Source organism: Arvicanthis niloticus, chromosome 1 (genome assembly GCF_011762505.2).
Source record: "Arvicanthis niloticus isolate mArvNil1 chromosome 1, mArvNil1.pat.X, whole genome shotgun sequence".
Classification (NCBI taxonomy): domain Eukaryota; kingdom Metazoa; phylum Chordata; class Mammalia; order Rodentia; family Muridae; genus Arvicanthis; species Arvicanthis niloticus.
The window spans coordinates 147,132,788-147,255,513 of record NC_047658.1 but is presented as its reverse complement, the minus strand read 5'-3'; the positions used below and the strand labels follow the sequence as shown (position 1 = coordinate 147,255,513).

Sequence of the window (122,726 nt, the reverse complement as noted above, 5' to 3'; positions counted from 1 at the left end):
AATAAATCTAAGAAAAAGAAGTTTTGGGCTGGGGAGATGGCTCAGCACATAGAACATTTAGTATGATGTCAGTGAAGTTAGGATTCCCGGAATCCATGTAAAGCCAGGCAAGTGTGGAGAGGCGGAAATCCCCCAGGGCAAACTTTGGGTTCCAGAAGAGAGCAAGGTCTCAGTAAATAAAGTGTAGTGTGATGGAAGAAGACAACCAGTGTCAAACTGTGGCCTCTGCGAGTGCACCTATACCATGAATGTACCACTCACAGGCAATAAACGAATAAACAAATCAAACAGCAGTATGTCCCCACCACGCACACCTCTTTGTTCCTCATTAAAATAATGACCTAAATAAAGCTTATAACGTTGGGAGTTTGCTAGTGAGGCTCGGCACAGTGGTATGTGTCTCTTCATTCCAATATGATATTTTTATGAGCCGCTTTCTGTGTCCACCCCATTGAATGGTTGGCTTGGGATTCTGAAGACACTTAGAAGGTCTTTAAAACTTAACCGGCCTTACATTTGAGAAAAGGGAGGCACGGAAATAAAGCAGCTGCAAAGGTAACTGTCCTGGCTAGGTAGAGACCCTGGAGTACAAGGAAACAACTCAGAAGTTCCACTTGCCTCATTATCTGGGAAAAAAAAAAAAAAATGAAAAAAAAATCTACTCACTGTTAACTGTGTCTAAGCCTCAAAATTATTTGGACAAATTCTCATTTCAAATAAAATCCTTGTTGTCTAGGGCTCATCTGGTATAGCAGTTTAAGAGCGATGACAGTAGATTCTTGTCCTTTTGGTTGTGAGCCTAGCCTTTAAGGGCCAGGCAATATCTACAGTCCAACAGCAGAGTCGTAAAGCAGAGTCGAGAATGTTTCCCTTACATACTGATGCCAGGGATTAAATGGAAAATGTCTGCATGTTGTGAGTATTACAGAATATGATGAACTTTAAGAACACTTAACTTCCAGGATTATAAGCCAGTGCTATGCATTTTTTAAAAGTACAGATGGTGCGTGCGTGAGTGTGTGTGTGTGTGTGTGTGTGTGTGTGTTACAATGTATTTCTGTGACCTTTATTATACCTAAGCATTAAATATATAGGCCTAAATACTTAAGTCAAGGTAATTTAAGATTCCAGATCTCCTACCAGGGAGTTTATAGAACAGACGTTGATGAACCCTAAATATTTTCAAGCTTAAAGAGCATTTTCCATCGGAGGGGAGGAAGTGGGGTAAGTATTAAGGTTCAGTAGATATTTCACAATAGTGGTGCACTCTCACATGCAGAACTGTTTTTGATTCAGGCTATATATATATATTTTTTAAACTACTCAAGCTAAAGATCAGATTCATATAAAATTTTGAATTTCTTGACAAGGATTTAGAAAAATTTGCACAGGTAGGCAGTCAACCATCCAAGGCAGCAGTTGTTATCAGTAAGTGGGCTACAGCGTCTTCTGTGCACAGAGAAAGCCTTTCCAGTTCCCCATAAGCAAAGCTGCCCTCCTGAGCTCTCCAATACTGAGTCTCAGCATCAATTTCCTTTTTAAAGTCTTCTCTATCTTGGTCACCTTTTACTCGGGGTGTCAAACTGCCTGAGCCTCTTAAGTCTAAAGCAGCTGCTGCAAAGGTCAGGAATCGTGGCCTACTCCTGCAGTCTTTCACTAAGGAGGCTGAAGCAGGAGGATCCTGAGTTCTAGGTCAGCCTGGGTTAGCTACACAAGGGGACCTCTTCCTACTCCCGGTTAGAACAACAACAGTGATGTTAGATAAGAAGAAATGCCATTTCACAAGTTATCTGCTGAGTTCAAGCAAATCGTGCTTTAGACTGTCTGGTGAAAAAGCTAGTCCTCCATCACTTCAGGTTTAGAAGGTGTGTCTACCTCACACCTCCCTGGCATTCCTATTCGGGGGGGGGGGCAGTACTGGGCCAACAAAAAGGAGAGGAGAGATGAACACAGTACTGGGCACTCATCTCTCTCTCTCTGCTTCCTGACTGTGGTCACAATGTGACCAACACTCAAGCTCCTACCTACTGCCGAGACTTCCTGCCAGGAAGGACTGACTGCGCCTTTAACTGTGAGCCACAGTAAAGCCTTTCTCCTTCAAGTTGCTTTTGTTGGGACATTTTATCACAGCAACAAGATGAGCACCTGAACACTGTCATCACAGGCAAACACCTCTCCTCTGCTCAACATTGCCACTTACTGGTCTCCTGGTCACTCTTTATTCATTAAGGAATTTAGCGCCAAACTGAGCCCCTTCCCCACCACCACCACCACTGCCTTTTTCCCCCTTAGCCACAGGATCATGGGGTTGGGGGGATTAAAATTGTCACTATATGTGCTCATCCTGAACCCTGAGTTCCCCTAATTGCTGTAGCTAAAACTTTAATATCCTCTTCTCATCTCTGTTTCTTTGTTCTTTGGCTTTTAAAATTTTATTTAATTTTGTAACATTTTTTCCTGCATATACCTTTCTGTGTATCACATGTGTGCGCGGTACACTCAGGGGTCAGAAGAGAGTCTTGGATCCCTTAGAACGGGAGTCATGGATGGCAGTGAGTGACCGTGTGTGTCCTGGAAACTGACACTGGATCTCTGCAAGAACAAGTTTTCTTTTAAAATGTGTATGGATGTGTTTGTCTGCATAAACATAGGTGAAACATGTGTGCACAGTGTCCACAGGGGTTAGAAGAGGGTGTTGGATCCCACGATATTGTGAGCCACCCTGTGGGTGCTAGGAGTCAAACCTGGGTCCTGTCACAAGAGCAGCCAGTGCTCTTAACTGCTAGCCCCTCTTTGTCCTGTCCAGCAGGACATTAAACAGGGGTCCAGGGAGGTCACCTGAAAAAGAGCGGGGGCGGGGGGGGGGGATATAGGCAAAGACGCAAAAAATGACATTCTGTCTATAGGCTGATCAAATCGCAAACTTTACTTTTTCACACAGGGGTTATATACACAAAAAGGCAGGCTGTGGGGGAAGGGGATGACGCAGGAGCGTAAGTGCTTTTAGGGGAAACACAGATATCTTCCAGAACAGAGTATCAGCTGGCTGAAGCTTCAGGGGACAGGTCACTCCAACTCCACCTATGATTCACTTGTCCCTATCAAAGTTAGGGATAATAATAATAATAATAATCCATTGAGGTTACTTATCTACAAGGTCTATGGCTAGAGCCTGGCAACTGTCCTCCAAAGCTGCTTGTTTACAATAGCTTCTAGCCAGCTGTTTCAAGGTTTTTACACAGAGACCAAGACTTTGTGCTAGCAGGCATGCATGTTATGCCTACCGCTGTCTTCAGGCCTATGGCTGATTCCAGGCCTTTAGTGTATAGACAGAGATGCCCCTGACACCTCTTTCCCTTATTTTAATCTCCGACTTCATCAAACTCATGGCCCTGACCACTGTTCGAAACCATCAACATCCACTGGACTGAATTTCTTCCTTATGTCCACAGTACTTGGCTCTGTTACTGGGAGTGAAGCCCTTAGCCAATCCAAAGGCCCCCTCCCTTGTTTCTTGTTTCCCCCTCTTCTGTCCACCATGCTCCTTTTTCTCCTTCAGTCCAGCCAGCTGCTTTTTTCCTCTTACTGAAAAGGCAACTAAGTTGACTAAGTTGTACACGTGTCAGGTGCCCTGGAGCTGGAGTTAGAGGCAGTGAACTGACTGGGAACTAATCCCAGTCTTCTGTAAGAGCAGCAGGTGCCCTTAACTGCTGGGCTATCTTTCCAGGCCCATGAAAAAGTCACTAAATCATCTAAGTTAAACACACACACACACACACACACACACACACACACACACACACACACCACAAGCAATTGTTACCAGGAGCGCGCGGCGTGGTCCCTGGTGCAGCTTGCTACCGTTTCCGTTCCCGCCCATAGCTGGTGCTTTAATCCCATCACTTCCCAAGCCTACCCCACAGCCAGCCTTGTATGTTCAGCAGCTGGCTTTGTTTTGAAAAGTCATAGAGATTCAGACATGGATGCTGACCACCAGGCCACTGTGACAAACAGCTGTCTCTCCTGCTCTAAGAGAATGTATATGCTGCCCCCACCCACAGCTGCTGTCCTGGGTCCCATCCATCCTGTCCCTTCTGGGACCTTGTATTGTTACCGAAATCTCAATTACCATTGATCCCTGCCCCTTCTCACAGCACCAGGTCTGTCCCCCTCTTCCTCCACCCCCAACAACAACAGCAACAAAATAACTTTCAGATTTCTTTTTTTATATCCAAACTTGTTTTTTTTTTTTTTAAGTCATCTTTTTGCTTTCCTAACCTGTTACTGTCCCACCCACAGTGTCTGGCCCCCATCATCCATCATGTCACCAAGGACTTCCTTCTAATTATATCTATGTATTTATGTGCTTATTTATTGTGTGGGTGTGCACGTGCTATGGTGTGCACGTGGAAGTCAGAGAACAACTAATGGGGACTGGTTCTCTCTTTCCACCATGTGGGTCCCAGGGAACATTGAACTAAGGTGGTAATGGTTAGTGGCAACCACCCTTAGCAGCTGAGCCATCTTGTGAGCTCAACCACCAAGTGCTTTCTGGTTACCAGTGCCAGTGTTTCTTGGGCCTCTGATGTGATCTTGGCTCAGAAGACCACTTCTAAGTCTTGTTCTACCTTCTCTGTTTGCTTCTGTGTTTCCTCTAATAAATGATACTCTTCTCCTACCTCTTAAAACATTTTAAATTTCCAGTGTCACTTTGGTCTTTTCTTTTTAATTCTTAAAAAATTAAATTTATTTTTGTTTATAGTGTTTTGCTTGCATGTATGTCTGTTCACTAAGTCTTTGCTTGGTGCTTGCAGAGGCCAGGAAAGGGCATTGGATCCCCTGGAACTGAGTTATGAACAGTTGTGAGCTTCCATGTGAGAGCTAAAAATTAAACCAGGTCCTCTGGAAGGGCCATCAGTGTTCTTAACCACTGAGCATCAATTCTGACTCTCTCCAAGTGTGGCCTTCTCTTTCACTCTGTCTTATTCCTTTGAGGCAAGATCTCCCCCTGAGCTCACTGTAGAAAACCAATCAACCCTTGGATTGCTATGGAAGAGGAACATGCTTTTGAAGTGTCACTGGGTTAGTCCACTATGGGAAAGCTGTCAGTTGGTAGACAGTGTTTATTCAAGAGCCAGGAAGAGATCCTTTATGGGATCATAAAGAGGTCAGCATCTCTGAAAGGAGCAGTGTGGTCTCTGGATAACCTTTTGACATCTTTTGAAATGTAGAAACTTGGGTCTCACTCTAGATATACTGAATTTCCTTTCTTTCTTTCTTTTTTTCTTTTTTCTTTTTCTTTTTTTTTTTTTAATTTTGAGACAGGCCCTATTTATCCTGGGACTCACTACACAGAACAAGCTGTCTTCAAATTCAGAGAGTATGACCTGCCTCTGCCTGGTGATTGCTGGAATCAAAGTGATGCACCACCATGTCCGGCCTTAAAATTGAGGGATTTTTTATTTCAATGTGATCCCAGGTGGTTTGCATACACATTAAATGTTGGTAAGCATGGCCTTCTCAGGTTCATTCAAAGCTTTGCAAGTCCACCATAACATCCACCGTCTACTGCATGGTGAGCTATGCAGATAGTAAATGCACAGTTCAAGTAGGGAATGTTTCGTGTGTCTAGAATAATCCAAGGAGGTTTCACTGCTTAGTCAGCTGAGCAGTGGAGAAATGTAGACATATCAAAAGAAAACTCTAGGAACTGACGTCTATAGCTGGCCTGGCAGTTTGGAAGGCAGGTTGGCCACAATTACTTCTTTGGATTCCACTAAAATATCTCTGAGCCCTGCTTTTCAACAAAACAAAACAAAAACAAGGAGCATATTCTGGACAGAATGGTTTGAAATTTCTAATGAAACCTCAAAGAGCTGAGGTAGCCCAGGAAGTGGGCTTGGAGATTAGAAGACAAGTTTTGCAATAGGAAGAACACCTGGGCTGAGCCTTGAAGGTAAGGTGGGGCAAAGGTAGCAGAATCAGAACCAGTCTCCCTAGACACAAAAAACACCAGGAGGTCAAACGGGATGTGAGCCTGGAGAGAGCTAAGAGCTAGCTATCTGAGCCTCTCATGGTGCTGGGGATTCCGGACCTTACTTACAGGAAGCCACCTGTAATGTCAGTCAGGTATAATGTGGTTAAGCTTGTGGGTTTTATTTTTAAATTTAAACTTTTTGGGATATTCATACATGAGTACTGTATTTATATAATTTCTACTGTTTTTTAAAGCAAGGTCTCTCTACATAGCTCTGGCTGTACTAGAATTCACTAAGTAGACCAGACTGGCCTCAAACTCAAAGAGATCCACCTGCTTCTACTTCCCCAGTGCTGGGATTAAAGGCATACACCACCAGGCACAGCCATTTCTACTTAAAAAGGTCTGTGGCTGGAGAGGTGGTTCAGTGGTTATTACCACTGGCTGTTCTTCTAAGGGACCTTGGTTATATTTGTAGTATCCACATAGTGGCTAAAAACCACCTCCAACACCACATCAGTTTCAGAGGATCTGATGCCCTTTTCTGACCTTGGGCACTGCGTGCATGTGGTACACAGATATAATCTGCAGACAAAATACTGATACACATAAAACTTTTTTAAAAAGCTTTAAAGATAATCTTTGGTTTTTTAAATTGACATTAGAATTTACATTCTGGAAAATGCAGACATGAAGAATTATCTTTAAACCCAGGTAGAATCTTATGAAGCTCAAATCACATGCTTTGGCTCAGTTGTCACTTAAAGGTAGCAAAGCCATGGGGTCATAGTAAAGTGCTCAGCTGGGACCCAAACAGCTATTCTACAGATAACATTCATGTCCATGTGTAATGAGAGAAGAGCAGGGGTGTGGCAGTCTGCCTAGCCTACTTGTGTAATGCTCTCCAAGAAAAGGCAATGAGAGCTTACCTCTTACCTACCTTGTAAACTTCAGAACATGCCAATTTTCCAAACCTGCCAATATGCCAACATGTAGCCAGTGCTGGTTGCCTAAAACGTGGCTAGTCTTCACACAACAGATTTTAGAAGCTTAGGATTTTGAAAACACATATGAACAATTTTTACATTGATCGGTTATTGAAATGAGAATATTCTGAAATTAGTCTCTTTTTAAGCTCTGCTTGTTTTCCACTATGAAGAATACCACCTGTTTCTCATTGGGATCTTGGCAACCAAAACACTAAAATGAAATGTACTTTTGAGACTTTTGTTTACATCACATGTTACATTTCTTTTTTTAAAATTTGATATTTTACTTATTTACATTTCAGATGTTATCCCCTTTCCCCATTCCCTACCCCCATTAATCCCCTATCCCATCCCTCCTCCCCCATCCTTTTTGCTTTTATACCATTTAAATTACATGCAAGTATTAAGGTCACTTCTAGGTTGAGAAACTAGCAATACAATGGATGCAGATAGGCAAGAAACAAGCAAGACAATAAACCCAGATAGCCAAAGAGCACACAGGACAATAAACAGAGTCCAGTGATCAGTCCTGTGATCACTATTTCTAAGGGCTTATCAGGATGACCAAAATATCTGAGCCTACTTCCCTGTCCTAGCCCAAAGTAATTTTCATGCCTGAAGCCTACTTCTTTGTTCCAGCTTAAGTTTTAGATTCCTGCCCTAATTACTTCTTTGTTCTAGCCTAATGTCAGATTCCTGACTGCAGTCCATTTCCTTATCCTTGGCCTATGTCAGATTCCTGCCAGGCAGCCCCAAAAGCTCTCCACATCTCCCCCTTTTATTGCATAAACCAGACTGAGCCTGTATCAGGTTGTTCTGACAAGAATGCCTTCCTTACCTATCGTGGAATATGCATTATCAAAAGCAATGCACTTCTGTCTTAGGTTGGTAAGGCTCTGTGCAGAATCTTACCCATCCTTGGCTTGCCAGCCTATTAAATTAATAGCTCTGTCTGGGGGTACATTTTCAGTTTCAAGTCATATACTTTGGCTGCCAATCTGTTGATGTAGTTAGAGATAAGCTTTAACACGATGAGCAGGAATAAAAGTATTCCCAGGACAAAGGGGGCTAGCCTGAACAAAGCTATATATGCCATTCCTGAGGTTTGACCAAAATGGAAATACTGACCCCAAGCCATGGATAATTTTATTGGCATTATCTGCAGCATCAAAGATCAACAGAGCAGCTTTCTTTAAATTCATAATCTCACCATGCAAAGTTAAAACATCCAGAGAGGTGCTAGAATTATGCCAAATATCCTACGGGTGTCGAACCTCCTTCCAATAATTTGAATAGGATATAGAGCATCAATCCATTGTTCCAAACACCTATATAAATCCTCTTGTACACTCAACACATTAGTAACTTTTTTGCTAGATGATTAACAAAAGTAGCTATCTTAACTTCTTGTGTCAAAACTATTGCAGAAGCAGTGGTACTAGCAATTAATGTAATTAAAGCTGTTATGCCAGCAATAATCAAGATAACTATCCTCTTGCTTCTGCTTAAAGCATAACTCACTTCTTCCAGCATTCTCAAGCTTTTTTCAGAGAACCAAGGTTTTCTAATACTCAGGGCAGTAAGACAAAAACTGGTTGATAGATCCCTGTAACAGACATGCCAGGTTTCAACACACTAACATAATTAGAAAGTATACAGTCAATGAAACTTGCAATAAATACTGTAGAAGAGACTAAACAAATTTTAGCTTGACAATTATAAAAGCCTTAACACATGCATTAACCCTTGTTTGAAATCCAGATTCTGTCCCAACTTTAGCTCTTGCTATCATAACATCATAGAGAACACAGCTAACTTCCAAATATGTCTCTGAAAATGTTCAGATCCTGACCTCCAAAATGAAGACTGTTATTTCCCATATTGGATTGATTTCTAGACCAGTACATGATTGAGAGCAAATAACTGGTCACCTTTAAGAAAAATACAAGAGTCATTATAATTTCTCTTTTTGATTTTCTGTCCCACAAGGTCTAAAAAACTTGAAGCAAGGCAGCTTGTCCCATCTGGGATATAGGCAGGCAAAGGTGGGCCAAGAACATATGTCCAATACAGCCAGACAATCCCTTCTCCAGTCTCTGATCCACACTTTGTCTCTGTACTTAATCTTGTATTTTGTTACTCCTTCTAAAAAGTACCAAAGAACTCACACTTTGGTCTTCTGTCTTCTTGAGCTTCATGTGGTCTGTGAGTTGTATCTTAAGTATTGTGAGCTTTTGGGCTAATATCCACTATCAGTAAGTGCATACCATGTGTGTTCTTTTGTGATTGTGTTACCTCACTCAAAATGACATTTTCCAGTTCCATCCATCTGCCTAAGAATTTCATGAATTCATGGTTTGTAATAGCTGAGTAGTACTCCATTGTATAAATGTTTAAATAAATTGTATAAATATTTTCTGTATTTATTCCTCTGTTGAAGGACATCTGGGTTTTTTCCAGCTTCTGGCTATTATATATAAGGCTGCTATGAACATAGTGGAACATATGTCTCTGTTATATGTTGGAGGATCTTCTGGGTATATGCCCAGGAGTGGTATAGTTGGGTCCTCAGGTAATACTATGTCCAATTTTCTGAGGATCCTCCAGACTGATTTCCAGAGCAGTTGTACCAGCTTGCAATCCCACCAACAATGGAGGAGTGTTCCTCTTTCTCCACATCCTTGCCAGCATCTGCTATCACCTGTGTTTTTGATCTTAGCCATTCTGACTGGTGTGAGATGGAATCTCAGGGTTGTTTTGATTTACTTTTCCCTGATGACTAAGGATGTTGAACATTTCTTTAGGTACTTTTCTACCATTTGAGTTTCCTCAGTTGAGAATTCTTTGTTTAGCTCTGTACCCCATTTTTTAATCAGGTTATGTTGGGAACCGCACTAGTCCCACGTTCGGGCGGCCAAAAATGTCGGGGCCTAGGCTGCCCCACTTTGGGCAGCTTAAAATATTGAGGCCCTCTCCACTCCATGCTTGGCGGCCACTGTATCCTGGCCCAAGCTGCCGCTCAGGTCCGCGGGTCAGGGTTCAGCAAGAGAGAGAGTGAGGACGAACTTGAAGAATGGAGACCAGACAGAGTATGTTTCAATCCCATTTATTCTTCAGTCTCTCTTCCTAGTCCAAGTCCCAAGTCTTGAGTTCCTAGTTCCTAGTTCCTAGTTTCTAGTTCTCAGTTCCTAGTTGTACTCATTCTAGTTCCTAGTTGTACTCCTGTTGTTCTCTTCCGAGTGTCTAATGTCTACTCCTACTCCTAGTGTCTGAATCTCTGTTACTCCAAATTGTTCTCTTTCCAAATTGTTCTCTCCTGTCTGACTCTCACCTTTTATATGTCTCACTTCTAAGCCATGCCTTTTGGTCACGTCTTTAATCATGCCCTTAGGTCTTGTCTCTAAATCTGATCTCTAAGTCACACTCTTAAGTCACACACCTTTAATCTCACACACCTTTAATCTCACACACCTTTAATCTCACACACCCAAGGAAAGTCCTGGGTACCTAAAGCAAGATGTTATCAGAGTGTGCTCAGCTGTTGTAGGTTATTGTAATCCAAGTCTCATGTCAGGGTATATGGCTCAAGATGGCTGCAAAGCTGATAGCCGCTTTCTGCTAAAAGTCGGCTCCCAACAAGGTTATTTGATTGTCTAGAGTCTAATTTCTTCAGTTCTTTATATACATTGGATATTAGCCCTCTATCAGATGTAGGATTGATAAAGATCTTTTACCAATCTGTTGGTTGTCCCTTTGTCCTATTGGCACTGTCCTTTGATTTACAGAAGCTTTGTAGTTTTATGAGGTCCCATTTGTCAATTCTTGATCTTAGAGCATATGCCATTGGTGTTCTGTTCAGGAACTTTCCCCCTGTGCCCATGTGTTCCAGGCTTTTCTCCAGTTTCTTTTCTTAGTTTCAGTATATCTGGTTTCGTGTGGAGGTCCTTGATCCACTTGGACTTGAGCTTTGTGCAAGGAGATAAGAATGAATTAATTTGCATTCTTCTACATGCTGACCTCCAGTTCAAACAGCATCTTTTGTTGAAAATGCTGTCATTTTTCCACTGTATGATTTTAGCTCCTTTGTCAAAGATCAAGTGACCATAGGTATGTGGGTTTGTTTCTGGGTCCTCAGTTCTATTCCAATGATCTTCCTGCCTGTCTCTGTACCAATACCATGCAGTTTTTATCATTATTGCTTTGTAGTACAGCTTGAGGTCAGAGATGGTGATTCCCCCAGAAGTTCTTTTATTGTTGAGGATAGTTTTCCCTATCCTGGGTTTTTTGTTATTCCAAATAATTTGAGAATTTCTCTTTCTATCTCTGTGAAGAGTTGAGTTGGAATTTTGATGAGGATTACATTAAATCTGTAGATTGCTCTCTGCAAAATGGCCATTTTTACTATATTAATCCTGCCAATCCATGAGCATGGGAAATCTTTTCATCTTCAAAGATCTGCTTTGATTTCTTTCTTAAGGGACTTAAAGTTCTTGTTGTACAGATCTTTTACTTGCTTGGTTAGAGTCACACCAAGGTATATTATGTTTGACTATTGTAAAGGGTATCATTTCCTTAATTTCTTTCTCAGCCTATTTGTCCTTTGAGTAGAGGAAGGCTACTGATTTGTTTGAGTTAATTTTATATCCAACCACTTTGCTGAAGTTGTTTATCAGGTTTAGGAGTTCTCTGGTGAAAGTTTTAGGTTCACTTAAGTATACTATCATATCATCTGCAAATAGTGAAATCTTGACTTCTTTCTTTCCTATTTGTAACCCTTTGACCTCTTTTTGTTGTCTAATTGCTCTGGATAGGACTTCCAGTACTATACTGAATAGGTAGGGAGAGAGTGGGCAGCCTTGTCTAGTCCCTGATGTTAGTGAGATTGCTTCAAGTTTCTCTCCATTTAGTTTGATGTTGGCTACTGGTTTGCTGTATATTGCTTTTATTATTTTTAGGTATAGGCCTTGGATTCCTGACCTTTCCAAGACTTTTACCATGAAGAGGCGTTGAATTTTGTCAAATGCTTTCTCAGCATCTAGTGATATGATTATGTGTTTTTTCCCCTTTGTGTTTGTTTATATAGTGGATTACATTGATGGATTTCCATATATTGAACCATCCCTGTATTCCTGGGATAAAACCTACTTTATCATGATGGATGATTGTTTTGATGTGTTTTTGATTCAGTTTGCAAGAATTTTATTGAGTATTTTTGCATCGATATTCATAAGGGAGATGGATCTGAAGTTCTTTTTGAGCATAATTGTGGCTTTATAGAGTGAATTGGGTAATGTTCTTTCTGTTTCTATTTTGTGGACTAGTTTAAAGATAACTGGTATTAGGTCTTCTTTGAAGATCTAATAGAACTCTGCACTAAAACCATCTGGTCCTGGGCTTTTTTTGGTGGGGAGACTTTTAATGATTTCTTCTACTTCTTTTGGGGTTATGGGACTGTTTAGATGGTTTATCTGGTCCTGATTTATCTTTAGTAACTGGTATCTATCTAGAAAATTGACTATTTCATCCAGATTTTCCAATTTTGTTGAGTGTAGGCTTTTGTAGTAGGATCTGACAATATTTTGAATTTCCTCAGTTTCTGTTATGTCTCCCTTTTCAGTTCTGATTTTATTAACTTGGATCCTGTCTCTCTGCCCTCTGATTAGTCTGGCTAAGGGTTTATCTATCTTGTTGATTTTCTCAAAGAACCAGCTCCTGGTTTTATTGAGTCTTTGTATAGTTCTTTTTGTTTCTGCTTGGTTGATTTCAGCCCTGAGCTTATTTCCTGCTGTCTACTCCTCTTTGGTATGTTTGCTTCTTTTTGTTCTAAAGCTTTCAGGTGTGCTGTCAAGCAGCTAGTGTATTTTCTCTCAAATTTCTTTTTGTAGGCACTTGGAGCTGTAAGTTCTCCTCTTAGCGCTGCTTTCATTGTGTCCCATAAGTTTTGGTATGATGTGTCATCATTTTCATTAAATTTTAAAAAGTCTTTAACGTCTTTATTTCTTCCTTGACCAAGTTATCGAGTGTTGTTCAGTTTCCACGTATATGTGGGCTTTCCATTGTTTTTGTCGTTATTGAAGACCAGCCTTAGTCCATGGTGATCTGGCAGGATGCATGGGATTATTTCACTCTTCTTGTATCTGTTGAGGCCTGTTTTGTGACCAGTTATATGGTAAATTTTGGAGAAGATTCCATGAGGTGCTGAGAAGAAGGTATATTCTTTTGTTTTAGGATGAAATGCTCTATAGATATCTGTTAAATCCATTTGGTTCATAACTTCTCTTAGTTTCACTGCGTCTCTGTTTAGTTTCTGTTTCCATGATCTGTCCATTGCTGAGAGTGAGGTGTTGAAGTCTCCCACTATTATTGTGTGAGGTGCCCTGTGTGCTTTGAGCTTTAGTAAGGTTTCTTTTATGAAAGTGGTACCCTTGCATTTGGAGCATAGAGGTTCAGAATTGATAGTTCATCTTGGTTGATTTTTCCTTTGATGAGTATGAAGTGTCCTTCCTTATCTTTTTTGATAGCTTTAAGTTGCAAGTCAATTTTATTTGATATTAAAATAGCTACTCCAGCTTGTTTCTTAGGACCATTTGCTTGAAAAAATGTTTTCCAGCCTTTTACTCTAAGGTAGTGTCTGTCTTTGTCACTGTGGTGCATTTCCTGTATGCAGCAAAATTCTGGGTCCTGTTTACATATCCAGTCCATTATTCTATGTCTTTTTATTGGGAAATTGAGTCCATTGATGTTAAGATATTAAGGAAAGGTGATTGTTGCTTCTTATTATTTTTCTTATTAGTGGTGGCATTATGTTTGTGTGTCTATCTTCTTTTGGATTTGTTGGAAGATTATTACTTTCTTGGTATTTCTAAGATATAATTTCCCTCCTCATATTGGAGCTTTCTTTTATCCTTTGTAGTGCTGAATTTGTGGAAAGATATTGTATAAATTTGGTTTTGTCATGGAATATCTTTGTTTCTTCATCTATGGTAATTGAGAGTTTTGTTAGGTATAGTAGCCTGGGCTGGCATTTGTGTTCTCTTAGGGTCTGTATGACATCTGTCCAGCATCTTCTGGCTTTTGGAGTTTCTGGTGAGAAGTCTGGTGTAATTCTGATAGGTCTGCCTTTATATGTTACTTGACCTTTTTCCCTTACTGCTTTTAATATTCTTTGTTTTGTGCATTTGGTGTCTTATTATGTGACAGGAGGTATTTCTTTTCTGGTCTAGTCTATTTGGAGTTTTGTAGGCTTCTTGTATGTTTATGGGCATCTCTTTCTTTAGGTTAGCGAAGTTTTCTTCTATAATTTTGCTGAAGATATTTACTGGCCCTTTAAGTTGGGAATCTTCACACTCTTCTATACCTATTATTATCCTTAGGTTTGGTCTTCTCATTGTGTCCTGGATTTCCTGGATGTTTTAGGTTAGGAGCTTTTTGCACTTTGCATTTTCTTTGACAATTGTGTCAATATTTTCTATGATATCTTCTGCACCTGAGAATCTCTCTTCTATCTTTTGTATTCTGTTGGTGATGCTTGTGTCTATGACTCCTTTTTTCCTAGGTTTTCTATCTCCAGGGTAGTCTCCCTTTGTGATTTCTTTATTGTTTCTACTTCCATTTTTATGTCCTGAGTGGTTTTGTTCAATTCCTTTACCTGTTTGGTTGTGTTCTCTTGTAATTCTTTAAGGGAGTTTTCTGTTTCCTTTTTAAGGGCTTCTACCTGTTTACCTGTGTTCTCCTCAATTTCTTTGAAAGTGTTATTTATGTCTTTTTAAAGTCCTCTATCATCATCATGAGAATCGATTTTAAATCTGAATCTTCCTTTTTTCAATGTGATGGGGTATTAAGGACTTGCTATGGTGGGAGAACTAGGTTCTGAGGATGCCAAGTACCCTTGGTTGCTGATGCTTATATTCTTACACTTGCCTTTCACCATCTGGTTATCTTTAGTGCTGCCTACACTCACTGTCTCTGACTGGTGCCTGTCTGTCCTGTTATCTTGCTTTTGTCGGAACTCCTCAGAGTCTAGCTGTCTCTGTGATCCTATGATCCTGAGATCCTGGGTGTAAGAGCTCCTGAGAATCATGCTGCCTCAGTGATCCAGAAATCCTGGAGTGACCAATCTCCTGAGATCTGGTGATCCTATGATCCTATGTTCCTGAGCATGTTAGAGCTCCTTGGAGTCCAGTTCCCTCTGGTTCTTTTGGGATTGGGTCCAGAACTGACCCTCAAGATATGCTCCTAAGATCCAGCTGGGGTTAGAGCTCCTGGGAGTCCTGCCTCCTCTGGGTTTTGTGGGATTGGGTGCAGAGGTGAAGCTCAAGATCTGCTCAGTGCTCAGGCGCAGACCGGAAGGACATGTTACATTTCTTACTTGTTTATTTAGATGAATTGACACTTTTTACTCTCATATACATCCATGTGCATACACAAAGCCTAGTCCCATAGTTTCATTTTTATCTCCAAATGAAACCACTTCTGCTGATTGGTTGCCCAGTCAGGTTCATAGGAAAAGAAATCACCAACTTTTGGAGGAACAAGGTTAGCAGAACCAGATTCTGTGTCCTGAATGAAAGTCTACAGGTAATTTAAAAATTAACTATAATCAATGTGCAACCCAACATTGAAATATTGGTAGTGACTCATTTTATTTGGCCTGCTCCACCCAGAGGACCCAAAGATGACCCCTGGATTATGGAATTGAGATTAGGTAGTCCCTAATTGTCTCCATTGAGTTGGATGTTTTGTTTGGTTAGTTAAAAACTTGGGCAACAAGATAAAATTGTAATTAAAAAATACTTTTGTTCTCCAAAGGAAACTTGTAATTTTGAATTCCAACATATTGGCAGCAGCAGCAGTGGTGGGTGTTTAAAAAAGAAAAAAGAAAAAAAAATGGCCAGGGGTGGTGGTGCATACCTTTAATCCTAGTACATGGGAGGCAGAGGCCAGATGGATCTCTGTGAGTTTGAGCTAGCCTGGTCTATATAGTAAGTTCCAGGACAGCCAGAGCTTCACAGTGAAACCTTGTCTTGAAAAGAACAATAACAAAAACAAAAATCAAAACAAAAGAAAATGAAAAAAAAAAAAAAAAAAAAAACCAAACCTCGAGGCAGATGTGAGTTTGAACACAGCTCTACCACGGGCCCTGGGAGTGGTAAGAACCCCCGTGTTCAGACCGCTGTGAGAACAGAAGACACAATGTGCATAAGCACAGGGCATGACCACAGATGCTCAGTCAATGACAGCTACAACAATTTAGCCAGTATCTTCAGCTGTGAATAGCAGAAGAGATGTGATATATATATATATATATATATATATATATATATATATATATATATAAATGGCTTGACTACCCAAGAGATTGAGGACACTTGCTTTTAGCTTGCAGGAGACTTTCCTTTCTAAGTAGTCAGTCCCCAGACCAGAGACAGACAGACAGCTTGAGTTAGGCCGAGAATACAATAGTGCTCAATCCTGCCAAACAGTTACTTCTTGCATCAATACTCATAGGAAAGATACAAGATCTCTTTACATTTCCATAATGAAGGTCCATAGCCACTTATTCATTACCCACGAAACACTCCATGACAGAAAGAAAGCAGGCATATGCTTGTATAACACAGGAGGACCAGCAGCAACACCTGATGTATAAATAACATGGCAGGGCAGAAGCCTGCCTCCCCTCACTAAACAAAGTCTTGGGACAATAAGATGCAGCGTGGCTTTCAAACCCACTGTGCTGTCTCTGTGTTGCAGAATCTGTTGGGCCATCAGTGGAAAAAGGCTTGTGGTTTGAGAAAACCAATGTATGGTCTTGTCCCTGGCCAACTTCTTGGTTTTAGAATGTTATATGATAGTGGTGTAGAGGCTGGAGAGGTTAACTTAACCTCTTATCTCAGAGGTTAAGAGCAGAGGGCTCCAGGTTGATTCCCAGGACCCACACTGAACAGCTTACACCTGGTTGCTTAAAACTCCAGCTCCGAAGGGTGGATGCCCTCTTCTGGCCACCATGTTTCCTGTACTCATTTGCACAGACCCACGCATACACAAAAAACTGAAAGCAAAATCTTCAAAATTATGATTGTTGTATAACGTTGTAAATGTACTAAATTCCATTCGGTGGTACTAGGCTGAATGTAAATGTGGCGAAATTTATGTTATGTGTATTTTAACATAAAATAAACACAAAACTCTAGAAGATGCATTAGAGGATATATTTTCCCATCCTGGGTGGTAACTGTAGCTTTCTTCCTAGTTGTGGATAGCACTGCCGCATACTGCCCTGAATGCCTATGTGTGCATCCACGGTTCAAAACTCTCTGGCCTTTGTGTTCTACTTGGTAGCATTTTGGCATCACACAGGAACATACAATGTGTTTCCATTCTTATTTTCAGTAGACGGTGAGTCACGCTAGCTGCTTGAGCACACAAGCTCCTTTGCAAAGACTCTTTGGCTTTAGCACAGATTTACCTACTTTGGAAAAATTCTCCTATCCAAAGGGCAGGCTTGGAATGGGTTTGTGTCTCCTCTCTCCGAAGGCACTGCATGGCTTTATTAGGAGATATGGGAAGGAAGTGTCCCAGAGCTATGGCTGAGACAGTTTCTGAGTCTCATCTTTCAGCCAGCTCAGCTTGGGCAGTGTGGCACTCAGGACTCTTAGTTCTTTGAGACAAAGTTGAGATTGTTCTTTTATGAAGCACAGATCATGAAAGTTGTGAGCCCAAGCACAGAGGACAAAGGAGAAAGAGGATAACTGGAAAAGACAAGACAGTATCACCAGGAAGTCCTTGAGGAAGAGGGTGTTGAGTGTCCCCAAGGAAAGGCCTCAGGAAGCCTCAGAAGCTTCATGCTGGTCTAGACTGTCCAGGTAAGCAGGGAAGGGTGACTCGGGCCTCCCCTGCAGGGAGGAACCCGCTTCTGGGCAGGCTGTTTTCTCTCTCCAGCCAGCAAATTTTGGCTGCTCCTGCTATACTGCCTCTTTCCAGAAATACGAAGGTTTGCTATAGATGAACAGTCCTGTGATGGCCACAGCGACTAAGACCAGGGAGAAGAGAACCATGAGGCTGATGTAGGTGGAGTGAGGGAGAGGCGGGGATAACGGCTGTTCAGCGGGGATCATGTTGGTCAAGTTCAGCATGTAGCCCAAAGTCCACCCTGCGTTGCTGTCTTTGATCTGTAAACAGAAGGGGGAAAAAATCTTGTTCATGGTCCAAACTAATAATTTGCAGTATTCGTGTAACCCCACGCACATAACACTGAATAACCAATAAGAAGAGAACACCTTGTATAGTTCACACAATAGATTAACTGTATATGTTACATTGAGAATGATGTGTGTGGAAAGGGGTGGAATATCAAAGCAAATGATTAAAAGAGAGGTTGGAGTATCACCATTATAGTCTAGAGTGTCAGCAACTTTGGTGGTTGGCTGTCCAGTTCACCCAGATGGGAGCACATAATTCAAACAGACTACAGGAGGTCAGGATTCTTTCTATTTCATGAGTTGAGGAGCTAAGTGAAAGGGGACAGGAAGTAGATAAAAAGATGAAGCATTAATGATTGGCACTAGTCTTTTACATCCCTCCAGGCCAGAAAAGCCACGTAGGACCAGGGCTTCGTGAGGGAAAGCCTCGGGAAATAATTCTAGCAAGTCACCCTTATAAAGTTAGAAGGTTATGTACCTCTCTGAGAAAGGATCTTTATTAAATTATAAAGCAACCTCTGACCTTCCCACCTTTAGAAAAACAATTTCCAGCCACTCAGAACTTACAGGAATATGGGTGGTATTTGAATAACAATTTTGGAAAGGTTTTATTACAAAAGCTGTTCATGATGACGTAGAGAAGTTAGCAGACACAGACAAGTCTAAAGAAACTCTGCACACAGTGCCACTCAGGACACTAGTGTCCTTTCTTTGTGACACTTCCTTCCTATCCTCTATGAACATGTTGCTGTTGTTTTTACAAAACAAATAAATAGATATTACATTGCATCTGGATAATTCACTTAGAAATACTTATGAGCATTGCCTCCTTAATATATCTCTGGATCATCACTAAAATATTTTTACCATCTTTAAAACATATGCCAGTGTAGACTGCCTTTTAGCCATTTTAACCAATTACTTGCTATCTAAGGAACGGAAAGATGAGACAAAATGATGTGTACTTTCTTATGGCTTTCAGCACATATTGTGCCAACTTATAATACTCTCCTTTCTTCCAAAACATGATCCATACTGATAACAATATGCAAAAGGACTATTTTTTCCTCTCTATGTGAGATGGAAACCTTTAAGTTTCCAGATTTAGGGGAGTCATTACCTGGACTTAGAGACAACAGATCACTCAGTAGCATTTATTCCGAGAATATAAATCAAGATTACCCTGCATATCAACCAAATCTAAAAGAGACCTTTCCAACAAAAGGAATAGACTGCCAGAGGGGAAGGAAGTTTGGGATGTTTATAATAAGGGAAAGTTTCCTTTAAATGAGCAAGATCTGCAAGGAAGACAGTAGTACCGCGAGAGTGTGCGTGGAGCTGCTACAGTCCTGATTCGATGCTTTGGTTTGTCTGAGATCGCTGTGTTTTAAAAGCTGGTGAACATATTGTAGGCATTAGCAGGCCCCGGGCTAGCAATACAAAGAGCACCATTTTATTTCCCAGCAAGCAGGGGGTCATACAGATGCTTGCTGCTTTACTCCTGGATGCCTGCAGGTGGCGCTGTGGCAGAGCACAGCAGAGAGGTTATTTCCTAGGTCTCACTTTAGGCCAGGTTGCCAAGTAACAGGCCCAGCAGCAAGGCTGATAAGAGACCAAGTTCTTCATTTCCTGGATCACAAAGGAGGCCTTTGGGGGGATTCTGAAGCCAGGGCAGTGGCTAATGAAGTACTGACTCTTCGAGAACCAGTTACAATTCTATGCGCAGAATGGGGAAACTGTGAATCTCCATCAATAAATAGAGACAGCCTACAACTGCCTGCTCTTCCCAGAAAGGCTTGTCACGAATGCCAGCCAGTGGAATGGTGGAACAGGCATCAAGCCTAATCAAAACTAATCGGGTTGACTCCCACTTTTTCTCAGTTCAAAACTGCTTTGTTACCAACTTCACACCCCCAACAGATTCCCAAGTTACCTTGCCCATGAAATGAATCTGGTCCCAGGAACTGCCTGTGAAGTTATAGCCTTGCAGAAGGAGGGAAAGGATGTAAGCACCTGAGAAGCAGTATTCACTCAGGTACTTCTCCTTCACTGTAGGATAAGATGCCTTTACCTAAAAGAAAAATGAAGGAAATATCACACCTCTATAGTAGGTCACTCTCTTGCTCCTTCTCACTACTAGACCCAGTGATGAGATTAAAAGTCCCCAGCTCACATGGGTCTGAGGTTCAGGATCTACCACAGGCTATGGGGATAGTGTGTCACTCCTTCAGAGGCCACAGGGTTTTATGTTCAAGTCTCCTGAGGAAGCTTTTCTTCCTCGGGGCTCTCTGTGAGTGTACTAGCAGAATGGAAGTTCCTTCCGTCTAGGAGTTTCAGAAACAGTCAGCTTCAGCATCTCACTCCATCCCTTCAGCTTCAGCATCTCACTCCATCCCTTCAGCTTCAGCATCTCATTCCATCCCTTCAGCTTCAGCATCTCACTCCAGCCCTTACTCAAACAGTCAGCTTCAGCATCTCACTCCAGCCCTTACTCAACAATCATGTTAGCGCATTAAAAGCAGTGAGGGCCTCATCCAAGGGAAGTCTGTGGGTCTCTTCAATCAGTCTCTCAAATGACACTCACAGAGTCATTACTCAGAGCTTCTATAGGCATCTTAAGGAGATAATGTCCGACAAAATCTTGCCACTCGGGTTAGCTCGGAGGTCAACATCAGCATCCCTTGGGAAGGCTCCAATCTTCTCCCCAGAGTTACCAACTCAGAATCTGTATCCTTACTTGATGATTCTGTCTCTGTGTCTGTTTCTTCCCCCTCCCCTCTCTCTTTTTCACACACACCATCTATGTTCATTAAAAAAGTTGACACCTCCCTCTACTTCCCTCCTGTCTTCTCTGTCTGGTTTTGGTATTAGGGTAATGCTTAACTTGCAGAGTCAGTTTGGAGGGATCACTTCCTGTTTCTTGTATGGAACACCTCCTGCTGGTTCTTCCTTAAACTGTAGTAGAAACTCACAACACTTTCCTTGCAAATCACATCGGTAATACATTACCAAAGTCATGTACCATGATCAAGTTTGGTTTCATTCTAAAGATGTGAGAATGGCTCACCATATGGAAAACAATAAATGTGACATTGCATATAATAAAATCAAACACAAGAAAATACCATATAGTCATCTCAACAGATACATAAAAGCTCTTTGATAAAATCCAGCAGTCCATTCCTTCTGATAAGAGCCCTGAAGGAATAGAAAGAACACATGAAGGCTGCCCATCACAAAGCAATAGCCACCATACAGGGAAAAGCAGAGAGCATTTCCTCTGTCCACTCTCCACTGGGTGTCAGTACAGCGTATAAGTTCTGAGTAAAGTGACAACCAGAGAAGGAAAGGAAAGGAAAGAAGTCAAACTGTTCCTATTGCAGACATGTCCATCATGCCTCATTCTTTTGATCTAATACTTACTAGAGCAATGATACCAGAAAACACTTCCATGTTACAATTTAGTTAAAGTAGTAGGATACAAAAATAAACACACAAAAAAGTCAGTAGCTTTGCTGTGTATTAAAAATGATCTTAAAGGGGCTGGAGAGATGGTTCCGTGGTTAAGAGCACTGACTGCTCTTCCAGAGGTCCTGAGTTCAATTCCCAGCAACCACATGGTGGCTCACAACCATATGTAATGGGATTCAATGCCCTCTTCTGGTGTATCTGAAGACAGCTACAGTGTACTCACATACATAAAATAAATAAATAATTATTTCAAAAAAAATGACCTTACAGACAAAAGAAATCAAGAAAATAATTTCCCTCACAGTGGCCTCAAACAAACAAACAAACAGCCTAGGAATAAACCTTATCAGAAAACTGAGCAAAACCACAATAAAAATGTTCACCCTGAAGCAGACGCTGGATAGGAAGCCCTCCTACTGCATGGCTCAGCACAATCCATGCTGTCAGTGGATCCCTGCCGTGCCGTTGGCAGAGCAGAAATCAGTGTTGTCGTGATGAGAAAACAGTACAAAGGCTCCTCAAACCCATCAAGTAGTTCTGCACAACCCACAAGTCACTCTTCTGTGACTATCCGAAGGAAATAAAATTAATTTCAGAGAGATACCTGTAGTCTCATTTATTGCAGCATTATCCAGAACAGTACAGATAGGGAATTAGCCTGTGTTCAGAGAAAATGAGGCTATATATAGAATAAAATGCTACTTAGCCCTGCACACAACACACACACACACACACACACACACACAATGACATCTTCCCTTTTGTACAATGCAGGTGAACCTGGAAATGATGCTGTTAAATCAAAGAAACCAAACACAAAAAGGCAAATACTGAATGATCTTTCTCATATGGAATATTAAAAGGTCAACCATTCATAATTAATATATAATTATATAATTAATAGAGACTCAAAGAGATTGCATAGCTTTGAGACAGGAGCAGTGCTTATCGGAGAACAGGAAAAGCAACAGTACAAGGAACGGAAGGAGGTTGGTAAGGAGGTGAAAGGTCATCGCCAGACAGAAACATGCTCTGTTCTTCTCTGGCACAACAAGTTTACTATAATTAGCAACAACAAAATACAGATTTTAAAAGGTTGTTGAATGTCCTCTCCATAAATAAATGGCATATGACTAAGGTGAAAATTATGGCCATTATTTTGATAAATGTGCATGGTGCAAATATAACATTGAAATATCATATTATGTACCATACCATAAAAATAAATCAATCAAAAATAAAACAACAAAAAAACACCTTTTAATAAAGGAAAGACTGATGGGGGGCTTTTGGGATGATCTCTTTTGTCCTGCATGAAGGATAGATTTATCTGCGTCTTCTTTCTTTCTTTTAATTGTAAAGGCCGTGGTGGCCACTCTGTAGCCATGACAACAGAACCGAAGAAGCAATGGCTGAGTTAGAAAGAAGCGAGTAACCCCATGTGAGCAGCTGCTTGTTGCTTAAATGTGGGATGTTGCGTAAGCCGTTAGACAGCATCAGGGAATGGTGATAAAGGCATTCCTAAGCCCACTCTCTGGCCTCCTTAACACACTGGCTGGACTCTTGCCAAACCAGCATAAGGTCACGTGCACATTCACATCCTCCATGACACTGAGGATACAGGACCAATTCCACAGTTGTGGTTCCTGGTCACTTACCTCTTCCCAAGGTTTTGAGCAAAAATCCTTTGTTATCGCAGTCATTTTCTCCTGAGAGGAAACACTGCCACTTGCCATCTTCTTAAAAAACTCCATCACAAAGTAGAAAGCAGAGAATGCCTGTGGGAGCAGAGAAGAGAGTTTCAGGCTGCGTCCAACACACAGAGACACAGACTCAGAGCCTCCCAGGGCTCAGCTCCGGCTCCAACAATAAGGGAACCCTCTCTGGGCAATCCCATGCTGCAAATAAGCTGGCTGCTCCAATTTCAGCTAAAAATAAATACGGTGGAAGTTTCTTTAAAGATACACAACTTAAATTTTTTTTTTATATAGAACTCATATCTAACTTAGCAAAAATAAGTAAATGTGTGCATTAGTTCATTTGTACGGCTAAGTTTTTCTAACCCTGATTTTTCCAGCACATCCAGTCTAAACAGTTGTCTGGTATTATAGCAGCCATTTGTGTTCTAAGAAAACAACAAAGAAAAAAAACAAAGAAAAGAACAAAGGTTCTAAGGGACCCCTGGATTTTCCTTGATGCATGTGACTGTAGGTGTGTGTGTGTGTGTGTGTGTGTGTGTGTGTGTGTGTGTGTAAGAGAGAGAGAAAAAGAGACAGACAGACAGACAGACAGACAGTTGAATAAAAAGGTATAACCAGAATATAATGAGGGGTTTTTGACATTGTTTAGACTAAGCCGTGTTGAGCACATTTGTGGACACAGAACCAAGCACCACATTTGGGCTCAGGAATCTGGCCCCAAACTGGCCCTTCGACTGATCCTTTCTCCCGATTCTGTATCGTTCTGTCTTGTTCATCTGTTCCAACTTGCTTGTCTGCTTGCCAAACTCTAGGGTTTAGTTTGGCTCGGCCCTGCCAAGAAGCTTTAGAGAGCTAGGGGTGGTGTCAGGACTGGGTCATTTTTCTCAGCGTTTGAGTCTGAATCTTCCAAACTTTTATGTGGACTCAGCCGCTGGTTCCTGTGGGGTGTTCACTCCTAGACACTGCCCTGCACAGTCAGGCTCCTGTTTGGACGTTCGTCTCTCATTTCCATGTACATTTTGCTATGGGATAAAGGTTCAATAAACTGGGATCACAGATCCACCACAGGGATTGTCGAATACATGTTATGTGGATTTTTCAGTTTACTTCTTGATGTCCATTTTTTTTTTTCTGATTGGAAGATCCTTAGCTTTCCTCAAATTCTCCAGAATTTTGTGGTCCCCTGAGGGGCTAAACAAGACCGGACTGTTGAAGACATTATGCTAAATGAAAGAAGCCAGTCACAAAATACAAATAGCATTTGATTCTGCTGGGATGATAGCATCTGGGATAACCTGGGCAGGGATGGGGGCATTGGACTCTTGGGGTGGGTGTTATCATAGGAATAAAGAAGAGAAAGGGAGCAGGATCTTATCATCCCCCTCAAGGACTTCCACCCTACGACCTTCGGCTTTGTTCAACAGGCAAATGACAGCACTCTGAAATAGAATCTCAGATCTCAGAGAGTTTCAGACTGTAGGACATTTTGGATTTTGAAGACATTTCCTCATTTGCTGTCATGAAAACAGAAGTAAACCCAAGAGAAAAGATCAAAATTTATGCACACCAACAATGGTGTGTGATAGTGTATGGTTAACACTATCACACAATTAACACCATGTAACTAACACTTATGTGTGACAGTGTGTGATTAACACCATTACATGATTAACACCGTACAACCAACACAGATGTGTTAATAGTATACCACTAACAGTGGAGGGAAACTTAAATGGTGCAGTATCAAGGCACGGTAAATGAATCACTGTAGTCCATATTATACAATGGTAACACCTGTACGACCCCGTTGTGTTGCTTTATGGTGAGGCTCAAGTGTTGCAAACCTCCGGTTGACATGCCACATTCCACGTCTCTTCTTCCCATGAAGAATTTGTCATTCTAGTGCAGTTTGTACTACAGTAAAAAAGCTATCTCTTACAGTTTCTGCATACTACCACTGCATGAAATATGTGCAACATATAAAATATGTTCTAATTTAACTGTCAGGGTCATTGGCAGGGCTTCTAGTCCACAGCAATAGATTACTAGCACCTAAGTTTTTGAGGGAACTTGGCAGTAGCAAGAGCAGAGAATAGACTTCAGAGGCCCCTGACTGTCATTACTGCCACCATGAGCTTTGAGGCAAAGACCCAACAGCCACCGTTGTCCTCCAAACCAGCATGCAAGGTGTTCTGGCCCACGTTGCTTCACCACTGTGATGGTGACAGCTGGTCGTCAAAAATGGTCATTATGGAAGAGTTGATGACAGTAAATGGTGCCAAGTAAGAAATGGACATGACTTCATAAGCAGACGTGACTGACACCAAGGAGGATGTGCTTGTACACCAGATGTCCCCAAAGGTAACAACCCCATTGAGCAACTTGTCAGTTTTCAGACAGACAGACAGACAGACAGTCAGGCAAGCAGACAGACAGACAGACAGACAGACAGACAGTGGAGCTCTTTTCCAGAGGAGAAGAGGGCACTCAGGCAGCAGCTCTGACAGGCTCCGCTGCAGAGTGAACATGCAGAGCACATTCACTGGCAACCACATAACAGGGCTCCTCCACACTGATCCCAGAACTGCAGGGGACAAACAAGGGAGACTTCCATCAGAAAGTGCTCCCAGAGGACAGGCCCCACAGTGAGAGCTAGCCCTGCAGAAACACTTGTGCACCTCTGCTTTACAGGAGTCCAGCTCTCCTGTGTGGAATAAGTGTGGGTGTCAACAGTCTGTCCCTGCCAGAAGCAAGCAGAATGGGCAGCCATAAGAATGAGAAGAAAAATCCAAATAAGCCTTGAGGCTAGCAAGCCCCCTCCAGGTTAGTGTTACCTCACTTCAACAACTACCACAGGTGCCCAGAAAACTCAGACAAAGAGACAAAAAACAGCTGATCCAACAGCTGAGAATCCGTGCGTCCTACAGCTGGGCAGGTGCTAGCCAGTCTATACCAGCCAGTAGTCCAACCACAGAAGATGAGCATGGAGCCTCGACAGTAAAAAGCAAAGGGAGATTGAGGCCAAGACCTCAGGTGTTGGATTTCACCCTTTGACCAGATAATGAGATTGGCATTAGCTAGGCACCATGGGGCTTTGGGCATTTTTTCCCTAAAGATGTCTGTTTGCTAATAACAAATATGTTCTTGTAAGCCTAGAGTTTTCTATTGTACTGTCAAAGATCTTAGGTTGTTTCATGTCTGGTCATGTTGAGATTCTATGAGAACTTCACGTTTAATTTGTAATAAATGTTTTCAAACCTGATTTCTTTCAAAGGAGGAAGAAAAGAGGACAACGTAGAGAGGAAGAGGAGGAGGAGGAGGAGGAGGAGGAAGAGAAGGACAGCTGGTGGCACACGTCTATCATCCCAACTAACTACGTGGGAGTTGGAGACAGGAGGCCGCAAGTTCAAGGCCAGCCTGGACAACTTAACAAATTTCTAATTCAACATTTTAAAATACCTATTAATAAATTATAAGTAAATTTTAAATAGATGTATGTGGGTTTTTAATCGTGTTTTGTTGCTGCTGGCCAGCAGGACACACACATATGTAAAGCATTTTAAATGAGCTTTAATTACACTTAATTACACTTTAATTACACTTCTCTATCTCTGCTCTTTCTTGTTTATGTAAGTTGTACAATGTGTTCTTCAGAAATGATTTCTAAATTACCTCATAAATAATTCTCAACAGATGTTCTCTCTTTCCTGTTGGTGTTTCTAGTTTCTTTGACGCTGGATTTAATCTAGATGCCAAGGCCACAACGGAGCCAGACTGGAAGACACAGGCTGATTTTACTACTGCCTTTACAAAGTAGCCATAGAGCATCAGGGCTGGCTGCTCATAGCAAGTCTTCCCTCTGCACAGGCTCTGTGCCTCACAGCTCCAGATTAGCCAGCTCCGGGAATGACAGGAGTCCACTTGGGTTTATCTAGCTCCAACTACAGTGAGAAAGCCCTTAGCATTCTGTGCAGGCTTATTCATACACCTCCCTATTGCGCCCTCTGCCTTCCTCTTCAAAAAGTTTCGCTCAAGTCAGGGAAGAACCCTAGTCCCTGAAGCATGACAGAAAACTAGTACCAGTTTAGCCACATGGCATTGAAGCCAGGTTCTGGTTGGGGATTGATGCCAGCAGCTGACCAACTATTCTGCAGCCAGTGCTACTACAATACTCTTCCCGGGAGCCTTCAAAGAAGGTTGGAAAGCTATCTCTTGCCACAAGGCATGCCTTGGTCCATGGCTCTCCCTGTTGTCTCTCAGAGGCCAAGAGTGCAGAGAGCACCTACAGTTCACAGCACAAGAGTTCAGTCAGTTCTGATGACAACAGACCCTGTGCTCTCTCTGTCTGGGGCTTTTTATGTGACATTAGGTTGGGCATACAGACCATGCAAATGAACAAACAAATACCTCTCATTTGGGGCTCCAGGGGTGGAACTAAATCTCCTTTCACCTACTCTTTTTCCTGAAGAGGGAGAAAGGTAGACAAAGGTGCCTGATTCTTTGATCGACACTGTGGACAACTGATATATGCATCTGTAACCATGGCTTTGTAATTGGCACTTGCTGGATGGTAGGCAACTCTCGGTACTTCTTGGTACTTGGTACTTGGTACTTGGTACAACTAAGGTACTTCTTAACAGTGATTACAATAGTGTTTGGTCTCAGGAAGCAAATAGGCAATCTAAATCATTAATAGATTGGGGGCATCTTTCCTCTTTATCTTAGTCTGGATGGGTTAGGAAAAGAAGGAATTGGGAGTTAGGATCCAGTAGTCACACAACCCTCCACACGGTGATGGGACCGATGCTTATTTAAATTCTCCCTTAGTGGTTTCCCAATCTTCTGCTTCCCAAGTGTTTCTTAGAGAAGAAATCCCTCAGTGGAGTCATCCCACGTCTGACACTTAGGGTCTTGCTTTCAGCAGACTCTGGTGCATCTCCTGCAGCTAGCCTTCTTCTCCCTTGTTTATGGTACTCTCATTTTATCCAGGTAGATAAACCAAACAATAATTAACCTAAGCCAAACATGGTATTTTCATCAGATGGCTTCAGGATGTGCCCTTCACCAAGGTCTGGCCGACAGCCTCTAAAAAGGTACCTGTTGGCTCTGGTGCATGAGAGAACTGCATGAAGAGAAACCTCCCACCACTATTCTCTTTCCTACCGTGACTTGGCTGAGGAGGACACAATGCTTGGAGCAGCAGCCACCCTGTTTGTACCATGAAAAAAATAAGAAGATGATGGAGAAGGCAGTCCTAAACATTCACATCGTTAGGCCAAGTAACAAACGCCTAGTTCTATCTGGACATTACTGTGTGTAGGTCTACATTATTTAAATGCTTTATAGGCATGTCCTGTACATCAAAACTTGTAACACCAAACACTCTAACCAATATTAGATACTATCTCACCATTTCACAAACTTACCCCAAAACTCCCATGGAGAGGTGGCAAGAAGACACCATTGAAGGCACACTGGGAGTAAGGGCAGTAGCTGGTGTTGAAGAGCTTAAGGATGCTCTGGTGGCACTGCTCGTAGTCTCCAGTGCCCTGGACTTGAAAATGGTCAAACGGTAGCTTCTTCTTAAATTTCTTGGTGCAGGGGGTACCATAGAGTTCGCTTACATTCACAACCTTCTTATATCCTGGGTTAAAGCAGGGGTCCTTAAGAATCCCAGCACTTGAAACCTGAATGGAAGAAGCACTTGAATGCTAATTGAGCAGACTCAGTGTGGTGTCACCATGTCCCTGTCCTGCCTTCACTGCTCTTGGGGATATGTTTTTAAAACCTGAACCCAGAAATGCCATGACCTGGGAATGTCTCTGGCCTCTCAGTGCTAAGCACACAGTAAGTATACAAGCAAGACTCTCCAGGAGACTCGAGCCTAGGTGTACCTGTGTCTGCATGCTTTCCCCTTTCTTCCTCCCCAACCAGACTGGGAGCTTCAGGAGTGGGAAGATGCCTTAGGTCTTTTGGAGGCTGCTGTGGATAAGAGACCAGGGCATCTCTCTGCTACACTTGCTTCTAGATGGCAGTCTTGATGATGATGGTTTTAAGAACAAGAGAGGTCATGAAGGAGAGAGGAGAACTGACTGTCCTTCCCTAGAGACGGGACAGCTGGATGTGACAGCTTCCTCTGTGTTTATTTGCCAGGGAGTGTCTGGTAATCTCATTACATCAAGCACTTATTCTTGCATTCAAAATGCAGAAAGCATCTGGGGACAATAAAGCATTGATTGACAACTTCTGTATTTTCCCAACAGTGTGGGATTTTCTTTCCTCTCTGTTTACAAAAATGGTGTAGACAAACTTATAAATGGTCACTCCTCCCCCAAGCAATACTCCAGCATGTAACTTGCATTATCATCACCACTGGGACCAGGAATTAATTCCCATGAAAAGATCTGAGTGGTGTCCTTGGAGATAGCACAGTAAACAAACATGGGAGTGGATGTCTGGGTGGACCGACCGACTCACAGGGGTCCACCAGATGCAGCTTGGTGTCTTGCCTGAGAAGGCTTGGGGAGTGCAATGGCCAGCTTTGGAGCAGTTACTGAATTACAAAGGGGAAATAACAGGATGTGGGGGCTGAGGACCAGATGTGGGGAGAGCACAACTGAATTCAGTCGCACTTGCCTGAATGTCCTTGGCCAGTTTCTGCCAGAGTGCCTGATCCTTCCCATAGCACAGGAAGCTGTGTGTGTACACAGTGTAGTCCTCGCCATAGAGACGAAATTGCAAGGAATTTTCTGGGGACTCTATGGTGCTGTTTAGGGGCACGAAGGTGATCTGTGTAGAGGCTCCACCGAGATCCAAAGCGCCAAAGGTTTCCTGTTTCTGGCCGTCTGAGATGAGGTTTAGCCAACTCTGTTCCTGAAAGAAAGGACAGAAGCCTTTGGGCATCCTACTTCTCAAGATGGAGAACCAGGGGCAGAGAATTGGGCAAAGCCTACTGTGGGTTCCCAAATCAGGACCAGATCGATAGCCAGCAAGAGGGCTTTGAAGACACCTCTCAGAGAACAGCAGAGCGGAGCCAGGAAAACTATGGTCACCAAACGAGAACAAATCCCCACTCAGCCACCAGCTGAGTGACCTGGGCCAGAAAAGGTTCTATTTTTAAGCATCATTATGGGGGCTCTACTAATGTGGGTGATAATGTGCCCACCTGTGGCTGTGCTGAGGAGTGGGTCACACCACGGGGGGCAGGCTGCCAAGCACCCCTCACTTAGCAAATATGGCCTCACTTTGCTTTGCTTTCAACCTAGTCTTGCTACATCCTTCAGGCTGGACTCTAACTTGCAATTCTGCCTCAGTCTCGCTCAAGTCTCTGCCCAGTTAGTCTTATTTTTTTTAATCAGATTAAAATGATATCAAATGAAATATGTTCGAAAGCTGGAGAGAACTCAGTGGTTAAGAGCACACACCACTCTTACAGGGGACTGGAATTTGATTCCTAACATTGGAAGGCTATCAGTTGCGTGTAACTATAGTTCCAGAAGATCTGACAGCCTCTTCCGACCTCTGAAGACACTCGTGTGCAGATGCACACACAGATGCACACACATACACATAATCTTTTAAGATGAATTCTTAAAAGTAGATTTTCTTTTCCCCTGCGTCTCCCTGAGATGAAGGCATGGCTTTGATACGCTCCAGTAATAACACTAAGGCAAACATACCTCTAGTGATGGTTACAAATATAGGAGTATGTTCATCCACTCATTTATCTACCTATCATTCACTTTGCTAAAGACCCAAATATTGCCCAAGAGAACAACGGCACTGACTCTCTAGGAACCGCCTCCGTGGAGTGAGGTGTTTACCTGAGTAAATCTGCCCAGCAGATAGTTGATAGTGATCCACCCGTAGGCACCTTCCTCTTGTCCGGTGATGATCTTGGCACCCTGGAAGTCAAAGGGGTAGTCCTTAAGGCTTCTTGACACTGCAGCCAGGACCTTGTCTGCTGATTCTTTACTTTCATTTCTACACAAAAGAAGGGGTGGTATTATCTTTTGGTTTTGTTTGTTGGTTTGTTTTTTGTCTTTATAGTTACACCTACCCATTTCAGCTAGAGAACCTAACACACCACATCGGAAGACAGGAGGACCCTGTGCATGGCTCTGTCTCTCCAAGTGCAAATCCTCCAGTTATTAAATAGATGTTTGTTTTTAAAGTACCAGTTTGGCTTTGCTCCCTGCCTCAAAAAGTATCAAAATTTCTTCTAAAGGATGGTGGACGTAGCCTGACGTTATCTGGACATATTGAGAGCTGGGATGTGAGGTTTTAGCCATCACTGTGGCCCTGCTTCTTTCCACCTTAGACTCTGAGTAACATCATGTAGGACTATAGAAATGAGTACCAGACACCCAAGTTCCTCTGAAGCTAGCCTGGGAAAAATCTTCCTCTGTTATCATTCAGGTCTTAGGTCTGTTTGAAGCTTGGAGACATGAGGGGGAGTCTTCAGGGTTATCATATGAAGATGAAATATCATCTGTTCTGTACCCAGTGAGACTCTGAGAGAAGTGGGGTCGCTCATACAAACAGCTTCCCTAGCCTTTCCCCTCCAGTCTACCCTCCAGGATCAGTAACTGCATTGCATCCTTACACGGCTTCTCATTTCTCCAACCTCCCTGGCATGGTCCACCAGGCCCTTTCTGGTCTAGATCCTGCCACCCGTGGCCCTGGCTCTGCCACTTTCCAGCCACGTAGCTTCTAGTGTGCAACTTAACATTTCTAAACTGCATTTTCTTCCTCTGGTTAATTAATATCTTTGCTTCATGGTAACCTTCATGACTAAGCAATGTGTTTCTAGTATTTAGCATCTCGCTGAGACACGAGCTTCTATTACGTTACTTCTTCCCCATCTTCTTCCTAGTTCACAATCCTGACTCTGCCCTGGCTTCTCAATTCCCTACCTTTGCACATCACTAGAGCATAACTCCATGATGCTGGGAGCGCTGCTTCGTTTGATGCTTTATCCCCAGCACCTAAGACCATCTGTGGCACATAATAGTGCTAAACAGATATCTAACTGAACGGATGCTGTGCTCTGCCAGGGCCCGCCCCCTCACTCCAGCCCCTGCTCCACTCATGCAGTCCTGATGTGGCAGGCCATTCTGCCCACCTTCCATCCTGAGCAATCCCATGAGCCCCCTCGGCAGCTCTGCATTATCTTCTGTTAATCAACAGGTCGCCCTAAATAGACATCTAATTTCCTTGAGGGCTGAGTTACCTTCTCACGTATTGTGGACTGAGGAGGTGCTCGGTGCTCATACTGCACTGGATGAATGGCATCCAATGTACACAACACACAGAGATATTGATGGGGGAACCAACCAAGCTTTGTTGGCTGTAGTTACTTGTCTTGGGATATTAGTGGGTCTCCCTTTACCTTCTTTTCCCAGATATTGATTGAGTCTATCTTCAACCCCAAATTTTGGAGTGCATGGCCTTAACCTTTCTCTCTAATACTCCGCCCCTTTTGGCTTCCCCAAAGGAGACAGGCAGGCTCTTTTAAATACTTAAAACTTACCATTATATAAGCTTAATAAAACTTACTTCCTAGCACAGGATTTGGCGTGTGAAGTAACTACAAGTCCCACAATGTCAGGCACCTAAGCACCGCCTCTAGCTCCCAGCATGCTAGTCTCTACATATTGCTCTACCTAAGTAAGCGCATGCCTGCCGTGGCCCCCAGGTAAACAGGTGTCTGAGGCTGCTTGGATGCTGGTATCAATTCAGTGGATAGTTCCATGCATTCAGCCAGGTATGCACCTATTTCGTCTGTTTTCTGAGCATATTTTGAGATTCCAGGACCTGAGGAAAGACACAGAAGATGGAAACCTTTAAAAGAAAAAGTCTGGGGGTGTGTATCTTGATCATAAATTTTTTTAAACTGTTTGCTAAGAAAATAAAAGAAAACACTACTTGATATGATATACATCAGGTTGTATTTCTTAGATGGAAGAGTGGTTACAGTCAGAAGCACCTGTGAATGAGTGTGGCATCCTTTGGTTGTATCTGTTTGCAGAGAAGTTTACCCGGGGAGGAAGGATGCGAACTGCAAGACTCCTGTTGCCATGTTTTCCCCACCATGATGGACTGTGTTTCCCTTAGAACCAAGAGCCAGTACCAGCCCTTCTTCCCTTAAGTTTCTCTCTCAAGTATTCCATTATAGTCGTGGGGGGGGGGGGGGAGATTAGCTAATACATGTATAGTATTGTCTTTTTTTAAATCTTGTGATTTTAAATTTTTGCTGGTAAAACCTGATGTTCATCTATGTAGCCACAAGGTGGTGCTATTTCACATCTGACATAATGCAGCTCTTAGAGCGGCTTCCTCAGAGTTGTAATTAGCAATGTTAGTTCCTAGAAGCCCTGTGTAAAGATGACATTTAGCGCAAACGTTAAAGTACCCGACACACTGGCTTTTCCTGAAAAGACGGAGCATGTCATTAACTAGCTATGTCATAGAATGTGCCCTAAAATTTACGGGGTTTCTTTCTTTGTTAGAATAAACAGAAACAGAAAATCCTGAGAGTCTTTTCTGCTCCAGTACCCTGCCTCCCTACTAAGGCTGTTGTTATTTCAATTTTAGAGCAAACTAACGGTTGCTATGGAGAGGACTGGAGCCAAGACTCCTACGTTTTCATCTCACTCTGAGGTGAGTTCTACAGTGCTTTCTACCAAGAATTTGCTTTCAAGGTGATTATTCAGATGGGCTTTTAACAGCCTGTTTGTGTAACATAATGAGAAGCCCCATGCTCTGTTAGCAGCTTAGGTCTGATTCAGGAAATCTGTCCTTAGTGTTTCCATAGCTCTGTATTTGTGGGTCCAAACAGAGTCTATCCTCAGAAGAAAGACATCTGTGGAACCTTTAGCACTCCGGAGCACTGCCTCAGTAGCAGCAAGGCCTACACGTTGGCACACCAGGCTCCGGGAAAAGTGGCTCTCTTCTCTCTATCCTTGCCCAGTTCCTTGGCAAATTATATAAATCAGTGGAAACTACTCGCCATCAGATTAAAAGTCACTTCTCTTCTGGGATCCAGATTACCTGTTTGAAAAGAAACAGTGTGTTCTTGGCTCAAAAGGTTAACAGAGACAAAGGTCACAGTGGCACATGGCAAAAAGCAGGACAAAGCAAGTCAGGGGAGCTGAGTGGTCAGCCAGCCTCCAGGTGTGATGTTAAAAGTGACTTTTAGGGTTTGGGGGGATTATCAAGTTATCAGCATATAAAGCAGCACTTCTGTGCGAGCCTGTAGTACAGCTAGGGGCCTGGACCACCAGCTGGATTCTTGCCGTTTACAGAATACTAATCCACCAGGTTTTTGCTTCCTTCCCTGGGAAATGAGAGTTAAATGACCCCAGGCCTAAAAGTCTGTGACCTACTCTTCCCTGCCTCTGAAGAGAACAAAAGCCTTTGAGATTTTCCTCCAAGTTGCAGTCTGAGCCTGAGAGTAAGAAGAGAGGTGGAGCATCCCACCAGAACCACTGGGGAACTTGGTAGAAGTGTAAACCCCCAGGCTCCCACCAGACCTGTTGACTTGGGAACTCTGGTAGTAGGGGGTCCTATGTCCGTGTTCTAAGAGTCCCCACCCCAATTCCAAGTCTGAAAACTACTGGCTCAGATATAGATCTGACAGCCAGCTCCATCCATCGCCAACTTAAGTAACTTTAAACAAGTGGCATGACCTGTCTTATCTTGCTGCCCTCATTTTTAAGACAGGGCTGCTGCTCACCCAACAGATCATGAGAGTGAAAAATGTGTGCTGAGTTCATGAATACAGGATGCATGGTGCGTCCTGTATACATGATACAGTGATAAAGGGATACACAGACATGCCCTACTGACAAGAGCTATTACTGATCAGTTCTTGTGTGTGTGTGTGTGTGTGTGTGTGTGTGTGTGTGTTTTGCTGAGAATCTAGCCTAGAACATCATGAACATTAAGCCTTCAGAATATCACTGAGCTACACCTTCAGCTGTTTTTAAGTTTGCTTATTTTTCAAGGATTGATCTCAATATTATTGTTACTATTGGGAATAAGAAGGACTAACCATGGGGCCTCATGCATGTGAGGCCTTTGTCAGCTGCTGAGCTCCGTCTGCATCTTGTTGAAGGCAGCATTTTACTAGGTTGTCCAGGCTGGCCATGAACTCACTCTGTGGTCCAGGCAGGCCTGAAACTAATGACCTACCTGCTTCCAGCCTGTGCTCCGAGGCCTGGCTCAATGTCATTTTATAGTGACATTTTAAAGTACCAACGGTAGTTCGTCATTTGGCTCTTGTTCGGTATTTGTGCCTCTCACGCCCTCGTGCCCTGCTCTCCCGTCCCACGGCCCCTACCTTACCTTTCACGTGGCATTCCTCTAACTGCTGCACCACCCCCGTATCATTCTCCTTCTCAGCTGGCCACTTGTAGATGTACAGGTTGGTGTGAGACGACCCCGCATCCAGCACAATCCCATACTGAGGGCGAAGCAAATTTAAAACACTTATCAGCATGACACCACACTTCTCCATATTTAGCTTGCAAAGGAAGTAGACAGGGACAGGACTTTTACTCTCTCTCTAAGCTAAGTGGAACATTTGGTGCTGAGAACTAGAGAGACTGTCCCCAGTGCCATGGATTACCAGTGCCCTGCTCTGCTCTAGATAAGGACTCAAGGTGCTGGCTGCACCTTAGAAATATCCAGGCCTTACCCAGAGCAGGCCTGAGCCATGGGCTTATTTAGGAAATGCTCAGTTATTCTAGTATGAAGCTGAGACACTGTGAACGAAACAGAAAACAAAACCAGGGTTTCCCAAACTTGTCCACACCCTGGAAGCAGCTGAGAGCTCCAGAGGCTGACACCGTCCCACCTCAGACACTGGTTTAGGGTCTTCTCAGCAGCAGCAGCATGAGATCCTGGGATTCTAAGGTGCAGACAAGCCTGATGACCACTGAGCTAGCCCACAGAGGCTACAGAGACAAAATAAATGTGTTCAATTGATTTGGGTTCAGTGACTGTGGAGTTATATTTTAAAGAGAGAAGTGCTTAATTGGACTTGCTTTTTTAAAAGCTGTATTTGGCATAGTTTAAGACACATATACTTCATGTCTGCAGCTCTTTAAAAGGAGGAGGGCGTTGCAGGAGTTCATTAAAACCGGGAAAATGGGAGCACCGACAGGCAGCTCAAAGGCCTTTGAGCCCCAACACCCATGTGAAAAGCTTGGCGTGGTGCTGTGCCTTCGATCCTGACAGTGTGAGGCCTTGGTGGGTCTGAGGCTCACTGGTAAGCTAGCCTGTCCTGATCGGCAAGGCCCAGGCCCCAGGGAGGGCTTCATTTCAAAGAATAAAGTGGATGGTGCCTATGGAGGAATGTCGCCTGAGGTCGCCTTCTGTCTCCACATGTATGCATGTGCACAAATGTGCAGGTGTGTCCATACATATGTGTGTACCCGATGCACAGAGTGCGCTGACGGTGTACCAAGTAGGGATTGGGTGAAGCGTTCTAGACATGAATTATTTTATTTGAACTCAGAACAATGCCAAGACATAGAGGCTATTTTTATCCTTTTTATATAGATGAGAAAGTACTAGCAGGTAGTTAATAAATCTAGCATGATTTAGGCTCAGAACCAAGACTTTGTCCTTGGAACATGGAGCAAAGGCTGAGTGCAAGCCAGGCTTCGTGGAGATGCTCCCTTCTAAAGGCATCTGTAAGGACAACTCTAGTGTACAGATTCGAGGATGCACCCCAGGGAACTTCTGCACAGTGCACACCCATCTGACACTAGCAGAATCAAGACACAGAACACTTGCCAGCCCAGCAGGCTTCCTGATGCTCCATTTAGTCATTTTCCTGAGGAGCAATCACTGCACTGATGTTTGTCACCAAAGATGACTTTCGTCTGTTTTGAGCTGTAACTAAGGGAAATCTCATAGCAGAGGCACTAGGTGTAATCTCACTCATTCTACCCTGTACAATGCATTTGAGCACTGTTCTTCATTCCTGCTTGTCCAGTGCTGTAGAGCATTCCACTGTGTGCACACACTGTGTTTTTATTCATTCTAATGTTGATAGATATTTCGGTTATTTCTAATTGAGACTATTAGAAATGTAGCTGCTTTGAACATTCGTGAGATTTCACTTTTATGGAATAAAAGCTTTATTGTTTTTCTTTTTCTTTCCTTCTTTTTTTTAAAGCTTTCTCTCCCATGGAGCAGACTGTCAAATGCCCATGTTGTTCAATTAACATTCACTAAATTGGGAATAAATCTGATATTGATTAGTGATGCCTTCCCTGGGCTCTATAAGGATAACATGCAGTTTGTTTTTTACATAAGTGTAAGTGGTGTCCTGTGAGTACGTATGCTCACATGCATGTGGCCACATGTGAGTGCATGTGGAAGCCTGAGGCTGACACCAGGAGTCTCTGTCAATTACTCTCCACCTTGTTCACTTAGGCAAGGTTGCCAACACAGCTAGTCTGGCCTGTCTAGCCAGTTTGCTACTGGGGTCCCCTATCTCCACCTTCTGAACAGTGGGGTTATGGACAGTCTGCCATGGCCTCCAGTATTTATGTGGTCTAGAAATCAGAACTCTGGTCCTTATGCTCACCCAGCAAGTGCTGCATTAGCGCCATCTCTCCAGCCCTTGAACATCCATTCTTTAATCATCTCTAGTGCAAAATCGAGAGAAAGAAAAGCAGAGCAATGGTGCCCTTTGGGCTGTGCACTTTAAACTGTGACCTCTATTTAAAAAAAAAAAAAAGACTATTTATATATTTATAATCTGTATTTATATTACACAAGTCCATATTGTCTCATCTATTAACACCTAAGAGATAACAGATAGAAAAGACAGGAGTGAGAATTTAAGAGAACTCTGGGCCACTAAGAAGGCAGAGGCTCTTGGGTACCTAAAGTCATTCCATTCACTAGGAGGCAGCTCTGTGCAGACCTTCTGAGAATCCTTGTCGCTCCAATCTTCCACAGTGTTCTCTGCCTCCTTATGCACAGTGCAGGGTCGGGGTTCTCTTTAGTAAAAAGAAAAGGTTCTGTATACATGTGCTGAGCACAACCAAGAAGCAAACAGGGCAGGGCCTCTGAATCATGAGAACCCAGGAACTGCCTTAGGTGATCATGGTGGGTGGGGAGAAATGCTGGTTGGGGTCTAGAGCCTTTAGACTCCAGGGAAACCTCCCAGGGTTTAAGTAAAGGCTCTTGGATTGCACAGTGAAATTTTCCATTGTATCCTAGCAGAGCCCTGAGTTCTTCCTACCAGAAAATGCTCCAGCCACAGTGGCTCATGATAAAACCTAGAGAGACTGCAGCAAGTAGCCTTTATCTGGAATCAGGACAGCCCGTCCTTTCTAATTTTGTTAATATGGAAGCCTCCTCTCCAGGAGAGCCAAAAAGCTGCCCTTGCTTCTGTCGGCCTGTTTCTCTAAGGCCATACACAGAGAGACAGTAAAGAGATGAAAAGTTGTTTGCAAGTATTTAAGAAGGCGGCATGAGACATTCCACAAGAATGGAGGATAATCCACCCCAAACACAGCACTGGAAGGCTAACCTGTGAACCATGCCCATTGAGGGCTAACCTGTGAGCCATGCCCACTGAGGGCTGCTTTGGGTTGCCTCCTAAACTGTCTCATAGAACAAACAGTTGCCTTTTTGAGAACAGCTAAAGTTGGACAGTCCATGTTCTAAGTCTACACACTTGGGGAGGTTGCCTCTTGTGGTTCCATTGTCCCCAAGGGCCCCAAGAATCCCCAGCTTATGCTCTGCCCACCACCACAGCATTCTGCAGAGCATGTTCCAAACTTTATCACCAAATCTTTTCTTCTTTCCAGTCTTTTTAAGTATGCATTTTCCATAGAGGAGCGGTCTTTCTAAGCCGCCTACTGTGGCAAGATTTTTCCCTGTGCTATCTATTCAAATATTAGTGCAGCAGGAGGCCTGTGACTGGACAGGGAAAAGAGAGGCAGAGCTAAGAGTTGCATAGAGAGGGACACAGAGAGAGGAAGGGAAAGTCAAGATGGAAGACAAACAGAATGATTCTCCCTTCCTCTCATACAGTATTTTAGTTTACTTCATTTGTTTTGGATTGTTTTAATTCTCAAAATGAGTGTGATTTTGAGTTTTGTGGTTATATTATTCCTCTTGAAGAGAGGTCTAAATAAAGGGTTTTCTGATTACTGGCTCAAGGATATGCTGATTTGGGAGAAAGGTCTTGTCTTTGCATTTTCAGAAAAGGTGTTTAGTGTCTGTACACCTTCCTGAGTAATATGAATCAGATTTGATAGAGGGAAACCCCAGAGAACAAGATTCCAGAGAGTCAAACAAACAACAACAACAAAAAGGAGGTTATCTTGATGATACTAAAATTTTGTTTTGAGATTTGTATATTACAGAATATACAGCCTTGGTGAATCTCCTCGTCAGACATGCTGAACTGACCAGCTTGAACTGATGTCCTGGACTTTTAGCCAGATCCAGTTAAAACACAGACATCAGAGACTAAATTAACCTTTGGTGTGGACTTCTTAAGGCCAACCAACTCCCCCATTTTCCCTACCATCTCCCCCCCCCCCTTCAAAAATATCTCAACGCCCATAATGAGCTTGAAGAGTTATGAAGAGTTGGTGTCCCAATTCCCTGGGCTTTGGGGCTAAGGGAAGTTATTACAGGCTGTCTTTCTAGGGAATGTAGAAATGGTCTTAATTGGAACAGGGAAGAACAGCTAGAATTGATTGCATAGCCATAATCTCATTTGGTAGAAATCTTTTTAATTGTTACTAAGTTGAAGTCATAATTTCTTATTTCAGTACAGAATGTATTTTGATGCAAAATCAAGGTTTTCATTGGTATAAATTTCTTCTATTGATAAAAAAATTTTTTTAAAGTACAGGGCTTAGTCCCAATTCTTCTATAATTGTTATTATAAACTGATCTGAGACGATTAAGCCTGTGAGTTAAGGGCCAAATAGCAAATTCATGGCTCTGAGTTTATTGTTAGGATGTTTTCTAGATTTAACTCAGAAACAGCTGAGAGTAGTTAACGGATCACAGTCCAGATTACTTTACATAGATAGTTGGTTTTCAAAAATGTCAGAAATCCACACAAAGTGACATTTAATGTTATTTATTCACTTGTTGAGACAAATCTGCTCCTAACAGCTCCCCATTCTGGATGCAAAGAAGCAACTGAGCAACTTACCTCCAGGTGAGGCTGTACATTGTGGCTGGGTGGCCACTGGGCTGAAATTGCCTACCTCTCCTGCAGATCTATACTGTCCAGAAAAAGGACACAATTTACAAGTTAGGACAGCTTAGTTCTGCCAAGACAGAATAAGCTCGTCCTTATTAATTCCTGTTTTTAAAAGGTCTGTCAGATGATCCTGAGCCAGAAGACTAAAGACTGATGCTCCAACTTCCTGACTTACTGGGGCTATATAGGTAGGCAGCTGTCTCTACAATTTATCTCAATTCTGGAAGCTATGTTCGGCTTCCTATATCTTCAGACATGTTGGTCATTCTCAGATTTCTGATGGGGTTGAAAAACTACTTAAAGTCTCATAGCCAACCCAGGCTATTTACTTTGAGAGATCAGATTTGAAAGGATGATTTTCAGATGGCATTCAGAAACCAAGACATAAGTCAGGTGCAGAATTATAGTCTTTTAAGTTAGGATAGAGAACAGTATTCTATTTTATTGACAAAAATGTTGGACTGGGTGTTAGATCTACCTTATATCTTATAGATTACCAAATGGTATTAGTTATGCTCAATTTATATTTTGAGAGAAAGGCTTTTTTTTTATTTTAACAGAAAGGGTGATATGTGGCAAGATTTTCCCTGTCCAATCTATTTAAATATTAGTGCAGCAAGAGGCCTGTGATTGGACATGGAAAAGAGAGGTGGAACTAAGAGTTGCAGAGAGAGGGACACAGAGATAGAGAAAGAGGAAGAATCGAGATGGAAGATGAACAGGATTCAGAACCAGCGTGGCTTTAAGTAGCCACAGGTAGTTATCAATATCTTATAGGGTTAGAATAATTGGGATAACTTGTCTAAATTGTGTGGGCATCTTGTGTATTGAGAATTTATTGATGTATAAATCTGACTGGTCAACTATAGGTTTAAGAGTTTTAATTTTACCAGGTTACTGGGTATTGTAATATCTAACCAACGAGGTTGGTGGTAATTAGGCTAGAGCCATGGAGTTGGCAGGCGGAGGTAGCGACCACATCTTGGCACCAGGCCAGAGTGTCTGCGAGATGGGAACACCCGGCTGGGGCCAGGTGGCCCACCAGTGTTTGGGCTTAGCACCGGAGCAAACCAGAGCTGGGAGCACAGTGATCGGGTGCTGGGGGTTGGGGGGTAGCTAGAGAGAGTAGCCCTGTAGGACCACGCCTGGGCTGAGAGAGTTGACGGCAGTAGCGGGAAGCCTGCTGGTCATTTGTCTTTTTAAAATACTTCTGGCAACAACCCACAATCTCATAATCTGAAGCAGTGACCCTGGGGCTGGTTTACACGCTCTACCCTAAACAGCACAACCGGGTTCTTTGGCCTAATAGTTTCCTCCCCAGTATGAACACTTTGGAACTGAGTCCCATGTGGGTATGCTGGGAGGTGAGGCCTCACGGGAACGTTCAGGGCATGAAGATGCTACTTTCATGAGTGAATTAATGACCCAATGAAGTGGGCTTTGGGAAGGTGCCTGCCTTTTTCTAATCCACTGTCCACACGAGGAGTAGTGTCCCCCTGCCACAATGCAGCATCCAGGATGTCAGATTAGAAACAGAGATTAGGCCCTTGCTAGACTTGAAGAGTACACTTATAACAAATTCATAGGCCTTGGGCTTCCCGGTATCCAGAAGAGAAACTACTGGAGGAAGTAAAGATCCCATCTTTACAAATTATGCTTTGGTAGTAGTCTGTTATAGCAGTCCAAAAGGGACTATGACTCTAACTACCCGGGAACCTCACAGAAAAACTGCGTCTTTAACCCTCCCCGCCTTTAAAGTGATTGTAGCTTTAACAGTGACTTCGGGAGCCCTGTTGGTCTGGCTCAGGGAGCCTGGGCTTATAAACAAAGCTTATCTTTTACAATGTTTCTAATACCCTATAAACAGGCTCCACTAGCCACGGAGATGCCAGTGGAGATGATAAACATTTAGAAACTATTTATTCATCTTTTTTCCCCTTTAGTTAGAGTCACTAGATCCTGACTATAAACTCTTATTTTGTTGTTTTTAAACCTATGGTAAAACATGCATAACACAAAATGCACTATGTGAATCGTTTTAAAGTGGACCATTTAATAGTTATTAATTACATCCTCACTGCTGTACAACCGGTCTCACCATCCATCTGCGCGTGCTGATTTTCAAAAGGATAATGTTAAAAATACAGTAAAGTAAAAATAACAACAGATACTTTTCAAGCGCATTTAAGAGTGCGAGCCAAGGCAAATTCTTTCAAGTTCTCCATAAAAAGAGAATCAAAAATGCTAATTCCAGATATCATTTTAGCCTGATTTGGAAAAGCAGACCCTTTAGCAGCAGTGAGAAATCCTGCAGGTTGGCTCAGAAACCACAACATGCCACGGGGGAGGGGCTTTCACGGAGTCCATCTTCTAGAAAGAGGTGTTGACAGCGGCCCACTGCACCCGGCTTCTGCTGCGCTACATTCTCTGACAAGCCATTGCTTGTTTTGCTCCATTTAATTCCAACCCACCATGAAGTAGGTGTTCTCACTGTTTCCATTTGCTATGTAGGGAAACTCAGGTTTGGAGGAAGGAATTTACTTGCTTATGCTCACTGTTACTGTAACTGAAATGAAAGCATCCTGCCCTTGAGCCTATTTCCACACTAGGGGCATTCTGAATGCAAGCCTGCTATCTGGTATAGGGCCAGTTTGAATGTCAAACTGTGGAATGTTCATGTGAAGAATCATACCAACAGCCAGTGTCCAGTTATGAGCAGGGAGTTAAGGAGTGGTGGACAGAGCAAAACTCAAAGCACTTCCCCCACTGGGACCCATGAAAACAAAAGCACTCTTCCAAGGACAAAATTAGACATCACTATTGCCTGTCCACTCCACTGAAGCCTTTGTTTTCAGAAGTGCAGGCTGGCCATCTAAAAACTCGTACCTAGTACTGGCTCTCAGGAATTCACTGACTTCTGTGGCAAGAGAATGCCTTAGGATATCTGTTGAAGATAGATTCTCCAGCCTTCATTCTGAACATTCACACTGAGGGTAAACAGGATGTCTGGAGGGTCCTGGGCTGGTGGTCTGCCTCCTACACTGACAAGCCTGTGTCCAAGAAGGGTGCAGTCCTTTCCATTGAGATCCTGTTCGCTCTGCTGAGTCAGCAGATGTCACTAGCATCAGCACTCAGGTCGGGCACTGGATAGGCTGTGCGCTAACACTTGCACTGTGATTATCTCCTCCCCCTCAGCATAAATGCGTACACTTTCCCAATGTCGCTCACTGCTACATCTCAGACCCTCAGAGTAAACGTTCAATGGCTACCTATTAGATGAATGAGTACGTAAAATGTATGCAAAGACAAGCGAACCCCAGTCCCTGTCCTCCATATGTTTAAAACTGAATGTCCAAGTAAGTGCATGAGCACAGTAAAGTACTCTCCCTGTGGAATGCCAGATGTGCCCCAGGCATGAGGCCACCACCTCCTCAGCAAAACTGACCCCAAACTGTGGTCAGCAGAAATAAAACAAGGCTAGACCATCTTCACAAAACAAAGAGTCTGTGTACAAACAGTTGGATGAGGGCAGTCTTTTATAAGATCATCTGAGACAGGAATACAGTCCTCTCTGCATGTCTGTGAATTCTGTACTCATGGAGAATGGCAGAGCAAATATATGCAAATGAAAGGGCAAATACATTTTCTAAAATCTGTTCATGCACCATTTCTTCTTGCCATTGTTCCTTAAACAATAAATATAGCATGGCAACTATTTGCATAGGCTTTATATTATATTGGGTTTTATGGGAAATCTAGAAATGGTTTAAAGTATATGGGAATTATATCTCAGAACCTCAAATAGGATATAATGCAAATGGTATCCTTTGGGTATCATAAAAGGCTTGACAAGCCACAGATTTTGATACTCAAGGTGGGTGTCCTGGAACCAATCCCCCACAGACTCTGGAGGCCAACTGTGCTTTCTACCAATAAACTTCTTCACATAGTTTAGTAGTCTGTGATGAATCATACACACAGTAAAAATGGTCCTGCTTTTGTTTCTTATTTTAGATTTTATAATATGTTGTCTCATACACCATATTTATTCAACTGAGGTTTGAACCATTTCAGAGATGTCTTCTGAGAGTACACTCGAAAGGAGCAATGTCCGATAGACTCTCTACAGTGGTAGACATCTGTCTGTACTGTGCAGCATTTCATTCCCATTATGTGATAGAAATCTTACTGAAATCAGTAGCTTCAACAAATGGTCAGCTTTTTGTTGTAAAGCTATCTTTGTGCAAAATAAATCAGCAATACTATCACATCCACTTCAAGGGCAATAGCTGCTCTTGAGATACTTTTATTTACTGAATGTCAAAGACCTGGCTCCCTTTTACCAAACAACATAACAAAACAGAAGCCCAGTAGACTTGCAGACCACTGTGCATGAAGGAGCCAGCCCTGACCACAGCAAACACTGAGGACACAGAGCTCAAGTGTGTCTCCTTAGTAGCCCTTCTCCCCAGTGAGGCAATACTGGACATGCAAAAGGTCACTCAAGAAGGCGAACACTTGCTTCTGGAGCTGGTAAACAAATAGCAAAACCAAGATGTCATGAGGTTTCAAGTGTGAGTGAAGTCTTGCCAGAGAGCCAATGCCACTAAACACTAAGAGGCAAGAGACCACCATCACTGAACCGGCACCAGCCAGTTTCTGTCCTGACAAAGTGGCCGCTGTCCACAGCACTACTGGGATGAATTTGTGTGACAAACAGATGCCAATAGTACACCCACGCCCTTTCTACACAGCAAGTGATTTGGGTGAGTGGCAGCAGTTTCAGAAACAGGGCATGCATCTGATTTTCCAGGCTCATAGGGCATCATCTTCTCAGCATGCAGAACATACTTCAAAGTGTGTGTTCTAGGTCCTCCCCAGCCATGTTACCTTCTGCATATGTCACTGCCCACATGACATATGTACCAATGTGCTGCTCACTGACCTACTAATGTGAGGTGGGCCCCATACAGATATATTTATTGTCTTTTCAGTTTAAATGTAAAATATATAATTTTAATTTATTTATATTGTTTATATTTATATATTTATTCAATATATTTACATATAAATTTATTTATCACATTTTTTTAAACTAAAAGAGAAAACAAAATAATAACTATTGCAAATATTTGTGATTTTACTTGCCTTAACATTTTCTGGCAATGGTTTGTTCTGGGTCAGTCCCACAGCAATCAAAGCTATCACAGCCAAGATAGAGGAGAAACCAAGGATGATCAGAATATTTTTGGAGCAAAATCTCTTCACCTTAGAATCTAAAGCCAAAAACAAAACATGAATAAGAAATCAGCAAACAATGATTTTTCTTGCCTTTTTGTCTGGTTTTATGATGGTTCTCCAGAAACACCAGAGATGTTCATAAGAAGCCTATCTGTAACCACAAGATACTTGTAAATTATTGGAAATAATTTAAGAATAAAAATTTTGTCTGTATCATGAAGACCAAGGTCAAGTTGGCGGTGTGCAAAGAAAAACAGGCAAAGCCAGGCCACTTACATAAATGGAATGAGGAGAATCACGTGGGTGTCTTATCTAACAGGTCAGACAAGTCAATCAAAAGACAAGAAACAACTAACAAAAGACAGACAGACCTCTGCGTTTTTAAAATATACACAAAGCATTTAATTTGCTAAAAACATCAAACATCAAATCCCACCACTGTGTAACACTTTCTGGCTTGATATACTTTTTGAGTCCTAACGCTTTTAAATGGAAAACTGACAATCACCTTAACTGACAGTCACCTTAATCTTGAGGAGTTCTGAACACTTTTGGCCGTCAGTCTATTAGGTAATCTATTCTGGTTTTAGTCTTACTTGACAAAGAACATTTTAAAAGCTCCACTAGAAGAATTACATAAAGCTACTAAAGCTACTTCAATTGGACTTAAATAGATCATCAAGAGACTGGAAATAAGACATGGAAGGTCACATCAGTCCATCCATCTTGGTGACACAGCCTGTTCTTCAGTCAACTTCTCAAACCACCTTCAGACTCTTTCTTAGGCTTCCAGGGCACATAATACAGAATCATCTGAAAATGAGATTCATATTCTCTCTCTCTCTCTCTCTCTCTCTCTCTCTCTCTCTCTCTCCACTTCTCTGAGGACAGACTGAGATCAAGGAAGAGGAGAGAGATGCTCAAGTGTCCTCGCTCTCCCATTTCCCTCTTTTTCAGCAGCAACAGGCTGGGCGCTGACATGCGAAGTCTTACTTGAGCAGAAACTTGGACTTTTTTCAAAAGACTGCCACCACATGGGTGCCTAGTCTGCACCAAGCCCCAGAGTTCTCAAGTAGTCTCTATCCATCAAGCCAAACGGTCCAAAACCCAGGACAAAATGCTATGTAACCATTACCTCTTACTTCCCAAGACAGAACGGCAAGTAAAAGCCATAGCACGTCTCTGTCCTCTTCCTGAATGAACAGACACAGTATTTAGAGACCTGGCTCCTCCAAGCTAGGGGATAGACCTGCTCAGTTTGTGTGATCTCACGCCCCAACTAGGAAAGGTTTCTATGATGGGTGGATTCCTAATCACAGTCCCTGACAATCTGATGTCTGCTTGAACAAGACTAGTGAAAACGTAGAAACATTCTCTCTTGTCACTGTTCTGCCTGGATGAAATGTCAGACACTAATGGAAGAGCTGAGAGATGGAGTTACCTGCGTCCTCAGGGTCACATTGAGATGCCAAATTGACCAACCCTGAGCTCATCTTCTCATAGGATCACTCTTTGACTCAATGCCAGGATATTAGTTACCTGAAGCCTCGACATCCAGGTATAGCTGTGGTGGTAGAAGAAATGTCAACATGCCAGAACTCTAGAGTCGGGAAGTCAGGACAGACATCTCTGTGAGTGGTCCCCTTCTTCAGTTACTAAGCCGTAAAACTGAATCTGTGCTACCAAGCACGGACTCTACCAAGCACACTAGGTTATAGTGTGGATTGGTAGCATTTTGTACCCATGTGTCATTAGTAGGAGAATTTTAAATGCTACTTTTTCCATTCCAGAGGCTGCTAAAAAGGACTACCCATCTAGTTATTTCCTCTCCACAAATGACAATTTTTGCTGACTCATTTTTCTACCGCATCTATGCAGGCATTATTCTTAGCATCTAAACTACTACAATGAAAGAGATTAATACCATCTCTGCTCTTTGGAATTAGCCAGCCATAAAATGATTTCAGTCAAGAAAGGTGCTAAGAAGAAACTGAAGCCAAGGGCCCTGGTCAATTGGTTGCTGCAGATCTGGGGCTTGAAGTCAATAGTGAGAGATCACAGGTTAAGAAGACTTCCCTGATGCTTCTAAGAACTGGGTGATGATGAAACACTAGCTATGAGGGGGGAATGGAATGTTCCAGAATGCAGGCATGGGGACTGCAGAAGCTCCAAGGTGGTAGCTACCTTACTGTGACTTTGGGTTTTTTTCCCTTTTCTTATGCAAATATTTGCTAAGCCTCATCATCTCTGAACAGTTGGCTGCTTCCCCTCTTTGCCCAGCTCTTGTAATGATATCCATGTTTCTACAATATAGTCAAGTCCCTCGCCATATTTTTACTTCTTATTAAAGATAAGCTAGAGAAGCTAAGTATATAAATGTTCTACATGTAACTTTCAAAATCTTTACTACCAAACTTATGGCTGTTAGTTTTTCACATGATTACCCAGATAGGAGTAAACAAAACTGTGTCTCTCACAGACTTCTCAAAAGCCCTGCAGGCAGGCCGGAAACCAGACACTTCACAGGAAGTGGTGCAAGATGTGAAGGTCCGGGCTGGCAGAAAGGGGAAGCTCAGGCTGCAGGGGTACCCCTGCTCAGCACATGGAAGTCTCTGGGTTCCATTTCCAAGAGTGAAAAGGGGAAAAGGGTTTGGGGAACCACCTTCCCCACTCTCACCAGTGGCCAGGGCTTTCAGACCCAGTTTTACTAAAACAGTCAGGTTTATTATAAAAATTCACACCGACTCTCTTCTCCTTAGAAAGCCTCACCTGACTCATGGGTAAGAAAGAGGCAGTTTCCATCACTCAACATAAAGTAGCATTTATTTTTATGTTTTGAATTGGGGGAGGAGGCGGGGTATGGTCTCACATAGCCCATGCTGGCCTCAAACTTGCTGTATAGGTGAAGATGACCTTGAACTTCTGGCCATTCTCTTGTCACCACCTGAGTGTTAGGTTTATAAGCTTGTGACATTCACAGGTTTGATATGGTCCTAGGGACCAGACCCAGGGCTCTATACATGCTAGGCAAGTACTCTACCAATTGAGCTATGTACGTCCCCAGACCGTAACATGGTACTTCTTACAAGTTCAAGGAATGATTTTACCAAGATTATCCAATCACAATGTGTTGCTGTGGTGGGTCGTCCTGATGCTGTTTGTATTCTGACGTTAATTCTGCTTCTTCAAGAGGGGCTGCCACCAAGGAGCCATCGATCACATACTCAGGTGATCTCATGTAAATCTTCTTCCCACTTTAACTGGTTAATAAAGGCCCGTGGTTAGGCAGTGGGAGGGGAAGGTGGGACTGGAAGTCTTTGAGAGTGGGGGCAGGTGGAGAGAGAGAGAAATAGAAGGAAAGGGGAGAGGACAGAAGAGGAGGAGGAGGAAGCCATAATAGAACAGAAGAAACTGTAAGTAGCAAGGAGTCTTGTAACTGGGGACTAAGTGTAAGATCTGACTAGTCTAGGCTTATAGCTTATAATCCTAATAACTGGACTGCATGCTTTTTATATGGGCTTATGGGGATTGGAAATTACAGAGACAGTTGCTTTTTTCTTGGAGTTGATTATACTGGAGAATTCAAAGCAGTACCTTCTTCACATTTTTTTTCCTTTCATGTGACAGGTAAACAGGTTTTTCTGTTTAATATTTGAGAACCAAGTCCCCAGTAATAATTTCCACCTTCACTTTATAGGAAGAGCTGAAATAAGTCCAGTTGTTAGTAAAATATGGACTAATGTCAAGCCAATAGGCTAGAGAACAGAAAACAAAAAGCAAAAATCCCTACTTCAACTCTTCATTCCTGTAGTGATAGCCAGAGTTGCCCAGTTAGAATCTTATTTAGTGAAAAATTATAGTTAGTTCATCAAAAGCCACTATAAAGAGAAATCTTAGGATCCCTGTTACATGGTACCAAAAATATAATCTTTCAAATGTTTTTCCATTGATAAAAAGCTTTTCCATGTTGACAGATGTGGTAGGGCTCGGGCAAAGGTGACCAAAAGTTTCCTCTGTGGATCCCACACAACTAAGGGAACTGCATCCTATTTCCTGGGGGCCGCATCTGGAGTAACCCTGGCTCGTCAATGGGAGAAAGCAGCACCATGAGGAAGCACAGATGAGAGACAGACACACAGAGGTAGCCTGTTTCCAGCCAGGGACAGCATGCTCACCAGGGTCTCAGTCCGTCCTTCCTGAATCAGAGCCCTCTCACTGCCTCTGTCAGTCTGTTGTCCATCAGAGGACATACACAGTCACTCTCCTGTTGTCCATCAGAAGACACACACATAGGCCACAATCATGTTTGGGGGCTTTGTACCAGGCTCCTTGGATACAGCCACCTATCTGGTATCTGATCCACAAGCCCTTTCCAGGGACTCCCACACTTTCTGGTTTCCTTCTTTGTCAGAATTCGCCTTTGGGTGGTTGTAGGGTCTTCTATAACCCCGGCTCTTCCTGATCAGGAATCTAACTTAACTTCCTGCTGCCCGATGTGGCTAAGATGAGGATGGCTGATATTCTTGTCACTGTCACTAGCCTGTACTCTCTAAGGGCTGGGCCTATTCTGGTTGTTCACAGATGTGTCCCATGGTAAATGAATGAGTGGATTTTATATTCTCAGATTTTTTTTCAATGTAACATTTCCTTCACGTGGGAATTCTTCATCTTTATTCTCCTCATTCTTCATCAAGTCTTTTTCCTTGTTGCCCCAACATCAGGCTCACATGGAAGTTAAATTCCTCCCCATGCCTTTTTTCCTCCTTTAATTTTTTTTTAATTTTTAAATCACTTTTGTTGGGATTAGAGAGATGACTTAGTTGTTAAGAGTACTGACTGTTCTTCTAGAGGTCCTGAGTTCAATTCCCAGCAACTACATGGTGGCTCACAACCATCTGTAATGGGATCTGATGCCCTCTTCTGGTGTATCTGAAGAGACTGACAGTGTACTCACATACATAAAATAAATATATAAATCACATTTGTTTAGTGTGTGTCTCTGTGTGTGTATGTATATGTGTTTATGGGTGCACAAGTGCCATGGCACATGTGTGGAGGTCAGAGGACAACTTGCATAAGTCAGTTCCTTATGTAGATCCTAGGAATTGAACTCAGGTCTTCAGGCTTGTTTGCAAGTGTCTTTCCCTGCTGACCCAACTTGCTGAGCCTAGTACTCCTCTGTTCTCATGTGCTGCTTCTAGCTACACCATTTTTGTTCAAGTTCAACAGCTGTTGAACCGGGGGCTGTGCCTTGACAGTCTTTCAACTATGTGTTTAATAATTATTGAATACATTGCACTATGCAGCTAGACTTGCCTGTAGCTCTGAGCTACAGCAGTGAACAAACACATCAATGTCCCACATTCGTGGAGCTTATATTCTAGTTTGGAAGAAAAAAAGACAAAACAGTAATATTTGAAGGGTAATTATGTAATTATTAGTGCTATAAAGATGCAAAAAGAGATATGGGGCAACCAAGAACGTCCTTTGGGGTGCTCCTGAGTGAATGAAGAGGGCCATGAAACAACATGCACATCTCTGAGGCAGCAACTGAACTGTGTAAGAAATACCTCTGAGGCAGGCCAGTGCCTGGACAGGATGACAGTGTGACAGGAAGAGCGATGAGAGGAGAAAGGGCAAGAGATAGCAGAGGGTAATGGGAAACTTTGCTCGCTAGACCTTGGAGGTCTCATGGGGCCATTGTCCTACCCTAAAAGATATGACTTATTCCAGAGTAATTGGTATGATTTATTCTCAGTAGTTTAGGTGACATCCTTGGAGCTTGAGGATGTATTGTATAGATATAGTCATGTAGGGCACATTTCCCTGCTTCCTGGCTTAATAAGTGTATAAGCCTATTGCAATAGGCTAGGTTATAGGACAACTACATAGCCAAGTATGGACAGACCAGGATCTATGAGATGTGGTTTGTTCCAAAAAGTCAGGTACATCCAGGAGTAAACACCATGCTAGGAAAGTCTAAACGCCTTCTGCACCTTGCTAAGACAGAATCCCTGGGAAGAGCTGGAATTAAAGTAACCAGAATTCACCAGCAAGAAACCAACTTCATGGATTTCAGGGACACTCAGACTAGTGATTTCCTGTGTGGCTCTTCTGAGCTTCTGGCTCCTTGTGTCCAACTGGGACAGTGATATGACACCTGCTTCATGTGGTTGCTATGTGAAATGCACTGAGCTCACAATATAACCTACACTTAAAAACTCTGAGATTAGGGCTGGAGAGATGGCTCAGCAGTTAAGAGCACTGACTGCTCTTTCAAAGGTATTGAGTTCAATTCCCAGCAACCACATGGTGGCTCACATCTATCTGTAATGGGATCTGATGCTCTCTTCTGGTATGCAGGCTCTTTATGCAGATAGAGCAATCATATATAATCCATCCATCCACCAATCAATAAATCAAAGAAATAAAAAAAGAAATCTGAGGTCCAGGTATGGGTCTTAACTCTTTACCTTAAACTAACTCATTAATCCTATAAGAAGATACACTTTTATTATCTGGTAGATACTGATCTGATACATTTCTTAAGCATGCCCTATCAAATGGCCACAAGCTTCGTCATAACAACAAAAAGTTCTTACAATTTTAAGGACAGAGCCCTAAAGTGGGGTGTTGGCAGGGTAGTAGTCCCCTCAAAAGCTCCAGAGATGCTTGCCTGTCTTCTCCAGCTCCTCAGGATACTTGGCATTCTTTGGCCTACAGATGCATCATTGCCTTCTCTCCTGTGTATCTGCCCATCACACTTCTGGGTTTTCTCTAATTACATCTGATTATTACATCAATCGTTGGCCTGTTTTTCTTTTTAACCTTTTGTTTTTGAAACAGTGTCTATGTAGCTCTGGCTGTCCTGGAATGCACTATGTAGAGTTCAAGGCTAGCCTTGACCCCTCAGAGATCTACCTGCCTCTGCTTCCTGAGTACTGAGATTGAAGGTATGCATGGCCTGGCCTGGTTTTAAAACTGGAATGTCCTCATCTCAAAATTTTAATTAATTAATGGACTGGGAGATGGTTCAGTCCATTGTATTTGCTGTGCAATCACGAGGACCTGAGTTTAGATCCCCAGCACCCATGTGAAAGCTAAGCACAGTGTAGTGGTGCCCATTTGTAACTCTTCTGTGGAGGATTGGGGTTCGTAGAAACAGGAGAATCTCTGAAGTTTGCTGGACGGCAAATTTACTGAATTGGCGAGCTCTGAGTTTAGTGAGAGATCCTGCATCCAACATCCTCTACAGTTTGGGGACATCATGTCCTACGGAGTAGCAAATGCCATAATCCAGAAATGGAAATGACTGGCGCCGACAATGAAGGGAGAACTGTCTAGACGGCTCTGACAAGACCACCGATGTTCTGCCCGATATTACTGCAGCATCTTTGATCCAGACAATGAGAAGCTTACAGTTCGGAGGCAGAGACTGTGATTAGCAACAACATCTAGGAACTTGCTAAGTCATACATGTTACAGAAGCAGAATAGGGATTTGGCCTGAATCTTCTGACTCCACTCCAATGCTTCCAACAGCCTTCCTGCACCAGAAACCTACAGCCATTACACAGCTCCATTCATTCTTGGTTCCCAAGTTTCATCCAGTTGAGAAGATCTTATTCTGTTTTATATCCCTCCCATTCCTCCCGTCAGTTAATCCATACTCGGTTCGGGGATAAAGCAGTTAACTTGGTGGGGGTTTTCCTGCCTTAAGTTTTACTTCATGAAGGCTTCACAGAATCACTGACAATGAACTTCAGGAGCTGGATTACGATCCATTGGTTAAAGACAGAAGGCAGAGGATAGAGAAGGAAAGCAAGATGAGAGTGAGCTGGAGACACAAAAGACAGACAGACAAACAGATAGACAGACAGACAGACAGACAGACAGACAGACAGACAGAGAATGAATGCAGGAAATGGCAGGGGTGGGGGATAAGGACAGCAAAGGAGATACAGAGACACTGAGGAATTAACTGTGTGGAGTGAGTGCTTTGCACAGTTGAAGCCCGCTGATCCCTTGGACCATAACCCCAAGAGAAGGTTTATGTTTGAGTTCTAACTATCTGATTCTTCTCGGGTCACCAGTTCTTTTAGTTGGAAGAGAAGTATATTTATCTCAACTAAGTATGGCAGATGCTCTGAGTAGCAGCTCTGGCTGCAGAGGCCATCTAGGGATAATCAGGCAGTGGGGTGGGGCGCAGGGTACAGAACAAGGTCTTACTGCAAAGCAGGCTCAGCGACTCTAGTGTGCCCCCTCCTGCGTTGTGTGCTCTTCTCCAGTCAGCCTCTCTCACTGACTCTGTGCACCTGACTCCAAAACTGTTAATGACTACAAAAATCAGACAACGTTCTGTGGGCGAAGCAAAGAAGTAAAGGCGGTCCATTTCCTCGCTCTTTTCCTCACTTCCTCCCACCACACCACCCACTCTCCTTCTGGCTTCCCCTGAATCCATTTGCCCACAGATTGCACTAAACATAAAAGGCCTTTGTGATTAGCACGGAATCCCCATGTTTAAGGGTAGGGTTGGCAGGGAGTGGGGCTGTTTCTGGCAAAGTGATGTCACTGAGTCTGCACATTGGAATTCCCTGTGTCCTAGCCAGAAGGCATAACAATCTTTGCACATTGCTTCTACTAAATGAATCTTCTCCACATCTGAAATAAAACAATTGTGCCCTGGGGATTCAACTCTTTCCCAGAAGCAGCTGCAAATGTCAACAAAGCTGTGGCTATTTGCCAACAGAAGAGAGAGAGAGAGAGAGAGAGAGAGAGAGAGAGAGAGAGACAGAGACAGAGACAGAGAGACAGAGAGACAGACAGAGACAGAGACAGACAGAGACAGAGACAGACAGAGAGACTGGGAAAATCTATACTGGCCATGCATCAGTCCTCCAGATAACAGCAGAACCAGCACAAACTCACATAGCTTATGTTGCTCTGGTGGACTCTTGTTTTCTATCTTATGTGTATAAATTCTCTTATTCCTATTATCTCATTTTTGTAGCTATGAAGTGCAAACTCAGAGCCTGCACAAAAATATTAATGTGAAAAATATATACTGTAAAAAATTAAAGTGGTGAATCAGGGCAAATGTTTTTTGACACAAATAATTTCCTAATATATTAGTCATTAAATTAATTAAGGAAATCATCAACCCACCTAATAAAAAAAGTAAAAAAAAAAAATGGAACATGAATAGGTAATTTAAAGAAAAGGAAATGCATAGTTGCAACATGAGAAATGAATTAGAATTATGACCAGGCAATTACACACTTAGGTGTTTAGCCCCAAATGATGTCCATACAAAAACCCATATCTAAATATGTCTAACAGCTTATTTATAACAAATAAATAATCCAAATGTCTACCAGTTGATTACTGTGTACAAATTATTTTACAATTATACAGTGGAACAATTCTCAACAATACAAAAGAAATACGCTAGGGATGAATGCAACAGCATAGAAACATCTCAAGAGCACTGTGCAAAGTGAAAGAAGCCAGACTCAAAGGCCACAAACTGAATGACTTTACTATCAAAATGGCAATGTTAGGAGCATGAACCAGAGCACAGGGGTCGAAGGCTGACGATGAGCTACGAAGGAGTTTTGGAGATGACAGAAGTATTCTTATCCTGACTGTGGTGATGGCTATATGACCATGTGCATAGTTATCAAAATCCATTCAGCTCTACATCTAAAAATACAAGTTCAGTAAAGAAATTATACTGAAAATTATAATATATATATATATATATATACACACACACACATATATATACACATATATGTGTGTGTGTGTGTGTGTGTGTGTGTGTGTGTGTGTGTGTGTGCGTGCCATAAAACCATGCAGGCATAAACAGACTGAATTATACCTATGGATCTCAATATAAGCTGTCTTCAGAGTACTTCATTATAAAAAAATAAATGCACTGTTTGCACTTGGTAAAACATGGACATCTCTGGACAGGGATACAGGATTAGCAACTGCCAGGAGCAGCTCTTGAAAAATGGTCCTGGAGTTAAAGTAGGAGCATGCCAGGGTTCTCAAGGACACCAGGCTTGACCATTTACCAAAGAGACGTATAGGACTCAGCCATGGTTATACACATGGCTATAATTTGCTACAGCAAAAAGATATTAAGTGAAATATTGAACTACATCTGGCAGAAATCAGGCTCCTGGTCCCTCTAGCAAACATCTGTAACAGTGCATCTAAAACATCTACCAGGTAAACTCACTAACAACCAAATACCCAGGGCTTTCCCTGGGGCTGTCCATCCAGCACGTACCAGGCTCCCAAATGCAGGTATCCAAAACAAACAGAATGAACACTCAATCCAGGTATAGTAAGCCATCCATATCCTGAAATTCAGTCCCCGAGACACTAGCCAAGGCTTACCTATGCAAGAAGGTTCATCTGAGGACAGCAGTCTCTGGCCTGTTGTCTCCTTTCTACACAGACCAAACAATGCTTGTGCCTGCCTTTCTCTTCCTTATTTCCTCTTCATCCTTTTCCCTCCTTCCTTAATTACCTAAGCAACTTAAAACTCTGAATAGAAATTTCTGAAAAATCCAAAGGTTTTGAAATGACAAGGAACATTCAGAGGGCTGCCAATGAGAGTCAAGTGGCAATCAGCAAGGCAGGAGACCAGTGGCCAAACGGGGAGCTGTGCTTTAGCGGTCTGGTATGGACTTTGCTGGCTGCCCACTCGAGTGTCCTGCCAGCCACTGGCCAGTTCAATTAATCCAAGCAGCCACATCTTATTCCCACTCGCTTGGGCTTTCTAGAACAATGTCAAGCCTTCTCTTACTGTCAGACCTTATTTTGGGTGGATTCTAAGCTTTGAGAGGGCATTGGCACTGTCCCTTTGAGTGTGTTTGGTGTTGAGAATCAGAGTTTAAAAGGAATAATTCTCTAGTAAAGCATGGTCGAGCTTCCAGTTGTCCGTGGGTGATTTCATCATGGGTAACCATATTTAAGCAGGCAACTTTTCACCTTTCAGCCAGAGCACCTGAGCGCGTGGGTAAGCAAGAACTCCAATCTTATATCGGTTAGAATTAACTTCCTCTCAAAAGTGTGACAGCTATAACTGATAACTCAGAAGGACAATATAAGAGTCCCTTACATTTTTTTGGAGTATATTTCCTGTATCCATTTTGCTGAAAAGGAGACAAAGAGGGTTAGAGGAATGTCCCTGGACCTTAGAGACGAGTATATTCTCTCATTGATGGTCATCTGGTTCTGTTTTGCTTTTTGAAACACAATCTCTAAGCCAAGCTGTCCTTAAACCTTGTATGTAGTCAAGAATGACACTAAATTTCTGGTTATCCTGCTTCCACCTCCCTTGCTGGGATGACAGGCATATACCACCACACCCACTTGAGGAAGTTCTGAGGTCTGAGCCCAGGGCATGCTAGGCAAGCAGCCCACCAGCTGAGTTATACTCTGAACCCCTAGAAATGTCCCCTGGAAGCAACTGTTAATTAATAGAACAGATGACAAAGGCTTCCGCCGTATTTGCCCACACCTGAGAAGGTACGATCAGTCCTATGTCTTGGAGACTTTATCTAATCTAGACTATGACTAAGAAAGTGTTACCCTACTGCTGTTCTCAACAGCCTAGAGAAGGGAAACAATGGAGGAAGTGACGGGGAAGAAGCATGGAATGAAAAGACAACAAAAGGGACCTGTCAGTGCATCTCCAACATGGCCTGAGGGAGCTGCCATCCGAATGCAGGGACTCAAACCTAAATCCTCTGAAAGCGCAGCCAGTGTCTAAACTGCTGAGTCTCCTCGCCATCCCTGACCACATTAATGTTTCTATAAAGTTGATAATGAGTTGGTGATTGTTAATAATAAATGGACACTACAACTCATATGGCCATCTTTCAAATGTGGGTTTCAGAGAATTCTTTCTCTTCTGTTCCCCAAAGGGCAGCAGATTGTCTGTCCCTCTGAAACCCCAAAGCCAGGAAATGACAGCACAGAGATGACATGAACGACAGGGGAGCTCGACCTCTGCACTTCCTGCTCACGCTAGGGTGCCTATGTCTTCATTTATTTAGGCTCACAGATGTAGGAAGGGTGCCAGACCAGGAAGTCCACTTAGGAGGGCCAACAGACACAAGAATGATTTCTCCTTTTTTCTTTCCTTTGGAACTATAATAATGTTCTCAGTGGAAGGAAATGAGTCTCCACCTTAGCAAAGACTCAAGATACTGTGTCTGAGGGAAACACAGATGCTGATACTCAGAAACGAGTGCAAAATAGCTGGGATTCTTTATAGAGATTCCGGGACCCACGACTGTAAGAAACATGCATGAGTAGAAGAGGGAAATATCTGTTACCTAGAACTGACCTTTAGGATGACAAATTGGGAGTGTCACCCTTAAGGCTGGGACAGTGAGTAAAGACAATGCTTGGATGTCAAAGGTAGAACTGGACCCACCCTTTCCCATTCTCTCCAGACTGAGTTGGGTGGGGTCACTGCCCCTCAGAGCTTTATATGGTGCTGTTCCAACACTGGCAGTGAGCTGATCCTGGAAACAACAGTGCTTATAACTCTAACTCCTCTGACTATGGGGCTTTTCTTTCCTCTTCAGACTGTATGCATTCGTAGACTTCACTTTCCTACAGACTGCTCAGCTCACTTCTTCAGCTCCTATTCACCCTGAAGTTGTTCACACAAATATCACCCACTAGCTTGTGCTGCTAAATCCAGTGGGTACATTTCAGCACTTACATTTCCGGTAGAATTTGATACCATTGACTCCTTATACTTAAACTTTCTTTCTTGGCTGCCTCCTATGATACCAGACTCTTCTGGCAAGTCTCCTACTTCTCTGATCTCTGCCCAATACCCATTAATGGCAGCCCTGCAGCATTCCGTGCTTCGACCCTGGTTCATCCCATTGTATAAACATGACCCAGACTGAGTAGAGATGGCTTCTCAATCCCTATGGGGTAACTTAATCTCAGTGATTACAACTCCCTAGTCTCAATGGTCATGACCTCTGACCTATTCTACTAGCCCAGGCCTGTTTCCTGAGCTCTAGATTCGTAACACTAGCTCCTCCTCCTCCACCAGCACCACCACCAGCAGCAGCAGCACCACCACCACCACCCAAACACACATACATGCTTCAGTGCTCTATAGACAAACTTACTATGTCTGAATATAGCTTTCTCCTTTCTAACTTAATCTTTCTTACAGAATCTAGTCATTAAAATCTATTACCCCTACATCTTTCTAGAGTCCATCTTCTTCTTCAAACCTCCAATTCTTTTTTTTTTTTTTTGTAAAAAAAATTTGCCCACTAAATATTTCTTAAAGCCATTTGTTTGTATTTCTTCCCTGGATTCCTACAGCAGCTTCTGTAGGGGATCTTCCAGTTCAATGCAATTCCATTTCCAAATCATCTTTTTTGAAGCCAGCACGGCAATTTAACACTGCAAAGATCAAAATAAAATCCAGACTTTCTTTTGCTGAGATAGGGTCTCACTGTGTCGCCCTGGCAGGCCTGGAACTCACTATGTAGACCAGGTTGGACTTGAATTCACCAAGATCCACCTCTCTGCCTCCTGACTGTTGTGTTGAAAGCATGAGCCATCATGCCTTGCTAAATCCAAATTCTTTAATAATAATTTTAAGGCTATTCTGACCATCCAGCTATAGATGCAAAGTAAATTTAACATGATAGGCTCTGAAACTAGGCTCTTTTTCCACACACACACACACACACACACACACACACACACGGTAGAATATATGTATATAAATATACACATTCTATATATGGTAGAATATACATGTATATATATACATATATATACACACATATATATATAAATGTTTTGTAAAAAACATTCTTGCTCTGTCTTCTGTCTGAAACATTCTCTCCCCACCCATTCTTTTTAAAATCTGTCTTAATGAAGATACTGAGACTGGGAAAATTGTTTCTGTGTAATGGTTCCAAGAGGTCTTCCCCGAGACCTTTAATTGCTGGCCTGTCAGAGTACCCCTCCTACAGTGCTACAACAACCTTTAACCTGTGCCAGTCTCTGCTTGGGGCTGGATACCTTAAAAACCTTTCCAGTGACCAAAAAAGGGTGTGGCCAGCATCAGTGTTCCATTGTCAGTAGGATAAATGAAGGAATAAGGTTGATTTGGATTTTCAGTGTGCAATGTTGACCATAGAAAAGGGAGAAAGGTTTTTATTTTGTTTTGTTTTGAGCATCCCAAATGTATTTTAACTTCTCCACTCCAAGGTTCTATTTTTAGAGAGCTGCCATGCAAGCCAGAATTTCATTTGTGTGTTTTATTGGATGCAGGAGGACAGATGTTTGGGCAGTAAATCCCAAACCTAGATCTCAAGGCTTAGTCATCTACTCCACTGAATATGTTTTTCAATGAATTACCAACAGTAGACTCAAATGCCATGTGTATAATGGAGGGGACTTCCCCTGTAGCTGGTCACTCCTTAGCAAGCCCGGCTAATTCTGAACAGTCAGTCATCTGGCTGCAGATCATGTTTGGGTAGCAATGCGCCATCTCCTACGTATGATTCCATGATGGACTGATTCTCAACCCTGTCTCTTATAGCAAGTTACTTAATCTTTCTAAATCTTTATTTTTTATACTAAAGAATCAAAGCCATTACTTTTTTGATAGGTTGATATGAAGACACAGGAAGAGTTATCTGAAAAAGGGTGGTTACAGTGAACTGTGTAGTCCTGTTGACTGCCGTCCTTCATTCAGGAGAAACTCCGTCCAGATACATCGTGGCCTTTGTGCTGCCCCCTTGTTCTTTCAGCTTGGAATCCCCACAAGCACTTCAAGCACAGCCTGCTCACACAAAATTCAGGCTTGTTCCTACCAAGTTTGCTCCTCCCTGAGCATCCGTAGCTCCAGGAGCCCTCTCAGCCCTCATCCAGTTACTGAGACCAAGGAGAGCAGCCACCTCCCCCATTCCCCCTCCCTCACCCTCTCTCTTCACAACCACACAACTCCTCATTCAGCAGATGTTGCACCGTCCTTTGCCTTAACCTGGGGTTCTAGTTTCCAAAGATGCTAGTGCTGTGGATCCCTCCTGCATCATTCCGCTGCTTTCTTTTCCAACTGCAGCCCGCTCAGGGCTGCCTCCTAACTGATTCCTGCATCCACTCTTGCCTCTCAACAGCCAGCTTTCCCATTGTAAATGCAGTAACCCTTTCAAAGTGTCTATCTGTCTGCACATAACACATTAGTTTCTCAGAACACAGCATAGCTCCCCACTGCTCTTAGTAAAACAGAACACGGTGCTTAATACAGCCATGGGTCTATGTTTGGCTAGCCTTTGTCAGTATTACTACCACTCCTTCACTGTTGCCTCTCAGGCCTCAAATCACCAAGTTGTCCCTGCCAATGTGCTATCTCAGCCTGGAACATCGTCCTCCACCTTCTTTGCTTAACTGTTCTCCACTCGTCCCTTAAGATTCAAGCTGAAAATTGTCTCCTCAAGCATTCTTCAGATGTTCCATCTCTAAACCCCACACAGCACCCTAAACTCACAGCACACAGGCTACTCTAATATTTTCCTGGGTAGATGTAACTATGAAGCAATCTTTCCCCATTCTGATATATAATAAGTTCATGCAAGAACTTTAGAAAAACACCAACTCTGGGGTCCTGCTCAAAATATTTGAATCAGATGGAGGCTAAGGCCTGGCCTTTGGCACTTTTTAATGACTCCCTGAGGTATTGAACATGAAGCCACAACTGAGAGTCCCTTGTTAAAGGAAATGGGAAACTGAGGGAACAGGGGACCAGTCAAGGAGATGACGGGGATGTATGTCAGAAGTGACGCTCTTATCTGGCATGTGCATGGTCCTAAGTTTGATCCTTACTGTTTAGAGAATCGTGACTGCTTACTCTGCTCTATCCCAGGGCCAGGCATTTTTTTGCCTGCATGTGTATCTGTGTACCACATGTACCTTGTCAGAGAGGATAGCAAGGGGTATCAGATCCCCTGGAACTGTGGTTACAGAAAATTGTTAATAGTCATGTGGGTGCTGGAAACTGAATCCAGGTCCTCTGGAGAGCAATAAGTGTTCTTAACTGCTGAGTCATCTCTCCAGCCCCTCAAATCACTTTCTGAAAATTCACCATTTCTATTGTCCTGTCAACAAAAGAGCTTTGGCCTACAAACTGCGGTGAAAACAGAATACAATACATTTAAAACTCCAGTTCATACCAGGTCAAATCCCTCTGTGTCTAGCACTGTATTAGTGATTTCAGAGACTCTGATCCTGGCATTCTAATTTTTTAAGAACATGAATTAACTGGATTGGCCACCACTTTGTTCTTCTGATTCCACTCTTCCTATATTTCCCCTATCTCCGGTCTCATGAACTTCCTTATCAAGCAACTGTGAACTCTGCTCCCTAACCCAGCTAAGGGATCAGGATGGAATGGTCTTTTGCTCATAGTTTACCTGGTTCAGACCTATGTCAGACAGCGAGCCCTAGGAAACCCTTCCTCTAAAGAGTCCTCTAAAGACAACGTTGTAAAATCCAGTTCTCGGTCATCACCTTGCACCAGGCACATCTAAAGGCTTGGGAAAGCCGTGGCTGCCAGCTCCTCTGGGTTTCCAATTCAACAAGTCTGAGGTGAAACCAAAGAATCCACATTTCTGACAAGTTTCCAGGTGGTGATCATGACACTGGTCTAGGGACCATACTTTGAAAACCATCCAGTTTGTAGTACATCAAAGTCACCCCCAAGTTAATGCCTGTATGTTGTGTATTATCGCCACACATGGGGAAAGATACTACCTAGAAAAGGCTCCATAAACCTAGACAGAGACAGGAGTATAGAGAGAGGGGGGAGGTAGTGCGGTGTCTGAGGCCTCTCAGAAGTGCAGTGGGCCTGAGTTTCTGCTTTATGTTTTGAAGCACACTATGGGTCTTCTCCCTGTGGTTTCAGAGGGGTTTTCTCTACACTATTTTTGTAAACAGTCCCAAGCCGCTCCCATATACTTCTCTTTTTAGAAGAAGAAATTGTGAGGGTTTGTGAGAGCAGCATGCCTCTAAGTCAGTTCCTTATTAGGTCATTTCCTCAGTCATCACTAGCTTACTTTTAAAAAGCAGCTGTTGCCCTTCCCCAAGCCAGCTAGCTCACTGAGGTCACTTCAAGCATTGTTCATCAAAGTGACAGAAAGGCTGAAGTATCAGGTTGGTGGGGGAGGGGGTGCAAGAAGCTCTTCAATGGAAAGAGCTTCAAATCACCTTGGGGGCTTCCTCTGTGGTTGTGAGGGAGCCTTGTGGAAAGGCATCCACTGAAGCATGTGACCCACAAACAGCATGCTGGCGAGAAGCGAGCTGGTCCAAGCAGTAGTCAAGGCTCCTGGATTGGCAGAAACAGCTGCAAGGAATATGGTGTCTCAGCCTTGGAGCACCATATCACATCAGAGTGATGCTCTCAGACAGCTACAGAACTCATGTTCCCTCTGCAAGGGAAGTCACCAGGACAGGGAAACTCTCCCTGCACTGCCCTCTTCTGAGCCTACGGAGCCCTCTTATGGAGGGCTCGGTTTCCCCAGCACTGTCCTGGTTGTAAAACTGCAAGGCTCACATCCCAACAAAGTTCCCAGGACGGCATGCCTATCTCCAGTCAAGCTCATTCTGTACCAGTCAGCCCAGCTTCCCTCTAGGAGTCAGTCAAACTGGTAGGTGCCTTTTCCGGGTTCTCTCTGCTAGGCTCTGGCCTTTGAGCCTCCTCTGTTCTCCCCTGAGCTCAAGTGCTGCCTGACTTTACTGCCATGGTGAGGCTTTCCACCATTCAGACTTTTAAAATATCTCATGAATGACAGTTATCTTCGTTGAAGTTGAAAGGATCCTTGGAGTTGACTCCCTCCAGTAACTCCCAGCACTGCCTGACTGCACAGAAAAATCACCCAGAGATTTTCCCAGTCCTTCCCCAGGCAATCACACTGGACTCTCAGTGCAGAGGCCAGGCTATGATTGTGCTCAACATTCCCTGGTGATTTTAATGAATGTCAGGGGTTGCAAACGTGGGACCTAGTTCAACGGCTGCCACGGGATAAATCTGTTGCTGTAGAATTCTTGAGAGCTAGGTTTTAACCTCTGTCGTAAATTCTTCCCAATGGAACACAAGGTATTTCAAAGTCACGCAGGCTAACAATAGCCACCTGTAAGTGTAAGGAAGCTCTGGTCTTGACCCAAGTTTAGTTTCCTTCTAAGTTCCACTGATCCAGCTCTAGCCCGTCAAGCAACTTACTTACACTGTGTTCCTTTCTCATTGCTTTTTCAAGAATTCAAAGGTAGCAAGTTTGTGTGCCTCAAGTTTCCTGTCTTCTAAACCAAAAAAAAAAAAAAAAAAAAAAACCCAGTTCATGAATCATGATTTCCAGATAATACGCCACCCTAATGACACTCTGGTGGATGCCCTCCAGTTCATTAACCACCCGTCAAATTCTGCTTCTGTGACTGAAGGTCATGCAGGTGAAGTGTTTATTGCACCTTATTATCTGCAAACTGTAAAAGTTACCACCAATGTGGCTAGGCATTTCAGATATTTGAACCTGTATAACCTTGAGATCTCCCCTTCCCTTCCCCCCCCCCCCCCCCCCCCCGCCACACACACACAAGTGATCAAGTCAGGACTCTCACCTCCTGTACTCACTTAAATGTCAGCTTCTCTCTTTAGCCCATCTCTTCAACCTACAGGCAACTTTCTTCTTTCTGTAATACACTGCAGTCTCACTCAAAGCTTCATGTTGTTGGCCAATTTGCTTCCTGTGCTTTCTAGACTTTTAACCCAATTATCAATAAGAAGGACCCTACATGGAAAAAACAGAACCTTGTGGACTTTAAACCTTTTGTCAGCATGAGCTAGCCAGGAAGTCCTGTGGCTCCTTCTCCAATCCATATTTCTCCAACTCAATTGAAAGCACATCATGAGAGAAGCTGCCGTATACCTTCCTCAGACTGAAGTACTAACAGTAAAATTACAGACTCTCCAGGTTTGCTCCTTCCAATCCCAACAACAATAACAACATTACCAGGAAAGAGTACAAGGAGAAAGGAGACCCTCCCTCCAAACACTGACAAGTGCTGGCTATGAGTAACCACCCACAAGTCTATTTACCACCTTTGTTTCTGTTTGAAATTCTTATAACTAAAAACTTTTTCAATCTCCTGTTGAAATAAAATATACTATTTCTATGAGAGACGGCCAAATTTCTTAATCACCTTCTTACATGTCTCCCATATTATGGTAATTTGTTACAAACAGATTTGGTGAAACACAGGTCAGTTTCCAGGGATTAGATGTCTCTTTTCCAGGTAGCAATGGGTCTTCTATATTCATTTCTATATTTTTCCAAATATTAAGCTCATGGGGAGGCTTTCTGAATCTACTCTCTTCCATTTTTGTGATGTAGATTATACATTCTTAGAATGTAAAGAGCACACACAATCTCTGTACAGTTTGTTTCAAACCATCAACCACCGGGCTGCTGAGAGAGCTTAGTCTGTCAATGCATACCTGCACACTGATGGCCTGAGTTTTATCACCACACCCATGGAAGGGGAGAATAAACCCTGAGAAAAAGGTTTCCCACTAGTATCCTTCCCCCCATACTTAATTATGCTGCTGGTTAAAAGTCATGTAAGAAGAGGAAACCTAGACTGATCGGATGCTATGTCTGTGGGGCATGGTCTTGATTGTTGGTTGATGCAGGAGGGCCCATCCCACTGTACAGTGTGTAGGCACTGTACAGTGGAAGAAGGCTAACAGAGCCTGAGCAAACCAGGAGGAGCTAAGGAGCAAACCAGGAAGCAGCCTTGGTTACTCCATGGTTTCTGTCTTGAGTCCCTGACTAACTTTCCTCAGTGATGGCCTGGGACCTTGAAGGGAAGGGAAATAAATCCTTTCCTCCCCAGGTTGCTTGAGGTATGATAATTACTACAGCAACAGAAAGCACTCTAGAAGAATGGTGCATGCTCACATTATACTGGGTGGAGTGTATTTTCCTAGATGAAGGTGAGATCACTCTGAAGCTCCAGTTCCTCTGCAGCCTTTATCCTTACTCTGCATCCTTCTCCTGCTCGTGCTTCTACTGAACCAAAACAACTCATCATCTCTGGCATTGCCTTTGGGACTGTGGTCCCAAGCACCTTATTCTTAGAAGGGATTAAGGTAGAGGTCTTACACCGCCCTCCATAGTCACCATGTAGGGTTTTTATAAAGAGCCTGAATCTGCTGGCCCACACATTCTCTGTGATGTTTGTTGTTTAAGACGTGTTTGTTTGTTTTGTTTTTGAGACAGGGTTTCTCTGTGTAGCCCTGGCCTTCTTGGAATTCCCTCTGTAGACCAGGTGGCCTTGAACTCAGTGGCCTGCTTCCACACGTTTTCGTGCCATTGATGTCCACCATGATGCGGCATGCCTGAAACAATCCTCATTAGAACTGAGCAGATGCAGGCATCATGTGTCTGTTCTTTTCTTATTTTATAGGTGAAGGGGCTTGGGACAGAGTCTTGGGGGGTGGGGGCAGACTGGCCTTGAACACATTATGTAGCCAAGGATGAATATGAACTTCCAATTCACCTGAGTTGAGTGGCATATACCTTTAATTCTAGCACTGAAAACAGGCAGATTCTAGGGGCTGGCTGCCCAGCCATTCTAGCCTAAAACCTCTGGGTTCAGTGAAAGGCCTTGTCTCAAAAACTAAGGTAGTGTCTGGGACTGGTGAGATACCTCAGGAGTTAGGAGCACTTTCTGCTCTTGCAGAAGACCTAAGTTTAGCTCCCAGCACCCATGTCTCAGGCAGCTCACAACCTCCTGTAACTCCAGCTTCAGAGGATCCATGCCCTCTTATGGCCTCTGTAGACACCCACACTTGAGTGCACATGACCCCATATACATCAAATTAAAAATAAATCTTTAAATATAAGGTGAAGAATGGCAGAGGAAAATACCCAGAAGGGATCTGGCCTCCACACATGTCCACACATGTACACACATGTGCATGTGCCACACATGGACACTATAATTGAGGCCATGTGTTTGGGTGCCTTCTGTTTCCTAATGTCTAAATGACCTAGTCATTCCTTCTATCTCCTTGGCTTTATCTTTCTTCTGGGTTAAAACTAAGTTAGGTAAGAAGGGCACTAACATCTTCCTTCAGCTTACAAAAGAGATCTGCAAGGAAAATGAAGAAATTTCCCTATGTTCCACATTGGATTTCTAATTAATAGCCAGATAAAGTTACTGTGATTTAGAATTCACTGAGAGCAGTCTCAAAAGATAATGGGAAAGTGAAAGTTTTTGTGTGTGATTTGCAACATATGAGACATCTTTAAATTTTTACTTAAGATTTTCAGATATCCTGTGAGGCAAACAGTGTTTTATTCCATTTTTAACTAAGAAAATAGAGTTTTAGAAATAACACTAATATGAAAAAACAATCTTTGAAATAATAGTGTATTTAGTGCACAAAACCTCCTTGAGTTTAGTTGACACTCTGGGGACAGCCTATCTGCTTGTCTCAGCTTTGTAACTCCATAAATAAGGGCCATGACCCCAGCATCCTCTTGCCTGACATGGACCTCAGTGCCCTCTTGTTGGCATGGATCATCTACACAACCAGGCCCTTTCCTCCTTCTTCCTGGGAAGAACTGCCAACTTCATGCTTCCAGTCTTTCACTCAGATAAATATTTCTCTCTCTCTCTCTCTCTCTCTCTCTCTCTCTCTGTCTCTCTCTCTGTGTCTCTCTCTGTCTCTCTCTCTCTCTCTCTCTCTCTCTCTCTCTGTCTCTCTCTCTCTCTCTCTCTCTCTCTCTCTCTCTCTCTCTCTCTCAAATATATCTCCCTTCAAGGAAGAAGCATGTTTCAGTGGCTGGGGAGATGACTCAGTCAGCAGAGTGCCTGCCATGAAAGGCTGAGAACCTGAATCTGGTTCCCCAGCAACCATGTTGGGCTTGGTGGTACTCATCTATAACTCTACTGATGGGGGGATGGGAGGGAGATGGGGAACCCCAAAACTTAACAGTCTAGCCAATCACTTGAGCTCTGGGGTCAGAAAGAGTCTCTACCTAATAATAATAATAATAATAATAATAATAATAATAATAATAATAATAATAGATTAGTAATAAGGTAAATAACCCTAATGTCAATGTCCATCTTCTGTACACACACACACACACATGCACTCACAACTTACGCTACACAGACACACAGGGAACAAACATCAAATGTCAGATGCTTTGCATCACTGGATTTGGTGCTTACAGAAGTAAGCTTTTCCTTTTGACAGTATTTGGGGACCAGAACTCAGCAGACATGGACTTGGTGAGTCCCATTCCTGAACCGCCCTTTTCCTTGGAGATCAGCATTAGCATCAGGGTCTAAAAATCAAGGTTCACTGTCTCAGAGACAGAGGAGATAGCAAGGAAGGTGGGGACATACATACTTTCCTTCCTCCTCCCCTCTCCTCTATGCTTGTTCTTCAGGCTCTTTTTCAAGCCAATATGGATGTCCTGGGCTCCAGGTACCCTCTACCCTCCATTATCTCTTGCTCTTTGAATTGTCAGTTTGGTGAAGTTAATGGAAAAGATCTCTTGAGATTTTAAGATAAAAAGGAACTGTGCCAGTCTCCTACCAAAACCTGGCTGTGAGAACAAGGTTTGGAATCACCATGGGAAAGGGTAGGGGGGACACAGATCAGCACAAGGGAAGTGAGAACAAGGGCTGGAGCAGCAGCTGGGAAGGAGTACAGGAGGGCATGAGGCAGAGGAAGGGCTAGGGCCCTCAGAGCAATCCAGCTGTGGCTCCAGCATCAGTCTTAAGTACTCTCCTGTCTCCGTAGGCAACAAGCCAACATCACAGATGCTTGCTGCTCAGCAGGTACTGCTGGGGACACCTTGGGCAGCTGCAGCCTCTCTTGGGCTACTTTACAAGAGAGTAAACCCCAGATCAGAAGTTTCACAAAAGCACTCAATGATGCTAAGAAGAGAGTGGGAAATGAACCACAAGCTTGGTTTACTCTGGGGATTCTATTCTTTTGTTACTAGGCAAAACTGACATACATTTAACTCTTCTCTTTTCCAGTCTGCACATCTACCTACAGCTTCCTTTAGTCAAGTATAACCGGTTTACACAGACAACTTCTGAGAACTAGTGGTTTCTGCTTCTGAAGTGGTGGTGGCTTTGGCTTTGTGCCCAATCTTACTTCCTGTGACCTTATGATCTTGGCCAAAATAACCTAGTCTAAAACTGCTTCTAGAGTCAAGGACAAGTATGAGCCAGGCCTGGGTCTATTACATCACTTAAAGCTTTAAGCTAAGGACAGATATCAAAGTTATTTTGTAGGGAAAAAAAAACCCTCAATACTCAGTAAAATTAAGTTACTTTGGCTTAGAGGAGGCAAATTACCTGCCTGACACTGACATTGCCTATCTAGTAGGAAATAAGCCCAGGTTCTGAAGGCAGGTTCATCTGAATGCCTGGTTCTCTGCTTGGCTTCCTTCCTTCCTTCCTTCCTTCCTTCCTTCCTTCCTTCCTCCCTCCCTCCCTCCCTCCATCCCTCCCTCCTTTCCTCACTTCCTTCCTTCTTCCCTCCCTCCCTCCCTCCCTCCCTCCCTTCCTTCCTTCCTTCCTTCCTTCCTTCCTTCCTTCCTTCCTTCCTATTTTTTTCCCCAGAAGTTAGTGAAGCTAGCCCAGACTCAAGGACCTTGTTGAATGCTGGTCACAAGAACTGAGAGAAGTTGTCTAGTCATGGCAGCAAGAGATACAGAGAGAAAAACATACTGAGAGGAGCTTAGTTCTCAGGACCGTGTGTGATGAAGGGGATGGACAGTGGCTGTCTGGCCATGTGCGCTGCTGCTGCTGCTGTGCCCTCGTCAAACAGTAGCTCCTCCTTCAGACTACAGCAAACAGCTTTAGAGCATTTACCTGTGTTGCTGACTGCATGGGTGGGGCCTCCCCATCATCCCCATGGCTTCTCCTCACACTCACTCCTTCATTATGATCTGGGTCTGCTGAAGTATGATGAAATGGGTTGAAGCCTGAAACTTTGCAGACACTAAGCTTACACCCTGCTGCCACCTACCCAGCCAGCTGCCAGTCCAACTTCCTCTCCCAGCAGGTAGCCCACTCCTCTCTTTCCTCATTGTCTACCAACTCAGCGGGGCAAAAAGAATGCTGGGGCCTGTGGGTGCCTTCCAACAGTGTCTAAGCCAGTCCAGCTCTACATTAAATGTGTGCCGAGGGGAAACACAAGATGGGAGCACTGTGTGATTTGGAAGGTCACACTGCTATTGCCCTCCAGAACTGCCACTCCCTGGGTCCCTCAAGGACTGGGGAGCAAAATCAGAGCATTCTTTCCAGGTCACCAAGCCCTGCAGGTGGCACCATTCTCTACACAAACCACAGGGCTCATGGGAGTCTCCAGGCCTCTGAGGTTGACAAGGATGGGGAGCTGCTGGCACTCAGGGTACTGACAAAGAATCCTTAGGTGGCTTTTAGTATCTCCATAAAGTATGTGTGTCCCAAGCCAGTCGTGTTTGTGAGCAGCAGGGCTGCATCACTGAGTGGCAGGCAGTTTCAAGAAGCATCGAGGGCTGTAAGATACCAGATCTCCTGTCTCCATTTTCCTTTCATCTATGACACCAAACAATCAGATTACCACTTCCCCCCCCCCTTTTTTTTGAAAAATAAACATGAACTTGGTTATTTAAAGCATCCAACTCCATTTCTCCCTCCGGAAGGCAGGCTATGATAATCAGAATCAGACAAGAAAACAGTTGACTAGAAACATATATTTTTGCAAAGATCTCCACATTTGTTCCTCCCTTCCACAATCGGGAATATCTAGAAAGTGAGTTCCCTAGGCAACCACAAATATTTGTTATTCTTTCTGCCATGTGATTTGTCCTTAAAATAAATTCAACCATTTTTTTTCCCTACAACCAAAATGCCAGGAAAAATATAAATGGGTATTGTTTGGTTTTGTTTTCCTGAATATCTACGAACTAAGAAGTTCAACAATACAAAACTGAATTTTTAGGACCAATGTCAAGTCCTAAAATAGAAGCTAGGATATAAAACTGGACTGTTGGATTGTTCTATAGTTAATATGGGACATGCAAGAGAGCCTGGGAAAAAAAATCGATTGCAGCAAGCTGCAACATTCGTGTTACTCACGCCGGACCTGAGGGAGGCGTCAGCCTACAAAAAGGAAGTAGCAAAGACTGCATGTCAGCTCTCAACTCCAGGGACAGTTTTGCCTGTTTTCTTTGATGTGCTGGCCAGAGACACTGTTGGCATCTCATGTGAATCCAGCATGGATCACCTTGGGAGGTTGCAGACAAAGTCTCTGTTTATGGTTCCCACATAGTACATGATAAGCCCCATTATACACATCATTGGGAATCGGGGCATCTTCAAGGTAAAAGCAGGTCCAGGGAATGGAAACGTGGTGACGAGAGCAGAAACAGTCATAAAACGTCACATTCTGATGTCTCGACAGCCTCAAAAACATATGTGTTTGCTCTCTTCTTGGATTTTTCAAATAAACTCTGTAAGACACAGTATTCGTACGCACACACACACACACACACATACACACACACACACACACTACAGCCATGAAAATCTTGAAGCTGGAGCATGAAGGGGAGCATGCCCAGCCTATGGGACTGAGTATCAATTCAACCAAAACATCTACTTCCACCTCCGTGTGCTTATCCTAGACATCTGCCCAGAGCCTTCACCCAAGAAGAGCTACTACTATCTAGGAAGAATTTTAAAACCGGGAACATCTGTGGTCCAGGAGACCAGGAGTTGAAAAGCGGCCTTAGAATTCTAGCTAATCCATTCAGAACTTGGTAAAAGAATGGAAAGGCTGTTGGGAAATGGAGACACAACAAAGTGGGAGAACACAGAGGTGAGGTGAACAGCAGGAAGGGTCACTGAGGAGACATGGGCGTGGCTGCTTTTTTTCACATCTTCCTTGCTCACCGTCCCCTACCTCCTCTCACCAACAGAGAACTTCCCTCCGTGGCTCTCAAGCTTTAGGTTGATTCCCCCACCCCACCCCCCACCCAAAGTCACGTGAGCAGCTCTTTAGATAGTTAAACTTTCTAAATGACCAGGAATAAGTTGGCAATTTTTGCTAAGAGCTCCTTGTTAACAGCAGATGCATCCATTTTTTTTACTACCTCTTTTGACAAGTTCCTCCATGTCCTGCAAGAATGGCACAGTTTGTCAATATCTGACTTTGAAAGTGAAACAAAAAGGAGACAGTCTACCTAATAAAGCAGAAACAAAAAGGAGACAGAGCAGGAACCAGGAGGGTTCAGTTCTGCACTCAGTAAATCATGCAAAGTGAAGAAACAGACCCCGGATCACAAGGGCTCTTTCATTTGCTTGTGGCAGGACCTCATTGTGAAGCCCAGTCTAAATTTTTTGGTGTTTTTTTTAAATTATATCGATCTAGTTAGTTAGTGTTTTATGTGTTGTATGTAGGCACCAGTATGGAGACTGGAAGATGACTTTTGCAGAGTCTATCTTCCCTTTCTACCATGTGGCTGCCAGGGATTGACCTCGGGTTGTAGGCTTCGCGCCATCCCACCCTTCCCTCTCCTGGCTGGTCTTGGCCTCACCAGCCTCCTGCCTCAGCATCTTAAGTATTTTAGGCAAGAGATACCACTTGGCTATGAGAGATGCTCTCGTGTGATGTGATGGAGATGCTCCATATGGGCAACTTGCTTTTGGATTAGCGGGTTGGAGAAGGCCCCCAGGGAGCGTTCATTTTCCACAGCTCTCCAGACCATCATGGCTGTAATCAGGTCAGATCAGCATATTCTAAAGAGAGTGACTAAAAAAACAGGAGGGACCAAGACCCAAGACGGCAAGCAGCTCCAACACACAGAACTCCCATCAGTCATCTGTCTTTCATTTTGTCTTAGCCAGTTCTTCTCTGTCCTAGAGAAGACAGTATGTTTGTCTTTTAAGGATCAGTCCCATCTAATTCCTGGAATGTGTGATAGATTTTCTTCCATTACCCAGAAGGCATTTAACCAGGGTCTGAATTCAGTTTCTAGAAGCCCTGAGAACAATTCCTCTGCCCCAATAACTTGGACCCAAACCAAGACTGTAATTCCCAGATGACCCCGCAGCTGGACCCCACACCTTGGCTCAAAAGTCTTTGAATACGTTCAGTCAGGGCCTGGATCAAGCACAGCTTTGTTCTTGTCCCTCGGACATTATAATCTGAAATGCCCAGAGCAACTTCCTCGTACTCTCCCCCATATGCAGAGAGTTTCAGGCACAATTCATGCCTATAAATATTCTATTGAGAACACTAACAACAAAGAAGAAAAAAATGCAGAGAGCAAACACACAAACACAAAAGGCCCATGGAAAGTTTAGTTCGGGGATAAACAGTTCTAAAAAGAACTGAAGTCGGAGCCCTTTCCCAGATCTCTCACGTCCTCATTCATACCTGTGTCTGCACTGACCTGAAGATGTCTGAGTGCCTGACCTGTGCTCAGAATCAGGCATAGGGCCATGCATTTGTTGACATATAAAGAGCCATAAAAATTAACACTCAAGTGTCAATGTGGATCTATAAAATAAATGCTTTTACCTTTACCATGTTCTGCTAAAGAAGGGAAACACATAAGACGTCTCATTAGCTAGATAGATCAGAAATGTCAGCTATCATTAGCACAGCATGTAACCCCTTACATGCTTAGATTTTCCAGGTTACAGCACAAACTGGGCTGTGGTACTAGATCTGTATCATACTCTCCATCCTCCTAGCTATATGACACTGGCCTTAATGCCTCATCTATGAAATGGGTATAATAATAGCTCTAATGTCAAAAGGTTGTTGTAAAGGGCAAACAAAATGACATGTTAAACTGAGTGTTTAATATGATGTCTGGGAAGTGCCTGTTAATATTGTGGTTTTATTCTCAAATATACATCTGATAGTTTTACTTATGCATTTTATATTAACAAGATTCTACTTTTCAAATCAACTTAGTACTTTCACTTGTGATTAATTGGAAAAGAGACTCAAAAGAAAAGAACAAAACAAAAGCAGAAGCAATAAGGGACACACACACACACACACCTAATTTGGAAAGCATGTGAAATAAAGAGTTCCAGCGATTAGAATGTGTAAGAAATGCATTGAAGCTAGGAAAGAAGCTGTATGTGAAAGTTCCCAGGTGAAGCCATCGAAGAGAGCAATTAAACATCCCTGTTTAAGGCTTTCAAAGCAGAGCTGCATTAAGATGTACGCACACACCAAGTGAGACCTTTGCAGTGAGGAGACGGTCTGAAGCTCTCCAAAGGCATCCATCCACTTAGAGCTTCCTGTGTTAGTCAGGTACCACCATGGTGACCAAAGTCAAACACAACTTCAGGAAGGGAAAATTTAACTCTGGTTCAGTTTCAAAGGGATCGCATGACTATTTGGCTCCAAGAGCTGGGATAGAACATCCTGGCAACAGGAGGATGTAGGGAGGTTCCCACCTCATGGTGGGCAGGGAGGAGAGAGAGAGGGATACAAGAGAAGCAGCAGGTCAAGATAGAGCAAGCACCCAAGGACAAGGCCACAGTGAGCTGACCTTAGCTGACCTTACAACGAGGCTCCTACCACATGCTTTCACTGCCTCCCAGTAAGGCCACCCGATCAGGAGTCCAACAAGATTAACCATTTGATTAGAACTCAATTACTTACTTTCCAAAGCTCCTAAGCTGGAAGCCACACCCCCCCACACACACACATACACTTGAAGGGGGGCATTTCATATGCAAAATGTAACAGAGTGCTCAGAGGAAGAGCTAGTTTTAGGCTTCTTGAGGCTGGGGAATGGCACATGTGGAGGAGCCAAGACAGCATCATTTCAAGTCTGAAGGCCTCGACCTACAGAGAGGGATTTACATATGGCAGAGGTTCCCTATAGCACAGAGGGAAAAACTAACTCTGATGACAGGAAGGGGATGTGACTTGGAAAAGACAGAATTTTCTACCTTTGTGAGACAACCAGGCAGAGTGAGGAAAGATTTCAAAGAATTCAGTAGAAAAACCAACTAGAAAAAGAAACTGAACTGTGGGATTGACTGGTCCATGATAAATTACTTAGGCACTGTAAGGGTTAATTCTCATGGCCAACTCGACCAGATTCAGAATGCCTAGGAGCTACAGATCTGATGAGTCTGTGGGGTCATTTCCAGAGACCCTCCCTGACCATGGATGGTTCCAGCTTCTTGGCTCAGAGGTCAGGATGAATAAAAGGGAAACTCTGAGCCCTGGTGTCCTCCTTCTGCAGCTTGCTGGCCAGGACCAAAGACCAAGCTGCACCATCCACCATGCTTTCCCACAACTTCATACCTCTGAACTGTGAGCCAACATGAATTCCTCCTTCACTGAGTTGCTTTTCTGTTGGGAGCTTGGTCATGATGATAAGAAAACTAATGTAAACAACTATGGTAAAAAAAAAAAAAAAAAAAAAAAAGAACTAATATATACTCTACGATACATTAACTATAAAACATGGGTGATGGTACATCCTATATATTGGGCAAAGACTAAAGAAGAATGAGAAAAAGTCTTCAAAGTCAAAATCAGAAATTTACAAAAATAAAACATACTTAGAAATAAAGCAAAGAAAAAAACGTCAGTCACTGTACTATACTGCAAGATGTTGAGTCTGTGAGAGCAGAAAGAGTATGGATTTGTTTAAGTAAGTCCTCAGAAAATAAAGCCAAGCTTTTAGAAATTTATCCAAAATAACCAAAATGAGAGAGGCCTGGGAGTGAGAACTGGGACTAACTAGAGGCCTGGGATAGGGAAGGCTACAGGGAGTCTATGGGGGTGGGTGACCCTAGCTGAGATTCCTATTAGTATGAGATATAGAGACGGAAGTGGCCATCTCGTGTAACCAGGTAGGACTTCCAGTGGAGAAAAGGGGACATCAGCCCACCCACAAAACCTTCAACCCAAAACTTGCCCTGCTTACAAAAGGCACAGGGATAAAGATGGAACAGAGGCTGAGGGAACAATCAACCAATAACTGCCCCAACTTGAGCCCCATTCCATGTGAGAGAGCCAACCCCTGACACTAATAATGATACTCTGCTATGCTTGCAGACAGGAGCCTAGCAAAACTGTCTCCTGAGAGGCTTCATCCAGCAGCTGATGGGATGCAGAGACCCACAGCCAAACATCAGGCAGAGCTCAGGGTTTCTTGTGAAATAGTAAGGGGATAGAATTGATCCAGCTAGAGGGGTCAAGACACCACAATGAGACCTACAGAATCCATTAACCTGGGCCCATTGTGGGGAACGAGGGAGGCATCCCAAAGACTGAACCAGCAACCCAAGAGCATGCAGTGGCTGGACCTAGGCCCCCTACACATTTGGGGCAGATGTGTAGCTTGGTCTTCATGTGTGTCCCCTAACAAGTGGAGTGGAGGCTGTCTCTGACTCGGTTGCCTGCCATTGGATCCCCTTCTCCTAACTGGACTACCTTGTGGGGCCTCAGTGGAAGAGGATGCGGTCAGGCCTACAGAGACTGGATGTCCCAAGGTAGGGTAGCACCCAAGGGGACTTCCCCTTCTCTGAGGAGAAGGGGAGGGAGTAATGGGGGTTGTGATTTGTGAGGGTGGAACTTAGAGGTGAGGAGGGACAGGGCTCAGGAGGGGAGGTGTCTGGGGTTGGGATGTAAAGTACATTTTAAAAAACTATTTTCAATAAAAGAAAAAAAAAAGTTAGCAAAAAAATGTCGAACATAAAGTCGAGGAAATATCCTAGAAAGTGAGCACATGTCAGAGAGCACAACCAGAAAACAGAGCAACCACGTAACTCAGAAGACTTTGCAGAATGAACACAGAAAGCGACGGGAAGAAATCAAGAGAAGAGAGAAGTTTCCAGAACTGAAAGATGAGAATTTCTGACTGGGAGGGAACAAATGCTCCCACACAATACACAGATCACAAAGCGGGTGGATCATGGGGGACAGAAACTAACTGTGCCAAGGCACATCACCATAAACTTCTAGTACATAAAAGACTAGAAAACAAAACAAAAGACCAAGACTTTTACATCCTTACTGGAAACAGAGGGTGGGTGGGACAACAAATGACACAAAAACACTGAAGAACGAGGGCTCTGACGTGGAAACGCTAAAAGATGCAACAGCCTCCGCTGCAGCTTCCCTCCAAGCACCTGTGTTCAGCGAGCTGCTGAAGGGTGCTCCACCCAGATGAGGCTGGGAACCTAGAAAGAGGAAGAGATGTTTAGTGCGAGAGTCAACATGGGCTAGAGGCCAGCGGACAGAGAATGACAAAAGAGCAGCCAGCTGAAACTAAACAGGACAAAAGACTCAGAAGGGAGACTTCAAAAATGAGCAGACCAGAAAAGAAGATGGGAAAAAGTAAAACAAAGCAAAACAAAACCCACAGAGGAAGGGTCAGACACCTGTTACGTTCCTGACTACCAAAATTAAACTAAATGTGGATTTAACTTGGCTTAGGAGGGAGGGAGGGAAAAAAAACCAAACAGTTACCGAGTAGAACAGCCAACTAAGCAAGCAGAGAAACAGGCCCTATTGATGGCTGTAGGGTAAAGGATGCACAGGAAAGGAAAGGAAACCTAAGGGGAAGGAACACTTACTCAGATGCTGACGTAGGCAGGGAATGCTGTCTACCCCAGATCTGTCCATCACTGCTGGGGAAGGCTGGAGGGTGAAAGATTCGGCTGTCACGATAGGAGAGCAGCAGCCATCTCAGCTGACGCTGACCAGACGCACATGTCAGACGACACTGTACAAAGGTTAAAGGCAGCAGTCCTGGATAGGACGGAACTGGAGACGCAGCAGAGGTTTAAAGGTGACTGCAGGTCACTGTCCTCTTTGTACACTCGAGTCTAAGTTATATTCTTGTATTGCTCTGACACGAAATACTGATTTCTTTTTTAAGGAAAAATATCCCAGCCATCTATCAAATTAAAACCTCCTGGAGCCTCTGAATTAAGGGATGCCAAGGTCTGCTCTGCCCTAAAACAGTCGCTAGATTCCTGTGTCCTCCAGTGAGGCTGTTGTTCTGGGAAGGGGACCGTTCATGAGGCAGGCAGAGGTGGCTGCTGCCATCCGACTACTGAATTTGTTAGTTATTTTTGTTGTGCTGCTTTTAAAGATGTGAATTTTCCCCCATTGTCCATGAGCTTTATTGTACCACAGCCTCATTGGTAAAAGAATTAGAAACCCAGTACTGGGAGCCCCGCCCTTCTCAGAAGGGCATTGCATCAAAATACTTTCTGAACCAACCTACAGTGAGTCCATCATTTCGGTTCCTTTACCGCCTTTTTTCTTCTTTCAGATCCAGATGTGCTTGTTTTTCATTTCTAGAATAATTTTCTGAACTGTTCATAGCTAAGTTCTTGACACTCTGTGAGGATACTGACTCTCAGAGAGACACACTTTGCATGCTTTGTAGCCTGGTAGAAAAATTACACATATAGTTGAAAATCAGGCTAAAAAGCAGATTACCATATTTCATATAATCCTTTTAAATCTGATTAATTTTTACTAGTAAATTAGTCCTTTCCAATTAACTTTAAATGAAAGATATTTCTAAGTAAGATTTAGTATTTCTTTCAGCAGAAAAAAAAAATAATATATGCTTGTTAAAATCCAGAAGGTACAGAAAATATCAGAAAGTAAAATGAAATCTATATAAACAATCTATTTTAATATTTCATCCTTTTGGTCTTCTTTCTATACATATTTTTTTTTGTTGAGGTGATTATTTTCTAACCAAGGTCTTGACTGCTTGCTGTGATAACCTGGTCCTCATAACAATACTATCCTTTAGACTCACAACTCTTCCTCATCATCTCTTTTGAATATACCTATACGTTGGGTTATTTCCCTCTGTCTCTCTAACAGACAATGTGCCAGCACATGTCCTCCAGGGAACATTTATGCACACATTCTGGATAGCTTTCTTGGACAATTTTTGTACGGTCAGGATAATAAAAATCTTCGTGCCTTAAATAATTACAAACAAACTACCATTCAGAAAAGTTTAACTTATATGTTTGCCAACTTGAGAATGTTCTGTCTCTTCAGTGGTCCTGATCATTAAAAACAAACAAACAAACATACAAAAAAACAGCAGAAGCGCTTCCCTCTGGCAATGAGAAAACAGTAGCTCACTGTTGCAACTGGTGGGGTTTGCTAGTGATGAGGACATTCATATTCTTCCCATAGACTTTAGCCACTGAGACTTCCTCTACCTCAGCTATGAAACAGCTGTGACGCTCTAGCAGGCCTCAATACCCAGCAATCAGGACGGTATCCAAAGCATTCCTTGGTAGATTTGGATTTAACAACTGATTTTAGCCTTATGAAAAAGAGAAAAGGACCAGGCACAGGTTGCATGCTGTGTAGCTCAAGAAGTGTGGCTTACATCACAGGCCACCCAGAGACCCTGAAGCTAACCCACACAATAACTGTGCACAGCAGCAGTTTGGGTGCTTGGGAGTCACGGGAAGTACTCCCAGACTATACCTGGGGATAAGCTGCAGTATTTGCCTTGATGCCTTGAAAATCTGTATGAAGACTCATAAGAAATGCCAATCATTTAATTTTGACATACAAAACCGTTTATTTAAAAGGGTCTAACCCATAAATATAGATAAATGTATTGTAAGACAGAGGTTAGTATTGTAGTATTGTAGGTTACTTCAGAACTAGCCAAGCCGCCCCTTGGCTATTTTCTCAGCTGCAGAAGAATCACCCATGCCTGCTCTCCTGTGTCAGCCTTGGTGCATTTTTACATCCCTGGCTGAATGAGTAAGGGTGAGTCAGGGAAACCAGGAATGGGGTAAGCTGGGGATGAGGAGATGTTTCAGTCAGTAAAACACACGGAAAGCCAGTCTTTCTACAAGAAAGCACTGTAGTTATTGGGGGGGGGGCACTCACACTCACAGATAAGCTCGGGGTGGGGTTGGGGGGACCAGGAAGGTTAAACACACAGGCTTCTCCTGTCAAAGGGAGGGATATATAACCTGTTTTCCACCCAGAAGGCTAGGAGTGGGCGTGGCTAATAGCCTGGTGACCTTTGCACTTCCTGTGTGGCCAAGACAACACTGAATCATCCGCCAGGTCTTATTATAAGCTTGTCAATCTAGAGAACCATCTTTATGGAAGGTGTTACCAGTACTTTGAGAAGAGTTTCGATATAGTCATTCATGTCCTAAGCTTTATTGTGCAGGTTATTTACCACTAGGAGATTTTCTTCACCAAATTGGGCTGTGCTTAAATATGCCTAAAATAAAGTACTCGGGATCAGACTCCTGAAGTTTGAACCAGTACCAGCTACAGAACTGTGTTAAACTGAACTACCTTCCTGCCTCCCACCGATGTTACTCTGCTGGATGTGGTGGATAAAGAGATCCCTATTTCCAGTAAAGGTGGAAACAAAATACACTACAGTCCAACAAGGTTAGAAATCAGTCAGAGAGCAGCCAACATCATGACTCAGCAGAAAAGAATCATGACTCGGTAGATAAGAGTCATGACTCAGCAGGAAAAACTCATGACTCAGCAGGTTAGAGTGTCTGCTGTGCAGACCTGACCTGAGTTTGACTTCTGAAACCAACATTAAAAACCTCGATGGCATATGTACATCTGTAACTCCAGTATTCCTATGCAAGATGGGAGGCAGAGACAGGAGAATGCCTAGGAGCTCAGGAGCCAGCTGAACTGGAATATAGAGTACTGCAGAAACTTCAAGGGAATCCTGTTTCAGCAAAGTGGAAGGAGAGTATCAACTCCAGGAAATTGTCCTCTAACTTCCACACACGTGCTGTAGCATATTATATATGCACACACTTTAAAAAAACATTAGGAAAATCCCAACAGGTGGATCAAAGAATTGTCTGTGAGTGGTGATTTTTGACTAAGGGAAGAATATTTGTAACCCTAAGAATATCTGAGAACCATTTTCTCTGTGGGAAAAGAGAATCTCTGTCGATCACAGGGTATGCCATAGTCATGGATAAACTGGACTGGCTTGTCCTGAAGGTTGATACTTCTTTCACAGAAAATGTTATGATCTGGTGCCCATGAACACCATGGAACACAAAGCTGCCGTAAGAGTTTCCGTCCTACTGATTTTACACACAGTTGATGGCAGGAACACTAACAGGCTCCGGCAGATAGCAGCAGACTATCTGTACCAAAGTGGACAAACACTGTTATTGAATGTCAGAAGCTCATTTCCTCTTCTTTTGGCACCAGATTTTGAAATTTCCTTTGAGGAAGCATGTCTACCTCCCTCTCAACCGGTTTTTTCAGATGTCAAAGATTCATCCTTAGTTCTTGGACAAAGGAAAGGACAGAAATGAGAGAAATTGAGCAACAGGACCATCTCCGTGGAGAATCTCCACCAAGTGTCTTACAAAGGCCACCTAGTGACTGTCTCAGTTCCAAATGCCACACTAATCCCCTGCTTTCAGCTGTTTGACCCGTGAGCATCAGAAGACTCAGACCTCGACCATTTCTCCTTCTTGAAGCGCTCTGCTTGGCTCCCCGAGACACAACATACTCCCTTCACTTATCCTCTTCTCCCCACCCTCAGCATACACATATGGAGCGGGGCTGACCTTGAATATTCCAAGGCCCCAAACCTCTTTGCTTTTCTATCTCTACCTACTTCCTTGGTTTTTCTCAACTAGTTTCATTGCAGATAATCCAGGCTCACTGAACTTAAATGTTTCCTCATTACCTAAATTATTATCTCTAGCTCAGTGTTCTCCCACAAGCTCCAGATTTCAGCATATATTTACTTGCTGTCTCTGCAATCTCCATATTAAAATAGATGTCTGCTGTGGTTTGACTGTAAAACTCCCCACATGGGCTCACATGAAGATTTGGTTTCCAGTTGGTGGCATCATGTTGGGAGGTGGGAGAACTTTTAAGAAGTAGGGCCTAGCTGCAGGTAGTAAGCCACTGAGGTGCCTGGTTAACTGCCCTCTGCTTCCTGACCTATGGAGAGCTGAGGAAACAACGCCACAAGCCTCCTGCACCACACAGGTCCCAGCCAGTATTTTTTCCCCATCAGGACAGTCTATATCTCCTAAACCATGAGTGAGCTCAGAGAAATGCTTTTGGCCTGAAGTTGCTCCAGTCAGGTATTTTGTCACATCCATGTGAAAAGACAGTAGCCTGGACCTAACATATCCAAAACAGTGTTTCATCTTTCTGCCCAAACTCCTTCCTTCTATAGTCTCAAGGCAACTCAAGCCTTCCAGTTTCTCAGAAGGTGCCAAACTTCCAAATCAAGTTTCTGTCTCTCTTTCTGGTTCAAATCCAAGTGGGAAATTTTACAGCTTCTATCTTCAAAATAGGTAACAATGCAACTGTTTCTCAACATCTCTCCTACTTGCCACCTACTACTGGGTACCTCCCCTCAACTCTGCCCTGCATCACTACAATGGTATCCTAGTCAGTCTCTCTCCAGAATGATCCTATTAAAACACAGACTGGGAAAAGCCACTTCTGTGCTCAGCACCTGCTGTGATGTTTCCTTTCTCTATGACTATAAGCCAGAGCCTGTTCTGGGCCCATGAGGACCTAGATTCTGTCCCTTGGCTCTTACCCCCTTACTCCACTTGAGCTATGCTGCAGTCCTTGTTTCTTACACATCTCACTTCTCTTTAGGACTTTGTAGTTCCTGGTACCTCTGCCTGGAATGTTCATCCCGGAAACTGCGACAGGATGTCACCTCTGCCATGCCTTGCTTGTTTTTTTTTTTTTTTTTCTGGGCACTTGTCACCGAGCATGCATACACTTTATTGTTTACTGTCTGCCTCCTGCAACCCTAGAAGATAAGCCCCATAAAAGTCAGGGGTTTTTAATTTGTCTCCTAATGTATCCTCTGCATCTAAAATAGTGTTTAGCACACACTTTGTTCAATAACTACAGTCTGATGAATGAATTTCATCTGCTGGCTTTTATGGTTCAAATGTAACCAAATTCACTCTTTGTTGGCCTAACTAATTTCCCTATAACAACTCCCTTCTTACATGAAGCCCTCCATTCCTACTTTCTTGGTTTTTATACTTTAATCTCTTAGCATGGATAAATATTCTATGAATTCTGTCTATACCAGCAACAATTGTTAAGTTTCAAATTCCACAATCACGTCACCATATTTCCTTCATTGTAGACACATCATTAGAGGGTTTTTTTTTTTCCTTACATTTACTTATTTATCTACCTGTAGAGGTGGTATGTGCATTCCATAGCAAACATGTGGAGGTCAAAGAACAACTTGCAAGGTAATTGGTTCTATCTCTTAACCATGTGAGTCCCCAAAATCAAATTCATGTAGTCAGGGTTGATGGCAAGTGCCTTTACCCATTGAGCCAGCTTGCTGGTCCTCATTTTTTCAGAGAATAGAGTTTTTAGCAGCAAGCATTAAGTGCATGTCAGATCCCAAAGCACTGGGCTGTAAACAAAAGGAAAGATAATAGTGAGTATGCTACCAGAGAGATGCTGCATGCAGCCTCACTTCCGGTAGAATGGAGGATGCAATTGAAAGTGTGCTTCAGGAGAGATGTTGCATGTAGTCTCATTATCCATCTAGCCTTTTCTGCTGCTGTGAATGTGAACACAGTTTCCCCAACTACCATGGTCAAACTGTCTCTTTGACTTTTTTCTATTTTTAAAGGCATTCTTGTTGAATCTCTTTCCCTAAGCTTTTTCTCTTCTTGACCCTTTCTTAACATGATGCTTCCCTAGGTATCATTTTCACAATCTCCTGTCTTTACTTTCTGTACTGCAGGTTGACTCATCTATGAACCAATAACTCTGTGTCCACTCTGTGTCCCAGTCACAACTCCTCTTGTCTCTCGAGCTCTAAGATCTACACCAAATTCCCAGCAACCAACAGAATATCTATGCCTTACCCGATGTCTTATAAACATCTCAAGTTTAGACTATCCAAAATGTTTTTATCTGTCAAATTTACTTTCCCTCTCCAATTCTCAGCCTTGATCATAAATATTTATTGATCCAACCACCAAACTTGTGACTTAGGATGAGTTTTGACATCTTTCTTCCCCTCTCTCTCAAGAAGCCACCCAACCTGTTACCTCTCCAACTCCACTTCAGAAACACTGCCAAAACTAAGCCTTTCCTGGCCATTCCTCTCTCCATGCTCTACCGTGTGACCACCTCACCCTGTCTTACTGAGACATTATTGCAGATGCCTAATGCTAACCCCTCCCAGAACTGCTCTCTAACTGGTTGGCTCATTCTTAGAATGTCCCTAGAGTAATCTCACAACCTTGTGGCCACTGAACAGGATGGCAACATAAACATCAAGTTAAATTATTTTATTACACTTTCCCACAGACTTATTAAAATCTACCTGTGTATCCAAAAGGAAATATATTTTTGAAAAATGAAACAACTTTATAGTAACATGAAGAAATCACGGTAATGACATGTAATGATCGTCATGGCCTCATCAAAGGCAAGATAGACAAGCAGGAGCAGGTGAAGCAAGGGCTCATTGATTCTCCCAACATGGCTAAACTTGGAAACAACAGAACACACCACGGCAGAAACACAGCACAGTGTGAGCATGACAGGAAGGACAAAGGAATGTCTGGGGAAACCTCTGGTGTCTTGTTTTTGTTCCTGCCCCCCACCCTCCACAAGTTGGTAGCCATTTGTCTGAGATACAAAGAGACCTAACCTTCCAGGACAGCATCACCATGGGGAAAGGACAGGGGCAGAGCTCAGCGCCCAGCTCCACACACGTCCTCGCTCTGAGGAATAAGTAAAGCAAGAGCATGGCCCCGAGAGGGGACCTTCCTAGACAGCTTATGCCTTTGAACAACAGTCTGACAGAGCCTAGTCTCCCTGTCCTCTGAAACATGAACATATGCCTAGATGACTTTTGCAGTCTTTCCCAGAGCAGAGTAAGCCACTCTCTCAGAAAACTTAGATTTTTTTTCCCCCACATTTAGGTGAAGATCCAGCCTTTGAGATCCTAAACAAGATCCAAGTAGATGCCACAGGAGCTGTGGGTAAACCAACCATTCCAACTCCCTCTCAGGTTTGTTGGAAGTAAATCACCAATAAAGCCTATTTCAATCTTAACATAACATGAAGACACACTTGTATACATGTGCTGTTTTGGTTTTGGTTTTTTTTTTTTTTTTTTTTTTTTTTTTTTTTTTTTTTTTTTTTTTTTTTTTTATAAGGAGTCTCTTTTCCAATAAAAAAAAAAAACAAAAAAAAAAACAAACAAAAAAAAAAAAACCCTTATATTTTACAAAAATGCAGCTGAAGAGATGGTTCAAGTGGTTAAGAGTATCATCCGCTCCTCCAGAAAAAGATTTGGGTTCAATTCCCAGCACTCACACGGTAACTCAAAAGTCATCTGTAACTCTGGTTGCGTTTTGGGGTATCCAACACCCTCTTCTGACCTCCACGGGCTGTGCACATGGTGCACAGACATGCATGCAGACAAAGCACCCATATACATAAGATAAATAAATAAACAAATAAAGATTTGCAATAAAGGTGAAAGACAGAGGAGAATGTCATCTCCATTGATAAATTGATATAAAGGATGATAGAAAGGGAAATCTTTAATCTCAACTAGATAGGAGAGAACCTTGCTATGAGAAAAAAACAAGCCACAAGATTCCATGGAAGCCAAAATCACTGCAGCTGAATCAAATTTGATGTTGGCACTAGTTAAGGGAAATTGAATGGCATAGAGGAAAATCTCAGGAAAATACTATTGGAATATGGTGGAAAATAAATGAAGGGGAAAAGAAAGCGTAAAGAAGAAATGAAGAACGATGAAATTCAAAGACATTCAAATAATAAGCTCTTGCAAAGTTAAAACAAAAGGAGAGAGAGGGCAGTGACCAAAGAGATCATGGGAGGATTTCCTCATCCCCAAGAACAGCTGCATTTGGAAAACAGCAGGGTTATCCTAGGCCAATCTAAAGGAAGTCTATCCTCAGCTACTTTGCAACACAAGTTGTAACACTGAGATGCAGTTCACTGCAAACAGCCCTGTCCTCAGCTTCTCTACAGCATCAGCTTTCCCAAGCCAGAGGAGGAACTTCCCCAGTGATGTGGCAACAAAGATGTCTGTTCTGAAGACAGCATGATGCTCTTCTGAGCAATCATCATCTTTCTGGATGATCAAGTTAACTTGTCATGCTGAAAAGATTAATCAATGTGAAGAGAGCCCAGATTAAGAACTCAAGAAGGCAGACCACACTCGGAGAAAAGACTCACGCTGAGTGCGGGCACACTTCTGCAGAGAGGAGTCACTGTGGATGACGGCTGTGCTCCCAGTACTGATGCTGACAACACACACAGATTAAACATTTAAGCTAACATAGAGAGACACAGGAAGCAGGTGCTCTTAAGTCCTATCTTCATATTAACATCAAAGTTGCTCACTTGTGCTTCCATACTGAGATACAATTAAAAGCAGGGTGCTTTTCTTTTCAGAGTTCCCACAGATTTAAAAGTAAGCCATCTATCATCCACATCTTTGAAGCTGTATGCATGAGGATGAATAAGCAAAGGCTGTGTCAAAAGAGAAAGAAAAGTAAAAACAAGTATAGACTACTTCAATTCTTCCACCAAAACAACCGTGAACATTGACTTCAAGGCCAGTGGTTTAAATGGGGAATAGATGCATTGGAAATAAAGATGGGCAGTGTATATGAACAAGAGATTCACAGAGGCCTCCCTGCCTCTGCCTCAGAAGCACAGAGGTTAGTAGTTTGTGCCTGGCTCCTATTATCCTTACAAAGACATCAAAATGAAGGGAGAAACTTAACAATAAACTTGACAAAAGGAACCTAAAACCTGTGGTCTGAAAACAATAAAATGTTACTGGAGAAAGTTAAAGACACAAATAAAATAAGAGCTACCACCTGTTCATGGATAAGAAGGCATACGATTCGTTCATCTCTTTAAATCGTGGTACTAGAGACTGCCTTGAGCTTATGAGACCTCTCTCACTGAGCTGCAGCCTCAATCTTTGGTAGTTTTAAAATGGCAGTCTTCCTCACATCCATATGCTCAGCAGAGTCCTTATCAACTCTCAGGCAGCTTCTTCCCAGAAATTAACAACCTGGTCCTAACATTCATTTGCAAATTCACGGGACACATAATAGCGAAACAACCTTGAGAAGGAAAAGCAAGGCTGGAGAACTCGACCTTCTGATTGTGAAGTTTCCTATACAGTTATAGTGACCAAGACAGTCTGGAGCAAAGATGGGATGAAAGCTCAGTGGTCAGGGCTGAGACTCCAGAAACAGACTCTCCACTATGTGTTCTCCACTATGCCAAGACAATTCACAGAGGATACAACAGTCTTCTCATCAAACAATGCTGGGACAACTGGATATTCCAGAAGAAGGGTGGAGAGAGGAAGAGAAAACCAGAAAGGACCGGAAACCTACATATAGGGATAAAAACCATTAAAAATGCTGAAGAAAACATAGGAGGCTGGAGAGATGGCTCAGAAGTTAAGGACTCTTAACTTGCTACTCCCTCAGAGGATCCAGGTTTGGTTCCCAACACACACATGACCAGATCACAATCATCTGCAACTCTAGTTCAAGGGCATCCAATGACCTTTTCTGGCCTCCTCGTACACTGAATTCATGTGGTACACAGATATGCAGGCAAAATAAACACACAAAATAAAATGAATAAAATCACAGGCATAAATGCCTTCATGGATTTGAATTAGGTGCCGAGCTCTTAGATATGACATCAAAAACATAAGATACAGAGAAAAAAAAAATGAACTGGATATCGTTAAGATGTAAAACTTTTGTGCATTAAAAGTTCAAAAAAAAAAAAAAAAAAAGGAAAGATAGCCAGAATACAGAAGAATTTTGAAAGTCATATGTTTGAACAAAGGGAATATATAAAGAGTCATTGCAACTCCATAATAAAAAGTCAAACTTTTAAAGATTTGCAAACAATCCAAATGGACATTTCTCCAACAAAGACACACAAGTGCCCAGAGATCTCATGAAGAGTAGCATCATCCACCAGAAACAAGACCTGAAGCTCACAGACACCACTCCACCTGTTCGGAAGGATTACTAATGGGTTCAGAGGCTTTGAAATGTTAAAATGTACTGAAACTGATTGTGACAATCGTCCACAATTGTGTAAATATACTAGCACCAACCGCAGATCTCAAATGCATGAGTCATATGGTATGTGAGCCATATCTCCAAATAATGAGACCAATGCCCAGGATTTGAGTCTGAACTCCACAACTTCCAACTGAGAGGCATTAGTTAAGTAGCTTACTGCTCTTGTCGCTCAAATGTCAGTAAAATAGCCAAATTAAATAGCAACAACCTCTGGTGGTGTTTCAGAACTAAATTAACATCTGTGAAGTGATTAGAACAGTTTGTGACCCAAATCCATCTGTATGGTAACTAAAACAATTTCATACCCATTTATTAAATATCTGCCATATTAGTGTTCTAATAATGGCTGCTGTCACAAATTAGCACAAACAACTTATTCTCTCAAAGTACCTGAAGTCTGGGCTTAGGGATATAGCTCAGCAGGTAAAAGTACTTGCTCTGAAAGCATGAGAACCTAAGTTCAAATCCCCAGCACCCATGTAAAAAGCCAGGCATCACTGGGAATGCCTGTCTTGAGCAACAGAAACATGTGGATACTGAGAGCTGACTAACCAGTCAACCAGCAAGTTTCTGGTTCATCCAGAGACCCTTCCAATATATATAAGGTTGACAACTCTTAAGGAAGACATCAACATGAATTCTGGGCTTCCACCTACATGTAGAACACATACACACATGCACATACATACAGTGAATACCCATACACTATAATTTCACTTGGGAGAAAATTATAATTGGAGATACATTACAACATAATTTAAAAGATTAAACTGATTGATATCAATTTTATATTTTAAAAGTAATATATCCATAAGTATTCATAGGTTTTAAAAAAAATTCAGCATATGTCTATTTACAAGCTATGTTCTCAACACTAAGAAGGAAATGAAAAATTATAATAATATAGACAAAAGTTATGATTTTTTAGAACTTAAACCATTATATAAGTTAAGAAGGCAATAAAAATATAGTTATCAAACTACTTATAAACTACCAAGCTGTGTATAAAAATGTATTGGATCTCTTCACAAAAACACTATAAAATATTATGAAGATATGAGGAACAGATTCCACAAAACTATTGCAAGTACTGCAGAAAGCTAAATATCTTCAGTGATGGATCACAGAAATTAAATTAAAAACATAAAATGCAAATTAGTAACAAATGAGCAAAGACTGTGGACATTATGCAAAAGACTAAGCATATAGTATAAAAAGTACCATAAAGATTTCTAGAAATTAAAGAACTACGAAGACTTTTAAAGTGGATGCAATTGTTTTGTTTAACCAGTCACTAATGCAGTCAAGGATGCTGGGAAACAGGAAGCGGCCATGGCACAAAGGGCCCACGCCTTGGGAACCAACTTGGCCTTGGGAGGGCAACTTAGCAATGGCAACTGAGAGCTTCAGAAAATGTTCACAGGTTTTAAACTAGAACCTACATCTGGGATTCCATCCTCATAGGGCACACCCCTACTTAAGTAAGTAGTTCCTGCGCTAATGTTTGTTGAAGATATTGCAAAAGACGGAAATTGTTAAATCAGCTACGTAACTGTAAAAAGTGTACTAACCAAGGCTGTGCTACCAAATGCAAAACACGTGTGATTCACGCCCTCACTAAAAGACAGAGTTTAAAACTGTATACACTATGATGACTGTGATGCTATCACAAGTTTTAAGGCAGTACCAAGTGAGATGAGAGGAGTCACCCAGTCAGCCTTCTCAAGGGTCTATACTCACCCTAATAGGGTTACATGGTGTTCTCACAGCATGTGTGTGGGCACTGGGCAACTGTACACGCACTCTGTTATGAGGCCAAAAGAAACATCTCTGAAATCAGTCCTTGAATTTAGACCACAAAAAACAATTCCTTACATTCCTTCACATCTTCTACTTTCTTGTATTCTACTTCAAAGGCATTTGTCTATTTTCCCCCCATTTTGTTTTGAAATGTCATTGTTACTTATTGTCTCCTTTTATAAAGCATTTCGTTGCCAGGCTTGGTGACACATGCCTATAATTCCAATACCCAGGAGGCTGAGGCAAAAAGATCACAAACCTTGTCTGGGGTCAGGGTGTGTGTGTGTGTGTGTGTGTTGATTTTTGTTTAGGTCAAAAATGTATTATATAAAAATGTTTTTAAATCAAAGGAAACCTCTCTTTGTGTTGGGCTGATTCTATAATTTGGTCTCTAAGCACTGTGATAACGCAGGACAGACAGTACAAGTCGTGTGCTGATCAGACACCCTCTTCCACAGCTTCATTTCTCCAAACCTAAGGAAGCCTCGGCATTCCTCTCTGAACCCATTTTCCTATCTTTGCAGCTAGGCTGTCTCCAACCCTGTATGTGCAGAGCAGACATAGGATGGGCCTGGCATGCTGTGCCCAAGCTCAGAGCCCTGAGTCCCTGTGACCCCCAGCTCCCAACACTCCTAGATCCAGCACAGGAGTCCGCAGGCAGCCACACATGAGCTTCCAGCCCTGCTCAAGCTGAAAGGGGAGAAGCTTCAGGAACAAGGGAACTCTGGGGAAACAGAGAAAAGTAGAAAACGGGCTGGAGAGGTGGCTGAGCTCTTAGGAGCTGTTCTTGGAGAGGAACTGAGTTCCACTCCCAGCACCTAGGTCAGTGGCTCACAACTGCCTGGACTTGCAGCTCCAGGTGATTCAATGCCTCTGGCCTCTATGGGCACCTGTGCTCACATGCACACACCCACACACACACACGCACTTAGAAGTAATAAGCCTTTTAAAGGTAATGATACTTAAGAACTCTACAGAAAACCTTTCTGTTCTGCAGTGAGCTATGTGCCGAAGATACACATTTGTTCCTAGATCATAGCAAACTAGAGGCTGGAAACTCCGGTCATAGGTCATGTATTTTTCTGCACGTATAAATGAACTAGGCTTCCCGATATCCTGCAATGGCATAGCCAATTACTGGCTCCACGTGGCAGCTCAGAGAGTATAGGGTAAAGAAAAGGAAGGGCTGATCTACTGGTACCAAAATAAGCAGAGACTAAGACATGCATGGCCATGGACATGCATGTAGCACTGCCAGTCAGGGTGGTCATAGAGGCCAGGCACTACCTGGCCTGTAGAAGGACTGCAGGACCTCAACCTCACCACAGAGCTTCTGAAGGAGACTCTGAATATAAGACCTTCAATGATGCATGTGTCTAAAGTCTGAGAAACACGGTTCCAGAAATACACACACACACAGACATACTTGCATGTATGAACACATAGACACATACATAGACAAAGACACACAGATACATACACACACACATATTCATGTACTACACACACACACATATGCACACATGACAAAAACAAAGCTCATGCCTCCTCTCTTTCTTCTGTCAAATCATCAAAATGTCTGATGATCCTTCACCACAAGGGCTACTCTTGGTCTTTGGCCTCTCCCCAAAATATTTGAAGGAATAAACTCTACACAATTTTCCACATGCCTTGCCATCACCCTATACAGAATGAGCCAGCACACCCGAATTAAACACTCATCCCTTGTTCACAACTACTGATTACAGAGAAGCGACCATAACACCTCAAGGGAGAGAAAGACTCTGAAGAGGTGCTTTAGCCAATGAGAAGCAATACAAATTCATGCTGCCAGATGTACCTCACCACTTTCTCTATTGCTATCCAGGGAAATCATGATTAAGAAAATCATTTAATGTGCAGCTGATCACTCTGTAAATGTTTATTTAATTGCATGACTGGTAATCCCAAACTCATGGCCAAGACTCAAGTCTGCAATTCTGCCTTTAAATCTACCGGATGAGATGCAAATAGACCCTGCTCAGAACGTGGAAAAGAGCCTTTTACCCTTCAGTCCAGGCTGCAGCTTTAGCAAAAAGAAAGGTTCCTTTGGCACTGTTGACTGGGGAAGGAAGGGGCTTTCTGTGGGCACTGCACTTCACTTATCTCTGTAAATCCAGCTGAAAGCAGCCCATTCTTTAAGACTGAGTTCTGAGAACTCATTTCTCCGAGTTGTGTTCCTTTGGACTGGTCTTGTGGCTCTCAGGAGGAAGGACTTATTTGTTAGTTCAAGCTTTGCAGACTGACTACAAGGTCAAAAATGTCCCCTCTGCCTCTTACCAAGCTGTGTGACTTTGGCTGAGTGACTTCCTTCTATAACTGTGACATGCATAAATCAATATAAAGAGTTGTTGTGAAGATTATACGAGACAACATATATGAACCATTACAGCGTCTGGCACATAATAATCAATGTGCGCTATTATTAGCACTCGACAGAATCTGGCTTCTCTTAGAATTGGTTTCATATGTCTCCTTTCCCTACTACATCATGTGCAAACTGTTTATATCCCTAGGAGCTGGCATAGGTACTTACAACGGGCAGACAAACAAGATTTGTCAAATTGCTTTGAAGGTATGCCAGGAAGAAGAAGGGGGAGGGGGCACTGGGAACAAACAATGTACATTATGATTTTACCCAGGGCCAGACTCAGTGTTTGATTTTCTTTTGTTACCACAATACACTGCTTCAGACAGCAAAATTTCTATCAAGTGGGGCTAGAGAGATGCTATTTATCAAAACAGATGTTTTGTTCAGAGACAGCAAAGGTATGCTAGGACACATCTAAAAATATCCAGTGTGGTCCCTGACTGAGTGGGGACTAGAGGTTGAAATTCATCCAGAGCTGTATGGGACAAACTGGGTGTCTTAGCATGAAGTCACATCAATTAGGACCATCAACCTAGGGTCTTGAGAGATGGTTCAGCAGTTAAGAGCACTGGCTACTCTTCCAGACTTCCTGAATTCAGTTCCCAGCAACCACATGGTGGCTTACAACCAACCATTTATAATGGGATTTGATTCCCGCTTCTAGTGTGTCTGAAGACAGAACACACACACACACACACACACACACACACGATAAATAAATCTTAAAAAAAAAAAAAAAAAAAAAAAAAGACTATCAACCTAGAGAGGGGCATTTCATTTTTCAGAGTATCTACAGAGAAAGATGTCTGTGGACTGCTTAGGAGTTATAGTCATCAAAGTGAGGGAATGCCCATGACTAATTCAAAGGTTCCTTGTAAGCCCTCGGAATGAACATCAACTACAATCATAATAGATGTTCAGATACTGACCAAGTGCCCACTGAAGGAGGTCAAGGTGCTTGTTGTGGCTGATAAGAACCTTCTGGACTTGGGCAAAAGCCTAAAAGAGCCCCCTCTCCTCAGAGCTCACTGTCTCCTCTGAGGTGATGTCAACGTCAAGGGCTTGTCCTTGTGGCTTATGAGCTGATTCATAATAAGCACATCAGAGACCAGCTGTGGACCTCATGTGGTAAAACTGCTAGCCCAACCCTGGGCCACAGACTTGTCTTGTGGCTCTTACTGGATCAGTAACCTAGCTCAGTATTCTTCCTCGGTGCCTTTCAGAACCACGTCTGTCTTCTGAGGCTTCTTTGTGAGTACCTAGCTGCCTTCTGCCCTCTGTCATGACTGAGGCCTCTTTCCCACCACTCTGCCTGCCTGGACAACAAAGCGGCTATTCCTTTTAAAACTCAAAAAAAAAAAAAAAAAAAAAAAAAAAAAGGTGCACTGGCTATCATACATCCAAAGATGAATCCAGAAATTAAGCATTACGGGCTGGAAAATGTCATAGAGAGAAGGAAAATGAGTGTGATGAGTGCCACCTGAATGCGGTGGTCAAGGCAGGTCCGGAGCTAGGCCAAAGGATGGGAGAAGGCTTAACGGGGAAAGCAATACTCAAGAAAAATCTAGGAGCTAGAGCAGCAGTCTGTATTTATTCTACATTAGGAACTTCGTGTATGTCATTACTTGGTCCTTATAACCCTCTGAGGCAGGTATTTTTCTCTCCATTTCACAGGTGAGAAAGCTGAGGCTCACAGTAACAAAAACCAAAAACAAAACAAACAAACAAACAAAACAAAACGATGGAGTTGGAATCCAAACAGAGGTGGGCTGGCTACAGGACGAAGAGGTCAGCTAGGCCTCCAAGATGGAGGACAGTGCCTGGCAGCTGACTGAGCAGGAGGGAAGATCAGGTCCCTGGGGAACTGAAAGTCGCTTGGTGAGTACTAGCTGGGGGTGGGGACACATGTTCAGAAGAGAAACCAGAAGTAGAGGAGCTCTGGTTAGATCCAGACTTCTTGACATCTAGGCGTTTGATTCATACAGTCTAACCCCTCCAGGTTCAGATCCTCTCTTTTGTAAAAGAGAGTACAGAATAACAAGGTCTGCCTCTCTCCCATAGGAATAACCATTAACACCAACTGAGATTGGTGGTGTGAACTTCATTACAAAATACAAATTCCTTCACAGACTAGATTTCATCAGTCTCCTCCCCACCAGCTTCAGAGATTCACAAGCCTAAGAGTCCAGTGATCCAGGCTTCCCCCTTGCCCGCCTCCACAGTTGCCACTTCCTAGGTACAGGATCCCAAGGTGAGTTCCGCTCTTAGTTCCTGCACTGAATCCTCCGGGGAAATGGAGTTGATAAGGACATCACTTACCTTATATGGATGAGAGGGAAGCTGCAGAGCACGCATGGGAAAAGGAGCACAGGTCCCAGCACACAGTAAATAAAGCCTTAGTGAACCCACATAGCTTTGGTCTGCTTTACTTAGGAAGAAATCTGTTTGCTAGTTCTCTAGTCCCTCTGCATCCTATGTGATAGAAATCTGTGAGCCTGTTAGAAGCTGGCGATGAAGCAGGTTCGCGACCCTACATTCCCCCTTTGTTCCTGGCTCCCAAGGACTGGCAAGCAGCTGGCTCTCCGTCCTGGCAGAAAATGCCCAAAAGAGGTAAAAGGCAGAGACTGCACACCATTTGTGCAAACCAGTCTGCCCTTGTAGTTTCGTAGGCAAAATCTAACGTGGTCAGTCGGATCTGACCTGCTCTTTTAAAAGGAACTCTTTCTTTCTTCCCTCCACCCCTTTCTCCCTCTCCGGGACGAGCACACTCCCCCACACAGCTCAAGGAGCTTACAGCATTTTTACAACAAGCACTCTGGGGTCCTGTTGTGACAGCCTCTTGCCACATTAACTTGCCTGTCCAACTCCCCGCAGAGAAGGAGCAGAGCCTTTGCGAATGTCCCAGCAGGAAAGAACGCAGGAAATTCGAACAAAACAAATCTACACACAGAACCCAACATCTGCAAGCCAGGGACCCAAACCGACACTAGATGACTCCAGACTGTAGATGAAGCAGCTGCCTCTTTAGGTACAAGAGGATTGAAAAACAGTCACTTGCCGCTTAAAAAAAAAAAAAAAAAAAAAAAAAAAAAAAACACATCTGCATACCAATTAATTATGAATATTCATCGACTCCAGCCTACTCCAGAGTACTGCAACCCTGAGTTGTCTGCTTCCCAAAGCTTTCTCTGCCTCGCTCAGGAGAGAGGGAGAGTTCGTTCATTCAGGCGCTTTGCCTTTGGCTCTTTCAAGTACTTGCTTTGGGTCTGGGCTTTTTTTTTTTTCTCCTGAAGGGTTTGGATCAAATCAGTTCTGGTCTTACCCTTTATATCTTCCATAAGGGGCAGCTTTTTGTTTTCTTCCTCTTCCCTCGTTTGTCTTGGGTGTTTTTGTTTTTGCTGCCTCTGCTTGCTGTGGTGGCTTTCTGTGAGAGAGGTACTCACGGTTCAGAGATATAACAGACCCTAGGGCTTGTGGGAGGGGCTAAATTAGCCAGCCCGGTTTCGGAAGGAACCTCAAACCCGATGTCTTTTTCATTGACTAGAAATACAGATTGGGAGAGGAGCGGGGCAGTTCAGTTCCCTAGTTACTCGAAAGCTCACTGGGGTTGTAATTTCTTTTTCCTGGGCTTGAGGTAGTGTGTGTTCAAAACTCACTCTCCTTCCCCTTCCTTCCTCCTTTCCTCCTTCTTAGATCTCTCACCCTCGCTGTTACAGAAAATCTATTTTTCTCCCTTGAAAAAGACATTTTTATTACTGCCATAAGAAGAAAAAGAAAAAAAAAAAGAGGAAAAAAATAAGGAGGAAAAGCTCCCGGTCTTGAGATTATAATGTTGGTGGCCTTGATAGTCAACACCTGTGGGAGGAAGCGCCCTTCCTACCTGATCGCTTCCCAGCCCCTGCTGAGCAGTCATTTCTCAGGCAATGGGGGAAGCTGCAGGCAAAGCCACACAGTTGTCTGGAAAGCCTTATGGGACCACTGAGAAAATTGCTCACTGGGTATGTATACCTCTTGTCAGCTGTGAAATGACAAACGCCATCCATTTTTCTCCAGCTTTGACTAACTACCTCCAGAGCCCTAGGAACAGGGATAGCCGCGCCCAGGCTTTGTGCAAGGTAACCCATGCAGGTGAACTATGAACCTGTTTTGAAATGAAGAGGTTTGAAATGAGGGCTGGCCCTCAGGGAGAAAGGTTTAAGTCCTCAAATCCCAAAGCCACTTGGACAGCTTCTCCTTATAAGGCTGCTGTAACCTTAGCTTTGAGGTTTGAAGGAGACCTGCGGCATCCCATCAACCCAAGAAGACAGCAGGAAAACTAAGCCACTTGCTCCTATTCTCCTGCCACAGAGCATGGAACCGACCTCTCCCACCATGCTTCCAACACCAGATTCTCCCACAGTGCTGGTTCTCAGTAAACAGAGCGGGTGGCTGAATTCGTGAATGAACAGCAACAATGCTGGCCTGTAGCTAGAGACAGCTTTCTGATTCCTAATTCATGAGGGTTTTGCTGGTGTTTGTTGTTTGTTTGTTTGTTTGTTTGTTTGTTTTTCTGTATTTCCTTTATAGCAGAGAATTCGTGTCTGGAGCTAATTATACCACTAGACATAGTTCTGCCCAAAATCATTTACTCTGTGACCACTGAAGATTACTCTGAAGGAAATGCATTCTCTGCTACACTTCTGGTGTATTTGTTCAGAGGCGGAGCTGACTTTTCAATTTAGATGTCTGCTGCCTTGCATAATGCAGTGTCTACCACGCAGCACATGCTTAGTGAATTCTGGATATTTTGATAAATCCAGAGCAATATAGCAAGATTTTATGTATCTTACTAAATGGTGCATAACTATAGGATTTTTCATTTCAAAGAATAATTACACTAAAAATCCAATAATGTCTTCTTTGTAGCCAGCTTAAACTGTATTTCTAATAACAAATACTAGTTTGATATTGTCCTATGATAGTAACATTGTTTTTAAGTGACGTGAGGAGATATTTGCAAATAAGATCAATCTTCGTGGCCTTATGACTGTGTGTGTGCTCTATGAAATGTATGAAGTTCAGGCTGGAGAGATGGCTCCATAGAGAAACGTGCTTGCGGAACCTGACAGCCTGTGGTCAATCTTCAGAATCCTTGGTGAATGGAAGGACAGGACAGACTCCCACAGACTGCCCTATGACCTCCATATATGTCCCCCAAATACACATACCCTTCTCCCACCCTCCCACACATAATTTTTTAAAAACTGAAGTTCACCTGAATTAAATACACAGTAATAGAAGGAGCCTCATACCAAACTAACTCATCCTACGCACATCTCCTGACCACAGTTACTGGTTTTGGTGGTCGAGTCCTCTGTGCTGTTTAATCCTGTCACTCAGTATTCACAGCTCCTCCGTATCAGGAAAACACAATAGTTGAGTATGTGTCACCTCCCAATCACATGAGAGTAGTTTACGTAAGAGATGGCAAGGATACAAGTGCCTGTTTAAAGGCCTGAAAACTGCTTTAAATTTCAATTTTATTTCTGGACAAAAAAAAATTCATCATGATAATTCTATTGTTTCCTTTTTCCAATAGAAAGTAAGAAAGGTACTCAAGAAAGGCGTTAGAGCTAAATATACCTGTCCTCCTTTTACCGAGGAAATGTATTTTTAACGTTAAGTTCTTAGAAAAAAGTTTCATTTTTCCTACAGTTCAATCTCCTACATTATGTCAGCTCCTCCCTTAGCATCTAAAGTAGTTAAGTTTCTATGCCTGAAGATAAATCCTGGTGCTTAGTGAGCACAGAGAATTCAGTTCTGCAAGATGTGAATGTTCTGGAGATGAGTTGCTCAACAAGGCTTAACTATAGCCAAGGATGGTCAGTGCTGTCAGTTTTATAACTATAGTCAAAGGTGGTCAGTGCTGTCAGTTTTATGCTGTATGCATTTTCCCCACAATTTTGGTTGTTTCTCTTTCTGTTTTTATTTTTATTTAAAAAACAAATATGCCACTAACCTGTGCCTCTTTTTCACAGATCATGACTTTGCCTTCACTGGTCTCTGCCACTCCCTCTTAATTCACACATTCCTGTGAATCAAGGCTCCTGGAAAGAGTCTGTGTCTCTAAATACTGCTTGACCTGTTCAAACTGCCAGCTGGAATGTAACAGGTTCAGAGGCTAATTACCTTGGTGTGAGCTAGCTTTAGCTCCCTGAATAGCCATCCCTTGTCCACCTGAATGTCAGAACTACCTACCTGTGAGGAATAGATAAAAACCTTTTGAAATCTATCAGTTTAGCAGACACTAGCTTCCACCAACCATAAAGCTAAGAATGTCATCAGGTAGCATCTTGGGCCTAGAGAAAGGGCTCCCCATCTTGTTCTAACCACCTCTCTGGTGTAATTAACAATATTACTTTAAATTTAAATAAGTCAATTTGCCTTGACTTATGACTTTTTTTGTTCGGTAAATCTATAACTTCCTACATCTTACTGGTGACCAAATATCACTGTTCTATTCCTTGCCGTTCTCAAATCTGCCTCTTCTCCGTTTCCGTAACCTCTGCCATTGTGCTGACTTCATCTTTGCCTGAACGACTGCAACTTGGTGTCCCTTTATGCCAGGTCAGGAACAAAAGAAGTTAGAAGCCTTTTAATGTGTAAGTAAATACAATTTATGTCCAGTTACCCTGCTTCAAAAGGATGCCTATTCTCTCTGAGTCTCCTTAAAATAAGTCCAAGAACCCATGCAAATGGGCCGGGTAGCATGATCACAAGCCTCAGTCTCGGCAGCTGTCTCTGTTTCTTGGACAGGATCGGGAGAGTGTCGTAATCTGCCACATACAGTGCTCAGAATCAGCTTTGACCAAGTACCTGTGGTGAGTGTAAACGGCCCACAGATCTCTAAAACCCAGCTAGAAGGTGACTTCATCTAAGAACGCAATCCTGATCATCTGTGTGTGCTGGATGCTTTGGAGTTGTTCCTCCACGATACCCTCCCTGCTTCCACACGCTGTCTGCATCAAAAGCTTGGTCTCTTAGCTCCTCTGACCTCCTGGACTACCTGAAGTTAGCTGTGCTTCTTGTACACGATTTCTGCCTCTCTCTAAGTCCCTGGCTTTATTTAACGTTTTCCCTCCAAGACTTGGTAACTGCTCGTTTCCTTGCTCCTTTGGGCCTACAACTGGTTGTATCTAGACCGCTACTATCCACCCCCTCTCCATTCCAGCTTAACGATACGTGGCTCTCATTTATTTTTAAATAGTCCTATTTCATTTAAGTTTGACTTGACTTGCATCCTCTGCTTCATTTTAGGCACAGGCTAATACAGTGTCTACAACATCTCACCCCTATAAAATTCCGTATAAAACAGCATGCCCAAGGAAATGAGGCTAAAGTTTTTCCAGTAGTCAATCCCCTCTATGCAGGAATAATGATGGTTAAATAAATAAAATTTATAGCACGAATTTTAAATGCCTATTAACTCATTTATTATCCTAATAATCAAGTGATTTAACAATTGTTAGTATTCTTATTCTTCAGACTATGAGCCAGAAGCTCAGAAAGATTAAGTATCTTTAAAAAAATAATAAATAAATAGTACACAATTGTTCTCTTAAGACACACTTCAGACACACCAGAAGAGGGCATCAGATACCATTATAGACGGCTGTAAGGTGCTGGAGAGATGGCTCAGCGGTTAAGAGCACTCACTGCTCTTCCAGAGGTCCTGAGTTCAATTCCCAGCAACCACATGGTGGCTCACAACCATCTGTTATGGGATCTGATGCCTTCTTCTGGTGTGTTTGAAGACAGCTACAGTGTACTTGTCACGCGTGTGTGTGTGTGTGTGTGTGTGTGTGTGTGTGTGTGTGTGTGTATTCTTTTTAAAAAGAGGAAAAAAGCACTCATACATATAGATGGTAAGCCACCACCATGTGACTGCTGGGAATTGAACTCAGAACCTCTAGAAGAACAGTCAGTGTTCCTAACTGCTGAGCAGATCTCTAGATCCACAACTGAGCATCTTGATGAAGCTAGTATGTGGCAGAGCTGGTATTTGAACCTAGGTTAATAAGACTCTGGAACCTTTATGTTTGCCTCCAATGCCACATGCTTCAGACTTGTTCCCTGGCCACCTTTCATTAGCACCCACAGGTCTGGGGCTGTCAATCTTCCTTGTTTTTTTCCACACCACGGTACAGATGGCCTACCTGAAATGTGTATCTTGATAATGTTATTCCGTAAGAATCCTCGTGTCCTTATAGGTAAAATTCCCATTCTTCTCATGTGGTCGCTCTGGGCCTGCTCTTCCTCTGTCTCCTTGCTTTCGGCCACATGGGCAGAAACAATAACACTGTGTTCACCCCATCAAATGCTACCACAGCATCATGCTGCTTTATAATCCCATGTATACTTCAGCCCATAAACCTTAGAGTCATATTTCAGTCTTCTTTCTTTGCACTGCATGTCTAATCCCTCAGCCAATGCTGTGGTTTCCTCCTACAAGATGATGTATCCAGAACCTGATCTCACTGCCTCCTCAGCTGCTGTACTCATCCAGACCATACCAGTTGTCAGCTGAATCATGACAGCCTCTTCATCAGTCTCCTGTTTTCTGCTCAGTCAGTGAAGTCTTGACAAAGCATCCATAATACCAAGATAAAACAAAGGAGTCTATCACTCCCCTGCTGGAGATCCTGTGATGGCTCCAGCTCACGACAAGAAAAGCAAAACTCCTGCCAGGCCCCTCATGGCCTTTGCTCCATTTTCATTGTTCTAATTTACTGTATTCTTGCACCTTCTGGTCCAGCATCAGGGATGTGCTCTCGGCTCTTCCTCCTGTCCTGAATGCTATCTTCACAACTATCCATGGGCTCCTCCCTGCATGCCTGCATGTTCTCATTGGAGGGGATGGGGAGAACCACAACTCTTATCCCAAAGGGAATAAGAGATAGATTACTTTTGAGCCATTTTAATGACCATGGTTCAGGAACACAGATTTAGGTTGCTCCAAATTCCATCCTCCAACATAAAAGTAATATCATGAAGTGTCATAGTTCTACAGAACAAAGAAAGTCATAAGTCATAAGTCAAGACAAGTTTAAAATAATATTGTTAATTACACCAGAGACAGGTTAGAACAAGATGGGGGAGGCTTTTCTCTAGGCCCAAGATGCTACCTGATGGCATTCTTAGCTTTGGGGGTGGTGGAAGGTAGTGTCTGCTCAGTTAATGGATTCAAAGTTCTTTATCTATTTGTCATAGGTTGTTAGTTCTGACACACAATGGGTAAGGACTGGCTATTGAGGGAGCTAAAGCCAGCCCAGGATAAGGTAACCAGCCTCTGGACCCGGAACATTCCATCTCTACTTCATTGCAGTTTAAAGTCAATCAGTCTTTGTGAACACAGCCTGTTTACGGAATCCTCCTTTATAGCTCCTACCACCAAGGCTGTGGTCTTCACTATTATTCCACCGAGGCTGTGGTCTTCACTATTATTCCCCACTAAAATAAACAAGACTTCTTGGAAAAATAGCTGGAGCCCAAGCCTAAGGCAGAAAGCATATGAGAATGTGAGTTGGAAGCATTTTGTTATACCAGAAAGCAGGGCTGGTATCCAAAACTGCTGGGGCCAGACCAGAATGACTTGGGGCCAGTCCCAAGTAGATACCATTAGTCAGAATAGGAAAAGTTGAAGAAACAATCGAAATAGTAACCACAACAGGTTGGAACTCATCAGATATGCAAGATGGCTAATGTTTATAATGGGGGGAATATCAACACTCCAGTGTCTTTGTTGCATAAACTGTACCAGACGACCAGACAGCTCATGAGAAAAGTACCCTTTCAAGGCTTACAGACAAGAAAGGAATACCACCAGCAGTATCTGTTTGTCACTGCTTTGCTGACAACCAATAAAACCATGTGTTTAAATAATAATCACTGATGGCTGTTTACATCACAAAAGGAGGCAGACATTCAGTCCGCAGCTTCTGATGGAAGAATAGAACACTCTGTCTAAAGTTGTTTTGTAAGAGAAGAGGGGGGAAAAAGGAGGATGAGTTTCTAGAACTAACTACCATTTCATGGCACAGCACAGCAGAATACACTATGACACTATAGAGAGCTAGATGTGCATGATGGCACACCCCTGTAATCCTGGCATTCAGGAGGCTGAGGCCAGAAATTCTGAAGTTCAAATCTAGCCTAGAATACACAGCATGACTCTGTCTTTAAAAAAAAAAATCAGGAAAATTGAATATTTGAACACTGATTGACTATATTTTGCAATATTGTATTTTTTCATTCTCAAGTATGATATCATTATGGCTACAATCTTTATATCTATCTTTAGGAGATGCATGGTGAATGCAAACGAGTAAGTTGAATATTAAAACAGAACAAAGCACTATTCTTTCTATAATTTAAACGTTTAAGATTTTCTGCAATAAAAGGTTTAAAACATTATTCAGTGCATATTATGGTTTGATAATATGCACTGGCTACAAGGTGGAACTGAGGCAGAGTTTAATAATTCAGCTTAGAGTTTACTGAGTCTTATCCATATGCTACAGTAACTTGGGGTCAGGATGTGGCAATGTTCAACTATGGCAAAGGTCAGGTTTTTTTAAAGTGTAGTCTGGCGAGATGATTGGCACACAACAACCTGAGCCTGGCATGGAGACTTAGGACTTTCTTCTCAGCACTCAAGAGACAGTGCCAGGCAGATCTCTGTGAATTCAAGGCCTGCCTGGTCTACATAGAACTCTGGGATAGCCAGGACTACATAGAGAGACCATTTCTCACAAAAACAACAACAGAACAGGCCAAGCATGTCACTGTACCATGGTCAGATGAAGAGATCATTTGTAAGAAAGATAAAAGTGATTGGGCAATGAGCTATTCAAAGCTGAGAACACCCACGTAAAAGCAAGAGCAGCAGATTCACCGTGTAATTTGTCTGTAGCACAAAATGGACACGCAACATCACATCTCTTTTTCTTTTGATGTGGAACTTAACATTAGGTACGGAAGTCAGAAAGGTACACTCCATCCAACGTGCAGCATGCCCAGTGCAGCCTGGCAGTTTATGAAGCACTCCACATACCCAGTTGTGGTCAGGCAGGAGTCACATTCATCGGAAATGCGTGTTGATGCAGTCTCTGCATCCCTAGGGCAGGGGGAGGGGACGCAGCTGGTCAAATTGAGTGGACAATGGGCATTCTGGTCTCCATATTGTTTCTAAGGCTCCATTAAAACAGTAGTCCTTTGATAAAACTCATGAAAAGAGGTACTCGGGTTTTATGTATCATAAAATAAATGCCCAGGGAAACTATTGTACAAATGGCTTGCTCTGCCAGTTCAAGAATGCTTGTATTTATCCATTCAGCCTTTGTTATGTGCTAATATATTGAAACACTCTGCAATATTCCAGTGTCCAAAATGTTGCATGCCTTTTGTATTTTTTAGACAGGACAGACTAATGAAAGGTTTGTTTTAAAACCTACTTCAGAGGATCACAAGGTATGGCGTGGGGGAGGCAGTAAATGAAGAATGTAAGACCCCAAAAGACACCCAGCGCACAACTCACCCTCAGGAAACAGAGTTCCTTGGTCTTTACCTGTGCTCTAAATGTGTATTGAGCAAAAATGTTTGTTTGTCTTATGTCTCTTGCCCCACTTACATGTTTTGTGTATTTTTTTTTCAGAAGTAACACAAGGGTTTCTGAGGTGACTAGGAACAGAAGTCTCTTCATTTGTATAGGACACACGGTCTCTCTACTCCCCTTATCCTAATTTAAATTGATTCAGTCAGCAGCTGTAGGGCTGGGGCAAGAGGGAGCAAAATGGAGAAGAGGATGGGCTGGCAAGTCCTTCTGTTCCCATGATAATAAGCTCATGCCACAGTAATCAGGGAGGAATCCTGAAATTCTGCGATAGGAAATGCCATGAGATGCTGCAGAAAAGCCAGTTCCTCCAAAAGGGAACTGTGTGACCCAAGGGTGGCCTCATACGAAGCCCAGCCTGGAGCATGTAGTATAATAGCTGTGCTGACTTTAGGGTCAACTGTGTTCAGTGCCAAAGAAAGCACTCATTGCAACTCAACCAAGACCAGGCTCCAGAACTTCTGAAAATATCTAAAGTTTAAAACTTAAAGCTATTAAACTCCTATCAAGACAACAAACACATCAGTGGTGGCCTGAGACTCTTGAAAAGAATGGAAGACAATTTAAATAGGTGAGTGAGTCAGAATTTGTGTGTATGTGTCTTCTTGTTTTGGTAGGACTGAGAATTGAGTGAGAGGCATAACGAAAGATTTTTAGTACCACCAAACTATTCCATATGATACGGTAATGGTATCTGCACAACAATATACATTTGTCAAAACCTAGAGAGCTTTTAATATACAGAGAATGAACATTATACACACACACACACACACACACACATATATATATACATATACATATAACACACACACACACACACACACACATATATATATATATATATATATATATATATATATATATATATATAAACAGGTCAAGGGATTCCAAAATAAAACGTAGATTGTGGAAAAAGTATGGGAACAACTTCATTGAATGGTGGAAAAGAAAGGGGCCTGGCTTATGTCAGCCTGGGGCTGAGTGGCAGCTGTAAGGCCAGCGGCAGAAGGAAGTGCACAGAAGCACATTTCTCTACAACCACTGCTCACTCTACTGGAATCAAACAAGGAAGTGGATGCTGGGCACAGGAAGCGGGTCTCTCACTGTTGATGCTGCAACTTCTGAGTGTTTAAACAAGGAGAAGCCACTCAAATGACACATGAGGAAGAAGACTGGAATCAGAGTCAATGCAAGTTCATATTCAGCTGGATAGAAATACATGTGGATAAAGACAGCAACATCTGCCCCTGCTCAGAAATGCTAGGTTGGGAATACATACATATTTCTTTGCACCACCAGCTCAAAGTATCAGCAAAGATGTGTGAATAGCAACAAAGCCTCACCTCAAAAGTCATTCTCCAATACAAAGGACCAAAAGTATTCTGAGAAATAGCTGAGTCTAGGACTGAGACACACAATGTGCATGGCGAGTCTAAAGTGTCTTAGAGTGCCACAGAGTGGGCTTTTAATTTTGAAATTTATTTCTTTTTATTTTATATGTATAGATGCTTTGCCTGCATGTGACTATGCCAAGGCCAGGAAAGGGTTACAGCCTATGTGAGCCACTATGTGGGTGCTGGGAATCGAACCTGGGAGCAGCCAAGGTTCTTTTCCATTTAGCTATCTCTCCAGCCACGAAGTGATTTTTGAAAAGTGTTTTTTAAAACTTGCAAAGATGGGTACCTCAAAATGAAAACAGGGGCCAGTCGGAAGAGCTCCCACTATGCCAGAAACAATCTGAACTGCAAAACAGACTCTGTTTTAATCCAAACTGTAACATGAGTATCCATGAGACTATATACTAATATAGACAATTTACTAAATAAGTGAACTATTAAATAAATAAGTGGGAGAAAACAAGCAAGTTTCTGCTTAAAAGAATTCAAAATAATTCACAGAGGTACTCTGCTATCGGGGACACAAAGTAAAACCCCTTGTGCACTTTGTAACTTCTTTCCAAAGATAACAGCACAAAAGGGAAGTAAGCAGGAGTTTCAGCTGCGATGGTAACCAGCCCTGTTGACAGTACACAATCAGTATGATGTCCCCAAAATGGAACTTTATCTCTGTGGTCTTCCTCCTTAACTCCAGGCTACTTACTCCAGGCTAAGTATGAGTAAGACTTAGAACAGCTATCCCAACGAAGGGCTGCTCCAAACATATCCTGACCAGGAATATTTCAGACTGTCAAAGTCATAAAAAAGATAAATAAATAATTAAAGTCTGAGAACTCTTAGCAGCTATGGGAAAGATGGAAATAAAAATATTTGGGAATTAAAAATAATATGTGACATCTAGACCAAAAATAAAGCTAAAGGAATATGAATAAAAATCCTGTGTTGGGTTTTTCTTATCTCTGTGACCAAAGAGCTCAGAGAAACAATCTAAGGAGAAGAGGCCAGGGATCCTGAGTTTTCAGCCCATGGACCACCATTGAGTCTGAACATCACCAAGGTGGAGGTGTAAGGCACAGCATGAGAGGCAGCAGAGAGGTAAAAGGGACCTGAGGCCAGGTATAGTTTTCAGCCAGTGAGTCTGCGAAGGGTATTCCACATTCAAATCACAACAGATTCAGACTTTAAGTTAATAATGTTATTAGGGCAGTGAGATGGCTCTGCATGTAAAAGTGTCAAGTCTGACGACCTGAGTTTGAACCCTGAGATCCACATCTCAGGTAGAAGGAGAAAACTGAGTCCTACAAGTTGTTCTCTGACCTACAGACACACACACGCACACACACACACGCACACACAAATTAAAAATCGGTATTAGTCGAGCATAGTAACACAAACATTTAATCCCAGAATTCAAGAGGTAGAGGCAAGTGGGTCTCTGAGCTCAAGGCCAGTCTGGTCTATAGAGCTAGTTCCAGGACAGCCAGGGCTAAGCAGAGAAACCCTGTCTCAAACAAACAAACAAACAAATACCAATATTAGTAATTGACAGACACTCTATCTTAATGTAAGATGTTAACAGTAGGGAAACATAGCATGCAGTACGTGAGAACTTTCTGTACTATATTGACTTTTTGTTAAGTCGAAAATTATCCTAAAATTAAAAGTTTATTTATAATTGCATTCAATTTAACTTTGCATAAAAATTCAAACGCAGCTTTTATGCTGAAGCCCCTCGCTGAAGCACATTTTTGTTGAAGTAACTGGTAAGTGACCACCGTTTTGCAAAAGCGTCTGTTACACATGATTTCTTGTTCAAACAGAACCCATTGTGTCCACATTCAGCAAAGCAAAGCAAACTTGGGATGCGAGCCACAACCGGCAAGCAGTCCGTTACCCTCACTGTGATAGTGCTATTCAAATCTTTCCATTCCATGACACACAATATTCCCTTTGGTCAGGGGAAGGAAAGATCTCTCAGTTGATTCTTCACTGGCTCAAAAAGTTTCCAAATGAGTGTCTCTGGGGAGACGTCAGAAACTTGCACTGGGGGAGAGCAGGAAGGAGATTGCTGGTCTAAGCCTTGAAGAAAAAAAAAAAAAAGGAAGGAAAAGGCTTGGGCTTCCCCAGACAGGCTGAGTTATATGGGAACATTGCCAGAAAACTTAACGTTCTGAGAGGCAGGAAAGCTGGTGCCTTAGTTTTACCACACTCACCAGCCCTAGAGGCCTGAGGATTGGTCTTTCCAAGGAGTCAGGATCTCAAAGGGCATAAGTCTCTGTCTTCTCACAATCCCTGGTCCAAGGAGGCAGCGGAAAGTTCTGAAGAACACAAGGCCCTTAGCGTCATGCTGATGACCTCTGTGATGGGGTTCACACACCCAGCTCCTAAAGACAATAGCATCAGGTTGGCTACAGCAGGAAGCTCTCTTGTTACTCCTAAGGCCTCCACCTTCCCAGAGATCAGCCAAGGGTGAGGAGGCATGGAGACTAAGCCAAAATAAGGCCCCCTGCTTCCCTCTATACTAGGGCAGCAGAGAGGGAGGCAATTGGGGGACAGAAAGACATAATACAGTTTTCAGACTTCTGAGAGTCTGTTTACACACGTGGATTCTCCACTTAGCCTGTGGGGTTATTCCAGCTCATCCCAAGGTCTCATTCAAACCATAAATCTTTCAAGTCTCCCAGCATCCTCCTCTCCATCCAATTCTAAAGATTATAATTAGCTTCTCACGAGCTTTTCATAAGTAATATTTTCCATACGTAAAATTCAGTGTTCTGGGACCTGAGCACAAATTATTCTTCTGTCTTCATTAAACACTTCCCACATCCCATAGCACCATGCCTACTGTTTTGTATATGTACTTTTAATGTTAGGTTAGTATTGATGGAGATGACATGGAATTAAAGGAAAGAGGATCCCTGTAGAGGGAGGTCCTGAGGTTAAAATCCTGTTCCCCAATTGGTTCTTGATTTGTCAATAAAGAAGTCTGGGGGCCAATTGCTGGGCTCAGGGTACAGATGAGACTTCCAGGTCCCAAAGGAAGGAGAGAGGTTTTTTCTGCCATGCTTTGGAGGAAGGAGGATGCAACAATCATGTAAGGCCTCGAGGAGATCTAGGGCCTGCAGCCTCCACTATGGGCGAGTGGCCAAAGATGTTTCACAAGGGCTAACTGGAACCAGCCACTAAGTTTAGGGCAGAAGGAGAGAGTGAGATAATAAATTAGTAAGGACATGCATTTCTAGGCGGGAGATATTTGCGCCCAGCAATTGTGCCTAGTGGGAGAGTTGTAAAGTAACAGAGCTGTCTGTGTGTCTATTGTCCTTGGATTCAAGGGTCTCAGGTGGAAGCTGGTGCCGAGACCTCCGAGCAGAGGCAGGTAGAGAGAGGCCGGGTTGGGGCTGATAGCAGTCAGGTGGAACAGAAGGGAGGCAGGAGGGGCTGGTAGCTCGAGCAATCTCTTCATCAAAGTGGAGACTGTGCGCCATGATGCAGGGGGCTGGGGGCACAGAGAGAAATTTGGGGGTGGAGGATTCCATCAGCAGGTCTGTTCCCCTGAAGTCTCAATGTTGTAAATACCAATGGAGGTTGGTATGCTGATCTTTTTTGTCAGGAGTTTCCCGGATGGTCTGCAGGTGTTATTAGTCAAATCAACTCTCCTATCCAGAGTTTCTTAGCCTACCTACAAGGTCTTTAGGTATTAGCCCTTTATTTAATATCTGACTTTCATTGGCTATTGTGAGCTCTCTGAAATTTGCAATGGGCACAATTTGTATATTACAAATAACATTAATATTAAATAAGTGTTTAAGTACTTATTTACTTTAACTATAAATCAGAGTTTACTCTTCTGGCTATCCACTCAAACAGCCAGGAGGTCGTCATGGTTATGGTCTGCCTACCTGTGACAAGTCTCAGTTTAAGATAAGAAGAAATGGGTTTGCTCCCTCTCACCAACAGGGTTATTCATGTCTCTGCCCAGTTTTGCCTGTTTTGACTCCTGTTTCCAACAACTCCCCATCCCAGCTGACTGATGCTTCTGGCTTTAGTGGAGAGAAGCCTTGCTTTCAAAGCCTTTGGAAAGTGACTCCTGGGCAGAGAAACACGGGGGACTCTGCCCTATAGCCTTAGCTGAGCACTGGCTCTCTTTGTGTCATTTGGTCATGTATTTGCCTGTTGTCACACTTGTTTATACTGAGACTCTGACAACTCCTCTTGGAAAAAGATAGAATATAGTCTTAACTGAATCCTTAGCAATTGGAAACCCAGGCAGGCGCAAGTAATGATTAGTGGGGAGAAAGTCTAATTGGGGTATTATATTAACATAAATAGTGCTTGCTTTGTTCTGTGTGCAGCCTTGCCCTGATTTCATTTATTCCACACACACTTCTGAACACCGACCGTGTGCAGAGAACTTTCCTGAGCACGAGAAGCTACGCTGACTTCTGGTTTCCTTCATTCTCCTCTGTCTTTCTCTACAGCCTTACTCCAGAAGTCCCAACTCTTGCTAATCACTTCCAATAGGTTCTCTGTTTGGGGAGATGGAGATGGTGAGACTTGGGGCCTCCAGATCCCATAGCAAAGCAGGTTTGTAAGCCCAGCATTTCTCCTGCCAATGTACCAACCTCTCATACTTACATGCCTTCCACGTGAAGAAGCAAAGTTTAATTTTGGCTGAATTTTCTTTGTAATCTTCAACATATTTAAAAGGTTGTGAACTGAAGTTCCCTGAGAAAGCCATGTGTATACTGAAGATCTTGCAAGCTGGTTACCTTGGTAACTGTGGACAGTTGGAAGTTTACAAATGGACAACCAAAGTTCTCTTCAACTGTCTTTAGTCTTAGTACTTAGTCTCATTTCTACACAGGTTTCTAAAACCCAGACTCATGCAGCCCAGTTTTGCCTCAAACTCCTTAAATTCCTAAATCCTCTTCTCCACTTGCCAAGTATAAACGGATGTATATACTTGTATATACAAGTATAAAGGGATGTATAAACGATGCCATCCATACCTGGCTTCTAATAGCCATTTAACGTGCTTTGTTGTATCTGACCCGTATATGATCTTTTGTTCATACCAAAAGGCAAAAACAATCTTTTTTTAAGTATAAATCAACAATGAGGTTTACTTAAGATTAATAGCTGAAACAAAAAGGCTTAGAATTTAACCAAATAAGTAGATAATCTTTATTTAATTCTGTTATAAATTTAGATTCCATGTTGATTTTTAAATTGATAAATTTCTGTATTATATTACTTTGCCTGATTATTAAAGCTTTGCCTTATGACTAAAACTTCAACTTAAAGGTTGTACCATCTTTTTTTTTTTTTTTTTAAGATTTACTTTATTTATATGAATACACTGAAGGCATCAGATCCCATTACAGATGGTTGTGAGCCACCATGTGGTTGCTGGGAATTGAACTCAGGACCTCTGGAAGAGCAGTTAGTGCTCTTAACCACTGGGCCATCTCTCCAGCCCCAGGTTGTATCTCATCTTAACATAGGAGCATGCCTCTTTATACTTACTTTTAATACATGTTATATACTTTTATGATAGATTCCCCTAAATAACCTAATTCAAATTGACTTATGAGTAAGTAAGTACTCATATAAAATTAATTAAATTCCTTTTAGATCATGGGTCTTAAATCTAACTGGTTAATTCAAATCATGATATTTGGCTAAAACAGACTCATGTGGTATTTTGCTGAGACAAGACCCGTGGGAGGACACATGATGTTTGGAGAGAGTACAGGACTCAACGGACAGTGACAGTGTGCTTGCAGAGCTAGCCTTGCAATGCTTTGTTGGTCTTGAATATTTGTCTTCCCTGATCTTTGTTGAGAGAGGCACGGAAGAGAACTTCTCCTGGTGTCCCCAACTGGTCATGGTTGCTCCCACTGACAGGTGCCCATCATTGGCAGTTTCCGCTGGATTGTACCACTGCTGCTGGTTTGTATTTGGTATCCTGACACTACTGAACCGAACTGCTGGAATCCTGACAGACAGAGGTTGGAATCGCCCCAAGGAACTACTTCTAAGCAGGTCCACATTCCCTTGCCCTTCTTATTTACCACATTTTCTCCCCATGTGAAAACCCTTATTAAAAGTCGGTTTTAAAAATCAAAGGCTACATACAGGCTGCTGAGATGGCTCAGCTGCTGACAGCACTCACTGGCTGCTCTTCCAGAGGTCATGAGTTCAGATCCCAGCAACCACATGGTGGCTCACAACCGTCCATGGTGAGATCTGATGCCCTCTTATGGGGTGTCTGAAGATAGCTACAGTGTACTTACATATAATAAATAAATAAAAAACCTTTGGGCCTGAGCAGGGCTGGGCTGGAGTAAGAGGGAGAAGGGAAGGGGGAGGAAAATCAAAGGCTACATAGTGCCATCTATATTTCATGACTTCTATATTTCAAATAAAGTTTCCTGAGCTTTACTTAAAATATAAAGTTATGGCATAGAGCCCCCCGGTGCCCAGAGATGAACTACTAGCAGTAGCTGGCCAACTCGGCCACCGTGTGGCCCAAGAGCCAGTGCTTTGAGTTGGTCCACCCCAACATCGACTCCATCTACAAGCTGTTGGAGGACGTGGAGGAGCTGATGCTGCAGAACCAGATACAGGAGCACGTGCAGCATGGCTGTGATCAAGGCACCCACTGCAGGAACTCAGAGATGCTCTGAGGCGCCTGAGAGATCCATGGAGTCTCCAAAGGGAGACTCAACAGTTGACGAGGAGTCTGTAGAGCTCACAGTCAACCTGGAACAACTAAAAACAAAACACAAAAAGCAGGGTCTATGGGAAGATGTTTTTCCAAAGTGGACTCACTAAACTGGAAGGAAAGATGGCGAGGTGCAGACACATGCTGGGGACAATGGCAAGCCTACCGATGCAACAAGAAGGGAGAGATATGGGAGAATGGGCCTCAGAAGACAAACAACAGGGTGTTACTGACTATGGCCGGTTATTGGCCCTTGAGGCAGCCTGCACCATGGAGCTGCTTCTGCTGCTCACCGTGATAGGAGGGGAACACAGGCCCCAATGCTGCCTGCAGACACACAACTGCAAACACAACAGTTGTGCCCAGAGAGTCTCAGAGACAATGGGCACTGAGGTTGGGGGAGGTGTGGACTGAAGCTCACCTCCAGCCTGCCCCTGGATGACCTGCCTAGCCACAAGATCAAGATCACCCTAAGTCTGGGAAACAGCAGAATATCCAAGACAAGTTTCAGTGATGATCTAGTATTTATGGTGCTTCAGAAATCAGGAACATTGAACCAGACTCATGGCAATGAATACATACATGTAAAGCTTTTTGTGCACATATGTGCAGGCACACACACACACACACACACACACAAACATACACTGTGTGACACACTACGACATCTCCAATACCACTGTTACGAATGAATATGCAGGATATAGATGTGGAACAGATGGAGGAGCAGAGCTGTGCATGTGGTGGTGAGAGCTGGAACTAGAGATTTATGACAGGTGTGGGAGAAAGGTTGCAGTGTGTGGGGAGGCACGCCATTGCTGAGTGGGGCTGGCAGGGTGATGTGTAGCACCGCCTGGAGCTGCCCAGCTCCACGATCACTCTTGCTCTGAGCAACACCAGTATGTCTGAGATGGAAAATGGCTTATTTTCTGGATTGGGCCTATAAAGACCTCCATGGTCCATGCTACCCCCAGAGTGGCAATGCCAAGTGTCATGAAGGCGCTGTTTGACACAGTTTTTGGTGCTTGGACAATCTGGACTGACCCTTCACTGCACTTGATAGATATTTACTGCACACCTTTTGCTATATTTATACTCTCTCCAAAAGCTAGAACTGGGATAACAAAAAGCTAGTGTAAACAAGACTGAAATGAATGAAAGCTCCCTGGAAAACAGTTATGCAGAAAATTGAGTCATTCCCTAGAACTTATTACTTCAATAAACATTTAGATCATTAATGAGTGTTCTTAGCAAGCATGAGATAGAGGATTTGAGAAGAATTATTAAAGAAGAAAAATTTAGGGAAAATTTAGAAACTGACAAGCTGTAATTGAATTGCTAAGTTTTTAATGTTTAACTTTAGAGACAAGGAACTTGTATGAATAGGAAGACATTTCGATCACACAGGTTTATGACAAGCCTTGGTACCTTCCTGAAGGCAAAAGTAAGCAGTTTTAGGAATCCTGATGTTCTTCTGTTCTTTGTAGAATTGTAATAAAGATAGGAATCATATTGAAAAGAGGGTTCAAGACAGAAACACAGAGGAAGGCATCCTGGCTCAGTGAACAGACTTGTCAGACCAGAACATTACTGATAGACGCCCCCTTGCTTAGGCAAAGGGGCTGCACAATATTTTAAGAATTAAAGAAAAGAACAGTGATTTTATGCCAAATATAAAAGAAACATAGAGGAAGAAAAGGAAGAATTAAATTAGGGTTGGAGATTGAAGTTTTGTAGAAAGCCAAGTTTGATATAATAGGTAATAGGAAATAACCTTGATCTATTAATTTTATGCCAAACTTAAATAGAATCAAATTCAAATAGAATCATCCTATCTAGCATTTCTGTAACCACAAGGCTTTATGACACCAATCTTAAGAAAATATTGTGTTTAAAGAAAATTGATTTTATCATAATCTTAATTTTTAGTTCTTATAAAATTGCTGTTTGTTCAGTTTTTCCTCTTTCAATATTCTTATGTAATCAAGGAAGACTTTAGAAGAAAATGTATTTTGAAAAGCTGTGTAATCAATGAATAAAATGTCTGAGGAAATGATTTTATGTATGAATGAAGCCTGAAAGAGACAAAAGTTGTCAGAGTAGGAGAAGCCATGCCGACATGTGCTTCTTCTTTGGCCTGTCTCTTATGAAGTGAATGATGTCCCATGTCTGATCATTCCTTCCCTTCTCAGCTCTTTCATCCACCCTGCTCCAGACCCTGGCCTCAGCTGAGGCTGGTCCCCAGTACCAGAGGCCATGGTATGTGCTACATCCAAGGGATGTGCTTGTTTCATGGTCCATGCTGCCACTCCAGGCTGTGTTGATGCCAGAGGTCCTTGTGGATGCCCATGGTCTGTGCTACCACTGGAGGGTCATGCTGTCACCAAGGGCCATGTTGTCTGTGATCTGTGCTGCTGCCAGAGACCAGATTGAAGTCCATGATCTATTCTGTATTGGGAGGCCATTTCTGAAGGCTATGTGGATGCCATTGGTCTCTGCCGCTGCCTGAAGCCATGTTGATGTCTGTGGGCCTTGCTGTCACTGAGAGCTATGTTGATGGCGGTGGCCTGTGCTGCTGTTGAGGGCCACGACTATAACCACTGTCTGTATTGACACTGGAGATCATGCTGAGGTCCCTGATTTATGCTGTTACCAGAGATCATGAGGAAGCCCATGACCCATGCTGCCATTGACTATAGAGGACAAGGAAGCTATCAGTGACTGCAGACTCATAGTTGAGAATGAAAGACGCTGAGAAGGCTTTTGTGACACACATACCTCCCAAAAGAAACGGTTTAGACAAGAAGCCATTGAAGAGAACTCTGAAGATTTGTGAGAGGGTTGCTGATATGTAGCGCCTCATAGTTGATGGATTCTTGGGTGGGGGTTGGGAGGCATGACTCAGTTTTCTTTCTTGGGTGGGTGCTGGCTACTGGGAGTTTGAGCATGTTCCAGTGAGTATATAGACAACACAAAATAGTCTTGGTGTTTTCTTCTTTTTTCAGGGAGGAGGGGGTCACCAGAGTGAGGGTGGACTTGGGAGGGCTGAGAAGTGAGTGTGATCAGGTGCATTATGTGAAATCCCCAAATAATCAATAAAAATATTATGATATATATGTATATATGTATATATATGTATATATACATATATATATATATATAAACATAGCTTTTCTACATTCAAAATTTTATAAAGAGAAAAAGTAAGACAAAAGGGAACCACCAAGTAAAAAGAAGATCCAGGGAGGGTTGTGCATGCTTATAATCCCAACACGTAGGAGGTGGAGGAAGAAGGATCAAGAGTTCAAGGCCAACCTTAACCACGGAGAAAGTTCAAAGCTAGCCTGGACTACATGAGACTCTGTCTCATAAGTAAACAAATAGTTCCAAACTGAAAACAGACAAGGACCAGAAAGAGTGAGGATGGACTCAGGATGGAGAGGGAAATGAGGCAAGGAAGGACGAAGGAGATTGATCTGAATGCATGAAAAGGGTCCACGGCACAGATTACTTTATATATGAAGAATATATATATTTCAAGTGTAAAGTTAAAAAAAATAAGGACCAGAACCACAAGGCTAATATACTTTTCTTCTCTAAGTTGCCTTGTCACATGGTTATCTAATAACAGAACCACTCCTACTACCCTTGGGCTCACCAACTTCTGTTTCCTTCTCCCAGAATTTCTGTTCTTCACTGACTTTCTACCTCACCCCTTCCATACCTTATAGCTCCAGGGCACCTTGATATTTCAGGAATCATCCAGGGTCATGCTTGGGGCCCATAACTATCAACATCTTCTCAAAGTAGCCAGGACTCGGGCCCATGTGGTCTTTTCTTCTCAACCCAACTTCCCTTCACTCCTCCCCAGTGTTCTATTGCGACCAGACCTGAAGTTCCACAAGAAAAGCCTAGTTTATTATTCTGTCACATCTTCTAAGATGCCTTAACCAGGAACCCTCAACATTTCGTTTGAAAGTTCATATCCTTCTCAGAAGTCCCTCCACATCTTTATTAATTCATTAGAGTAGTTTTGATGAATGTAAATCTGGTCACAGCAGTACAGAGATGACAAAAGAAGCAGATCAGGCAGCTTGGGGTAAGGGCTGTGCTGCACTAACAAGAATGAGCTGCGGCACAAGATACACATTATAGACAAAGTAACACTTTGCCTCCAAGAAGGGCGCAGCCAGAGCTAGAGCAGAGTTGGAGTAATGTTTTGGTACACTGTGTGAAGATGAGTCTCTGTCTTTCCTTGCCTGCCAAAGGCGCCCTCTGATTAGTTAAAAAGGCCTGTGGCCTATAGAAAAAGGCAGGATAGTAGGATAGGGCCTCTGGGAGAGAGAGGACTCTGGCCATGAGACTCAGAGGAGGTCCAAAGTATAAAACTAAGAAGAGGTAACCGTTCTGCCACGTGGCAGAACTTAGATTAGTATAAATGGGATAATAAGATACGAGCTAGTTGAAAACAAGCCTAGCTTAAGGTCTAGGCATTTATTAATAAATATATTACTATTTATTAATTAATATTAATAAATATAAGCTTCTGTGTCAGTGTTGGGGTACTGGGGTGAGCATAGAAAAGGCCTAAATGGTTACAGAGCAGCTCTTCTCTAACAGCAGTCACTATGAGGAAAACCCATAGGCACCCCCTTAGTGCTTTGTCTGACGTCATGGTTGTGACTACATTACATCATCACTGCCCTAACTCATGCTGCTCCCAAGCTCCCAAGCGTTTGCTAAGCTCACAGAGCCTCTCTAGTTTTAGTATCTGAAGTGCACCTCAGTGTGACAAGCTCAGTCTGCTTAGCCACATCTTCCTAACTAAAAGAACGCACAGTCATACTACATACAGATTCCTCTGCTCCTTTTTGTCCCGAAGCTGTGTACACAAGGGTAGCGAATCACTCTCCAGTTAGCAACTGTGTCACCATGACTACAGGGCCCTGAAGAACCAAGGAGAAAGAGGTTCCCAGAATCCAACAGCATGGCTGTAAAGAGGCAGCTGTCTCACAATAGTTGTGGCTTCTGTGTCGAGGTAGGCTTCTCAACAGCCAATCTTGAGGCTTAGATTTAAGCATTTTGATGGCAATTTCAGGAGGTACTGGAAAATGTGTGGGTAAACGCTCTGGGGAGGAAGGCCAATTTAGAAGCAAACTGCTGAGGGTAGCTGAAGTTGTCTTGACAAGGACCCCTGGGAGTGTTTGTAGGACCAGGTTACTGGCATTCCAAGCCTAGGAGACAGAAGTGGAGGCTCTTATCTGCCAATTCACTTAAACCATCACTACACTCAAAACCAAGCACTGCCTGCCTGCCTGCCTGCCTGTCCCTCACAAGGCCCTGCATTCCACAGCACACATCAGAAAACCACAACAGAAGCCTTCTAATAGATTCACCTGAAGAGCCCCAAACTCGGGAGACCCTTCCTCAAGTCTCAGGAAATCACGACCACCCAAAGATCACAAGAAACCATACCTGGATGCAATCAGCAGAGGTTTATTTGGGAAGAGCTGGCAGCCAGTGGTCTGACTACATACTCTCGCAGGAGTAGAGTTTGACCCCAACAGCCAGTCCAAGGAGGGTTTTAAAGGGAAAAACCACAAACCAGAGGAGTAGGAAGGGGGGTGAGGGGTTGTCAAGGATACAAAACATAAGAATAGTGGAACAATCCAGGGGTACTCACCCTAAATGATTAGTGTCTTGTGAAAATCACTCTGCACATTCTTCTCAAAAATGTGGTTTTACTATGTCATTGTGTCCCACCCTGTCATTTACCAACTATTTCAGATTAACTATCTTCACTTCTTCCGGCTATAGCCCCACCTAGGTGGCTTGCGTCTTTATCTGTGGTCAGGAATGCCTTCCTGCCTTGGGCCTTTCCCACCCATAGGTGGGCCTACTGCCTGAGGCTTGATTCAGGGATAATGTCCTCCACCCGGAATGTGTCCGGGGCAGTAAAAATCTTACATTCAGTTCCACTTTCTGGAACTTACATTTTTGTTCAGGTATAGGATAAAGAAAAAGTATATATATATATGTATGTATAATTTTTCACTCTACACACCTACTGTTTTCTTTTACTTTTTTTACATGATGGTTTGCCTCAGCCACGACTACCCAGACCAGTTTCTAATAAAGCTATCAGTTGTTTTTCTAGTCGTTTCCTTCTATTTCTTGCTGGCTGCTTTGTTTTTTTCAATCACTTCCTCATAGGCCTAAGCAGTGACAGTCCAGTGCAGCACCTCTAACCATGATCCTTCCTCGGTCCACTTCTCTCTCAATGGCCACAGTGGAGGCACCACTAGAGGTTAGTAAGAATGACTCAGCCGAACATCACCTGTGCTTCAACAACCAAAGCCAGTGAATTAGCAAAATTACCATTATTTCTCTCTGATTTCAATGGTCCTGCTTTCCGATAAACCAAGAACTAGGGTACCCTACACCCGAAGCAGTCTTAGCTCACTCCCAGTGTGGAGTCATGGCTCCACCAGGCCTGCTGGGGTTTTTTGTTTTTTGTTTTCCAGAAACTAGCTTTGGGGAAAGGAGAGTGCTTGTAAATGTGCCACCTCTTAGGTAAACAAGCACTTGCCATTCTTATTCATCCAAGACAAAGTAGAGGAAGGTGGAAAGTTAATGTCATTACAAAACACAAACTTTCCTACATTGAATGCAAAGGTGCCAGGTGCCGGTCTCACTGCCCCGCCATTGTTTCAAGTCTCCTGCAGTGGGTGGGGAGCCGGAAGACTGAGAATGTAGGGAAGGAAAGGGGCTGCCCTTTTCAGTAAAGCAAGTCTACTGGGCTTTGCTGCTGAGCTGCTGTCTCTGCTTCAGGCTGCGGACGCGTTATCACACCATCTTGAGGAAGCAGACACTGGCCTCCTGAACTCTGCTAAGGAGCTAACAGATGTTGCAGTTCCATCCTGACAACCCGGCAAAGCACAGACTCATATGGTTGGTAGGGTTACACTGCTGGTTAAACGACTTTTTAAAAACCTCCAGGTGTGGATAATCTTAGCATGTGGGAACTGAAGGCAGGAGGGTGGTCATCAAAGGCATCAGCTACCTAGTGAGTTCCAGGCCAGCCTAGACCACATGAGACCCTGGCTAAAAAACAAACCAACCAAACAAACAACAACAACAACAACAAAAAAAAAAAAAAAAGGAAAATTTCACAGTTTAGGAAGAGAAAGGCAGGGATACTGAGTTTGAACTTCCTTGATATTAACATGGGCTTTATAGGAAAACCCTATAAAACGTCTCCAGTTATGAGGAGCTGAGCCAGTTTCTAGAGATGATGTTCAGCATCCACAGCATGCTTCTCTGTAGCCTACCGGTAGGAATACGATCTTAAGTGCTACAATTACAATATATGTTTTAAAGGAGAAAAAGAGATTGAGAATTCAAGTAATACGAAATAAATTCAGTACTACGCCTTACAAGACTATTAGTTTTACATTTTCAAACTAGATTACTCCAAATCACAAACCTAAAACTAAGATTAACTAACAATAAGAATTTAATGGTGGTGGTGGTGGTTTGGGGGATTAAGAAACTTACATTTGCACAGAATGTCTAGGTGGGTATTCTGGTGTTTGTATAACTGCCATTTTAAATGTGAAAGCTTCAGCTTGGTGATAGTTTTATCATCATACTTCTAGGAATAACCACATAAGTAGAAGATATTATTTTAGCATCATGTTTAGGATGTTGCTAAGAGAACCCCTATCAAAAATCTACCTGTGATGGTTTGAAAATGCTTGGGGTCCAGGGAGTGGCAATATTAGGAGGTGTGGCCTTGTTGAAGTGGGTGTGGTCTTGTTGGAGGAAGTGTGTTACTCTGGGCATGGGATTTGAGACCCTCCTCCTATTTGCCTGGAGTCAGTCTTCCAGCAGCCTTCAGATGAAGATGTAGAACTCTCAGCTCTGTGTGCACCATGCCTGCCTGGATGTGCCATGCTCCTGCCTTGATGATAATGGACTGAACCTCTGAACCTGTATAGCCAGCCCCAATTAAATGTCCTTTATAAGAGTTACCTTGGTCATTGTGTCTCTTCACAGCAATGAAACCCTAACTAAGATAGAAGTTGGTACCAGGGATTGGGGTATTATTGTAATAAGCCTGATCATGCTTTTGTTTGGAGCAATGTGGATTTTGGGACCTTGTATTTGGGGAGCAGTAAAATGCTTTAAGTGGGGCTTAATGGACCCAATGTGGAAGACACCGGTACTGAAGATGATTTGAACTGTGCAGACCTGGCCCAAGAGATTTCAGTGGAGAAGAATGTTAGCATGAAGCCTAGAGACTACTTTTGTGATATTTTATAGAAGAATATGGCTGTTTTTTACCATTGTCCAAAGAGTCTGCCTGAGGCTAAAGAAAAGAGATTTAGATTCGTTGCTTTGACAAAGGAAATCTCAAAACATCCTCTTATAAATTCTGCTGTGTGGTTATCAAAGTCCACTCATATGAAGAGCATTTTGATGAAAAGGAACATGCTTCAAAAGGAAAAGTACAAAATGTATGGTTCAAAGAATAAAGGGGCACCAGGAAATAGAATGGAGCTAAATCCTGTGTTCCAGAAGATAAACAGATAAAGGGAGTGGTGACCTCAAAGCAAGATCCCACCCTGCTAAGGTTATTGTTTATGCTTTTGCAGTTGAACAAGGGACTTGGTTATTGTTTTTATTTGGACTTTTAATCTGAAATAAACTGCAATCCAGAAATGGAGAGCACAATTGTGAGCCAGAATTTGAGGATGGAAGACACAGGCTTTGGATCTGGATCTTGAGGAATAGTGGCCATGAAAAGTTTAGGCCTAGGCATGGTGATATACACCTTCGATCCCAGGAGGCAGAGACAAGCTGGTCCCTGACTTCAAGGCCAGCCTAGAACAGAGCCAATTCCAGGTGGAGAAAAGCATAGGTCCAGACATGGTGATCCAAGCCTTTAATCCCAGCATTCAGGAGACAGAGCCATGCAGATCTCTGAGTTCAAGGTCAAGCTACAAAGCAAGTTCCATGACAGCCAAGCTTAAGCAGTGAAGGAGTTGAAAAACAGAAACCTGATAATAATGTAATACATCAGGGGGCCATGTTTCAGTTCCAATAAGCAGCAGAACTAAGCAGCTTTGGCCATGTGGCTCTGGCTTTAGAATCAAGAGTAGGAGACTAAACTTCTGGGACAATTGGTGATGCTGGTGAGCTGGAGCTAAGAAATCAGTGGTGATTAAGAAGAGACCAGCATCACTGCAGTGAAAACTTCTGAGAAGTGTTTTCTGAGAGTACAAAGAAGCTGTGTCCCAGAGATAGCCAAGGTTGTACCTTGTGCTACAGCTGGACTTGTGATATGTAAGAATCACATGGTACTGGCTTTGAAGACATGAAGGGATCATGGAGAACAGCTGAAGTTTGGCACTTCAGGAATACCAGGGAAGGCCATTGGTAAAAGTGCAGCCTCTGTTGCAGTTGATGACCCAGGATTGAAGGGGTCATGCAAAACAGTTGAGGCTTGGCACCATAAAGGGGACCTATGAGAGGCTATTGGTGAAGCCTAGTTGCAGTGAGAAACCCCAGCGTGTTAGAAGTACTAGTACCATGGGATGGCCACAAGGAAGAGCAGCACTGGTGGAGTGGAGTCAACCAGGCCCTGGAGTGCTGCAGAGGGCAGAGTCAGAGATACGACTCAAGACCTTTGGGGGAGCCAGACGATCATGTGTGGATCCCAAACATTGGAATAAGAAATATAATGTTGAAGTTGCCTTGGAGACCCCAAGATATGAGAAATGCCAGAATTGTGGGATACCTGCTGAGAGAAGCTGCTAACAGGGAGTAGAACAAGCCCAAGAGAAAGAAGTGTGCTGCAGTCAACAAAGCAGAAAGGAGTTGGAGATCTGAAGAGTGCTTTGACATCAGACATGGAGTTTGAAGTTTCCCCAGGCAGTTTTGGTCTTGCTTTTCCTCACTATGTCATTTTGGAATGGTAATGTATATCCTGTGATGTTGCAGGTATATGATCTGCTTCTTGACTTTGATTTTATAGGGGATTACAGTAAAATGATTGGATGAGACTTTGAACTTGGGCTTTCAAGCATTGTTAAAACTATAATAGACTATGAGGACTTTTGTCTGAATATATTTTGGATTATACTATGGCTAGGTATGCCCCCCCCCCATAGACTCATGTGTTTGAACAAGTCTATGGGGGCCAGGAAGTGGAATGTGGTGGTTTAAATATGCTTGGCCCAGGAAGTGGCACTATTAGGAAGTGTGGCCTTGTTGGAGAAACTGTGTCTCTTTGAGACCCTCCTCCTAGGTGTCTGAGGAGTCAGTCTTCTGTTTGCCTTTGAAACAGATGTAGAACTCTCAGCTCCTCCTGCACCATGCCTGCCTAGATGCTGCCATGTTCCAGTCATGATGATAATGGACTGAACCTCCAAACCTGTAAGCCAGCCTCAATTAAATGTTGTCCTTTATAAAAGTTGCCTTGGTTGTGCTGTCTCTTCGCAGCCATTAACCCTAAGTAAGACACTACCATTTGCCTGTTTACATCCTACATTTTAAAAAGATTTTATTTTTAATTATGTATGGATTTGTGCATCTGTGCACAGGTGCATACAAATGCCCAAGGTGTCCAGAAGAGGGCATCAGAT

General features: G+C 42.9%; 1 protein-coding gene across 4 annotated transcripts; it reads right to left on the bottom strand.

The window, feature by feature from the left end:
* Positions 1–15,321: 15,321 nt before the first annotated feature.
* On the bottom strand, positions 15,322–95,780 carry Entpd1 (ectonucleoside triphosphate diphosphohydrolase 1). Of its 4 annotated transcripts, none has more exons than XM_034488909.2 (10): positions 95,623–95,780; positions 45,741–45,868; positions 35,687–35,804; positions 33,004–33,154; positions 31,162–31,321; positions 29,975–30,211; positions 28,765–29,025; positions 23,297–23,416; positions 20,101–20,238; positions 15,322–18,137 (listed from the first exon to the last, which is right to left on the bottom strand). In XM_034488909.2, the coding sequence occupies exons 1-10, from the start codon at positions 95,636–95,638 to the stop codon at positions 17,931–17,933; spliced, it is 1,536 nt and encodes a 511-aa protein (XP_034344800.1). In that variant the 5' UTR covers positions 95,639–95,780; the 3' UTR covers positions 15,322–17,930. The 4 variants fall into 4 exon arrangements, with proteins under 4 accessions (XP_034344800.1, XP_076777015.1, XP_076777017.1 ...); XM_076920900.1 differs by lacking the exon at positions 95,623–95,780 and adding an exon at positions 95,157–95,322; XM_076920902.1 differs by lacking the exon at positions 95,623–95,780 and adding an exon at positions 94,620–94,815.
* Between the last annotated feature and the right edge of the window lie 26,946 nt (positions 95,781–122,726).

Excerpts from the sequence above, each read along its gene's own strand:
- Entpd1 (XM_076920896.1), bottom strand. The coding sequence starts at position 77,585 with ATGGACAGATCTGGGGTAGACAGCATTCCCTGCCTACGTCAGCATCTG. Across the intron at positions 35,805-45,740 it reads CATTGCCAGAAAATGTTAAG|TATGGGATTGTGCTGGATGC; the intron begins GCAAGTAAAATC and ends CTTCGCCCTCAG. Across the intron at positions 31,322-33,003 it reads GCAGGCATGCGCTTACTTAG|AAATGAAAGTAAAGAATCAG; the intron begins GTAGAGCAATAT and ends TCTTTTGTGTAG.